The 121,896-nt window shown below is 44.4% G+C and overlaps 1 protein-coding gene across 2 annotated transcripts; it reads left to right on the forward strand.

The window, feature by feature from the left end:
• Nucleotides 1–17,647: 17,647 nt before the first annotated feature.
• On the forward strand, nucleotides 17,648–121,400 carry TEFM (transcription elongation factor, mitochondrial). 2 transcript variants are annotated; one of them, XM_069199989.1, is made up of 4 exons: nucleotides 17,648–17,754; nucleotides 69,325–69,803; nucleotides 97,060–97,209; nucleotides 120,911–121,400. In XM_069199989.1, exons 1-4 carry the CDS (start codon nucleotides 17,718–17,720, stop codon nucleotides 121,346–121,348), a joined length of 1,104 nt encoding a protein of 367 aa, XP_069056090.1. In that variant the 5' UTR covers nucleotides 17,648–17,717; the 3' UTR covers nucleotides 121,349–121,400. The 2 variants fall into 2 exon arrangements, with proteins under 2 accessions (XP_069056090.1, XP_069056091.1); XM_069199990.1 differs by lacking the exon at nucleotides 17,648–17,754 and adding an exon at nucleotides 17,767–17,939.
• Nucleotides 121,401–121,896: the final 496 nt, after the last annotated feature.

Below are 121,896 nucleotides of genomic sequence, written 5' to 3' on the forward strand. Positions count from 1 at the left end.
AAGCTGAGTTTTCTTCAGACTCAGAAGAAGAGGATTCATCAGTCGTATTACAAGCTGCCTTTAAGGAAGGAGCAGCTTTGTGGAACCATATTCATGATCATTCAGGACTGATTCAGTGGTCTCCTCAAAGGGGTCATAGTTTGACCAGCCAGGCTCATTTATATTGACCTCTACTTGGGGGTGGTTCCCCAAGTCTGCGCCAAAGCGCCTAAATCCAAAGTTAAATATAGTTTGGGCAAAAGGGTGCAGGGCTTTCACTAAAGCCTTATTTACTGAATCTTGAACATGGAAGTCCAAAGCTTCCACTAGGCGCTCTTTCATATGTTGATCATATTGTCCAGCAGCATATTCCCCATATTGCTCACTCGATCAAGGATCTTGATGAGGGGACCTGAAATGTCTAGTAATTTGCCCTGGCATCCACACCAGGCTCTATCAATGCCTCCCAATCTTATTGCACTGAAAGTTTCAATGCGGGGGACACTCAGGTGCTAAGAGGGCTTAAACAGGCCCTTGATGGTATTTATTACACTTTAATTTTGGAGGAGGGAACACCAAATATCCCCTAGAGCCAGGCTCTCAATGAATTATTGTAGCCCCTTCGGGCGAAGGACAGGGGGGCGCAAGGAGCACAAGGGATTCCTTTTCAGCCGATGAAATGTGCTCTCACAGAACCCGGAAACAGGGCTGTGCGCATGCCCGAGACGAACAGCAGAAAGAGGACTGCTCCAGAAGAGTCGCGCAGCCTCCCCAAGCAACTACTCACCAGCTAACAGCAACAATTGGCAAAACTCAAGTGCTGATACAACAACAAAGGTAGCGTGCAGAGCACGTTAATTAAAGCGATATTTACTAGGTGCCTGAAGGCAAAAAGCCGCGCCACATTGAATAAACAAACACTTAGCCTTAGGTCAGCGTGAAGCAGCAAACAAAGAAAACGGACTATGGTGGTTAAGATCTATATAGTAGATGGTGGGCCCTGATTGGGGTTCATAGCGAGGTTGTGGGGCTCTTGGGAAATGTAGTATTGCTTTTTATTGGCTGCTGTGTGTTGACAGTAAAAAAAGAGAAAGCAGAATAAAAAAGTGTCTAGCTTTCGTGTCAAGAATTTTCCATTCTATTAAGGACACGGAGGCGAGGATTATGCTTTCTCTTTCTTTACTGAGAAAATGTCAGCAGCCAATCAACATTAAACATACAAAAAAACTACATATCCCAACATTCCCAGTAGTCCATATCCTGCCCAATCGCAATCCTGCTCTCCATAAAATGTCTCTGTCTCTATAGTCCATCCTCTTTCTTTGCAATAAAACAGCATGACAACCTGATCTCCACTAACTGGATTCTCGAAAGTCCCAAAGAGGAACAAAGAACTGAAGCCATCTGCTGAACACTGGCGCAACCATTTTGTCCTTATCTGTACTCCTGATTATTCAAGCGCCTTTATTGTCTGATCCTACCAATGAAAGGAAAAGGTGGTAATAAACTGGTAATGACAATGAAAACATGGGTGGGAACAGAAAGAACAAGTACATGAGAAAATACATCATACATGTAAATCGAACTGTATCACATATATCACAGTAAAACAATTGTTTAGAAAATATAATAGCAGTACTTAGGGTGGGATAATCCTCGTCTCCTTGTCCTTAATAGAATAAAAAATTATTGATGTGAAAGCTAGAAAATGTTTTATTCTATGTCAGGACCAGAGGCTTCGGATAATGCTAGTTCAAAGCTGATCCACTGCAACAGATGCCACATCAACAATAGGTTTATGATTAAAAAAAACTTAAATGTAGTGTCAGAAGACCAATCTGCGGCAGCTATAATATCTTCTAAACGAGAACCAGCACCAAGGGACTTGGATGCCATGGCGCTGCGCACTGAATGTGCTTCAAAAGCGCTGGTATCTATACCAGCCTCACCTAGCAACTATTTGACCCATCTGGCCAAAAGTGGCCGATGATACAGGAGAAAATTCACTTTGTAATGAAATGAGCAATTGCCCGAGTGTCTTTACGAAATTCCTGAGTGCATTTTTCGTAAGCCTTTAAACATTTTACAACACACAATTTTTGACAATGGGGAAAAGCTGGATAAGAAATACACTTAGTTACAGTCTTTGTACATCTATAAATAGTGAAAGAAACTACTGAAGGAGTAAATACTCTACCTGCTAAATCTAGTGTGCATACATCAAATACACGTCGACATGAAATAAGACATAGAAGCACAGTAAGCTTGGCTGACAATTACTTACGAGATAGATCTTCATCACATGGCCAGGATTTGAGAATACGCAGAACTATATCAATGTCCCATAATGTTGTATATCTAGGTTGGGGGGAGGTTTGACCATCCGAATACCTCACAAAAGCTTACAAATCAAAGGATGCTCACCAACAGGCTCACCTTCTACATGGGGGTGTCCTGCAGAGATAGCTGATCTAAAATGATTAATGTTCCTAAATGCTAAACCCTGGGAAGCTAAATCTGAAAGGAAATTGTAATTCATATTAACATGGGCCCCCAAGGGATCAATACTCCTTTCATTGCACCAACTCACCCATTGTCTCCAGGAGGCTTCATATCTCTTATGGGTGGAAGCAGCCCAAGATTGAGATAAGAAGAACATAGTGTCTCTCGAAACTCCTGGCACTTGCCAGTGTCTCCAGAAACTCTCCATGCCATGAGGGGCAATTGTCCCTGTAGTATCAGAGGGTGAGGAAGATTCCCCAGATCCAGAAGCAAGGATTGGAAGGATGAAAGTAGAGCCGGAGAGGCACATGACAGTGACATCGGCACTGGAAACCATAACTGAGTTTTCCAAAGGGGTGTCAAAATAATTATCTCCAGCAGTTGTCTCTTCACCTGAAAGAGTACTCTCTGAATCATGAAGAACAGAGGGGAAGGCATAAAGAAGACCCATGGTCCAGTTCTGGAAAAAAAGCATCTGATCCCAAGGCTAGTGGATCCAACTGTAAAACTGTGGGAGCTGAGCATTGAGCCGCGATGCAAAAAGGTCCATCGAATACTCTCCCCACTGTCGCACTAGAATGTAAAACCAACCAGTGGAGTTTCCGGTCGCTGCCATCCCGCAAAAAGCAAGAGTTCTGGTCCGCTACCACATTGGAGTGTCCCAGAATGTACCTTGCTGTCACTGAAATCTGATGTTGTAGGCAAAAGTGCCAAAAGTTCTTGGCAATCAGTGCCAGAATGCGAGATCTGGTCCCGCCTAGGCAATTGATGTATCTCAACCCTGCTATGTTGTCCATAGCTAACAGAATGCAACAACTGGCTTTGAGGGGCGAGAGAAAGCGAATCACAAAAGCTCCCGCTATGAGCCCCAGACAATTGATATGAAGATTCAACTTTTCCGGAGACCATCGCCCCCCATTTCCACTGTTCCGCATAAAGCCCCCAATCCCCATTGGCTGGCATCTGACTCTATTATCACTTCTGGAGAGGATGCAAAGATGGCTCTGCCATTCCATGTATCCATGTGGCCCAGCCACAAAAGAATCTCCAACCTGGCTTCGTCTGTCAATAAAATTTGTTCTGAATAAGATAGCCCCTTGCGAAGATGTAGGATTTTGAGGCGTTGAAGGGCCCGGTAGTGTAGGGGCCCCAGAAATATCACTTGAATGGAAGAGGCTAGAAGCTCCACCAGGCGAGCAAGAGTCCTCAATGAAATATTCAGAGAGGCAAGGGCTCTCCGTAACTCTCTCTTCATCGGAGCTCGTTTCTGTCGAGGTAATTTCAATTGTGCTTTGATGGAATCTATTTGAAAACCTAAGAATTCTATACATTGAGAGAAATTTGTGACCGACTTGTCGGAATTTAGCAGGAAACCCAGATCTTGCAGGACCTGAATAACCAAGACAGATGTAAAAAAGCTAACTCTTTGGTTTGGGCCATGATCTAAATTTTGTTGAGATAATGCGAATGCCTCATTCTTGAAGGAATTGTACCACTGGATGTAGCAGTTTGGTGAAGGACTGTGAACTCGTACCATAGGTTTCGACAACAAAATGTAAGAAAACAGCGATGCAGAGCGAAAATTGGCACTGTTAAATAAGCGTCCTTGAGATCTAGTTGGACAAGCCAATCTTTTTCTTGTAACATACTTCTTAACAGATGAAGGCCCTCCATTTTGAAATGGCAGTACACTATCAAGGAGTTGAATATTTTTAGATTTAGGACTAAACGGTATCCTCCACCTTTTTTCTGCACTATAAGGATAGTGCTGACAAAACCTGTTGGATGGGGAACCGTCTTGACTATTGTCTGTTTGAGCAGAAGTGAGGAGATTTCGTCGTCTATGAAACTGCTCTCTGATTGGGAAAAATGAAGAGGAAGAGGAATAGCTTTGAGTTTGGGAGGGGAATAAAACTCTAGTCTGAAACCCTGAACTGTTTGCGAGATCTAAGATCCTGAGAAATCTGCTCCCAGGCAGTTAAATACCATTTCAGCCTTCCCCCAGAATAACTTCTGAAGAGGGAATTATTCTCACCTGATGCTGTGACGTCTGTGTTGTTGAAGCCACCTCTACCACCGCCTCTGTAGGTACGACCACGGCCTCTCCTGTTCTGGGAGGGATAGAATCCTGATGTAGCTTGGTAAGTGCCATGACCTCGCTGTGGGTACCCTGATGAAGCCTGATAGAAACCTCGGCCTGGAGCTCGGCCCTGATAGCGTCCAGCCCTGGCAAAAAAGACTCCACTAAACATCCTCTTCATAGAGGTCTGAGCTCTAGCAAGGGTGTAATATGTGGATACATACTTGCCTAGGTCTTTCACAATTTTTTCTCCAAACAGAAGACCATTAGCTAATGTTCCAGGCTTTGATGGGGCCATTTCGGCCAGCTTGGGGTTGATTTGCATTAGAAATTACTTTCATCGCTCTGTGGCCATGGCACATTTGGCATCCCCGAGGAGGCATATTGCCCTTTGTGCCCATTCGAGAATGCCTTCAAGGTCTAATGGTATACTGGAGTCTGTCGCCTGCACCGCTGGCTCAAGGATCTTTGTGAGGGGTCCTGAAATATCAAGAAGCTTGTCTTGACAACCTCTCCAGGCTCTATCCAGGCCTTTCTTAGGATCTTTTGCAAATTTCTTAAGGAACGTGGCTATACTATGGTCCAGTTCCGGCGTATCAGCTACCTTGCCGAGAAGATAGGGAAGAGGACATTCCAAGCGTAGGGTGTTATTTATGCACATCTTTATTGAAACTCTTGCAAAGTCTCTCCTGCACATAGTGTGCTACTTTAACAGATGGGACCCACTCTGTAGACCTTGGGTGAATTATATTCTCAGGGTCAAAGAATAAATTCTTCTGGACCACAGCCTCTGCCTCAGTATGACGGGACTTAAGTTTACGTTTAGCAGGCTGTTTGGGCTCATCTAGCGCCAGGTCAGAGTCAGAAGATTGTGAGACTGAGGACTGATCCGCCTCAGTGCATGGTTTTGAAGTGCCTGGAAAATTCTCAGAGTCTAATGATACCCCAGGACTGTACTTGTGATCTCTTAGGACCGAGGTAGCCATTCGTGTAAAGATTTCCGCTGAGGAATGGGTCCCATTGAGGCTCCTGGGACAAGGCCCAATTCAGAAGACTGCTCTCCCTTCTTCACAGTCTTCGTCCTCTTCTGCGTAAAACGCCATGTTAGAAATAATAAGAGGAATATGGAGGAGTTCAAAAAAGGGGTGAGGAATTGGTCTCAGCAGGTCAGCAGAGGAGAAACTCCTTATCAAATGAGAGACAAATCTCTCAGAGTGGTCAACCAAAGTGGAGGGAGCACCTGTTTTATTATCTCCCTACGGCAAAGCCCCTTATCATTTTTACGCCCTGCCGGGCATTATGGGGGTGAAAATTTTGGGGAAACCGAAGTGCAGCACTCGAGCCAGTCTCCAAATTGAAAAAATGACCTCAGAGATTGTCTTGCGCATGCACGCTCGTTGAAGTAGAGAGAGGACTATCCTCTCGATCCAGCACTCGCTTGGCTTCCACCGGAGGTCCAATACACACAGAAACAAGCCGGAGCGCCCATGCAGGTGCTTTGATGCTTAAACAAGTAATAGAAACACCGTTGCCCGCCACGGCCGATCCAAATTTAAATTAAAAAAAGGACACGGACGCGAGGATTAGGCTTCTCAATCTTTACTACTCAAAAAACAGCAGCCAATAAAAAAACAGTAAACACAGAAACACCAAATGAGGCTTTGAACCCCGCCTCTCATAACCACCAATAGTAGTCCAACATAGTCTATAAACTGGAGAGGCACCATCTGACTTCCTCTTTCTTTGTAGGCGAGCTATACCACCCTGGATGGATAGAAAAATCAAACCAAAGATTTATTCTTGCCAAAACAAAAACAGATGGTCCACCAAAACTTCACCATTTTTTGGAATTAGATTCTGAAAGAAAAAACTGTTATGGAACTCAAGTATATTACAACTGGGAAGTTCAAGTGTGGGTAAAATACTTCGTAACAATGCAAAGTGTGCAATTAACATTTTATTTACTGGGTGAGATAATCCTCGCCTCCGTGTCCTTAACAGAATCTAAAATTCTTAACACAAAGCCAGAAAATGTTTTATTCTATGTCAGGACCGGAGGCTCCGATTATGCGAGTTCAAAGCTGATCCACCACCAAATGAGAAACATGCACTACTGGCTTATAACAAAACATTTTAAACATGGAATCACTAGACCAATCATCAGCTCTAAGAATATCGTCTAACCTAGAACCCCAAAAAAAAGCTTTTGACGCCATGGCACCTCCGGTGGAATGGGCCCCATATAAGGACATGTCAATGCCTGCTTCTGACATAACCCACCGAACCCAGCGGGCCCAAGTAGCAGCTGAGACCGGTCTGAAAGGTTTTTGAATGGATATCAAAAGAGCACAGAGAGGATCCGCTCTGAAACTAGCAGTGCATTATTCATAAACCTTTAAACACCTAACCACACAGTGTCACGGTTTTCAATGGGCTTACCGTCGAAGTTGAGAGGCGTAGGGGAACGGCCCCGGTTCCGGCAGGTTCTGCTCTGGCCGAGGTAGGGGCGACCCCTTCCGGTAGCCACAGTGCTGTTTGGTATGAGCAAACCACTACAGTCCGTGCCCTCCAGAAGGAGTCCCAGAGGAAAAACCCCAGTAGGGTAAAAAACCTCCACAGGAACTCCCTGAAACGAAAGGAGGACACCAGGGCGTTAGGACCAATGATCAGGAAGACTGGAGAACAAGGCAGGTCGAGAACACACGGGATTCGCAGGAAGAAATCAATCGGAGCGTGACTACCACCAAGGAGTGTTGCAACGCAATGGACAAGCAGCTGAATTCCCCTTATATACCCCTAGACAGGAAGTAGGAAACAGGAAGTAAAAATACCACCATCTTGGATTGGGGAAAAGAAAACAATAGTGAATCAGGTATGTGCGTCTAACAAAGAGAAAACAATGCATGCTGGGCAGAGAGGAAGTGGTCAGCATGCTGGGAAGGGAAAAGGCAAGTATAAAGTACACCAAGTGCAAGGGTTCGGTTTTGTTCTGAGGATATCGGTAAGTGGTGGGCAGGTAATGCAACATGCAAGCAATAGAACGTTAAGCGCATAATGCGCTGTATGCGGCCAGGCCTGAAATCCCCTCGGGGTTTCAGGCCCTGCCGCGTCTGCCTTTATGGCAGAACTTGAAGTAAGGGAAGCGGCGAGTGCCGCGACCCTTAAAACAGCTCCTTGGAGCCTCCACGGCTCTCGCTCGAGCAGCAGCGTCCCCCGCGACCCGAGCGTCGGCCACGGCGTTTCCCGCGACCCGAGCGCCGGCCACGGTGCTCCCCGCGACCCGGGCGCCGGCCGCGGTGAAACCAGTGTGCCGCGCTGCGGCAACCTGAGCCCGCGGCCGCGGCGAGCGCCGCCGCATAACAGTATGCCCCCCCCCGAGGCCCCGGGTTTGTGAGGGAAGAGCCGAAAAAAGCGGCGGATCAAAAGAGGAGCATGAACTGAAGAGGCATCCTCCCAGGAACACTCACTCATAGGGTATCCCTTCCAATGAATAAGATATTGGAGGCGCCCATGGAAAAACCGGGAGTCACAGATTTCCTGAACCTCGTACTCAGGCACATTGTCAACCAACAGAGGAGGGGGACAGGGTAACTGCCTATGAAAAGGATCAGGACGGTAAGGTTTCAGTTGCGAGACATGGAATACCGGGTGGATCTTCCACGTCCGAGGTAGGCGAAGACGCACAGACACTGGGTTGATCATTTTGAGAATCAGAAAGGGACCATAAAAGCGGGGTTTGAATTTGTTTTGAGTGAGTCGGAGAGGTAGGAATCTAGAGGAGAGCCAGACTTTATCATGGACCTGATATGGAGGAGTCGCACAGCGTCTCCTATCTGCTATCCTTTTCATGCGGGACTTGGTGGACACAAGGTTGGAATGGAGAATTCGTTGTATACCCCGTAGCTGTCGAACGTAGGAGGAGATGGCAGGAAGATTGGAGTTATCTCTCAGGGGAGTTGAGAAGGCCCTGGGATGGAAACCGTAGGAGCCATAGAAAGGAGAGACCTTCGAGGCACTGTGTAGAGAGTTGTTATAGGAGAATTCTGCAAGCGGTAAGTAGGGAGTCCAATTACGTTGTGTAGCATTGCAGAAGCTACGTAAGTACTGTTCAAGACCCTGATTGAGTCGTTCCGTTTGTCCATTGGTTTGAGGGTGGAACCCGGATGATAAGGCCACCTTGATTCCCAAGGTCTTGCAGAATTGATTCCAGAATCGGGAGATATATTGAGGACCTCTGTCCGATATAACGACTTGGGGTAACCCATGAAGTCTGAATATTTCTTGAGTAAAGATCTGACCTAATTCTTTTGCCGTTGGTAACTTTCTTAAGGCTGTGAAGTGGGCCATTTTGGTGAAGGAGTCCACAGTCACCATTATGACGTGGTTTCCCATTGAGGAAGGTAATGCGCACATAAAATCTGTGGAGATAGTATGCCATGGGCCTGGGGGAACAGGTAATGGGCGAAGTAATCCCATTGGTCTGGTTCGGGGTGTCTTGGCTTGAGCACATATAGGACAAGATAATACATATGCCTCAGCGTCAGCCTTGAGAGTTGGCCACCAGAAGGAGCGAAGCAAAAGGTCTTGAGTGGCTTTTATTCCTCGATGACCTGCGACCGGGGAATCATGGCACATGTGTAAAGCTTCGGTTTGCACTGCCTTAGTGGGTAAAAACAGGGCCTTGTCATGATAATAATATCCATGATCTGTATGCAGTTGTGGAAGTAACTTTTTTAGTTCTGTTTCGTGTAGACGGGCGTATTCGGACTTAACTTGGTCTAAAAAAGTCTGTGCTACCCCTATGATCTTATTGTTGTCAAATAAGTTCTGAACAGTGGAATCACCGCACTCAGGATAACGTCGGGACAAGGCATCCGCCAGGGTGTTCTGGGAACCAGGGATGTAGGTGATATAGAAGTCATATTGGCTGAAGAAGAAGGCCCATTGAGCCTGCCGACTATTTTGACACTGAAAGTTTCTTAGACACTGTAGATTTCTGTGATCAGTCCGGGCTTCACATAGTTCCTTTGATCCCATCAAGAAGTGTCTCCATTCTGTGCACGCGACTTTTAAGGCGAGTGATTCGCGTTCTAGCACGGAATAGTTCCGCTCAGAATCGGATAGAATGTGGGATAAGTAAAATACGGGGTGTTCTAGATCATCATCGTCTTGTTTTTGCAATAAGGCAGCCCCGATGGCTCTTTCTGAGGCATCTGTGACAACAATGAATTGCTTGCTGGTGTCTGGATGTCGTAGAATAGGGGCTTGAATAAAGGCTTTCTTTAAATCCTGAAAGGCTGACTCGGCGCCTGGTGTCCAACAAAAACCCTTCTTTAGATGTTCTTTTTTAAGGGTTTGAGTAATGTAGTTGGTTTTCTGGGCAAAGTCTGCTATGAATTGTCGGTAAAAGTTGGCTAGCCCCAAAAAACATTGAGTCTCCTTGATGGAAGAAGGAGATGGCCAATTCAATATAGCCTGCATCTTGTCTGAGTCCATGGCGACTCCGGTTTGGTTTATGCAGTATCCCAAGTACTTTACTTCTGTCTGATCAAACTCACATTTTTCAGGTTTGCAAAACAAATGATGTTGTCGGAGTCTCTCTAAGACTTGGCGAACGTGCTGGGAATGTTCCTCTGGATGAACCGAATAGATTAGGATGTCGTCGAGATACACCACCACTGTTTGTTGCAAAAGATCAGAAAAAATAGAATCCATGAACCTTTGAAAAATGGACGGGGCATTAGTGAGTCCGAATGGCATGACTCTATACTCGTAGTGACCAAAAGGTGTTCTAAAGGCGGTCTTCCACTCATCACCTTCTCTTATTCTTAGAAGATGATAGGCTCCGCGTAGATCCAGCTTGGTGAATCTCTTGGCTCCTCTGACTGCTTCTAAGATGTCTTTTATGAGGGGTAACGGATACCGATCTTTAACAGTGATCCTGTTTAATCCTCTGAAATCAATACAAGGACGCAAATCTTTGGTTTTCTTTGGTACAAAGAAAAGAGGAGCCCCGGCGGGTGAAGAGGAGGGAGTAATCAACCCGCTTTGTAGGTTCTCATCTAGGTACTCCTTCAAAATCTGTTTCTCTGGTTCTGTGAGAGAGTACATCCGCCCAAAAGGAACCACTGTATCTGGTTCTAAAGGAATGGCACAGTCGTATTCTCTGTGGGGTGGCAGTTCAGGCCTTTCTGGCTTCTGGAATACATCAGCATAATCCTGATAATGCCTGGGGACTCCCTGTAGGACATTAATGCATCCTCCCACCTTAGAAGGTATTGTGGAGAGACCTTTTGGGGACCAATAATCCCCGGCGGAATAGCAGTGGTGTTGGCAAAAGTGGGAGGACAACGAGATGGTCTTTGTTTCCCAGTTGATGTAAGGATTGTGCCGTGTAAGCCATGGAATTCCCAGGATCATGACATGGTGTGGTGATGAAATTAAATCAAATGAAAGATTTTCTTGGTGTTTTCCAAACTGTAAACAGAGGGTAGGGGTGGTATATTGTACAGGTCCAGAGGCCAAGAGTGACCCATCCACAGTGTGTACCTGTTCTGGTACTTCCTTGGGTATTTGTGCTATCTGTCGCTCCTTAGCCCAGGCTTCATCTAGATAGAGGCCACTGGCTCCACAGTCCAATAAGGCCAAGGTTCTTTCTTCCCAACCATCTGTTAAATGAAGGATAACTGGTAAGAGAAAAAGAGCAGTTCCTTCCTCCCTGGAAGAGCAAATAGAAGGTATATCACGGTATCCCGCCCTCACCCTTCTTACTGAGGACGGGAATTGGCGTTTCCCAAGGGCTTGGTTGGCCGAATGGGGCAAGCGCGAATTAGGTGACCAGCTGCACCACAATATAGACAAAGCCCCTTCCTTCGTCTATGTTCTCTTTCACTGGCTGATAAAGGTCCTCGAGCTGTGTCAATCTGCATTGGCTCCTCCTCGGTATTTCCTTTAAGTTCAGGACGGACTTCCTCGGTGCGATGAGAAAAGGAGCGAGATGGTACTGAGTGAGATGGCAAACGACTCCATTCTTCTTTCATTCAACCGATATTCTATCGTCAAAGCTTGGTCCATTAATCCTTTAAGGTTTTCTATTCTAGCAGAGTGCACTAGTTCATCTTTAATGTCCTCTTTGAGACCTCTACGGAACAGTGTCACCACGGTACGTTCCACCCAGGTGACTACCACCAAGGAGTGTTGCAACGCAATGGACAAGCAGCTGAATTCCCCTTATATACCCCTAGACAGGAAGTAGGAAACAGGAAGTAAAAATACCACCATCTTGGATTGGGGAAAAGAAAACAATAGAGAATCAGGTTTGTGCGTCTAACAAAGAGAAAACAATGCATGCTGGGCAGAGAGGAAGTGGTCAGCATGCTGGGAAGGGAAAAGACAAGTATAAAGTACACCAAGTGCAAGGGTTCGGTTTTGTTCTGAGGATATCGGTAAGTGGTGGGCAGGTAATGCAACATGCAAGCAATAGAACGTTAAGCGCATAATGCGCTGTATGCGGCCAGGCCTGAAATCCCCTCGGGGTTTCAGGCCCTGCCGCGTCTGCCTTTATGGCAGAACTTGAAGTAAGGGAAGCGGCGAGTGCCGCGACCCTTAAAACAGCTCCTTGGAGCCTCCACGGCTCTCGCTCGAGCCGCGGCGTCCCCCGAGACCCGAGCGTCAGCCGCGGCGTTTCCCGCGACCCGAGCGCCGGCCGCGGTGCTCCCCGCGACCCGGGCACCGGCCGCGGTGAAACCAGCGTGCCGCGCTGCGGCAACCTGAGCCAGCGGCCGCGGCGAGCGCCGCCGCATAACACACAGAGATTTACATTATGAGGAAAAGCCGGATAATCAACAGAAGCAGACATGCATTTTGTACGCTTAGATATAAGAAAAGAAACTCCAGAAGTGGAAAAAGGTCTTACTGCTAAATCTAAAGCTTTCACATTGGAAACACTGCGACATGATATTAAACTGAGTGATATGGTCCATTTGGCTGATAATTGTTTCATAGATAACAAATGATTGTCAGGCCAATTGTTCAAGAAAGATAGTACAATGTTCACATCCCACAATTGTGAGTAACGTGGTTTGGGTGGATTCGCCACCCTAATACATTTAAGCAATTTACATACTAAGGGTTGTTGACCAACAGGTTTATTATTTATCCATGAGTGTCCTGCAGAAATAGCTGATCTAAAGTTATTTACTGACCTGTAACACAATCCTATTTCAGCAGATTCGGACCGGAAGTTTATAATGTCTTTGACCTCGGGTCCATGGGATCCACTTCCCTTCGAAGACACCAACCACCCACATTTTCCATGCCAGAGAGTATCTTTTGTGGGTGGACGAAGCCCAAGCCTGTCGTATAAAAGAGGTAGCTGAAGACGAAAGGCCTTGCACTTGAGCAGGTCTCCCGATATCTTCCAAGCCATAAGAGACAGCTGCCCCAATAGTAGAAGGGGATGAGGTGATCCAACCGAATCCAGAAGGAGCACAGGAAAGATTGGGAGCTGCAGAGGAAGAGCAATCAAAAGTTCCATTAGCGGGTGGAAACCACAGTTGACTCCTCCATAACGGGGTGATGAGAATCACAGGCGTTGCTTGACGACGCAAGAGCGTCACCACTAGTGGGATCATGGCAAACAGGGGAAACGCATAATTCATCTGAGTTGACCAATCCTGAAGAAATGTGTCCGTCGCCAGCAACAACAGGTGTGGTCTCCAGCTAGAAATTTTTGGAATCTGAAAATTGAGACGAGATGCAAACAGGTCCACCTGACACAGGCCCATCAAAGACATGATCTTCTGAAACACAGAAGGAAGAAGTTTCCAATCGCTGGAATCCTTTAAAAACCAGGAGTTCCAATCTGCCACTAGATTGTCTTTGCCTGGAAGAAATTCCGCTATCACCATGATCTTCCGATCCAGGCAAAGATGCCAAAATTCCCTTGCAATATTCGCTAGACGGCGTGACCTGGTCCCCCCAAGCGGTTGATGTATCTCACTGCGGACACATTGTCCATTTTCAGGAGAATGCAACAATTGCGCCTGAGTGGGGAGAGAGATATGATGGCAAACGAACCCGCTAAGAGTTCCAGACAATTGATGTGGAGTTGAAGCTCCTTTGAAGACCATCGAACACCTGTCGAAAAAGGACCGCATCTCGCTCCCCAGCCCCAGCGACTTGCATCTGACTCTATCACAACCTCCGGTGACTCTCCAAAAATGGCTCTTCCGTTCCAGGCTTCCATGTGAGAAAGCCACAACTGGAGTTCCTCTCGGGCTTCGAGCGGGAGGGGGACCAGATGATTGTACGAGAAACCCTGTTGCAGGACGTTAATTTTTTAATCTCAGCAAGGCCCTGTAATGGAGGGGCCCTGGGAAGATGGCTTGAATCGATGAAGCCAGAAGACCCACAATCCGTGCCGGGGACCTCAAAGATACCATCTGTTTTGATAACATCATTCTTAATTCCCTCTTGATCGACTTCATTTTCTGGGAAGAAAGTAACAATTGAGCTTTCACTGAATCCACATGAAATCCCAAGAATTCCATTTGTTGAGATGGAATCATGGATGTTTTCTTGTGATTGATTACAAATCCCAGTTCCTGGAGAAGAGAACCCATCCAGTGCAGGTGAGTTAGTAAAAGGGATTGATCTTGTGTCATGATGATCAAGTTGTCTAGATAGATTGTCAGGCGAAGGCCTCTCCCGCGAAGGTGGTCTACCACCAGTTTCAATAGTGTGGTGAACACCCATGGAGCTGAAGACAGACCGAAGGGGAGTGTCAGAGATTCCTATCAAAACTGAAGAAACCTTCGGTGAGAAGAAGCTATGGGAACCGATAAATAAGCATCCTTGAGATCCAGATGAACCATCCAGTCTCCGTCTTGAAGTAGAACTCGCAATAGATGGATGCCCTCCATCTTGAAATGGCGGTAGACTACAAATGGATTGAAATTTCTGAGGTTGAGGTTGTGGACAAACCTCTGACCTCCCCCTTTCTTTTCCACCAAAAAGATGTTGCTGCAAAAAACCCATCGGATGACGGGAAGTTAATGAAATAGCTTTCTTTGCCAGCAAGTCTCGAATTTTGCAATCTTTAAAGGATTTGTCTAGTTGGGAAAAAAGGATATGAGGAGGGAGAGCCGGTTGCCAAGGAATGGCTGATAGTTCTATGGTGTACCCTTATATTGTATTCAGAACCCATACATTTGAAGAAATGGAGGCCGATTTTTTAATGAAATATTTTAGTCTGCCTCCTAGAAGGAAAAGGAAGATTTATTACCTGCGGGGGTGTTATCAATGGCTCTGAAACCTCTGCGAGCCCCTCGATTGTTGCGGTTGCGTGACCCTCTGTATCTGGAGGGGTAGAAGCCTGCTTTTAAAGGTTCTTGGGTATAACCCCTGCGTCGAAAAAAAATCCTCTTGCAGGACCTTGCTGGAAGCCCCGGCCAATCGAGCGTCCTCAAAATCGACCGGCCCTTCCAAAAAGGGGGTTGAACATTCTTTTAAGTGAGGACTGAGATTTGTCCAGAGACGTGAAGGTGTTCACAAATTTCGCAATGTCTTTCACAAATTTGTCTCCAAATAGTTGCCCCTCAGCTAGGGGACCTGCTTCAGCAGAGCCAGATCTACCAGTTGCAGGTAAATATGTAATGAGATGGACTTCCTTTCCTCTGATGCCAAAGCACAATTCGCATTCCCCAAAAAACAAATGGCTTGATGATTCCACCCGGCCAAAATCTCTGGGTGGATAGCAGCACCTGTCTCCTGAGCCTGAAGAGCCAATTCCAGAATTTTTGCAAGCGGTCCTGAAACATCTAGAAGCTTGTCTTGACAAGCCTTGAGGGTCCTATCTATTCCTTTTTATGGATCTTTATTGTATTTCTTAAGGAAAGTCACCATAGTATTATCGATTTCAGGGGTGACTGCAGTTTTAAGGGGAAGATCTGCGCGAGGGCATTCAGATCTCAGTCTGGACCTGACCTCCTTTTCAAACCTTTTCCAAATATGCAACTGCAAATACTCTGCCACTGCAGGGGCTGAAGCCCAATCAGAAGATCTGGGTGAATAATATCAGAATGTTCAAAAGTAAAAGGAGAAGGAGTAAAAGAAGAGGAACGTTTACGCTTCTTATTGTGTTTCTTAGTTTGAAAGGACTCATGCGAAGAAGAATCAGAGTCAGATTTGCAGGAGGCAAAGATATAGGAGTAGGCGGGTCTGTAGCGATAGTGTAAGTATGTTCAGAAGTAGGAGGTAGAGAAATATTGGCCAACTTGCTGTTGTGAACCCAAAGTTGTTCCGTAGAAGGGACAGACAGAGATGAGGAATCTCCAGAAGGAAGAGAAGATGCAAAAGGATCAGCTAATTCATCAAGTCTTTTAGACAAAGGTTGTAAGGCAGAGGTAATCACTTTATCTAAGGATTTCTGTACTGAGGAATCAATAACCTGTTCAAAACAGGGGTCGAAATAGTAATATTCATCCTCATATGGCCCATGCATCTCTAGGCCTTGCTCATCATTCTCATAATCAGACATGATAATGTCACAACTTGAGTCTTCAAAGAAAGCTTAAATAACTCTATTGCAGAGTCTGGAGTCAGTCTTTAATTATTACAGCCCCAGCCAACTTTGTTCAAGGGCGTTGGAAACAAATAAATGAAGCTGCACCTGATTATGAAATCACCAGACTTGTGGCCACAAAGTGGTCCGAGACAGCAGGATTGTTGCTTTAATACGATTGGTACAAATTAAATTAAATTCCCCTCTTCTTGCAGCCTGGGGCCGGCGTCCATCGTTGCATGACGATGGAAGTTCACAAAAACACCACTTCCCCTCTCATAGGACGTACGCGCGTGTGTAGCCCAATTGGGCTACCTCTCGCATCTTACTGTGCGCTTCATAGACGCGACCCGGAAGTCAGGCAAATTTTGCCTGACCTACTGGTTGTGAACAGAAAGGCGCGGAACCGCCAACGAAACAGCGTTGACAAATTTGATTTCCTGTTGGTGGAAAAGAACACACCCAGACAGGAAATTACAAAAACGAATACTACGTGCGCAACATGCACCCTTTTGTGCGGCAAAATAATAGGAGCACACGTTAGCCCCAATACAACCAAGTTCCACAGTGAATGTACACAAATAGCAATATTAAGATAATAAGACAAAGAAACGGGGAGGCACTTATCTGACTGCGGAGCAGCAAAGAACGAGGAAGTCAGATGGTGCCTCTCCAATTTATAGACTATGTTTGACTACTATTGGTGGTTATGAGAGGCGGAGTTCAAAGCCTCATTTGGTGTTTCTGTGTTTACTGTTTTTTTATTGGCTACTGTTTTTTGAGTAGTAAAGATTGAGAAGCATAATCAGAGCCTCCGGTCCTGACATAGAATGTAAAGAACTTCTCTCTGGCTGCAAGCAGCAAAGAAAGAGGAAGGACTATAGAGACAGAAACATTTATATGGAGAGCAGGCCTGGGATTGGGCAGGATACAGACTACTGGGAATGTTGGGATATGTATTCATTTGTATGATTAATGGTGATTGGCTGCTTTTGTTTTCTCCGAAAAGTGAGAGAAAGCATAATCGAAGCCTCCAGTCCTGACATAGAATCCGAAGCCTGCGGTCCTTACAGAATCCATATCACTTTGTTCTTTATTCAGTAAAGCATTTTCAAACTAAAGTGGAAAGGAAATTCCCCTGCTTTCCCCATCTAAATCACACTCTTAGCTGTACCTAAATATTGGCATATCCGATTAGAGCAGTAGGAGCTACTTGTGCATAACATTTGAGAACATGATGCGTTTTATCTTCCTCTAAGTAATCTCTCTCTCCTATAGGTCTGTGGACCTGCAGGCTTTGGAAATCGGTAGGCCACTGTAGTCCGTCTTCTGTGTCCGCAGCCGCTGGCCACGTGTAGTATTACGTCTGTTATTCCCAACTCGTTTACGATTTGCATTTCCCTCCCACTTTGTCACGCTCCTCCAATGGGGTTCCACGGCTAGAGTACCACCACGACTTTTCAAGTGTATCCTACGAATTATGTGGTTGGGTGCTGTTAGAGAACTCCACATGGCCGTGCGTGATTACGTAAGTGTCACATGATGTAGGTGGTGTCAAACAGTCTTCTCCTGAAATTAGAACTGAAAATAATTATGTTTGCGAAGCAGCTTCTCGCTGTCCTCGAGAGAGGTACGTGTATTGGGGCTTTAGGGGACGGGCTTGCAGTCGTTAAAGCCATGGTCCTCGGACACAAACACATACACTGTCGTGCTAGCCATTCGTGGTGTTCGTCTCCTATTTATTCCAAATCGTAGTTGACAACGGGGACGCAAGTAGGATGGCGTTTGCAAGATTTTGGAGGTGCTGATCCAACGGTATTTGCTGCAGCACTGTTGTTACAGTTTCAGCATTTGTATATTGCTCTTCTGCTGTTTGCTTATCGCCGTAGCTCTTTTGGTTCTAGTCAGTCTGTGCAGTTGTGGGTCTTTTATCGACGGTTATTGTTAGATCGGTAAATGTTGATATTGTATTATGTGAAAAGTTTCAAACCCGTTTATTGGTGAAAAATGAGTCGTTCCCGATTTTAGAGCCAGCTGGCTTCCTGGATTTCCTTATCTCCCGTTACTATATACAACGTCTCTCGAGCCAAGTACAAGCTTTCTGTTTCATGCATTCTAATTTAAGATTGCTCACATTTTCGCTGCAGATCGTTCATTTATTCTGATGGCAACCAAATGTAAAATTTCTTAGCCGCCCAAGTTCTGATTCACCTAGTGATCCACAGACAAGGATTTCCCTTCAATTACTAAGCAACGGTTTGCTAGCTAGCATCTCTAAAAAAGAAAAACACTTTTTCATGTTCACCCCCATATTTTTGGACTGATGCTGCTGGTTTTTCGGCTTTGACAGTGCACTGTGGTCTGCTAACTGCACCTTAATCCCTGTGTTCTGTCTTAATACAAATTGCATGTCGAATTGAATACACCCAATTGACAAGGGCTGACTTACTTATAAGTCCCTAATATATGATACCCAAGGTTTGAAAGGCAGATTGTCTGCTTGGGGCTGTAGCATTGTTTGTGCCACCCTGTGTGTGACAAAGTACAAACTGGCTTCCAGCCTGCCACTATAGACCGGAAGGACAGTGTTTACAGTGCCTGTTTGACTTTGCCATTCACACAAACAGCAACGCCAATCTGTTCCTTAACAATATATTTGCCTCCCCTAAGAAAGCCCTATAGAACCCTATGGAGGAGAGGTGTATATTCTTAAGTAGGACATATAATTTTAATATGTCTTATTAGCAACACTTCCAAATTGTCGTTTTACTGTGGATAAAGTTGGTAACCTCATTAGCAAACAAAGGGTTACCAGTTGGCATTCCACTCCGGCTAACTCCTGAATAGGATTACCTAACTAGGTCATGTAAGGTATCAAATTGTGCCATTAAACCCTACCTGATGCTCAAGTTGAATTTATTAACACAGTTAAAGTTTAGTAACTTTAAGAAAGTTGCCATTCTGTACTCCTGTCAGCCTAGCTGCCTCACAAAGGCCCTGGCACAGACAACTTTCCGACCACTTGGGGAGACATGTGAATGACTCCCAGGCCCAGAAACAAAGGCAGTTGCCACAGAGTGAGGTGACACCTCTTCCGACAGGATAGCCACTCAGGGTGTTAGCCTGAAAGGCAAGCTTCAAAGGGGAAGCCACCTTTGTTGAGGGAAGTAGCACAAACATCCCTAAGCAAGATGCCTTTTGTTCCTGCAGAGAGACCAGGACAAGGATGGAAAACTCACCCCCAAATCGGGTTTACCCTACATGTGTAGCCCTGTGGTAGCCACACCTCTAGGGTGGGCTACCAAGCTCGTGACGACTGAGGAAGGGTTGTGCCATCTTGAAAGTAACAAGAATGTGGCATACTGGGATAGCCAGATTCCACATATCAGAGGGGCTTCATCTCTAGGTAGAAGGGTACCAGTAGCCCATTGGTTAGTGACCACATGGGCCCCTTGGGAATTCCCTGGAATAAATATGGCATCCCTGGCACGCTGACCCTCGGATCACGCAGGAGTCTGGGAGAGAACCAAAGAAGTACTGCTCTGCTGTACTTGAACTCACACAAAGGCGGCACTGTTGAAAGGACTGCACCTGCTGCACTTTGGGCTAGCAAAGTTTCACCTGTGCCTGCGGCTCCTGGCTCAGAGAAAAAAGTTGATTCCTAGCCCCAATCCACAGCAGTGACTCGAAGAAACAGTTGGCTGTTCTCTTTGAACCGGCTTCAGGGACACTAGCTGAAGACTCCCAACCTGACAAGTTGGTAGCCACCTCAGAAGTTCTATCGCTACCAGTCTCTGGGCACCCAAGAGGACAAATCTGAGATAGCCAAAAGTTATATCTGAGTCCGCCTGACCCGGGTTCATCGCATCCAAGGGACACCAGCCCCCACCTAAGGATTTTGCCCCAACCAAGGTCAGACTTCCCAGTAGCCCAGTTTCAGCTGGCCGCCTACTGCAACATGGAGGACTTCAAGGGACCCTGAACTCTGGCCAAGTTCGCCCCACTTCACCCATGGACTGAGGAGCAACCACAAAGATATCCCTGTTGACCGCACCACAACTGGACCATCCTTTGGGTACCTTTCACCTGCATTCCTCAGCATCAGGAGCACTCCCGTGATTTCTATGACAGCCATCCTGTTAAGTTTGGATCTTGTCTTAAAAACGCTCTGGTGTCCAGTTATCTGTCCAAAGTGTCCATTCTGGACCCCTAGACCTCTGTCCTGCCGGAATTGTCTGCTCAACCTGGGCCGGAGTAGCTAACTATTTAAAACTTGTAAAAAGTTTTTGTTGACCAATGCCTGTTTGCGGTTGCAGTTAAGTGATAGCATCTAAAATCTGTATCTCCAGAACCCTCTGGTGGATTTTGTTATTCAAGTATTCTAAAAATTCATAAAAGTATAATTTATTTTTATAAATTGTTCTCTTCTTTCGTGTGTTGTGACGTTCTTATTTCATTGTGTGGTGCTGTTAAATGCTTTACACATAGTTCCTCTGCCAAGCCTTACTGCTCGCAACCACAGCGACACAGGTTTGAGCTTACGGTTAAGTAAAAAAGCCTGAATGGACCCAAGACTGTATATGTGAGTGTGCTGCACAATAAGGCCCAACAGCCATGTCATATAATACACCTAAATCCTCACACCCATGAACAAATGGGGGGGGGGTTGTAATAAACCACATACACTTATCCACTTAGATTCCAGTGTCTCTTTTACATGGGTGATGAGCTACCAGGGGTTTGTGGGTGTAACCTCAACTCAATAAAAAATTGAAGTTTTTTTCTTGCAGAGAAAAAATGCTAGTTGGATGTAATTTTACCTGCTAAGTCTATGACTGAACAATGGTCCTGATTTTTGCAGCTTTGAAAATATATGTGTGGAAGAAGAGGTGCACTGAGTCACCCTTGTACTGATTTAGTGCACAGCACCTGTGTTTTTCACACACCCTACTTGAAGTCACGGGAAGGCAGCGGATGTGGAACACTTAAGTGGTGTTTTTTAAGAAAAGATTTTGCCAGACATCTGTGCAGTGAGGTGTAGAAAAAACGGCGTGCACTGTACTGGAACAGAAACATAGACCGATCTGTGTTCCAGGGGTACGTCTTCAGTCTAATGTCAGTGTGAAGGGCTGTGCATGCATTCACATGCACAAACTGACAACGTTAAGTTAAAGCAAGATCATTATTAAAGGTGTGCTTATAAGTATACTGCATGATATAATGAGTTAGCACCACTGTAAAAGGAGAGGAATCGGATCTCTGTTGTAATTTTACCTACTGTGCATCAATGCATCATTTTCGTTACAAACCTTGGCCTCAGCTGTCAAGCATTGTGTTACTAGCACATAGTGGCCAGCTCTGTTGCACACTTTAAATTAGGATCCAAGACACTTAAGTGTATATTTGAAAATGTATGGTTTCATTATAAAGAGATGAAAAGTATTGAACATGTTTAAACTTTGACATATACAAGAGTTCTTGATGACTTTATGTTGAGAATAACTTGAAGCTTTCTTGACTTAGTGTTGCCATAATTCAAGAAGACCATCAAGATTGTTTGTGTGTTGTTTTGGCTGGAGGTTTTAACCATAACAGTTTTTTAAAAACATTTTACTGGTCTGTTTTTTCTACTATTGGCATACAGACTGGAAGTCAACATGCAAAATATAACTCCTCAACAGTTGTTTTTCTTTCTCATCCTGATGAACCAAATTTACTGTGGAATAAATGGGGAAAAGTATTTTCATATTATACGTGTGTATGTCTGTGTGTTTGTGTGTCTAAGGGGCAGAAAGAAAGCTTGTACTCCTGATGTATTGTTTGGATGCAAAGAGGCAAGAAGTATTGGAAGATTTGCCAAAATTAAGTCATGAGGATGTCCACGGTCTAAATGAGTTTGAAATAACTATAAATAAACTTGTTCTGCTTTATTTACCAAAACTCAGTACTCTCTTCAAAATGTTTATTTTGGTAGCCCATAAAGCTAATGGGAATGTAAGAGCTTGTGTGGGTCTAAGAGGTTTGAATAGGTAGGTGGTGGGGGACATATTTAAACTGCTGAATTTGGTGGAAATACCTTCCACGGTCACAGATGCCAAATATTTTGCCATATTAGATGTGGCATCCGCAGATAATCATAATAAATTTAATGAAAGTTTGCAGAGACTGGCTAATGTATTTAGGTCATTCCATTTGACAAGGAGTGAAACCAAAGACTGATTTTAGCCGAGGTGATATGTAACCTTGAAAATCCAACAAGTAAAGAGGAGATAGTCTTGTTTTGGGCACAGTGGACGTTTATAGTTGATTCACACCCATCCTATCAAACAAGACTTTAGCCACGAAGGAAGTGTGCAAGAAAGGTAAGGAACTTTTTTGGGAATAGTTGTTGTAAAATATAGTTTGAACATCTTAAAGGAGAGGTATGAATGACTCCGGAGTAAAAGCTGTTTTTTCCAGTTAAGTAGACTATTCTGGTGACACATTGAGTCACAAAGGACTGGGTGTAGCTCTTTTGCAAAAGAAGAGCATTGATTGATTGTGAGAGGATAATTTCCTTTGCTTCTTGAATATTGAAAGGTGCAGAGCTCAACTATTTAGTAATAGTGAAAGAGGCACTAGCAGTGAATTGGTTTGTCAAGACGTTTATATGATTTCTATGGGTTGGGTGGTAATTTACGACTAGATCAGATCATAAACCTTTGAAAGAAATTTTCATGAAAAAAAGGTCTTGACATTGCATACAGCTGGCAATGGGTTGTAGATTGGTGCAAGCTGAATCCATGTCCATGGAGGGTGCTGTTGTGGATAAATGAAAACGTTTGTGCTATAACAAGGAGTCATACAGGAGATTGAGCTGAAGAATGAGTTAGAACAAGATATTTTACTAGAGAAGTGTAGAGATTAGTAAAATAAAGTTTGGCCAGACAAGAAGATGATAGAGTTAGAACTATATCCCTTCTTCAAGGTAAGAGGAGTTGACTAGGAGGGAGAAGCTTTTATTCTGTAAGACTAGGCTGAACTGTTAAGGTCAGGAGTAAGGTAATTTAGCCCACAAAAAGCACTTTAGTGTTGTAAAGACCGAGAAGTGACTTTTTGTAAGTTTCTGGCAGCCCAGCTTAGATCTGGAAGTAAAGAAGGAAAACCACGGCACATCCCAAGAGGTTATAATGTTCCAGTTTATTCCTCGTAATGTCTTTAGATGAAACAATGGCCTGTGGCCCAAGGTGACATCTTGGAGCCAGAATCAAAAGATGACAACAAAGATCCTTTTCAAATGGACAGCAGCCCAAATAGACAACAGCCGACACGTGTTTCGTCTGGGTAGACTTTATCAAGGCTTTGGATGTACACAAAGAAATAGAGTATCAGCTACTGGAGAACAATTTAAATGAGAAAAGATGTGTTTGTTACCAAAGGAAAAAGCAATTAATTAAATTAAGAGAAGGGAAGCCCGATTGTTAGCCACAAAAGTGTGGCCCGAATAGAGAGATGGCGTTACTACTCTCCATATTCATTTGGGATGTAGGTCACCAAAAGAGTGTGAGAAAATAAAAGTGATCTGAAATAGATGTGTCATAAATGAAGTGAAGAAGGAAAAACCAGAGCCAGTAAATGAAAAATGTTTTTTGGGGGAAACAATCAAGAAAAGTGAAGAGGGAACAACAATGACACACACACCCATAGTATTCTGGTGATGCTAAAAAGTAGAAAAAGAACCATGTGTTAGAATAGACGTGTGTCCTAGATGTTGAACCACCAAAGGGAAGACATGCACCGTTGGATCTGGAAGTAGAGGGAGTAATTAGGAGGTGTGAAGAATACATACCTCATGTTCCACCCATGGTCTTTAGGGGCCTACGAAGTGGACCATGGGTGGAGATATCAGTGGACGTTGTAGGACCTCTTAAAGAAGGTGAAGAGCTTACTGCCTATTTAAGTGTGGCTTTGGATATGTTCTCAAGGTGGCCAGAGTTAACTTCCATGGGAGATATTACATCAAAATTAGATATTAGATTCTTGGAGGAGTTAGTTCATCAAGAGGGTTTCCCAAGAGTAATACAGAAAAAGGAGTACAATATGTTCTATGCAAGTAGAGAGGTTTCTGGAATTTTGTAGTATTGTACACAAATAACATTTTTTGTATTATCCAGGAAGTAATGGCATGGTAGAACCTTTTGAATCGTACCTTCTAGGAAGGTATTCAACTAGCATGGGCAGACAAATTGGACTGGAAGAAGGTTTCTCAAGAGATATTAGTGGGATACAGATATTCTCTTAATTTTACCACAATCAAAACACCATTTTAAATATGGCATGGTAGAAGACCTCATAGCTAATTGGTTCCAGGTTGGAGGAAGTGAAGAAAGGATTAGGATGGTGTTTCAGTAGAGGAGGCATGAAGATCAAGGTCAACATTTACACTCCTACGGGGTTCTGAGAATGATAAATAATATCCTAAACCCAGGAAGATGGTGAAGTCATTCAGCAGTGCACTGAAAACCAAGGATAGTCTTATTTTGAATCTGAGTAGGGTGGTTGTACCAGACAGGAACTATGGGAAAAGAGGCTATTGTCTCACTCAAAAATAAAAAAGGCCAGATTTTGAAACATTTTGATAGTCCATGTTTAAATGGAGAGTAAAGAAAAATTATTTGGACAAATCCACTCAGAAGAGACCTTTTGAATTTAATGAAATATGCTGCTTAAATCATTCCTTCCTGTAGTGTATTTTTTAATGTCAAGGGAGCTTGTGAAAATGTCAGGTTGTTGTTTGTCATCATGAAGTGTTTGGTTCTCATAAATTCATCTATTTTTTGAGTATGTGGAAGGGAAGATATGCGGTGTCTGCAATGTTCTGTTATGGAGTTAATTCACAACCCGGTGATGTCAGATTACCTGAAGGTTCAGAGGGAAGCGTGTGCAACAGGCAGGTCTGATGTTGTAATAAAATACACACACACACTTACCCACTTGGCTTCCAGTGTTTCTTTCGCACCTAGTCCACAAATCCTCATTCCCCAAATGCCGTGAACTCTCACACATTCTCCTTTTATGAAAATCTCTCACTCTGTCCTACAAATTACTCATTCTTCTGCTTTTCACCTATGAAGAGGCAAGGTAAACAGTTGTTCTATTCTTTTAGCTTTCAGGCAAAGTATTTCCACATTCCAGAGGAAAGCTTGTGTAATCCTTACTTACCCTCAGCAAAGTTCATCCTGGGCGGGACTGATCATCTATTATAGTGATCGTTGGGTGGTATAATCTTCATTTCCTTGTCCGTAATAGAATCAAATGATTCATTCTCAATAGCTAGGAAATTTTACATTCTTTTAGGACTGGACTGTATGTTTAAAGCTTCATCACCACTCACCTCTTGTAAATAGCTTGAAGTAACATTTTTTTCTAAGACAATTCTGACTAATCTACTGCATTAATAATATTTTTTAGGCATCTAGTAAGCATCAAGGTCTTAGACGCCATGGCCTCTCTGGCTGACTGTTCCCCAAAACCTGAAACGTTAGTTCTAGCCTCTTGAATAGTCCCCTTAATTCATGGTCAGAATCGAAAATGCTTTGAAAGTCTTCTTCAGCAAGATCTAAAGCAGATGTTGTTCCTTGAGTCTCAGCTGTGCTGTCATCTCCTCTAAAGCTTTTATACAACAAACCGTACACAGTTTTTCTGAAAAGGCTTGATAAGAAATATACCTAGTATTGGTCTTTATCCTTTAGGCATTTGTAGAAGCTATCCCTGTGGATTAAACGTCATACAGCTATTACTCTGTGCCGTAACTGCCGACATTTGTCTACAGGAGACCAAACTCAAAAACATCACCAGCTTAGGTGAAAACACTTTCCTGGGAAGGAATTGATTATCCTGTCAAGACAGAAAAAGGTTTAACACCAAGCTAATTTCCCAAAGGCACCAATGGCAGGGTTTGGGGTCTAGAGAGCCAAACACTTCTCGTCAACTAGCAAATTTGCAGATACTTCTGAAAGACCTGGGATCAACTAGCTTTCCCTGTAATCCTGCATGCCATCAACTTTAGGGAACCTTCCAATACCAGGTTGTGGCCCTCCTTCGCAGTCTGCAGGATTGATTGTATATAGGAAAGAGCCACCCAAATCCAATCTGCTATGTCTGTGCAGTGTCTGGCTATCATTGACAACGGGGGAAAAGCATACTTGGGAGCCCCTGTCCCATTCTTCATGAACTCATCCACTGCCTTGGCTCCAGGATACATATAGCAAATTAAGTAATCCAGTAGTTGATTGATTGTTAGTCTGGAAGCAGTGACATCTGTCTCGGTAGGTCTCCATCCCTGCATAAGAAGAGCCAAGATTCTGTGGTCCAGAAACCATTGCGTTTTGAATGAATTTGTAGTTCTGGGCTACCACAACATGGTGACAAATTAGAAGATACTCCGCTGTTACTAAAATCAGACTCTCGAGGCAGAACTGCAAAGACTTCTTGCCATCTCTGCAATCCCTTAGACGGAGGGCCACCAGTCAATAGATGTATCTGAATGTGGACACATTGTCCTTCTTGAGAATACAGCACAGCACCTTGTCCCTCATCACTTGACTTAATAATGAACCATCCTGCCAAGAGCTACTGTCGATTGATGTGTGCATCCAACTGTCTCTACCCCGTTCAACTGCGAGAAAGACATATCCACCTTCATGGGACAAGTGTGTGTCATGCATTTGACGTCTAATCCTGCCTGAGGTCTTGGAAATTCCCTCGCTACTGAGCAGGGCCACCTTTTTTATACCTTAAATAACTGAAAGGGCACTGAAAAAACACCATGTATATTATTATAATGTTGACTGACTAACTGTTCGGTGAGAAAGAAATACGAAAAACAAGCACAGTTTACCATGTGGAAAAACACAGCTTATCTGCAATGTCTCAACTGCAATGTCTAATGCCAGGATAAAGTCAATAGGCAGCTAAATTGAATACAAAATGTAATCTGCAACTGGTGAACAACTAATATGCAAAGTGGTGCAACACAAAGTCAGTGGTCAAACATACCTATTTTACTACATTGAGTGACAATAAATGCCTTGTAAGGGCCTTCCTCATCTCCCTCTGAGTCTATCACAAAACCCATAAAATTAATGGATTGACTGGGAGGCAGTTCTGCCTTCCCCCTATTGATCAGAAAGCCATGAACTTGCAACAATGCAATAGTTCAGTTGTTGTTTTGCATTAATCTACCAGTAGAATGTCATCTAGCTTAATGATCAACCCAGTACTCTTGAATCTTAGAAATCCTACCACAGGATGAAGCAGTTTGTTGAAACACCATGTGGCTGGGGACAGCCCAAATAGTAGTGCTACAAACTTGCATATCTGTTCTCTCCAGCAAAAGAGGAGGTAATCTGCAGTTGGAACCTTGAGGTCATGTGTTATCATCTAATCTCCAGGGAGTAAAGCCACTCTCAGAAGATGGCTGCCTTCCCTCCTTGTAGTGTCCATACGCAGGTCACTAGTTTAATTCCCTCAAATATGTTCCTGGTCTGTGGCTCTTGTCTTTTTTTTCTCCACCAGGAAGATGATGCTTAGGAAGCTTCTCAGGTTAATACCCTATCTTTGAATGTCCCCCCTCCTTACCATCTCTTCTACTTCTGTGTCTATCAGGGCTGACTCTTCTCAAAATCACAATGGGTTCGGCTTCATCGCCTGTACTGGGACTCAAATGCCCCCTTATGGAGATCCTGAACTGTTTGAAGTACCCAGTGATCTCCCACGATGTTTCTCTACTTCGGTAGGAAATCTTCTAACTTCCCAACCCACTCCTTGACTTTAGAAGGAAAAAGGAATAATCTGTACTGGATTACCTCTATGTCCCTTGTCCTCGACCCAGTCATAAAAAATGTGAGGTAGTATCCAATCACAGACAGGAAATAAAATAGGAAACTCTTATTGACCCCTACCCACCCTCCTTCTAAAGGGTATAACAAGCCAGCCTCACCTTAATATTTCTTGTTTTATTTTCTGTCCTCGACGGGGGAAGCTGAGATGACTGCTGGGCTTTTATCTCCAACAAAGCTGTTGCAGGCTTTCTCTTTCTGCTGGGCTTTGGGTGTGCCTGTGACTGTTGTTGGAACACCGGGAATCACAACGCATGTGTGGTGTCCTGAGACTGCAGATACGTGACAAAAGTCTCCACAGTCTTTTCCATGCTGGCTTGCCTCCAGGAGAACTGCCTGCTGGGCTTGCATTGTTCTCCTATAAAGGTGTGCCTCATTGATTATGGAGCTCCACGCCACTCCGTTCTGTGAATTGTGACCAAGTCTTGGAGCGAGGGGATGGCTGTGTTCCCGCTTGGGGGAGCTGATAGCAGGGAGGAATCTTACCCGTGCTGCAGGTATTTGCCAGGCGGTGTGACGGTCAAATTTTGATGAAGGAATACTGCGATGATGCCATCTATACATTTAGTCTCTGGCTGCTAAAGCATTGTGTGCTCTGTGGTTGGCAAGGGGCATTGGATTGGAAGTGAGGACGGCTTGGACTGTTGCACGCAGGCGTGTTCCAGTCTTCAGCATAGCATAGGGGCTGTGCGGCGATTGTCAGCATTCCTCTGCTCTTGAGTTGTCAATTGCGTAGCCGTTTGGGTGAAATGCAGTTTGAACTTCACCTTCTGTGTGTGTTTCAGCAGTGTCTGGTGCTGTGCTGTGCTGGTTGGCTGCCGACTGGGTTTGCAAGCTAGGAGGAGGTGGCCTGTTTCCGCCACAGTCATCTTCACCATCTGCCTCAATGGCGAGTCCTGAACCACTGCCTGCCCCTTGTGAGAAAGTTGCTGGGTGCGAAATAGAAGTTGCTTAGATGTTTCTGGCTCTTTGTCTGCTTGTGATTGCAGGGAAACAACCATATTCATATTTCCTGGTATTGGGACAAAATATGGATTGTCTGTGGGCTCAAAGTATCTTATGAGGAATTTGCCATAACTTCTGTTGTCACTGTGTTTTCACCGGATAGGAAGCAGATGTCTTAGCCCTGCTCATTCATCCTTTTGGGATGGATGTTTTTCTTTTTAGATGAGTAGATCCAGAACGCAATTCTTTTGCCTTGTTGCATGGCCATTTTCTATCTATTAGGAGACATGCCAGAGTCTGTCCCTATGGCTTCTGTGGGAACCTGTCTTGTGGAGCACCTGTCAATGGCTGCAGAATATATCCTTGAAGAATGGGCGGACAAGTTGTTTTGGAAACAAAACAAAAAAAAATAAAAAAATTTGCAGGGTCCCATCTGGCAGTTCACTGGTGGATATGGAACATATGTTCCACAATAATTGTTGTCTGACTTTGTTCTCCACAGAGCTGGAGTGTGAGCATTGACTAGCATTCTTGGAATCACCGAGAGGACAAACTGAATGTCTTTTAGGTTTGCTTTTGATTACGTCAGAACATCTGCTTTGTCTTGTGGAGCATCCAGGTCACATCCTCTTTCTGGAGTGGTGGGACACGGAGTCTACACAACTTTCCATGGCATTGAGGTTGCTAGTTTTGGGACCAATACTCTTGGTATGGCCCTGGTGGGCACGCTAAATATGGGTCCACAGTACTGAACGTTCCTTTTCTTTCATAAACGGCATCAGAATGAGCAGTTACACTTGTCCTCTGCAATGGCCGTTCATCAACCTTCCTGTGGGCAAAGGACAATGTTGTAAGGACACAATTCCTGGACACAGTTTCCAAGATGAGTTCCAGAGGAATACCCGGCAGGACACAGAACTCTACTCTGAGTTCCTGACTATGCCCCACAGTGGTCCAGTTGGCTAGATACCAGAGGTTGGCAAGTGTCTTCATCTATCTTGGTACATTGACGTCCTACCAGTTTTCTGGAAAGGGTTACCAGATTGGGTTCCTATATTTCCCCATCTTCAATAGATTTTCAAGACTCCTTTTCCTAAGGGTCCCATCTCGGGAAGCTTGTTGATGGAAGGAATTCCTTTGCTTCTCCTAACGCTAGCAATTGTTCCAGTGCCTTTGGCAGAGAGCGATTATGTTCTTACTTCCAGTAATGATGGGAGGTTTCAGATTTGTGATTGACCTCATGTCCCTGATAAAGTAACTTTGTACCTGGTGACCCTGCAACTGATCAGTCCTTGCTACAGGCAGGCTTTGTGATGACTATGTTGGGTTGCCTGGATTCCTAGCTCCCTGTTCTCATGTCATAGAGGTTCTGACAGTATCCTTGTGAGGGATCCTCATTGGTAGTAGTATGTACCATTGTTCAGCATACAGTCCTATCCAGTGTTATTTCTTTTACTTCCAGAAGCACTTTCCTCCTAGCATCCTTCTGTTCCAGGATTCTGAAAGTGGGGACCTGGAGTTTGGCTGCCTTGTCAATTTCATAGGCTCCTATGTTGCTGTATGCCTTTCATTCCTTTCCCCTCTTTCAGTCAGTTCTGCTTTTGGTCCAGCTGGGCAGGGCTGCAGTAATGGAAAATGTACCTTACTGGGGACTGAGTTTATTGTTCTTGTTAGTGTAGATTTGTCCTTGGTCCCTTCTTGGCTCTTGGAAGGGATTCTGTCTCCTTTGCTGTTTTTCAGTCTACATCCGCTGGTCCCTGTAACCTCTGCTGTTTTTCAGTGCTCCCAGGGTATGTTAGGAATTCTGCTCTCTACTCTTATTCTACATCTTGTTCCGGTCTCCCATTCTTTTGGTTGGGTTTCATATGGGTGATGGATGCACTGTCTATGTTGCAAGTTCTATGATGGCTATTGAGGCGTTCTGAGATTCAATTTCTTGTCCTTGAATGCTGGGCCTTTGGTTGCCAGTTGAGTTGGTTGTTTTTCCCTTGCTTTCCCTGCTGTTATACCTTCGGTTCCGGCGTGGGATCTTTCCTTGGTTTTCCACTCTTTTCACTCATCTCCTTTTTGAGCCTTTTTTGTTAATTGTGGGTTGAAGTTCCTTTTCTTTCAGGTGCCCTTCCTGGTGGCTCCCACGTCTGCCAGGTGCTTGGGGGAAGCTTTCTACTTGATCTGTTCCCCTCCATCTTTACGGTTCCTGGGGGATGCAGTGGTGTTAAGTGGATTCCCAGTTTCTCCTGAGTTCCTTCTAAGTTGTTGTCTCGTGGCTTGGTGGTACCATTTCTCTGTCCTTTGCCTCCTTCTCCTGTGCAAACTCTGGATGTTCCATGTGCATTATCTGTGTTGTTGACAGGTCTGCTGCATTTTGGACTTCGGCCGGCCTCTTGGTGTGTCTTAGTTTTGCCAGGCATGAAACAACAGTTTCTAAGATGTCCCTGATTCGTTGGGTTGTGGAACGCCTTCCCCTTGGCATATCAGGGCTCTGACTTGCCTTGTCCTTAGATATCAGGCACGGTCAGCTAGAGTTGTCTGCTTTGTGGGCTGCTTTTGTGGAGTGTCCTTGGGTGAGATCTGATGGACTAGGACTTGGGCTTCTGCCCACATGTTTATTTTTATTCTCGTTGACATGGTGCACTAGTCATTTGCTTGCTTTTTAGGCATGGTGTGTTACCGGTTGGGGGAGCATCCTAGTCCTTTTTCCTTGGTTTTGGATATGACTTTCCATTCTCTGGGGTATACTTTATATACTGTGTTGCACTTTCAGTTAGGTGTCGGAATTACAAAGGCCTTCAATTTATTTGGGTGTATGCTGTGGTATACCTCCCGTTTTTATGACTGGCCAGGACGAGTAGGACTAAGAGTAATGAGGGTTACTGGTAAGTAATGAGAGCATTAACCTACTCGGACATTCAAGACTCCCCTGAAGCTACCTCGTTTTCCTCTGCCCTGTAGCTACCTGTAGGACGGAAGAAGGATTAAAAAAAAAAATAATTCTAGTTATCACGTCGAGCATTTTCAATTCTATTAAGGACATGGAGGTGAGGATTATGCTTCTCTTTCTTTACTGAGAAATAGTCAGCAGCCAATCAAAACATTTAAACACAAAAAACTACTTTTCCCAAGATCCCCAGAAGTCCATACTCTGTCCGATCTTTTGTCTGCTCCCAGTATACATGTCTCTGAGACCTCAGTCCTTCCTTTTTATTTGCAAACAACTGATAACATAGCAACCTGAATCCAACGAAAACTGGAATCCCAACGATATCCTACAACTGAGAACTCCAAACTACAACCGACAGATGGACCTAAGCGTCGTTGTGAAGCCTTCATTTCCTGATCCTCTTGGTTATTCACACTCCTGTATTGGCCAATCCTAAGAACAAAAGAAACTTGCAAATAATACTGATCTTGATAGAAATCAAACGGGTGGGCATGTGAGGCCATATCATAACATTATGCATAACCATCAACATCCTGAATCAGCGCATTTTTTTTTATATATATATATATATATATATATATGTTCACCGCACTCCACGAAGTCTCAATAGTGCAATTTATTTAAAAATAACAACCACCTGAAATAAATTGCACTATTGAGAGTTCGTGGAGTGCGGTGAAAACATTTTTGTTATTTGTACTTTTCGAGATTGGTCTTCTCCGTCACTGGGCACCGGCAGTGGGACCCAGCAACCTTCAGACCACTTTGTTTGACATATATATAGTGTTGCAGGACCGGAGGCTACGGATTATGCTAGTTTAAAGCTGATCCACCACCGTAGACGCCACATCAATAATGGGTTTTTGATAGAACACTTTGAAAGTGGAGTCTGAAGACCAATCCGCCGAGGCAATTATGTCCTCCAGAAGAGAACCTCAGCAAAAGGCTTTAGAGGCCATGGTCCCAGGAACAGAATCTGCACCGACCCTAGTAGTGTCCATCCTAGCCTCTCCTAACAACCGTCTGACCCATTTAGCCAAAGTGGCTGCAGAGGGACTCTGTAGGGAGATGAGCAACTGGCCCTCGACATCGCTACGAATCTCGCAAGTACAATCCTCATACTACTTTAACCATTTTTCTACACATATTTTATGATTATGTTGAAAGGCTTGGTAGGAAATACAGTGAGATGCAGATTTTATACTCCTAGTGATGGTGAAAGAAACTCCAGAAGAAGTAAATAGTCTATCTACTAAATCCAGAGCATGTAGATCACAAACACATTGGCATGATCCCAGACAAAGGAGAAGAGTGAGCCTTGTCGACAACTGTTTGCGTGAAAGATTTTCGTTACAAGGCCAGGCTCTTAAAAAAACTTAACACAATGTCCACATCCCCTAAAGCAGTATAATTGGGCTGCGGGGGTCTGACCATCCTGATACCCCATAGGACTTTCCAAACTATAGGGTGTTCCCCCACTGGCTTGTCCTCCAAATGTGGGTAACTAGTAGAAACATCAGACCTAAAATTATTCATGATTCTGTATGCCAAACCTTGGGATGCCAAATCAGAAAGAAAATTTATAATCCTACTGATGCTTGCCCCCGGGGGATCAACACTTCTCTCACCACACCAACAAACCCATCTCCTCAAGGAAGTCGCGTAGCGTTCATGCGTGGACGGAGCCCAAGATTGGGATAAGAAAAACTTTGCGTCCTCCGAAACTCCAGGCACTTGCCATCATCCCCAGAAAGCTTTCACGCCAGGAGGGACAAGTGCCCCGCAATTATCAGTGGGTGAGGATGACCCGACGGATCTAAGAGTAGAGATGGGCAGGATGGGATTTGAATCAGAGGAGCACATGACAGTGACATTGCTACTGGAAACCACGACTGAGCTTTCCAGAGAGGAGTCACAAAGATAATCTCTGCTGCCTGCCTCCTCACCCAAGAGAGTACTCTCTGAATCATGGAAACCGCATAGAGGAGGCCCGTCGTCCACAATTGAAGGAAAGCATCTGATCACGCTGCTAGGGAATCTGGCCTCCAACTGTAATATAGTGGTAATTGAGTGTTCAGATTCGAAAAGGTCTATTGAAGACCAGCCCCACTATCGCTGCAGACTGTGAAGCACCTGCGGATTGAGTGTTCAAACGCTGCCATCCCTCAAGAAACTAGAATCCCAGTTTGCCACTATATTGGAACGTCCGGAATGTATTCCGCCATCACGGATATGTGATGCTGGAGACGAAAATGCCAAACCTCATTGGCAATCTCTACCAGGACTTGCAACCTGGTCCCTCTAAGGCAATTTATGTATCCGACTGACAAGATGTTGTCCATGCGTAACAGGATGCAGCAGCACACCTTGCGTGGAAAGAGAGGTCGAATCGCAAAAGCCCCTGCTAATAGCTCCAGACAAATAATATGGAGACCCAGTGCCTCTGAGGACCGCTGTCCGCCTGTTTCCACAGATCCTCACAGAGGCATCCCAGTCCATGAACTGGCATCCAAATCTAGCACTATCTCCGGAGAGGACACAAAAAAGGCCCTGCCGTACAACGCTTCCATATGGTCCGGCCACCAGATTATTTTTGACCTGGTCTTGTTAGACAAAATTACCTGTTCCAAATAGGACAGCCCCTTGGAAATATGTAAGATCAACAAACGGTGAAGGACCTGATAATGATGAGGACCCAGAAAGATCGCCTGGATCCAGGAGGCTAACAAACCTACTAAACGTACAAGGGTCTTCAATGATATAGTCGGAGAGGCACAGGTTGTCCAACTCTTTCTTGATAGACTTCTGTTTCATTAGATGCAATTTCATTTTGGCCCTGATGGAATCTACCTGGAAGCCTAAGAATTCAGTGGACTGAGAAAGTCATGATGGATTTGTCTGCGTTTATCAGAAATCCAGATCCTGCAGAACCTGGGTGGTACGGGACAGATGTAACAGGACTGACTCCTTGGTCTGAGCCATGATTAGAATATCGTTGAGATAGATGATGAGGCGCACACCTCCTTCCCTGAGGAACTGCACCACCGGTCGTAATAGCTCAGTGAAGCACCAAGAGAACGAAGAAAGACCAACTGGCAGCACAATAAATTTGTACCACTGGTCTCGCCAGCGAAATATAAGGCAATGACAGTGAGGGGCGTAAATGGGAACAGGTAGATAAGTGTCTTTGAGGTCTAGATGCACAAGCCAATCGCCCTCTTGCTAGAGATCTCTTAGAAGATGAATACCCTCCATTTTGAAATGGTGGCACACTGCAAGAATTGAAAGCCTTCAAATTGAGGACCAAACCGGATCCCTCGCCTTTTTTCTGCACCAAGAAGAGCGTACTGACAAACCCTAAGGGGTGCAGACTCATCTTTTATTATCGCTTGTTTTTGCAGCAAAATGAGACTATTTTGTCTTCTCTGAAACTGGTCTCTGGGAAAAATTCATGAGGCAGGGAAGATACCTCTGCTGTGGGCAGGAGTAAAATTCCTGTATCCCTGGTCTGTGTAAGCTCCATGGATCTTGAGAAATGCGCTGCCAGGATGGGAGGTGGCACCACCCCCAGAACAACCTCTGAAAATTGGATTGCTCTCACCTGATAGAGTGGCATCTGATGCATTAATACATCCTCTGTTATGGCCACTGTAGGCACAAAAATGACCTCTCCGGGGTCAGTATAGAATCCGGAAGTGGCGTAGCAAATTACCTTGATCCCGTCGGGGGCATCCGCCTGAGGCCTGATGGAGACCACAGCCTAGCACTCTGCCTCGGTAGCACCCAACCCTGGTAAAAAGTATTTTTCATTGATGTCTGGGCTTTGTCCAATGCAGAAAAGGTAGCCACCTACTTTCCCAAATCTTTTAGTAAATTTGTCTGCAAATAAGTCTGTTTGCTAGGGTACCTGCTTCTGTCTAGGCCAATTCCACAACTTAGGGTCGATACACATTAGGAAGGACTTCCAATGTTCGGTGGATATAGCGCAGTTGACGTTGCCGGCCTTTTGTGCCCGTTCTAAAACCGTCTTGGGATCCAATTTTGAATTGTATTTTTTCACAGCTAGCTCAAGGATGTTTGTGATGGGGCCAGAAATGTCCAGGAGATTGTCCTGACACCCTCTGCACACCCAATCTAGGCCCTTCTTGAGGTCCTTTGCAAATTTTGTAATGGAGTTTGTCATGTTGGGGTCCAGTTCTGGTGTGTCTGCTACCTTGCCAAGGAGAGGGGGATGAGGGCAGTCCGAACGCAGGATGTTGCATACCTCTAAGTCAAAACCCTTCCTCAACCTGTCTCGCACATAGTGTGCCACCTCCATGCATGGAGCCCACTCAGTGGAGCGCGGGTGTATAATATTCTCCAGGCCGAAAAAACAGTTTCACTGGACCCAAGCGTCTTCATTTTGATGGCTGGTTTTACATTTCTGTTTGGACAGTGGCTTGGGTTAATTGCGCATCTGATCAGAGTCAAAAGACTTAGAGGAGGGTGAGGGAAGAGCCTCTGTCGCCTGCGCAGTAGGTGCAGAGAAAGTCCCAGAGGAACCTAGGGATGCAAATAATCCATATTCATGATCTTTAAGGACTGACGCTGCCATATGTGCGAGGATTTCTGCTTAATAGGGAGGTCCTAATGAGGCTCTGTGGGCAATGCCCAACTCGGATGTCTGGCCATCTCTGGCCAAAGTCGCTGGAGGAGATCTCCCCTGTAGTTCTTGGGCGTCCGAAGCTCCTAAAAGGCTGGGTAAAGGGCTTTAGGGCTTTGAAAAGAGCATGGTTCAGCCAGTCCTGAACATGGTGTCCTAGGGCTTCCACCAACCTCTCCTCCATTTGGTGCTCAGAAGGCACGTCAGACAATTCCTGATAACATTCGTCCTCCTCAGCGTAGTATGTGTTGGCTATCAAGCAAGAGGTATAGAGGAGTGCAAGGGGGGGGGGGAAGAACCCTAGCAGGTCACAATAATAAATTTCTTTGAAAGTTGAGACAAAATTGTCTCTGTCAACCAGTTTACATGTGAAGGGAGCACTTGCAATAAATTTCCCTAGGGCAGAGCCCCACAACGTTTATGAGCCCTGTCGGGCATTCTAGCAAATGTATAAAGTGAATGAAAGTCATCAGCGCTGCACGTGGGCTGACCTTTCATGAAAAAATGGCCCACGCGATGATAAAAATAGAAAGAGGACAAGTCCTCCTGTATCCAAGTGCTTGTCTGCACATCACCCGAGTCAGGCGGAAGGAAACAGCTAAAGGCAGAGCCTTGTACATTTAAGCGTCTCTTTGGGGGTTCATAAGGGGAGCCAGAACAAAGGTAAGACTGATTGTCCGCGCAGAATACGGGCCGATCTTTCAATTGAAGTATTGATCTGTCTCGTGCATTCGCGACATAGTACTAGAAAAAGGACGCACTCCTCTGTTCATGACATGCTTGTTAGACATCCCTGCTCCCCCTCCATGGCGGACCAGGGTGATGGGTTATTCGAGAGAAACCCCAAGGGCAAAGATCAAATGCCAAAACAACTAATATTTACGAATATAATCATAGCAATAAAGAATGCAGAGATCTACATATCCCTGGCAGCAAGCAGCAAAGGAAGAGGTAGGACTGAGGTCTTAGAGGCATATTTATTGGGAGCAGACAGATGATTGAACAGAGTATGGACTACTGGGGATCTTTGGAAAATATATATATATATAGGGGATTCCTGTTTGTTTGTTTATGATCTCACTAATGTATTAAAAGTTAAGGTATTTTTGGCACAACGACAGAGTGCGGTTTTCTCTTGCTAAAACAGAAAGAGAATCTTGTTTTTTGAAAATATGGTTGTCCTGCCTCAAACCAGCACCACCGGAGAATTAAGTGCGCCGTAACACACAGATCAGGACATCTTTTCTTTTATATATATATATATATATATATATATATATATATATATTTTTTTTTTGTTTAAACGTTTTGATTGACTGCTCTTTATGCTTCTCTTTCTTTACTGAGAAATAATCCGAAGCCTCCGGTCCTGCCATAGAATTAAAATTGTCTTCTGTTTTTGCAGGTTGTCATTGAGTTAAGTCCGTTGCCCTCTCTTTTCATGTCTGAAAAGGCCAGATGAGCGCCCTCTACTTCACCCAGCCCAGCAAAAACCTTTCCACCAAAGATTTTCTGTATCCGCGACTGTGCCTTAATCTAACAAGGGTTACATTTCTAACGGTCAGTGTCGTAACATATAATGGAGGAATTCCCCAGTGATTTGAACAGTCATGTGATGACGGGAAGGTGAACTGCAATTCTGATCTGCAGAGTCAGACAGCTGGTAAAATGAGAAACCGCTCACAAAGCGCACATGTCCTCTCTTCACACTATGCTATTAGCAGGTAGCACCAGTGCACTGTATGTGATGTAATTTGGAGCAGCAGAGCATCAAGGTAGAAGGAAAAACTCCCCGAGCACCCAGTACCGATTGTACTTTCCGGCCACTTTTTCTGTCCGTTTCCTCTGTCCCTGGATAGATCACTCAGGTTTCTTGCGGGCAGGACGCCTGCTCCCGATGGGTTTCTGAAGTCGACGGCTGCAAATGTATATTGTGATTGTTGGGAAACGAAATAAACATCCTGCCATCACCCAATCAGTTTAAAATAAACGGTCTATCACTATCTCAGAAGCAACCGTTTGTCAAGATGAGAAAAGTTTGTTTCTTCACTACTGCGCTGAGCAGTATACAAGGAGTAGATGATTGCATATGAGTTTTATGGCGTATGAAACATGATGAGTGATTGACTGTGTTTGTTACTTTTTTGCAGTTTGTTCATTGTAAATGAAGGTATTAGGTTGAGCGTAAGCATTCAACCTCGTGTGTACTTTTAGTATACTTATGGCTTAAAGTGATTTCATTTGTTGGTTGCAGTGGCCTTTAAAAATTCTTGCTCGCTATTAGTCAGTTCTGCCTTTTTCTCCCTCCTTTTTCTGTTTCAAAGCTGTGACCAACTACTGTATTATTCCACTTTAGATTCTTTATATGTTGCTGTGACAGACTATTTTTGATATTTCTCTGGTGCTCCCTTTTCATTGTGGGTGTTTTAGGATGGTAGATGCCTGCGTTTAATTGCAGCATTCCGTTCCTCCCATCTTCTCCCATGTTACTGACATTTGTTTTGGCTTTAGTCAAGTGCTGTCCTTGTTTCCCTTTGGTTTCTAAAATAAGCTTATTTTACAAAAGAAACCCCGGTTGTTTAGCTCGCTGCTCACTAAAGCCACAACATGCCCTTTCTGGTATAATGTAGCTAAACCTAGAAGCAATGATGTGAAACTTGCTTAGCCTTGCATTGCATCTCAAGTCTTTCTCCAGGGCCCCTCCCTGCCAGCACTCGCAACATCGACATAGCACACAGGGCGTTGCTTATCTCCTTCTTAGGCTGCTCTGCTCCTTGAAATGCGAGGCAAGAATGCTTGCATAACTTTTGATTCTGTTAAGATAAAAGGAAAGTACTTTTCCAGCCTATGCAGTCATCTTGTCTCTCCTCAATGGCTTGTGATTTCTGATGTCAGTAGCCACCAGTGACCACCAAAACATGGCAGGAAAAGAGGAAATTATGAGACAACGGGGTTGACCAACTTATGTGGCAAGAAACGTCCAGTTCTGAATTTACAATGCCAATAGCTCTCACTCAAGAAAATGTAAGATTTATTGCATTGCAAATGCTTGTTGTTGATTGGAGACATTCATGTGGAAACTTGGTTTTATGTGTTTTTTTTTTTTTTTTTTTTTTTTGCTTTAATCATCATTAAGGTATAGTTTTGAAAGATCTGAAATACGTTTAGGTGATTTCTTTATATATATATATATATATATTTTAACATTACTCTTCTAAGGGTAAATACAGATGTTTACTTTTTTGAATTTTTGTTTATCAGCCATGTCATGAACATTCCTGCCATGTTGGCAAAACTGGCCTAATGGCAACCCTGGTGTGCTTACGGAAGCTGTCCCTCATTCTAGTTAGATCTTTCTCACTTCATGCAGTCATCTCACAGTTTTATTGAAGCAAGCCGGCGTTCCCATTCTCTTTTCAGGGTTTTTTGACATTCTGATTGCAGCTCTCCTATAACTGTAACTTGTCTTTTCTGACCCTCCCTCCCCACCTCCCAATAATCTTTGATCAGGAGACACCCAGAGTGCCTGCTTATTTGGTCTTGATATGCGCTATAACATTGGAGGCAAATCTTTGGACTTTTCCAGGGGATCATAGCCACCGCCACCCTTTGATCATACTTAGTGGGGGGGTTACTTCATCCCCTTCGGCACACTTTTCACCATCTTGATACTTTGATTTAATCTCCTATAGGTAGGAGGCTCCTTTTGTGAACTTTGGGCCAGGGCACCCTCAGAAGAAGGTTGTTGGTTGGGGTTGAGGGTGCATTCTGCAAGTCAACCCCGGTTTGCAGTTGGCCCTCTTTGTGCCCTCATCTCTGTGTATCATCCTTCTTGGTTAATGTTAGTTATTAGTATGGAGTTCAGAGTAGTGGCTTGAGGGCCCTAAATAGCAGATCTGAACTGGCCCTGAATGACGGCATCCTTGTTTGGGAGAAGTCGCTGTGAACTAAGGTAATCCACTATCCATCAGGCGATGCAGTAGCTCCTGATCGAGTGGGTCAGACCTGTTGCTTCAGCCAGCTACGGCTTAATATCACTGCAAACTATGATTGGGTGGTCCTTTCTAGGTACAGTATTTTGACAGCAAACAAGCTGAATGAAGCCACATTCAATGTGGATGGTGTGTGCCCGCTGGTTACATGCATGTACTGTAGTAGGAAAGAGCGAAACAAATAATGGAAACATATGACATCTTCTGTGGTCTTTAAAAAGTTAAAGGTGTATGTTGAGGTGAAAGTTTGCCTGCTGAAGACATTTACTTGCTAACTGTAGCATAGAGTTGCTGATGTAGTTTCTGGAAAGTCTATGATGTGGATCGATCTTGGTTTGCGCTCCCTGTTTGGCTTTAGTGTGTAAAGTGACGATGAATTGCTGTCACATGTCTTGTGTATCAAGTTTCAGTGTTGTCTATTGTAATTATATTTATGTAGCACTTGACACCCAGGATGAAGCATTGTAGTGCTTTACTGCGACTAGCACACCCATATGAAACCCAAGGTTCATGGTAAATCAATTTATTTTGTTAGAATTACTCTTGGGCTCTCAAGGCAAACATTCCAAGCACTTGCTCCATTTTCTTTGTTATAAAATAAACTAATAGTATTTTGTAATGCTTTCTGTATTCAAACACCAACTCCATCCTGATCACTGTTTTTTAGAAGTACTAGCATGCATCAACGCATTTTACTAAATGACGCTTCAAAGAAACAGCACCTAAAATTTCATAGTAACAAAAACTTCTTTTTCCACTTGCATTTGTTTTCTGAACTCTTGCTTACAAGCTTCTGAAAACATTTGCATCTAATCAGAGAGTATTCTGGGAGTGTTATACTTAGCCTCATATTGTTAAACTTTTCAAATATATATGTCAACTTTTTATTTTTATTTTTAACTGGAACCACTGTCAGTAGTGCATCTTGACCATAAAACGTTTATTTACAGCCTGCACCTTAATAATGAAGTCTTTTCATTAATGAACAGCATTAACATATGGACACACATTACTTCAACTGCAGACAGTTCACTTCTCGGTAAACTGGCAGCCAAAGGGTTTGTGCTGCAGGGGGTTGGGCCTACTTGTCCTAAGGACAAACTAAACAGGAAAACTTGTTGCCCTTGACCTCAAACCTTTTGTCCTGGGCATCGATAGGAATTCCACATCCCTGTTTACCGTAGACTGTACTTGAAGAGTGGAGAAATGCAACATGTAACAAGAGGGTCATTCAAGAAAGGATCATCAACAATCCAAAGTGTTTGGTTCAGGTCATTTTTTCATGCGGTCTGGTTTGCTTAAGACACTGTGGGAACTTGCAGAATGTTGAGGTGGAAATGCATTCCGCCCGTTGATTACCTTTTTCTTTCTGGTTTGTAACACAAATTTTCTGGCTATCTGTTTGCTGTCTTTATTTTCTTTAGGCTGTGCAGTGCTAGTTTGGCCCTCCCGTTGCCTAAACCATGTTTACTGAATTCTTCCACAAACTTGCTTTTTGTAAACGGGCCTTTAAGTCTTGTTCTTATCTTGTCACATTTTCTGTGCATTCAAAGACAGAGGACAAATGCTAGGTTCTCTCTTCCAGAGAACTTGTTGTTTATTTTTATTTTTCTGACTTCAAAGTGAAAGAATTTATCTGACAATCTTGCGTAGTAACCAAGAGAAGAGTATGGTCTGTTTTTTAAATAGCACACAACTAAAAAAATAGAATATATCAGAATTGGTACAAATTAAGCACTTTTTTTTTTGTTGTAATTCTGAAGTGTGATGGAAACACATATTTGAATACTTTCAAAACACATCAATACCCTTGGATGATGACATTTGTACACATTATCGTTTGAGTGCGTTAAAACTGTATTTCAGTGCAAATGTAATGGTCATTTCAAGTAAAAGTGTGTTGTCTTTAATGGCAGAGCACTACCACGCCATGCATACTCCACACTATGCCACTCCACTCGTCTCTACCGCACCACTCCATTCTACAACACTCCACGTCAACGACATGCCCCTTCACTCCCCTCCATGATGCGCTACAACACGTCACGTGACTCTACGCCACTTCAATCTATGCCACTCCCTCTGTGACACAAGCCACTCTATGCCTCTCCACTCTATCCTACTCCACTCCAATGTAACCCAGTCTACCCCCACCCTACTTTGCTACAGTCATGTCCAATTTACTATGCTCCAGTCTACCCCACTCCACACGGTCTTCCCCATTCCACTGCAGTCTACTCCGCCCCAATTTACTCGCCCCACTCCAATCTAACCCATTCCTCTTCAATCTACCCCAACTCACTCCACTATGATCCAGTCTACCCTAATCCAGTCTACCCCACTCCACTCTACCTTATTCTACTGCACTCCACTTCATTCTACCTCTGTTCTCTCCACTATGATCCAGTCTACCCCACTTCACTTCATTCTACTCCACTCCAATCTACCCCACGCCATTCAGTCAAACCCAATCAATTGCGCCCAGTCTACCACATTCCACTCAAATCTACCCCACTCTGCTCCAACCTACCCCAGTCTACCCACCCCAATTCAATCTACGCCAAAGTACCCCAATCCAACCCACTCCAGTCTACCAACTCCACTCCAGTTTACCCCACTCCAAACTCCACTTCAGCATATCCAGCTCCTCTCCACCCCAATCTACCCCACTCTACCACAATCTACCTCACTCCAGTGCAGTCTATCACAATCTACCCCACTCTAATCTCCCAATATCTAAGGCACCCCGCACTACCCAAAACTAACCTACTCTACTTAACTTCACTCCTACCTACCCGACTCCACTCCTCGCCAATCTACTCCACTCTAACCCACTCCAGTTTCCCCTCCCCAATCTACCCCACTCCAGTCTACCCCATCTTTTCTGCTCCAGTCTATCCACCTCCACTTCAGTCCACCCCAGTCTTCCCCACTGTACCCATTTACCCCAATGCAATCTACCCCACTCTATCCTACACCACTCCAGTCTACCCCACTCTAAACGTCCCCACTTCAATTATCCCTCTTCAGTCTTTCCCACTCCAATCTACCCCAGTCACTTCCAATCTACCCTACTGTATTCCACCTAGTTCACCCCACTCCATCCTAGTCTACCCCACTACAGTCCACTCCAATCTACCCCACTGCTCACCAATGTATCTCACTCCACTCCAGTCTCTGCTCCGCTCCAATCCATCCATTCACCCACCAGTCTTCCCTACTCCACAGTAGCCCAATCAACCCACTCCAGTTTACCCACCCCAGTCTCCCCAATCTATGCACTCCACTCTACCCCCAATCTACCACACTCCATTCCAGTATACCCCACTCCAATCATCCCTCTTCAGTCTACTCCATTCCAGTCTACCCTATTCTATTCCACTACCCAACTTCACCCTAATCTACCCCACTACTCTTCGCTCTCTCACTCCATTCCACTCTTGACTCCACTCCAATCCATCCTAATCTACCTACTCCTCAAGTCTACCCCACCTCATCCACCCCACCCCATTCCAATGTAACCCACACCACTCTATCCATCTCCACTCCGATCTACCCCACCCCATTCTTCCCCTCTCCTAGCTGCCTTCCTCCAACCTACCTCACTCCTATCCACCCTACACCACTCTAATCTACCCTCCCATAATCCATCTAATCTCTCTAATTTGCCCCACTCCTTTTTTTTTTTTTCTCCTCTCCACTCCTGTCTACCCCACTCCAGTCTTCCCCAACCCACTCCAGTCTACCCCAGTTTATCCCACTCCGACCGATCTATCCCTCTCCACACAAGTCTACCCCAATTTAATCTATCCCTCCCCCACTCCAATCTACCCCACTCTACCTTACTCCAACCCACCCCAATCTACCCCACTCCTCCAATCTGCCCCACTCCAAACTACCCCAGTCTACCCACGCTTCATTCCATTCTACCTTACTATAATCCACCTAGTCCACCCCACTCCAATCTGCCACACTCCAATCTACTTCTGTCAGTTTTGGGCAAAGATGACAGTGCCCCTGTGCAGGCTCACCTACTAGACTGGTGCCCAACGAAGTCAATACGTAGACGAGAATTCTTTGGTTTGGTAGACACATTTTGAGTTGGCCTTCAATCTGAGTATGTATAAATGCAGAAAGAAAAAACATTATTTTCATAAATTGTAGTAGCGTATTTGAGCATCCACATTTTTTTCAGTGCAGAAATTATTGTGACTAATCAGGTTTAGGTATTGTTTAATAAGTAGTAAGTTGTGGCCAGTTTTATAACACATCATTAGTGATTTTGTTTATCTATGTGGCTGTTTTCCTTTGAAAATAATCAGTTAGAAGCATCTTGTTTGCAGAATGGCAGAGGGTTTAGGCTGTAGGGTCCCATAAGTAACATAAGAGATGAGGCAGAGAGGTCACCACTAATGTCCCCGGTGTTGGATGCCTCTTGTCATACGTGGGAAAATTAAGACATGTGCATATGATTAATTTTCTCTTAGTCTGTTCAGCTTTACAGATTAAGTGGTGCTTTATGTACCTCTTTGTTACATTATGAGGAACTTTTTGTGAACATGATCTGGTGCATGCACCATGGCACACAGCAAGCTCGGGTATTCCAGTTACCCAGCTTGGGCAGATAGAACAGGTAAGTTATGGACCACACATCTCCCCCAACTTACCTGGAGAGAATGTGTGTTAGGTACTGTTGGAAAATGGCCTTCTCTTGAAGGGTCACCCTAAACATTTTGCCTTCCTCCTTCTTTTTATCTGACTTCATCCTTTTTGGCTTTAGGCCTCTGGGCACTGCCAACCAGTGCTAATGTGCATGTGCTCTCCCCCAAAATATGGTAACAGTGGCTCATAGCCAATTGGCATATTTAATTTACTTGTAAGTCCTTAGTCAGGTGCCCTACATGTGCCCAGGGCCTGTAGAATAAATGCTACTAGGGGGCCTGCAGAAATGATTGTTCCACCCACATAAGTAGCTCCTTACCCATGTCTTAGGCCTGCTATTGCAAGGCCTGTATATGGAGTTTCACTGCCACTTTGACTTGGCACTTAAAACTACTTGCAAAGCCTAAAACTCTGTTTTCTACATGTCACCCCTAGGGTAGGCCCTAGGTAACCCATAGGGCAGGGTGCCATGTAAGTAAAAAGCAGGACATGTACTTATGTGTTTTACATGTCCTGGTAGTGAAAAACTCACATACGTTTTCCACTACTGTGAGGCCTGCTCCTCTCATAGACTAGCATTAGACCTGCCCTCATATACTTTTAAGTTGCAGATTCTGATCTGGAAGGAGTAGCCGTGTCCTGTTTAGTATGGCCTGAATGGTAATAGGAAATCCTGCTTACTGGTGAAGTTGGATTTAAAAATATTATTTTAGAAATGCCACTTTTAGAAAGTGGGCATTTGTCTGCACTTTCTGCCATCTGTGCCTCACAGCCTGCCTCCAATCCACATCGTGTTCGGGCTGGTTGACAGCTCCCCTTGTTCATTCCACCCAGATAGTCATAAACACAGGACACTCAGTCACATCTGCATACTGAATGGGTCTCCATAGGCAAGAAGCGTGGAGGGGCTTTTTCTTGCACTTCAAAGGACAGTGGCCTGCCCTCACACAAATTACAACCGCCCCCCCCCCCCCCCTCACCCACCCCGCTGCACAGGGATCCTGGCAGACAGAACTGGTCTGAAAGGGGAACTTGTACACCTCAACACCACCACTCTGTGATGTTTCCCCCACTCCAAAGGCATTTTTGGGTATATAAACTGGGTCTCTGACCCCCACCAAATCAGACACTTCTGGATCTACACCTTAACTCTGTCAGAGGAGCTGCCTGGTTTCCCAAATGACTCATTTGTACTGCTTTGCTGAGAAGGACTACTGCCCTGTCTGTTGCCCAGCTGTCTGTTGCCCAGCTGTATGTTGACCTCTGACTTTGCTGGAAGGATTCTGCCTTTCCCAAAAGTGCTCTCCAAGGGCTTGGACTGAGCTTGCCTCCTGCTCTGAAGACTTAGGGCCAAAAAAGACTTCATCTACTAGCGTCTAGCTAGTTCACCAACTTCAGTGACTGCAGCACAGACTTCGGTGAGTCCAGCACCGCTGCCGATGCCCGACGCAGCACCGCTGCCTGCTCCAGCTCCATGATCCTCGCTGCATGCAACGACTGACTCGCAATGCAAGTCTGACGCTGCTGATGTCCCGCAGTGTGATCGTGACACTGTGAAGTCAACACATCTTGTCTTGATCGACTGGATCCATCAACCTTACTGGGTCACAAGGAACTGACATCTCGCCACTGCACCAGCTCGCCCTGCAGCCGGACAGAACAGATGCCTCGCCTACCCTGCCTCGCATCCCCTGCCTTGCAGTGCGTAACCGGCCCCTCACCTCCCCGGATGCCATAAGGGACTGATGCCGCACCAGCTCAAGTGACACATCCCCTCCACAACTCCATTCGATGTCTGTTTCTTTGTTTTTAAAGGTACTGTGCCTTGGGGGTCTGTGCGACTCCGTGACCGGCGCCTGTGGCGTTGGATTATTGGGAATGACGCTGTTATAGCCCCAGTTGGAGCTATTGTGTTTCTAAGCGCTTTAGTGGGATTTAAACTTTAAAAATTATAACTCTGCTTGTGTATGTTGGATTTTCGTCGTTTTGATATTATTTTATTTAGATGAATCCTATCTATTTTTCCAAACCTGTGTGGTGTTTTTTGTGTTGCCTTCATTGTGTTACTGTATGAGTTTTAGCGCAAATACTTTTACACATAGCCTTCCAACTTAAGCCTGCCTGCTCTGTGCTAAGCTACCAGAGGGTGAGCACGGGATAATTTGGGTTGTGTTATAACTTACCTTGACTAGCACTGTGGTCCCTACTTGGACAAGGGTGCATACTTCTCCCAACTAGAGGCCTACATTTCTAAGAGAGATGTTTATAAAATAAAAAATAAAAAAAACTTGGCGGCATATAATTTATTTTTGTGAGTTGCTGGCACACGTTCGCCCCAAGTGCCCACACTCACAAATCTACACTTATTGCCATCAAATGTATGGCCTTCTATAAGGGTTAACTATTTGCATGTTGTCCTACGCATACCAGAACATCATTTACTTCCAGCCCTCTGTCTACAAATTAAAGCTAACTGAAGTATCTCTGGCTGCGTTTGCTATTGAATGATGGCTTTGGTACAGTTATACGAAGAACTGTCCTGGAACCCAAAGTTTAGTTTCTGAGAGGGCTGTAAAAGATCATTAAAATCATTATTACTATTTATTTTGCAAAAAATCAACTTTGCGGCTTGTGATGTAAAATGGGAAGAAAAACATGGAAATTCACTTGCAGATTCATATTAAAACCACAGTGCATTTCTCGAACCATCAGTCAGACATTCTGATGAAAACATGAACTAGAAGCTTCATAGCTGATTTTACGATAAATGTTGCTCACACTGTTGCATCATGCTAAGCAAATGCGTACAAGCTAGCTTATGATTACAAACGACAAACAAGCATTGGCAAAGCCAACCGATTTTGCTTATGCAACAGCTATTGGCTTTGCCAATGTGTTTTAGCCATGTTGTTCACCAGCGTGGCTCTGTTCAGCATGGCTCAAAGTTGAGGGAATAGAGGAGAGTGGCGTGGGGTCTCGTAGGTTGGAATGACAGAGTGGAGTAGAGTTTTGTTGCGGAGAGGCAGAGAGTGTTGTGTATTTGAGTGGCATAGTGTGTAATTGCGTAGAGTGGCATACACTGGAGTGGCGTAGAGTGCAGCGGCGTACAATGCAGCGGCATAGATTAGAGTGGTGCATAGAAAGGAGTGGTGCAGAGTGGAGGGGTGTGGAGTGCAGTGTAAAGTCGAGTGGCACTGTCTGCAGTGGTGCACAGTAGAGTATCGGAGTGGTGTAAAGTATAGTGGCGTAGAGTGCAGTGTTGCAGAGTAGAGTGTCAGAGTGCAGTGGTGTAGAGAGCAGTGGCGTAGTGTACAGTGATGCAGAGTGCATTGGCGTAGAGTGGCATAGAGTGCAGTGGCGTAGACTAGATTTTTTTCCGAGTAGAGTGAAGTGGCATGGAGTGGTGCAGGGAAGAGTGGCATAAAGTGTAATGACAGAGGAAAGTGGCATAGAGATCAGTGGTGCAGAGTAGATTGAAGTGGTGGTCAGTGGATTGGCGTAGAGTGTATTGGCTCAGAGTGTAGTGTTGAAGAGTGGCGTAGAGTGTAGTAGCTTAGAATGGAGTTGTGCAGAGTAGATTGGTGTGGCCTAGGCAGAAGTGATATTGAGTGTAGTGTGGCAGAGAGTGCACTGGCATTGAGTAAAGTGTTACAGGGTAGAGTAGAGGAGTGAAGTGGCATAGAGTGCAGTGGCGTGGAATGATGCAGAGTGTAGTGGTGCAGAGTGGAGTATTCATAGTGTGGTAGCACATTGCCATTACAGACAACTCATTTTTATTTGAAATGACCATTACGTTTGCACAGACATATAGTTCTACTATTAAAACTATACAGTGCGCAGGCGAAAATGCAGCACCTAGTTTAATGATTTGTTTTGATCATATTAAAGTAATTGTTTGCAACACACTTCGGAAATAACAAAAAAAATCCTTTATTTGTGCGTTCATAATTCTGATCTATTCTGAAATACTTACAGATGTTGTTGTATGCTAGGAAAAAAACTCTTTCCTACCCCCAGTATCCAGCAAGATTATCACATAAATCCTCACACTTTGGAGTCTGATAAAGAAAAGTAAATAGGCACCCTTGAAAGACAGCACCTGCCATTTGACCTTGGTCTTTGAATACACAGCAAGTGAAGAACAAGATTTAAAGGCTTGTTCGTGGAAGTATGTAGAAAACACTGTTTAGGCAACGGAAGGGATGACCTAAACCTGGAGAGCCTAAAGCAAATAAAGCCAGCACATAGAAACTCAAAGTGTGAGTTGCGAATCACAAAGCCAATGGTAATCAACGAGCAGAATGCATTAATAGGTTAACTTTCCTAAAGTCCTCAAGGTGTCTTTACCAAACCAGACTGCTGTGCTGTCTGGTAGACTGTGAGCTAATTACATATAGATTCAAAGGCCATGATGACCTATTAAGCAAATTCACAATATAAGGAGCCCCCAATAGGCATGTAAGCTTTCTAAGAAAATGTGAGCATATGTAATCATAGTTGGGCTGATTATATATGGTTATGTGTGAATGTGTGTTGATAAATGTTCATACAGAGTAATCGCCTTATGCTTAATTTGACAGTGCAGCGAAGTGTTAAAATTAATTAAAAGCCAAGTGCAAAAGCTGGAAGCAGAATTTAGCTATACAGGGAAGTAGTAGTCACACACTCTTCTCGTTTTAAATTTAGTGCTGTGTCACAGACAAGTTTGGAACCTTTTGAATTTGTAGTCGTGAGTTGGAGGATATAGGAAGTGGGCGGTTATTATTGAAGTCTGTAAAAGATGGCTAAATGTGGAAATCGAAACTAGTAAGACCTCAAAATAGGTGCAAATGAACAGGTCATTGGTGTTGGTGCCACAACAGAAGCAACAGGCATTAGAGAGCCAAAAAATGTTGAGTAGTTAGGAGATGCCAAAACAGATGTTACGTTTGTGGCACATTAGACGGCGGCAGCGGTTTTCCAAAGGTGTTTTAGAATAATCACAAGAAAACAAATGCAACTTAAAGTGATATCCTGCTGTCTGCAGCAAAGCAGAGAACGGTGCTCATCCAGACTCGAGAGCAACTCCAAAGTAGAAAGTGATTGCTTGATGACAGAACTGCACAGATGGGTGCAGTGAATTGATCATCTTAGTAAAATAACCATAATGATCACGCCTGATCCTTTGAGAATAGACCAAATGAGTTTGAGTCCTTAAAAATGCAGGTATACCTCGGAGAATAGATAAAATAAAATAAAAAAAGTATTAAACAATCCAGAGCCTATGATCTTAAAAACTCTAGCATGTGAAAGAGAGATTCCCAGAAGGCATCACATTTATGAATGTGGGCAGTTGAATACTTGACAAGCAGTTCAGCATATCACTTTTCTTCGTCCAGGAACCTTCTAAGCACATCATGATTCTGGCGCACCTGCTTTCTCCCCTGTCATTCTCTATACATACCTATACTGAACAGATCGAGATACTGATAGCTGTCCAGCAGGCCACATCACAAAAGACAAAAATAATTATCTTTGCGTCATGCCTCACCCTTACTTCCCCTCTCCACTCCTGCCCCAAGACAAAACAAATAACAAACCACAGATGGGTCTGCGCAAAAATACAAGGAAAGCCACCCTCTGCTCGGGCTTGCTGTCCCCTACAGACAGAAATAGTTAAAACCAAAAAAGGTATGGTCTACATGTCTGTTTACAGATAGTGGGAATACAGCCTTGTTACTGTGCGTACAACTTAACTGTACATTTAGATGCAGGTAGTAGTACTGCAGCATCCAAACTAATAGCCTTGTGGGTTTCCATGTGTGAGGAAGTGATTGCTGCAGCCTTTACTTGGCAATGGAGATTGCATTGGAGGATGAAATCATGCATGACCTCTCTGTTGGCATGACGTATCGCATCACCATTGACTTCATTGATGGTATCATTAACACCACAGTGTGTCTGTTTAAATTGCTTTATTGGTAGCTACGCAGGTATTACAACCCAGTTCTCTGCTTTTGACCTCCCACTACATCAGATGATAATACAAATTAAATCGATAACATCACTTTCTACACCATCAAGACATCATTGACAATTAAGATTCCATAAATATCAAAGGCTCCAGCACCACTGGCAGCTAGCCAGAGTACGGATATTCCAAAGGCAATAGACCGATTTCCTAGTTCCACTGACAGGTGGAGAGCAAAGGCTGCAGTTCCACTGGCAGCTAACAGATGTCCTCCTAATTATATAAAAAAAAATGTTCTGTCGGAGATTACACGGAAGCACAGGGCTGAATTTTCTCTGACCTCAAATGGGGCACATCCAAAGTAGTGCGCATAGACTACCGATAACGCAGATTCAGAATCACTCTACAAATAAAAGAGCAGCCAGTCAGGGGAGGTCTTCAGATTTATTAGTAAATCCTGCTGCAGCAGAGCTTGTATCAACCGAACAGAGAGTAGAGTCAGCTTACAGGCTGCACAGTTTTTAAACCTTCGTAAGCACATAGAATATAATGGAAAGCAGTGATCTCGTCATACAATAATCAGACAAGTAAAGGCCATTGTAAGATTACCACACCAGCAGGATTGTTCTCCTACAATTTTTGCTGACAATAATTGATCAACTTCCTTCCTTGCTCCAGTCCTTGGAAGTACTTCATACACAGATGTTTTACCACCAAACTTGAGAACAGAACTGGGAGTTAAAATAACGGTTCAATCTTGTGTGAGTGGCCGCACATTTACTCCGTCAGCGGTTCCCTTTGAACTCTAAGTGTGTGGAGCTAGGTGACAGACAAGCATTTCTTTACTTATCCCTGAACCATGGAGCGAACATTCTGTAATGGAAGAAGTTATTTGTGCACACAGTCCAGCTAACATTTCCATGAATCCAGAGGGCTCTAATAACAGTAAACCTTGTTTGCACGGGAGGACGGAGCAGAAAGTAAAATGGTTTCCTTATTCTATTCCATTCACCAGTTTTGTAAAGCGCATGGCTACCCGACACCGGACTTCCCAGCGCTAGACGCTTAGATAGAGTGAGAATCGATAAACTACTTAGGGAAACGGAAGGGTTTTTAACAGATTTCTGAAACTCTTGAAATTATTTTCAATTCTCAGGCTGATGGGAAAGGAGTGCTAGAGTTTGGGTGCAAGATATGTGAAGGACTGACTACCACTTCTAGCTCTCTTTACTTTGGGAACATCAACAAGATCAAGGTTGTTGGAACTAAGGGCTTTATTGGACCTATCAGTTGATGAAGCACGTAATGGTCCACTTTGTTTTGCCTGATTTATTAGAGATAGTGCCTTGAATTGTACTCTGCGACTTATGGGCAGACAATGGAGGGTTTTCAGTGTTGCCCATGGAGACTCCGTTGTAGGAGCAGCAGCCTTCTGAATTATTTGAAGTTTTGTAATGGCCTGTCATTGGGATACCCAAAAAAGTGAGTTGCCGTAAGAAAGGCGTGAGAGAATAAGTCCCTGAATGACTAATTTTATTGGCTCCACTGGAATCCATCGGGAGGCTGAAGCAGCAGCCAGCCACCTTCTTTGTTTGAGAGGCCATAGAGAGATGATTGTTTATAGTAATTCCTAGGCTCCTACCTTTGAGCTAAGAAATTGGGCGTTCCCCAAGGAGGGAAGCCATCTAATCTGCTCCAAGAGAGTTGGATTATTGCCCACTATCATAACTTCTGTGTTCTCTCCGTTCACCACTAGGCAGCTGGCTGCCATGCATTTACACATCTTCTCTAAGCAGCTATTGAATTTCATATAGGCTGTGTCAGGAGATAGCGAGATGATCTGCTGTGTATCATCTGCATAGGATTCCATCGAAAAACCGAAAATGAAAACGGACGGACAAATATGTTGAAAAGTGTGGGGCTCAATAATGAGCCCTGTGAAAGCCTGCATTTCAGCTGATGACTAGTTGAACAAAAAGGCCCCTCGCTGACTTGAAAACTCGCTTATCTAAAGAAGAGGCTAACCATTTCAAGCCATTTCCTGTGATGCCTGCTTCTTCAAGTCGATGCAGTAGGATAGAATGGGATACTGTATCGAAAGCGGCACTTAGGTCAAAAGAATCAGAGCTAATGAGCCGCCCTGATCCAGGAACATTTTAAGGTCTTCCGTGGCCCTTAAGAGTGATGGTTATGTTCCATGTCTGGAACGGAAACCTGTTTGAGTAGAATTACCGATGTAGTTGGCTTCCAGGTATTCTGCAAGGTGTCTGTTTGTAATCTTCTCCAAGATTTTACTGAGTCCAGGGAGTAGAGCTATAGGTCTATAATTATCCACCACCTGTGGATCTAGAGTGTTTTTTTTTTTTTTTTTTTAAGTAGCAGACAAATGATGGTCTCTTCCATTCCTCAGAACGATGTAGTCCTTTAGTGACAGTTTATACATGTCTGTCAGTAAAGGAAGAAATCACTACATCTTGCCCTTTCAATAAAATGTCTGTTGGATTAGGGTCAAGAGGTGAGCCTGACTTGAATAAGCCTGCCATGGCAGCTACGTCCTCTTTGATCAACTGGGGGAAACATGGGAAGTTTAATGTTGGTATTATTGCTTGTGATCATTCCATCAGTCTTGTCCTTGTGACCTGCTAATTGTGTATGAAATATTACTCGCTTTCCCAAGAAAGTGGTTCACAAATAATTCACACCGTTTCACCGTTGGGGGAGGTCTAGTGTCTAGAGCCTCATGTTTTATAAAGTAATTTACCAGATTTTACATTTTCTTTGAGGAGTTTGCGAAATGCTTGATCCCTTCTGCCAAATCATTTAACTGGTCTCTGAAGATAGCATGTTGATGTTTTTTCAGTGAAGCTTCGTAAACCTGTTTACAACCAACATCGTAGTTGATGCTCCACTTTCTTTAGCATTTTTTACATTATTTACATTTTTTTTCTTCTTTTTTTAAAAAACATTTTCCTTAATTAAATTAAATGACACTATACTGTTACTAGTGCTGACATGAACTTTAGAAATACAGGCTGAAATAGAAGATGGTAGGTAGGGCTTGTATCAAGATGCAAATGCAAAAACAGATGATGGACAGAATGCAGAGAAAATCGAGCATTCACCCCCAGTCAAAGATCTGGGTTTAATCCATCAGTTCTTTTTTTTTTTTTTGCTTGTCATGCCATGCCAGTTTGGACCCATCCGTATGCAAATCAGTCTTGACCCTGCTCACCATGGGAATAGTCCAGTCCGAACTGCCAGGCCAGGTCTTCTCTGGACCAGAAACAAGCATCCTGGGACCGATTTCAGGGTATAACTCTTCATCAGCCAGGCTAGCTTGAATCTTAGCCACCAAGGAGAAGGATGCGTCCGTGGAAGGATTGACCTTGACCTTGACTCCTGAACAGCAGAGGGACTGCCAAGTGTTGGAACAGTTCTCCTCTCTTTTCCCCCCCTTACTCCTGGGATTATCCACCTGTGTGCCCATGATGTGAATACAGGAAACAACCTCCATCTGTCATTGGATCTGTCTCCTCCTCCTGACAGTGTGGAATAAGTGGCACCAGTATCTACAAGGAACTTAACATCACAGCCCTCAACCTTTCCTTGGATATAAGGACCCCACTGGTCAACTGGTAACATAGGTGCTGGTATATATAGTTCCCCTCTGGGGAACCCCTATGGTTCATAGCAGTCCTCACTGTATCTGTGGTTGTCTCTAATTGAAATAATTCCTGTTGATTGGACCCAATGGGAGTCCGGAACAGGAGGCATGGAAATAATTGTGTTAGCCTTATATTGGAGTGTTTGTACATGTTTGAGAATTATTGGTTTTATTGGGACTTTCATTCTTCCTGAGTTCCATAGCACCACAGACAGGACATCCATGGTCTGACTGGGTGGGTCCTCATCCTCTGTCCCATCCCCTAAAGCCTCCACCTCTCTGGGTTTCCACAGAATCCCCTGCCCCTTCCTCGACTAGCAGGATTAAATTGTTGTAATTGTTGAACCATCATCTTTGTTTTAGTATCTTTTTACTGAAAATTTAAATTTTCTTGCTGGTTCCCTATTGCTGCTGAGTAGTGTTGAGCATTAGCCAATATTTTATCGTGCGGTTCTACTGACCGGCAAGGGATAACTGTCCGCAAGTGTTTTTTGACAGCTCCATTCACCAAAGCTGAATTAGAACCAGGGTTATCTATGTCCATCCCACTATTTGCTCTAAGCTCTGACTTATTCTTTCGTAATAATAGAGAACTGTTGTATAGTGGGATTTAGTTAGGTTCTATTTGTGCTTAGCAACGTGTAGAATGCTGAGGTAGAATGTGAGGTGGAGTCAGTTGCTGCTGAGACCTGCCAGGGTTGGATGTGTACATCTGAACTGGAATAAAGAAGTTGTTCATAAGAAGTGCAGTGTTCCCGGTTTCTTTAGTGGCGACGAAGGATGGGATATCGTTTATAAGGATCAACCCTGGCAGTGCATTTGGTTTGATTGGAAGCGCTTAGTTGGATTGGGAAGAAAACAGTAGCTGTCTACATAGACTGTGTGCGCTCCCTGGTGCTGGAGAACGACCAGCTCATGGTTGAAAATCTCAGAGAAAGAAGAAGTCACCACGCGTGAGGTATCTGCAACCAAAGTCCTGCATAAGGGTAAACTGGCAATTGCTTGTCGCTTTCTCGACGAGTCTTAGAGGTGACGGATAGATGAGAGAGGCAAGTTTCAGATCGAACTTGGGGAAATTCAAATCGGATTTGGCAGGAAGAAAAGATGTTTGAGTGCTATTTATTATACAAGTGCTGATGTTGCGGGTCACAACGCACAACGCAAGCGGCAGCGCGTAAACGAAGAGACATTCATTTTTTTTGGTCCATTAAGCTCGCGCGTTTGCAGTTAGTCACGTCTGCTGTTATTAAGTCGCGTGTCTACATCTTATCTCGCGCGTTGACTTACTGGGTCTGCGAGGGTAGATGTGTCTGGATTGACGCAAGACAAGCTGCGTTATGATGCACGTGTGACGCTGACGTTGTACGAGGGAAACCACCTGTAAAAACAAACCCATTGGTTTGTTTTCTAACAAAGACCCGGTTTGTTTATTTTAATCCGGAGAGCATCATTTTTTTTATTAGCTAGATTAGCGATCGCGCATCGGATTTCAATGACTTTAGTGTGTTTAAATATTTATTACATGTGGTTCCATGTGGATTCATCGAAGGACAACGGTGACTACATTTTTTGTGTTAATTTGTTATTTTGTATACATAGGTGAATTATTAAGTTCATTATAGGTATTTTATAATATAGAAAAATGCAATCTATTGCACCTCCACCTATATTTTTGGGCATACCGGGTGAACCAAGCATGTTGTGGGAGGATTGGAGGGAGACATTTGAAACTTATCTAGAAGCTTTAGGAGGGGCTATTTTCACTGATAAGAGGAAGCTTGCTTTGTTAAAACACAACTTAGGAGTAGAAGGTAGAAAAATTCTGAAAACATTACCTTCTGCAAATTTATCAACTACTGAAGGTAGGGGTTCGGATGAAGACGAGAACAGTGATGTAGATGATGTGTATACAAGTGCTCTGGAAGCCTTGGAGGAACATTTTGGTCGGAAACTGAACATTGTTGTGGAGCGTCATCGTTTTTTTTCCAGAGTTCAAGCTGCTCATGAATCTATAGATCAATTTGTAAGTGCTTTACGCACATTAGCAAATACATGTAAATTCAAGGACTTACATGAGGAAATTATCAGAGATCAGTTAATTAATCGTACGCGGTGCTTGAAGATTCAGGAAAAGTTGTTAAATTTGAGAAATCCATCTTTGGAGGAGACAATAAGGGTTGCAAAACGAGTTGAAAGTACATCTAAGTATGTAAAAGAGTTGAATAAGAAAGATGATGAGAATGCATTAATACAAGCTGTAAGTTCTGTTAAGATTTCTAGGAATCCGAACAAGTTGGATGGAAAAAAGAAATGTTATAAGTGTGGAAGTTCAAGACATTTGGCGTCTTCAACAAGTTGTCCTGCAAGAGATGCCAAATGTTTCACATGCGACAAGAGGGGGCATTTTTCAAAGGTGTGCAATCAGAAGAAAGCATTATACAAAAAAAGTAGTGTGAATTGTTTATATGATGGGGCACATACAAGAGGTGATCCTGAAAGTTCCAGCAGTGGTGAGGAGGTAAAAGATGACCATGTTGAAATTTTGATGCTTGATAAGGTGTCTCTGTGTGGAAAAAATAATATTTCAGTAATGGAATTGAGCAAGTACGCACCTCCTAAATGTGAAGTCAGTGTAAATGGTGTAATGGTGTGCATGTGGGCTGACTCCTGTTCACCATATACTCTTATAGATAAAACAACATGGGAGAGAGTGGGAGGTCAAGAATTGGTAAATGCAGAAATGGATTTGGTGGGCTACGGCGGGAACAAAATTCCTGTTTTGGGGTATTTCCAAGGGAGTTTGTTGTTTAATCACAAACTAGTGGTTTGTGATGTGTATGTGGTGGAATGTGGGCGATGTCTGTTGGGCTGGAACGAACAAAAGAATTTAAAGGTAGTGTTGGATCCTAATAGTAAAGAACAAGTTATTTCGGTTGTACAAGAAAGTACTGAAAAATGGAGGACGAGATTTCCAAATTTGTTTAGTAGCAAGTTAGGGTGTTTAAAGAAATTTCAACACTCCATCGTGTTAAAGGATGGGGTGGTTCCGAAAGTGCATAAGGTGAGGAATGTGCCGGTTGTTCTGAGAGATGCATTGAGAGAGGAGTTATCAAGATTGTTAAATTTGGGTGTGATTGAAAGAATAGAAGCATTGGAGTGGTTAAGCCCGGTTGTTTTGGCCCGCAAACCAAATGGAAAAATAAGAATGTGTTTGGATTTGAGAGATCTAAATGATAATATATGGGTTGATAGACATCCGATTCCGAACATTAATGATTTGTTGTGTGGGATTCAAGGAGGTGAAGTGTATTCAACATTGGACCTATCAAATGCATATCACCAGATCATGTTACATCCTGATTCTCGTCATCTCACGTAATTTGTTACATCTGAAGGGGCTTTTAGGTTTATACGCATGCCGTTTGGACTTGCATCTGCTTCAGCAGTTTTTCAAAGGGTTATGCAAGATCTTTTGGGTGAGATGCAGTGTGTTAGGTTCTTTCAGGATGATGTTTTGGTTTGGGCGGAAAATATGTATGAGCATGATCGTGTGTTAGGGAAGGTTTGTCGTGTTTTAGAGGATGCAGGTTTAACAGTTGAACCGGACAAATGTAAATTTGCACGTCAGAGTGTGGAATACCTTGGGCATACTATTTCTGGGAAAGGGATTAGGCCTAAGGTCAGTCTACTAGAGGCAATTGAAAAGGCACCTAGACTGACAAATAAGGATCAACTGAGGTCTTTCCTTGGACTGCTGCTAAGTTTGTAAGGAACTTTGCTGATTTAGCACAACCCTTGAGGGTGTTGATGGAAAAAAAATCAAAGGTATATGTGGTCTGAAGAATGTCAGCAAGCATTTGTTAAGTTAAAAAAAAATATTATTGATGCTGTTGAATTGAATCCTTTTGTGTCACACTACCTCACGATTGTGGCAACTGATGCTAGTATGTATGGACTAGGTGCTGTGTTGAAGCAGGTACATAATGGGAAAGAGTGTGTAATTGCTTTTGCTTCACGCACACTTAAAGGAGCTGAAACAACGTACTCAGCTGTGGAGAGAGAGGCTCTTGCCTGTTGGTGGGGCATTTAGCATTTTAGGAATTATGTCTGGGGGAGGAAATTTGAATTGCATACTGATCATAAACCGTTAGTAGATATTTTCACTACTTCAGGAGCAGGTCGGGCATCCTCAAGGATTGCAAGATGGTTATATAGATTGCAAGAATACACGTTCACAGTGAAGTATGTTCCAGGCGTAATGAATGTAAATGCTGATTGTCTCTCTAGATTGCCGTTAGAAGGTATGTATGTGGAGGAGGAGGAAGACTGGATTGTAGCGAATATTCAAGACATGAAAATAAATGCTATCAATGAGGAAGAATGGATGAGTGCAGAGTTGGAAGATGTAGAATTGCAGGCGGTGAAAAGATGTCTGAATAGATGCTGGTCTGATATTGGTGATTAGGTAGATTTGGTAAAGAATTACAAGAATGTATGGTCTGAATTGTCGATTCAGAATAACTTGGTTAGAAGAGGGGACAAATTAATTGTACCTCATGATTTGAGACGGAGAGTATTGGAAATATTGCACGATGGGCATGGAGGTATGTCTGGTATGAAAAGGAAAGCCAGGGAGGATTTTTGGTGGCCGGGTATGGATAGGGAAGTTGAAAGATTTGTCAGAAACTGCACAAGTTGTGCTTGCAGTGACAAAACACATCTGTGTGGAAAAAACACCTGTGGTTCCGATACCATTTCCTAAGAAACCATGGCAAAAAGTAGGTATGGATGTGTGTGGACCGTTTGTATTTGGTGATGGAGTAAAACAGTTTGCTTTAGTCATGATGGATTATCACTCGAAATGGCCAGAAGTTAGTATGGTGAGGAACACAAAGTCTGATGTGGTGATTGAGTTTTGTGAAGAAATTTGGAAGAGAGAGGGTTATCCAGAGGTAATTGTGACTGACAATGGCACACAATTTACATCACAAGAGTTTGAAAACTATTCGGTGGAGTGTGGTGTTAAGCATATTAGGACGGCTGTGGCACATCCAAGGGAAAATGGATTAGTTGAAAGATTTAATAGGGTTTTGGGTGATAACATTCAACTTTCACTGCAGAGTAATTTGAACTGGAGATCTGAAATAAAAAAAATGTTGTGGAATTATCGCACTACTCCACATTCAACGACTTTAGCAACTCCATTTATGTTATTGAAGGGCAGGAAGCCTTGTACGAAAGCCGTCCCTGGTTGGATGGGTAGAGCAGGAAAGAAAGTGTGTAATGTGAGAAGTGTGTTGGCACGTGTAGAAAAAAAACAAGAGAAATATGACGAGAGATATCTGGAGAAGTCTAAAGCACATGATGTGATAATCGGAGACTGGGTGCGTACGAGGCTGTGGCAAGGCACGAGGAAGGGTTTATCTAAGTGGTCGGAACCTAAACAAGTGGTTAAAGTAAGGAAGTACAGTGTGGTGTTGAATGATGGGAAGAGATGGAACATGGTTGATGTAGTTAAGTGTTGTGTTAAGGAGAGGGAGAAATGGGAGAAACATCATTACATGGAGGATGATTATACTGATAAGTGTCTTAGGAAATGGCCACAAAGGGTGACTAGAAAACCGGAATATTTGAAAGATTATCATATTGAATAAAGTATAATTGATCATATGTCGTATTTAGTTTACGGAAATGTAGTATGGTTAATTAGTTTTGTAGTGTTATAATTAATGGTTTTTTTTGTTATTGTAAGGGGGGGAGATATGTTCTATAGTGGGATTTAGTTAGGTTCTATTTGTGCTTAGCAACGTGTAGAATGCTGAGGTAGAATGTGAGGTGGGGTCAGTTGCTGCTGAGACCTGCCAGGGTTGGATGTGTACATCTGAACTGGAATAAAGAAGTTGTTCATAAGAAGTGCAGCGTTCCCGGTTTCTTTAAGAACTGACTCGTCTTTCTTTTGGGTTAGCTGATAAATTGTATTCCCATCCGTACGCTAATGTGGTACCAATTCATTAAGGCAGTCTAAAACATTTTGGGCATATAGAGATCTTGGTCACTATTTAATAAGCTTGAGAGCCTTTGGGTGGCAAAGGCTGACTGGTCTAGCAAATTACCTATGTTAAATCCTTGACTATTTGTTAAAGTTATTTTTAGGCTCTCCAAAAACTCCAACAAACCCTTGAAACTTCCCATATTCTACAGTGGAGGGGACCAACCTCCTGCTGAACTGAGAAGGACTCAAGTTCCTCAGGGAACATCACATATCCTATTGTGGAGGAACCATCCACCTGAACTGAGGAAGAACCAACTTCCTCAGGGAAACCAATCCCCCTTTATCCCTGTAATAATTCCTCTTTTTCTCCCTTACCCGACCTGCCACCCTTACCCAATGACTGACTTCTCAATAGTTCTTTAAGAAGGAGCATGAATCACTCACTGTCTGTTGCAGCTACAGCTGTTTCCCTCACAGATGCTGACTCAAGAAACCAGTCACTCTGAAGGGGCCCACTTCCAGGAGCCTTCACTGCGGTTCTTAGAACCAACTGGAGTGATCCACATCCATTCCCAGTTTCGGCATCAGATGATAACGCAGATTCAAAATAACTCTTCAAGTAAAAGATGAGTCAGTCGGGGGAAGTCTTCAGATTTTTTAGTAAATCCTGGTGCAGCAGAGCATCTCTCTGTCAGCTGAACACAGTCTGAGTCAGCTTACAGTCTACTCAGTTTTTATACATTCTTCAACCTACTGTGCCCTTCACTAGTTTCACACGCTTCAACTGTTGGGCATACGTTTTTTCCATTCATTCAAACAATCCCTCACAATGTTTGCCGCCTAGTGCTGCCAGCAATTAATGAAGTTCTTTCCTTCCTCCATTTCTTGGAAACACTTCATACACAGTGGTTTCTCACCAGCCTTGAGAACAGAATAGGGAGTTAAAATAACAGTTTAATCCTGTGTGAGTGACTGCACATGTTGACTCCATCAACGGTTCCCTTTGAACTCTAACAGTGAATTCTTTAGTGATCTCTGAACCATGGCAAGAACATCCTGAAAAGGAAGCAGTTATTTGCGCACAGTCCAACTAACATTTTCATGACCCCAGGGGGCTCTAATAATGATAAAAAATTGTTTCCACTGGAGGACAGAGCAGAAAGTAAGTGATTTTCTAAACACCGTTTGCATGGGAGGACAGAGCAAAAAGTAAAATGGTTTTTTTATGAAAATAAAATGGCTTCCTCACTACAGGCTTCTGTACCAGATTGAGAAACTAGATGTACTGGGAGAATATATAAAGAGAAGCTGTCGCAAATCTTCTAAATATGTTTTCATAGAGCCAGATTGTCTGGTGACTTAATCAGTTTGCTGCCAGGCCTTTTTCCCCTCCGGTGCCAAGCCTTTTTTTGGCTGTTTGGGGCAGCTTGCGCTTAGGCCCTCATAACATTTTGTCCACATAAGCTACCCACGCCAAATTTGAGTCCTTTTCTTCCAACATTCTAGGGATTCTAGAGGTACTCAGACTTTGTGGGTTCCCCTGAAGGAGACAAAGAAATTAGGCAAAATACAGCAAACATTTCGTTTTTTGTTGTTGTTTTTTTTCTCGCTTTTTTAAATGGGGAAAAATGGGCTGCAAAAGAAAGCTTGTGTCTTTTTCCCTGAAAATGGCATCAACAAAGGGTTTGCGATGCTAATATCACCATCTTCACAGCTTTTAGGAAAAGGCAGACTTGAATTAGAAAACCCAAGTTTTCAACACCATTTTGGCATTTTACTGGGACATACCCCATTTTTACTATTTTTTTGTGCTTTCAGCCTCCTTTCAGTTAGTGACAGAGATGGGTGTTAAACCAATGGATCCCAGAAAGCTAAACATATCTATAAAGTAGACAAAATTCTGAATTCAGCTAGGGGTAATTTGTGTAGATCCTACAAGGGTTTCCTACAGAAAATAGCAGCTGAAATAAAAAAATATTGAAATTGAGGTGAAAAAAAAACCAGCCATTTTTCTCCACGTTTTACTCTGTAACTTATTCCTGCGATGTCACATTTTTTTAAAGCAAGATACCGTTACATCTGCTGGACTCTTCTGGTTGCGGGGATATATAAGGCTTGTAGGTTCATCAAGAGCCCTAGGTACCCAGAGCCAATAAATGAGCTGCATCTTGCAATGGGTTTTCATTCGATACCGGGTATACAGCAATTCATTTGCTGAAATATAAAAGTGAAAAAATAGGTATCAAGAAAACCTTTGTATTTCCAAAATGGGCACAAGATCAGGTGTTGAGAAGCAGTGGTTATTTGCACATCTCTGAATTCCGGGGTGCCCATACTAGCATATGAATTACAGGGCATTTCTCAAATAGATGTCTTTTTTACACACTGTCTTACATTTGGAAGGAAAAAAAATGTAGAGAAAGACAAGGGGCAATAACACTTGTTTTGCTGTTCTGTGTTTCCCCCATGTCTCCTGATAAAAATGACAACTCACTTGTGTGGGTAGGCCTAATGCTCTGGACAGGAAATGCAACATGGACACATTACATTTTTACTTTGAAATCAACGTGTTTTTTGCAAAGTGCCTAGCTGTAGATTTTGGCCTCTACCTCAGCCGGCACCTAGGGAAGCCTCCAAACCTGTGCATTTTTAAAAACTAGACACCTAGGGGAATCCAAGATGGGGTGACTTGTGGGGCTCTCACCAGGTTCTGTTACCCAGAATCCTTTGCAAACCTCAAAATGTGGCCACAAAAACACTTTTTCCTCACATTTCGGTGACAGAAAGTTCTTGAATCTGAGAGGAGCCACAAATCTCCTTCCACCCTGCGTGCTCCCAAGTCTCCCGATAAAAATGGTACCTCACTTGTGTGGGTGGGCCTAGTGCCTGCGAAAGGAAATGCCCCAAACCACTAGCTGGAGACACAAAAAATTATCAAATTCAAAACTACCTGTTATTTGCAAGGAGGGCACCTGCGTTTTTGGTCCTGGGCTCAGCAGCCATCTAGGGAAACCTGCCAAACCCAGACATTTCTGAAAACTAAACACCTGAGGGAGTCCAGGGAGGTGTGACTTGCATGGATCCCCCAGTGGTTTCTTACCCAGAATCCTCAGCAAACCTCAAAGTTAGCTAAAAAAAAAAATCTCATTTTTTCCCAAATTTCTGTGAGGGATCACCGCACTGGGACAAATTTCCAACCACCCAACTTTCCCCTCAGTCTCCCTGTAAATATGATACCTCACTTGTGTAGGTGGGTGTGGAGATATCTTGTATAGCTGTGTTAGTAGTGAAGATTAGAATGTGATGATGTAGGTACTGAGATCAGATGGAATGCAGGAGCTGGGAGGAGGCTGGGTGAAAACGCTGTGCTGTGCTGAAGATGTCGCGTTACATTTACTTGGAATAAAGCTACAGAAAAAAAGACACGAAAGTGGAAAGCGTGATCTTTACAGTGGGCCAAGTGCCTGTGACAGGGAAGAGCCAAAAACATGTCAAAATTGAGGGGGAACCAAAGCGGGTCCAAAAGGTCAGTTTGAAAAAAATCATTTTTAGGCTGACAAGTCTAGCAGAATCTTTATCGGTATAGATGAGGCAGTTCTGGGTGGCAGGAATTTTGTGGATTCCTGCAAATCCCGAAGGTTCCATCACAAAAAATGTGGGAAAACTGTGTGATTTCCAGCAAAGTTGGAGGTTTGCAGGGCATTGTGGGTAAGAATATGGTGCAGGATGCATATGAAGCACGCCATCCTGGACTCACCCAGATGTTTAGTTTTCAGATGTGTCTAGGTCTTGTGAATTTTTCCACATGGCAGCGTCCCATAGTCCAAAAAGTGCAGCCCTCACCATTCCAAGTGGGGCGATTTAGAGAGTTAGACAAGCTCTCATGGCCCAAATGTAAAACCAAAACCAAAAATAATCAAAAGTTCTCTTGCTTGCCGTGGGATAAGATGTTTTTTTTGTGCGGGGGAGAGCTGAAAGGCTGTTACCCCCTTCAGTTGGGGTGGGTTACATAACCATGCCCATATTGGTTGGTAGCTACCACGCCACTTTTTTTTTTTTTTTTTTTTTTTTTATTCCATGGCATCTAGTGCCCGCCCCTTGGGGTGTGGACTGGGGGTAACTCTCCTATCTGCCCAACTTTGGCCTCATTTATTTGGGGTGCGGGAATGGCCATAACCTACCCCATTAAAAAAAAATAATAATAATCTTCCCTGGTCTCTGATGGGATTTCTGCCCCCCTTTGGGGTTTGGGTTCAGATGGGCCTTCCAAAAATAGGCTGATCTACCCCGAGGGGGGCAGATATGGGCAACAGTAATATGCCCCATGGGGAGCGACCCTTGCCCAAGGGGCTGCCTCCCCCCAAAGAAAACACACACATACCAATCCCTGGTGCGTAAGTGGTTACTGCCCCCCTCCCTCCCTCTGGGGGCAGATCGGCCTAATAGAAATAGGCCGATCTGTCCCCAAGGGGAGCAGAAAGGGCCTAAAAATAATTTGGCCCCCTGGGGAGCGGCTGTAGGAAAGGACCATCTTGCCTGGCATGTTACCCCCCATTTTTACTTGTATCTCAGTTTGTTTTTGCCTGTCTCACTGGGATCCTGCTAGCCAGGACCCCAGTGCTCATAGTTTGTGGCCTGAATGTGTGTCCCTGTGTAGTGACTAACTGTGTCACTGAGGCTCTGCTAATCAGAACCTCAGTGTTTACGCACTCTCTTCCTTTAAAATTGTCACTATAGGCTAGTGACCATTTTCACCAATTCTAATAGGCACACTGGAACACCCTTATAATCCCCTAGTATGTGGTACCTAGGTACCCAGGGTATTGGGGTTCCAGGAGATCCCTATGGGCTGCAGAATTTCTTTTGCCACCCATAGGGAGCGCAGACAATTCTTACACAGGACTACCACTGCAGCCTGAGTGAAATAATGTCCATGTTATTTCACAGCCATTTTACACTGCACTTAAGTAACTTATAAGTCACCTATATGTCTAACCCTCACTTGGTGAAGATTAGGTGCAAAGTTACTAAGTGAGAGGGCACCCTGGCACTAGACAAGGTGCCCCCAGATAGTTCAGGGCAATTTCCCCGGACTTTGTGAGTGCGGGGACACCATTACACGCGTGCACTACATATAGGTTAATACCTATATGTAGCTTCACAATGGTAACTCCGAATATGGCCATGTAACATGCTAAGATCATGGACTTGTCCCCCCCCATGCCAAATCTGGTATTGGGGTGCCAGTCCCATTCATCCTCGGGGCTCCAGCATGGACCCTGGGTACTGCCAAACCAGCCCTCCGGGGTTTTCACTGCAGCTACCGCTGCTGCCAACTCACAGACAGGCTTCTGCCCTCCTGGGGTCTGGGCAGCCCGTTCCCAGGAAGGCAGAACAAAGGATCTCCTCTGAGAGAGGGTGTTACACCCTCTCCCTTTGGAAATAGGTGTTAAGGGGCCTGAGAGTAGTAGCCTCTCCAGGCCTCTGGAAATGCTTTGAAAGGCACAGATGGGGCCTCCTTGCATAAACCAGTCCTTGCAACCCCCAGCCCCTGCTCTGGCGCGAAACTGGAGAAAGGAAAGGGGACCCAGAACTCCTCCAGTGTGTCCCAGACCTCTGCCATCTTGAATCCAGAGGTGTGAGGGCACAATGGAGGCCTCTGAGTGTCCAGTGCCAGCAGGTGACGTCAGATACCCCTCCTGATAGGTGCTTACCTGACTAGGTGGCCAATCCTCCTCTGACGGCTATTTAGGGTCTCTCCTGTGGGCTTTTCCTCAGATAACAATTTGCAAGAGCTCACAAGAGTTCCTCTGCATCTCCCTCTTCGACTTCTGCCAAGGATCGACCGCTGACTGCTCCAGGACGCCTGCAAAAGTGCAACAAAGTAGCAATAAGACTACCAGCGACATTGTAGTGCCTAATCCTGCCGGCTTTCTCGATTGTTTCCTGGTGGTGCATGCTCTGGGGGCTGTCTGCCTTCACCCTGCACTGGAAGCCAAGAAGAAATCTCCTGTGGGTTGACTGAGTCTCCCCCCTGCTAACGCAGGCACCAAACTTCAGCTTCACTGGTCCTCTGGGTCCCCTCTCATTGTGACGAGCGTGGTCCCTGGAACACAGGTTGTGGATCCGAATGACCCCGACAGTCCAGTGGTCCATCTTTCCAAATTTGTAGGAGGTAAGTCCTTGCCTCCCCCGCCAGATACTAATCCTGTGTACTGTGTGAACTGCAGCTGCTAGGGCTTCTGTGCACTTTTGCAAGGCATCCTTCGTGCACAGCCTAGCCCAGGTCCCAAGCACTCCATCCTGCATTGCTCAACTCGCTGAGTTGACCACCAGCTTCGTGGGACCCTCCTTTGTAGTGTTGAGACAACCGCCGTGCTCAGTTTTCTTGAACTTCTGCATGTGCTGGCTTCTTCTGCGGGCCTCCTCTGTCTCCTCTTCCAAGGGGCGACCTCCTGGTCCTGGGCAGCACCCATTTTTCTTCAACTGCGACCTTTGCAGCTAGCAAGGCTTGTTTGCAGTCTTTCTCCAAAGAAACAACTCTGCATCCTCCAGCATTCCGTGGGACATCTTCTGTGCAAAGGAGAAGTTCCTGGCATCTTCCGTTGTTGCAGAATCTTCAGCTTCTTCCACCCGGAGGCAGCCATTTTGCACCTTCATCCGGGGTTTAGTGGGCTCCTGCCCCCCCTGTACACTTTAGTGACTCTTGGACTTGACCCCCTTCCTTTACAGGTCCTCAGGTCCAGGAATCAGTCTTCAGTGCTTTGCAGTCTGTTGTGGTCTTTGCAGAATCTCCTATCACGACTCAGTGTGTTTCTGGGGAAGTAGGGTCACTTTACTCCTACTTTTCAGGGTCTTGGGGTGGGGTATCTTGGACACCCTTTGTGTTTTCTTACTCCCAGCGACCCTCTAAACACTACACTAGGCCAGGGGCCCCTTAGTGGTTCGCATTACACTTTCTTAGTATATGGTTTGTGTTGCCCCTAGGCCTATTGCATCCTATTGTATTCTACAGTGTTTGCACTACTTTTCTAACTGTTTACTTACCTGATTTTGGTTTGTGTGTATATTTTGTGAATTTTACTTACCTCCTAATGGAGTATATCCTCTACGATATTTTTGGCACATTGTCACTAAAATAAAGTACCTGTATTTTTTAGTAACTCAGAGTATTGTGATTCTTATGATATAGTGCTATATGATATAAGTGGTATGGTAGGAGCTTTGCATGTCTCCTAGTTCAGCCTAAGCTGCTCTGCTATAGCTACCTCTATCAGCCCAAGCTGCTAGAACACTACTAATCTACTAATAAGGGATAACTGGACCTGGCACAGGGTGTAAGTACCATCAGGTACCCACCGTAAGCCAGGCAAGCCTCCTTCAGCGACCCTTTCCCAAGGGGCTGCTCCCCTCATGTCAAAATCACAACAAAAAATTCCCTGGTGTCTAGTGGGCATTTCTGCTGCCCGATCGCATCGCGATTGGGCAGCAGAAATGCTGAGAAAGACATCGAGGGAAAAGCCTTTCCTTTCCTTTGATGCTTTTCTTGGCCCCTGCAGGTGATCGGAAGAGAAATACAAAATAATTTCTCCTCCGATCTGCGCTGGAAGCTGAGCTTCCAGCGCAGAGGGACAGGCCACTGATGAGGTCGGCACGCAATCGTGCACTGACATCATCAGAAGCCCGACAGGCCTCTGATGAGGTCGGCACGCAATCGTGCACTGACGTCATCGGAAGCCACGGGGGGCACGCGGGGTGGAAGGGGAAGTGATTCCCCTTCCATCCATGCAGTGGGGGTGCTGAGGTGAAGCTCATGAGGGGGTAGGGGGAAGCGCTAGCGCTCCCCGTGATCATGTACCAGGACTTAACAATTAAGTCCTCAGCGCCACAGCCAAGGACGTAAACGTTACGTCCTTGGCTGCCAAGGGGTTAAGTGCAGTTGCAAGGCTGCAGTGCCCCTGCTAGCAACTATAAGTGCTTTTAACGACAACATTGAGAAAGTCTGTATCACACAGGTAGCAAACAGGTGTGAAAAAGTGCAATTGTTTGTTTGTTCAGTGATGACATTGAAGGCATTTGTGATACTATCTCTGTTCCTACGTTAGGTAGTGAGCTGTTCATAGTAGGCATTATGATTGTTTAGATAACCGTAGTTGGAGAATTCATGTTTATTAGAATTTGGATTTTAGCCATAATGTCCCTTTAGTAGAAATTGTTTTAAAAGGATTCTTTCAGAATGTTTAATTTGTGATCTTAATATCACAACATAACCCTTGAACAGTGTTTAAGTGAATATGTTTTGGAATTTTCTTGCACTACCTAGTGTTAAGGCAAAGCCTTCTGCAGCACTCCATGACTCTCCTGGTAGTGGCTAGCTGTCATCAGACTACATAGGCTGTAAGCAATACTGAAACCTGTGATCTCCTTATATGCACACCTCTGTAGCAGGTTATCAACCCGCAGGCCTAGTTTACCGGCTATCATATCATGCGTAATTGCCTGTTAATTTGTCTTTTTTTGCATCTGCTTCTAGGAAGGATCCTCTTCTTCCAGTGCCCGTTGGTTCCACGTCCACTGATGAAATTCAGGACCCTGTACTGCTCTAGCTGTTTAAGAAAAACTATAGCATTCACTGAGGGACATTTTGTTAATGACTTGGCAGAACAGGACACAAAAGACCCGGAGCAAAAAGTAGACCTGTTCTATTCTGATGAAGAGCGATCTGCCATTCTTGCGCTGCTGAACACTGCTTCAGAGTGTGAACTTGCTTCGATAAAACTGCTGCGGGGTAAAAAGTCTTTGAGCATTGTGGAGTACCGGAATAAACACGGGCCATTTGACAATTTGCAAACTTTGACAAAAATACCCAACTTTAAATACAAGTCTGCAGTGAAGGTTTGTGAGAGTATTGTCAGCCGGCATGAACGAGAAGAACAAAAAGAAAAAAAAGTGGCAGAGCACAGATCTGTAAGCAAATTCATCAAGCCTGAAATAAGAAGGGACAGGCTCGAGGTTTGTTTTCCTACTTGTATGTTTGTCTTTTAAATTAGGTTTTTAATCAGTGGTGCATTTCTGTTTACCATAATTTCCGCCGTACATTTTACAGCAGGGAATTACTGACAATGACTGACAATGAGGAATGCCAAATAGCATGTTTAGGAGAAACACATTTCACAGTTTTCCAAAATTAGAAACCTCTAGGTGCCAGGGCAATTTTTTTTAAATTTTTTTTTTGTGTGTTTTTTTTAGAGATAGGGAGCGACCCATTAGGCAAGGGTCGCTCCCCTGGGGGGGGGCAAATTGTATTTAGACCATTTTAGGTCAATCTGTCCCCAAGGGGGGCAGAAACCACTAGGCACCAGGGTTTTTTTTTGGTTTTTTTGCGCCAATGTCACGCAAGTGGAGCGACCCCGTAGGCAAGGGTCTTTCCCCAGGGTGTTGGGGGGACAGGGTGGCAGATATATTTTAGGCCATTTCTGCCCCCCCAAGGGCAGATCGGCCTATTGTTATTAGGCCGATCTGCCCCCGGGGGGGGGGGCGCAGAAGCCTCTAGGCGCCAGTGATAAAAAAAAATAAAACATTTTTGTTTTGTTTTTTAGAGGTGGGGAGCGATCCCTTAGTCAAGGGTCTCTCCCCTGGGGGGGGGGAATTGTATTTAGACCATTTCTGTCCCCCTTTGGGGCAGATCGGCCGATTTTTGTTAGGCCAAGCTGCCCCCATGGGGGCAGAAACCACTTAGGCACCAGGGATTGGTGTGTATGCGTGTGTTTTCTTTAGGGGGGCAGCCCGTTGGGTAAGGGTCGCTCCCCATGAGGGCACATTACTGTTGGCCATATCTGCCCCCATTGGGGGCAGATGGGCCTGTTTTTGGAAGGCCCATATGCCCCCAAGGGGGGGGGCAGAAAGCCCGGCAGAGGCCAGGGAAGTTTTTTTTTCAAAAATAAGAGGGTGGAGTATGGCCATACCCCACCCCAAATAAATGGGTCCAAAAGTTGGTCGGCAATTACCCCTGATCCACACCCCGGGGGCAGAAAGTCTACTAGATGCCAGGGAATAAAAAAAATAAAAAAAAACGTATTGGGGTGGTGGCTACCATCCAGTATGGGCCTGGTTACGCCCCACCTCAACTGAAGGGGGTAACAGTCTTTCAGCACTCCCCCGCACTCTAAAACATCTTATCCCACAGCAAGCAAGAAGACATTTGATTTTTTGGGTTTTAGTTTTACATTTGGGCCATGAGAGCTTGGCTTACTCTCAAAATCGTCCCACTTGGAATGGTAAGGGCTGCACTTTATAGACTTTGGGACGCTGCCATGTAGAAAAATCCACAAGCCCTAGACACATCTGAAAACTAAACATCTGGGTGATTCCAGGGTGGTGTGTTTCACATGCACCCGCACCATTTTTGTACCCACAATCCCCTGCAAACCTCCAACTTTTCTGGAAATCACAAATTTTTCCCACATTTTTGTGATGGAACCTTTCTGAATCTGCAGGAATCCACAAAATTCCTACCACCCAGCATTGTCTCATCTATACCGATAAAAATTCTGCTGCACTTGTCAGCCTAAAAATGTTTTTTTGCAAACTGCCCTTTTGGACCCTCTTTGTTCCCCCTCAATATCGACATGTTTTTGGCTCTTCCCTTTCACAAGCACTTGGCCCACCTACACAAATGAGGTATAATTTTTAAAGGGAGACTGAGGGGAACATTGGGTGGTATGAAATGTGTCCCAGTGCAGTGATCCCACACAGAAATGTGGGAAAAATTAGATTTTTTAGCTAAATTTGAGGTTTGCTGAGGATTCTGGGTAAGAAAACACTGGGGGTCCACGCAAGTCACACCTCACTGGACTACCTCGGGTGTCTAGTTTTCAGAAATGTCTGGGTTTGGTAGGTTTCCCTAGAAGGATGCTGAGCCCAGGACCAAAAACGCAGGCCCCCCCCCTGCAAAAACAGGTAGTTTTGTATTTGATAATTTTGATGTGTCCAGATAGTGTTTTGGGGCATTTCCTTTCACGGGCAGTAGGCTCACCCACAAAAGTGAGGTACCATTTTTATCGGTTGACTTGGGGGAACGCTGGGTGGAAGGAAATTTGTGGCTCCTCTCAGATTCCAGAACTTTCTGTCACCGGAATGAGAAGAAAAAGTGTTTTTTTTGGCCAAATTTCGAGGTTTGCAAAGGATTATGGGTAACAGAACCTGGTGAGAGCCCCACAAGTCACCCCATCTTGGATTCCCCTAGGTGTCTAGTTTTCAAAACTGCGCAGGTTTGTTAGGTTTCCCTAGGTGCCGGCTGAGCTAGAGGCCAAAATCCACAGCTAGGCACTTTGCAAAAAACAGCTCTGTTTTCTTTGTGAAAATGGGATGTGTCCACGTTGTGTTTTGGGGCATTTCCTGTCGCGGTGCTAGGCCTATCCACGCAAGTGAGGTACCATTTTTATCGGGAGACGTGGGGGAACACAGAATAGCAAATATTGCCCCTTGTCTTTCTCTACATTTTTTCCTTCCAAATGTAAGGCAGTGTGTAAAAAAGACGTCTATTTGAGAAATGCCCCGTAATTCACATGCTTGTATGGGCACCCCGGAATTCAGAGATGTGCAAATAACCACTGCTTCTCAACACCTTATCTTGTGGCCATTTTGGAAATACAAAGGTTTTCTTGATACCTATTTTTCACTTTTTATATTTCAGCAAATTAATTGCTGTATACCCGGTATAGAATAAAAACCCATTGCAAGGTGCAGCTCATTTATTGGCTCTGGGTACCTAGGGTTCTTGACGAACCTACAAGCCCTACATATCCCCGCAACCAGAAGAGTCCAGCGGATGTAACGGTATATTGCTTTAAAAAATTTGACATCGCAGGAAAATGTTAGAGTAAAATGTAGAGGAAAAATGGCTGTTTTTTTCACCTCAATTTCAATATGTTTTTATTTCAGCTGTTATTTTCTATAGGAAACACTTGTAGGATCTACACAAATGACCCCTTGCTGAATTCAGATTTTTGTCTACTTTTCAGAAATGTTTAGCTTTCTGGGATCGAGCATTGGTTTCTCACCCATTTCGGTCACTAACTGGAAGGAGGCTGAAAGCACAAAAAATAGTAAAAATGGGGTATGTCCCAGTAAAATGTCAAAATTGTATTGAAAAATGTGTTTTCTAATTCAAGTCTGCCTGTTCCTGAAAGCTGGGAAGATGGTGATCTTGCCACCGCAAACCCTTTGTTGATGCCATTTTCAGGGAAAAAACCATGAGCCACCTTCTGCAGCCCTTTTTCCCCATTTTAAAAAAAACAAAAAAAACATTTTCACTGTATTTTGGCAAATTTCTTGGTCTCCTTCAGTGGAACCCACAAGGTCTGGGTACCTCTAGAATCCCTAGGATGTTGGAAAAAAAGGACGCAAATTTGGCTTGGGTAGCTTTTGTGGACAAAAAGTTATGAGGGCCTAAGCGCGAACTGCCCCAAATGGCCAAAAAAAGGCTTGGCACAGGAGGGGAAAAGGCCTGGCAGCGAAGGGTTAAGCAGAGCTGTTGCGCGTACCCGCAAATGGCATGCCTAAGCCAAGCCTGTCTGCGTCCATCTGCACTCAGTGCCAGCCAGCCTGCCTGTTTCTACTGTGCTGCTGGCCCGCACTTTTCCTACTCCTCTTCCTCCCTGCTGTTAAATCCACATTTTCCTTTTTTGAATCCCTCTCCAAATTGTGCGCCTGTTCTTTTTCTCTTGGGACCAGGTACGTTGGTTGCTGAACTTCAGCCCTCCCCTCCAGAACTATAGGGGTGTCCACTAGCATTCTGGCTGCCTTAATTAATGTACGCTCCCTTCATGAGAGCGCCTTACATATCTTTGGTCTCTTGGAGGAAGAGCTCGATATTCTCTTCCTTACTGAGACTGGGTTGTCAGACTCCTCGGCGCCTCATGTGGCGATTGCAATTCCTCGTGGGTATAATATGCTCCTCCGAGATAGAGTGGGTAAAAGATGAGGGAGGTTTGCTATTGAAAAAAGTGCTTTAAATGAGTTTCATTTGAGCTTACAGACTTGCAGGGAGCAGAATCTTTGGAGTTTTGTCTGTCCCTGTCTGCCAACAAACCTTTGGCTGGGGCTCTGATCTACCGTGCTCTGGTACCTGTAGGAGATTTCCTCTGATCTCTGGATCAGAGTTTATCTAAATGTCTCCTCCAATACTCCAATATCACAGTCTTCGGGGATTTGAATGTACATTTGGATAAGGCTTCTGACCCTCAAGCTAAACTCTTAATAAATAATTTGGCAGCCTGCAACCTAAGTCAATTAGTGACTCAACCGATGCACTTGGCTGGCCATTTTCCTGATCCCATAGTCTCATTGCTTTGTGAACTTTATCATTATTCACCCTGTTGAGTGATCTGACCACTCTATAATCTATTTTGCTTGGAATGTGGTCCCGGTGTCTGTTTGCAGAAGATGTGAGCCAGCCCCTCCCATTTTTCTGTTTTTGGAGGAATCCTTCTCTGTTTTTGAGTGGGAATATTAAATCTGACACCGAAGCTGTTAATGCCTGGTTGTCGCACTTGGCCAATACTCTTGCCCCCTTGAAAAAGTAAAAGTCTGCTAATGCTTGTGGCGAAGTCTTGGGAGGAAGAATTATTGTTCCATGGATAAAGAACTTTATAAATTGGCTTTAAAGAACTATAATCTAACCATTATTAAGAACTCGAGCATCCTTTTTTGCCAACCAAGTTGCTGAGTCTGGGAAAAAATCTAGGGAGATCTTTAAGATAGTGCATCCCGATGGGAGAATTTCTGCACTTTCTCAGCAATTAATTGGCTCTCCCAATCTGTGTGAGCAACTTTAGTTTTTCTTTGGTGATAACATCACTGGTGTTGTGGATGCTCTTAATTCCCTGGGCTCTGAGAACCCCCTAGAGCAATGGTTCCCAAACCTTTTCGGCCCGCAGCTTCCTTGATCAATTGGCCACGGCTTCCCATTACTTTTCTTTCTTTTTATTTTTTTTGTGGGTGTGGATGCAAGCCTGGTCGGTAGTACTTCTATTTTAAGGTCTGGAGAATAGTGTGTGCAATGCACAGGTGTGTCTACTCTCTCTTTTTCCAATATTTGTGTGCCCTCTGGCCATGAAGTGACTGCATGTGTGCTGTTCGTGCAAGCTCAGCCTTCAGCTGGACACATCCAGCCAAGGGCAACAGGGTGCTGTGGCGCACAGTCTGGGAACCACTGCTGTACATTCTCCACCACTATTTTATTGTTCAGATTTCTTTATAAAGGATTTTAAACTTGAAGAAAAGGAAAAAAAGGAAAGAAAGGGACAAGGACAAGGCGGGGTGTCACAGCACCCAACAATTCCCAAGGAGAAAACATGCAACAGGCTGGTCCCCCCCCCTCCCCCCCCCCCCCCCCCAGGCCCCCCTTCCCTCATCCCCCCCTAAGTCTAGCAGCCAAAAGGCGGCCGCACCTGTTGCCACCCACATGGTAGGATTGCCGCAGTCGGAGAGCTGCATATTCCGCCCTGTCCATGTTAAGCCCCTCCAGCTGTAGCCGAGCTGCACTGAGTTGTTTCCACACCCTCGGGGGCCCCTGTCCTCTTATGTATCTTTTCAAGCTCCGTCACCTGCTGCTGTAAGTGTGGTCTTTTCTCACATCTGAGTTTATTATCTGCTGAGGAGATTCCTATAAACTCCCCTCTGATCACCGCTTTCAGTGCATCCCACATAAGGGGTAGCGGGGTGTCAGCCGTATCGTTAAATTCCAAGTAAGTGGAAATAGCTTTGGAAATATGAGCAACTACCTCCGGCCTCATCAGGAGTGTGGATCTCAAGCGCCAAAGGTGGGGCTCCTTATGCTCGAGGGGAGCGTTAAGTGTGAGGATCACCGTTGCGTGATCCGACAGTGCACAGGGGACATTTTTATGTCCCCCGTCCTCTGTTCAATTTCCTTGGAGCCCAAGAAAGTCTATATGTGCGTAGGTCTTGTGGGCGTGTGAGTAAAAGTTGTAGTCTCTAGCGTTAGAGTGTCTGCCCCTCCAAAGATCTCTAAGCCCCCACCCCTCTAATCTCTCCAGGCCCCTCGCATGCATGGCCCCTGTCCTTCCGTGTCGTGAAGCGTATCTGTCCCATTCCCTATGTAAGACTATGTTGAAGCCGCCCCCTATGATCACCTGCGAACAAGCAGGCCAAATTCGCGACTCCCGCATTGCAAAGACCGTGAAGAGACACCTGCTTGCATATCATTGAATGACGAACAGCAGTCTCACATTTGCTTCCGCTAAGAAATACCTCTGTTTCACCGTTCAGACATCTGTAGTCAAAGGGCAACTCCCACTCTTCCTTAATATAGCTATCTCCTAGTTGCTCGTACCGTCCCACTGCAAGATGTTTTAGGCAGCTCGAGAAACGAAAGGTTGAAATCGGCAAATTAATTATGCCATGTAAGAGCCAGATAGTTGAAGGACTCTCTTTTAGCCATTGTCTGTTGTTCCTTGGAAAATTTAAAAGCAGTGAAGAATTCACTCCCGTTTATATACTTCCATGGAATGTGGACATTTTTCAGTGTCTGAAGTGTCCAACCCAGCTGCATGATGGAACGTAGCTGTGTTTGCCCATGATATAACCGGGACAAGTCTGTCTGAGTGATATCAATAGCAGACGACACTATATTTGATAGTGAATATATCCTGTTGGACAGTGTATTCATGCCGTTGTCAACAACAGCTAATGCTTTTTCTAAATTTTCTTTATCCAATTGCCTTAAACGCGCAACAGCCTCAATCTGGGCAAGTTTCCAAATTTCATTGTACATAGCATATAAAAACCTGTTTCCTAGGACCCAGACGAAAATCCTGCAAGTCTATACCTTCAGAAAGAGTGTTCAGATGTTTTTTTAACTGCGGCTAACGTGTTGGTCTGTACCCATTGCTGGCACAGCTTAACCACACTGTATGTCGTAACTACACCTGTATGTTGACCCGATACAAAGCGAGTGTCTGGCCTGTTAATTTAAAAGAACCCTGAAGAGTTCAAAAAACGGGCTTGACACTCATTTGTGTTAGTGGGCCATATTAACCACCCGCCGGGACTGGAAAGTGAAGAATTAGAAGTACCAGCCTTAACCATTGCATCTAGCTTGTCCTCGTGATATTGAGGAAGTATTGCCAATCTTTAAACTTTGCTGGGGTCGGGATACTGGGTGTATTCAAGTCTTTAATTTTTGCTAACCCCAGACAGGATGTCTGCTGAATTGAGTCATTTAAGAAAATCATTTGTACAGGAATCAGGCATACTCGGAATAAAGCCTCCCTACCCTGTATCTGCCAATCTTGTTTTCCCCATATACTTTTCAAATCAATAGTTCTTTTCCAATATTCGTAACCTTCAACTGCGAGCCGGGAAACAAAAGGATCTGAATAAATCAGTTTTGTATCAGTTAGCAAAATTTCTTAAATTGTGCCGGAGGTACCTTAAAATAATATGACTCTACTTTTCTTGTGTCATGCCCAGAAAAGCATGTAAATTTATCACTATAATACTGTGGGCTCCCCACCGGTGGTGTAAAGCAGTGTTCCCACTGTGTGTAGTTTAATACTGGCCTGTATCTAGTGGCACGGTGTAGGTAGTAATGTCCCCAATTGTTATAGCAGAACATTTACCCATAATTCATTGTATATTCATATACATCATCACTTTCAAAAGCGGAATAGTCCTTCATTTCCATTAGCATGGAATCAACTGTTTGGACATCCCAATCATCAGACACAACATCAGGTGTAATTACATCAGTCATTGAAATTTTGAATACGTATGGTATTTGAATAATTTCAGTAGGCCCGTATATATCGAATGGAACTTTGTCCTACACAATCCCATCAGAAATCGGTATTGCTGTAATATTTACAGGGGAGAAATCTCTCCGGACCTTATGTGAAGAATGATGTGGTGTTAAAACTTCATCAACAGGCTCCACATAGGAGCGATCAGGAATATAGTGACAATTTAGAAGTAAAAAGTAAACAGTCACGAAATACAAATAATGCAAAAAATGTCAAACAGAACCATAAGTAGTTCCATGGGTATTTCAAATACTTCTTCTTAAGCCATTGATACAGCTTACTACTTTTTGAAACATTGTCAATCACAGTAGTGGATGAGTCTGAAGAAAAATCATCAATGTCAATGAAATAGCCAGAGGCAGTCTCTGCAAACACGGGAGCCGGTGCACCATCTGTACTTTGGTCCACTTCACTTGGGGGCTCTTGATAGACAGGGTCGTTAGTCTGTGATGTGTTTGTGTAAAAAAACAGCTAGATCTTAAACTGGGGTGGTCACTGAAGTAGTGACTGGAACCAACAAAAGTTCATTTTCCACCCTCCCCATGGTCAAGGAGGTGTCTGGAACAGCAGTTGACATTGTTGCATAGTCTGTAGTAGTGATGTTCATTTTACTGTGTAGATGTATGTCCTTTTGGGTAGTGAGAGGGGATCGGGAACCACCCAAGGGACCTCTTGGTCTACTGTGAAGTATCGGCCACATGGTGTAGTTTGATGTCATCAATGGAGATGAATATGTTTGTCTTAGAACCAGACCATGGTGGTAAGATGACAGTCCTGGTGCTTTTTATTCCCAAGACCGGTACAAGTGCTCTGTATGATGGACCTAATTCTTTCTTCACTGCAATCTTCTCACAAACCAGATCCCCCAACTTTAGGGACCCAGCCAGTCGAAGTTTTCTCTAAATCCCTTATTCCTAAGGTGGCAGCACTTGCAGATGATTTATCATCACAAAATTGCTGAAGCTCCTGTAAAACAGTGAGACGTTCATTTATGTCAAATGGTGTTTTTGCTGCCACCATACCAGGGGCATCAAGATCTGGGACATACATAGGTATCCCAAAGAGAACCTCATATGGAGTGCGTCCCCCCAAGTACCATCTTGGCAGATTTTTCAGTGCTCTCTGGACCCCATGTAGGTGATGTAACCAACTGCGGCCTGAACCTAATACTCAAGCTGTTAAGGACTGGTTTAGATCACGATTCCGCCTCTCAACGACCGAATTTCCCTCTGGATGGTATGGTGAGGAGTAATGGAGTTCAACATCCATCGTCCCCATGGTATCCCTGAATGCCTTAGAGGCAAATGCAGGGCTCTGGTCCGAATGGAATGCTGCAACCGCATATGTACCGATAAAGATGAACAAATCTTTTATATCAGTCCGGGCGTCAGCCGACCGCTGTGGCCATACCCACAGGAATCTAGAACAAGAATCTGCAGTGACTAAAATGTATTTGTATGCACCATCAGGCTGTAAGGGACCACAATGGTCCAGGTACACACACTGTAGTGGCCTGTTGGACACTAAGAGGGATGTCTGCGGTGGGCGTTTGATATTAGAAACCTTGATCTGCTGGCAAATGTCACAGTAAAGGACATACTGCTTTGTTTGTCTGCATAGACCGGCCACCAGAAGTGCTTCTGTAGGAGTGTTATCGTGGCCTGTATACCAGCATTGCAGAAGCGACTCCCTCATGCGCTGCTTTAATTAGATCTAATCGCTGGTCTTCATTGGGAATCACTCAATCTCCAACCCCAGGAATTGTTGTGTAATCAACATTCTGCGCACTGATATGGTAAGTATAGTTTGTAGGGTACCCTTTAGGAAGGGGCTTGCCTGCAGCCTAAGCTTTAACGGCAATCAATATATTTTATTATCCAATCGCGTCTGAGAACGAGTCACTGCAGCCACAGAAGCCGCAGCTACTGATGCTTTGGCCGCTTCATCAGCCAATGTATTACCGGCAATGTGTACTCCTACACATTGGTGTCCCAATGTATGGACTACATGGACACACAGCAGGTTATCCTTAAGATCAGCCACCCTCCCCCACAGTATTTTGTGTTTAATGGTGTTCCCTTCAGAATCTCTAAACCCGTTCAGTTTCCAATGATTGAGATAGTCATTGTATGACTGGACGCAGTAATAGGAGTCACAGACTATTAAAGTCTGGCAATCTGGCTCAGTATGTTCTAGTGCTAAAATAAGAGCTTAAAGCTCAGCCAACTGGGCTGTGCAGTCCCCTAAGGTCGGCGTGTAGGTATTGTGAGGGTGGAAAATTCCATCTTTCATCACTCTTTCATCATATACACCCACAAGAGTTTTGAGATCGACCTTTAAAGCCCTTGTAGTGGTTCCCAAAGTAAAGAGAACATCATGGGGAAGAAGATCCCTGAAGTACCAGGGAGCCAGACTTTGGAACTCTCTACCTATGAAAATTCGTATGATGACCCAGGAGACTGAATTTAGGAAAGCCATTAAAACCTGGCTATTCCAACTTCCAGTAAGTTCCTCTCTCTCCGGAGAAGTCTAGGATTCCTCCAGTATGTCTAATTTTTCAGTCGGATCAGCGCTACGAGGCCTCCGGGTAGTTGGCGCTATATAAAACTCAATAACATAACATAACTCCGCTCACGGTTGCGCAAGCTGCCGAGTATTGATGTTTAGTACCTACAGCCGGTTGTGCTGAACCATCAGTGTATATGACAGTATGGTAGTTGTCTAGTGGCAAAATATTTAGAGGAGCGGGGTACTCTTGTTCGTACTGGAGAAATTCTTGTGTCTGAAGTTTTGGATAAAAAATGTAATCGACATCAGTGGCGGTCAGAGACGCCCATTGAATCCAACGTGGATGTAATGCTTTAGGGTTGGGAACGCGTGCTTTGGTGACAGCCTCTAAGGCTGGCACCGGGGAGACAACAATAATACGTTTGCCCTGGGCAAATGGCCTCTCTTTTATGACGGCCATCTGAACTGCCGTCAGAATCTTTTCTGTAGGTGCAAAACGCTGTTCAGCATTGGAGTATAAATGTGATTTATATGCTATGGGTACCGTGTCATCCTCATTAAAGGTGACATAAGTAAATCCAATGGCACCAGCAATTATTCTGATGACCAAATTTTTTTTATTGTCACGTGTGTGCAAGTGTTTAGCTTATAGCATGTCCTGTTGCATTTCCCTAAGGATGTGCGTGTGTTCAATTGTCCAGTGCCTGCTAGAAAATTTGAGCTGAACCAAGTCACAAAGTGGCTTGATCCGTTGTGCATAATCTGGAATGTATGTTCTGCCAAAATTAAAGAAACGTAGTAATGACTGGAGTTTCTTGAGCGTGTTAGGAGGGTGCAGTTGAGCACATTTTTCTAGAAAGTGCGGGCCAGGCTCTTTCCCTCGTTTGATAGCTCATATCACAGGAATAATACACTAAGAAAGGCTATCTTGCTTCTCTTAAAATTGAATTTGTAACCGAGATCTGCAAATCCCAAAATGATCCGATCGACCCTCGCAAGATGAATGTCGAGGATGTTGTCTGTGAGATATGTCATCCACATAGGATAACGCCTCGAAATCGATATCATGTAGTATTGATGTTACACGGGCTTAAAATAGCCCTGGGCTATTCTTATAGCCTTGAGGTAAACGACAAAAGCGTTTGAGAGCCAAATGAGAATGTGCTCAGGTCCCAACTTTCATGTGCTAAATTCTGGCAGAAGAATCCATTAGAAATGTCTAATGTTGTTTCATAGTTTTTGCGCACTATATTATTTATTAGTGCTGTGTGAATTCTGTATAGCATATGTACGTGTATGACTATTATAAGTGTCTATAATCAATGACTATTCTATATGAATGGTCTGGCTTTGCAGCGGGGAATAACGGATTATTCATTGCAGATGTACAGGGCTCAATCACTCCCTGGTACTCAAGTTGGGCGAGTATTTCCCTCACTGGAGCTTTCGCTTCCTGTTTAACAGGATATTGTGGCTGCGGTTGGGGTGTAGACCTAACGGGAATAACATGACAAGGAGACTCCTTGTCCCAACCTACATGGTTGCGGTATAATGCAGGTTCTTGCGCTAAAGCCCATTCAGAAGCATAGGCTTCTTTGTCTGCTTCCGGAACAAGATAGGAGAAAGAAGGCAAAATGACATCTTCCCCATGCAGGAGCTTGCGGACGTGTTCAGGTGGCCAGTCTCTTTCGGCCAATAGGATATCACTAGTAAGTTCATCCCAAAATATCACACTAATAATGCGCTCCACGTCTCCCTCTATCTGAATTTTTAAATCCTAAACCCTATCGGGGGAGTATGCGGCCATCCGCTGTTTCAACTGCGATGAAATCGCTAGCTGCTGTTGCATCCAGATGATCTTTCAGACTCTGGCGACATATTGTGACCTCTGCCGCGCTGTCTAACAGAGTGACTGCCCACGTCTTGTTCCTCAACAGCGTTCTCAAGTATACTGGCATTCTTAGCTGTCAGTGCTGCCACCTTCTTCTTTTTAAACTGTGACTTTTGCTGAGGAGTCTTTTCTTCTTTTTTAATGGTAGACTGCGGAGAGTCTTTCTTTTCTTTCACGTATTCAGGACGTTGATCTGGATGGCCCCCTCTCTCACTACGTCTATCCGGTGTGTCCTGAAAGGAACGAGAGGGACATGAATCAGTATATCTGTCTGGAGTTTTAATGTTCTCCCTATTTCTGAGATTATATTTCCTTTCGGAGCTCTCCGGGTGTGGAGAATCAGCTCTCTTATTCCTTCTTTCTTTGAAATCTTTTTGTTTGTCCCAGCGCTTCTTAGAGCCCTCGTGTGCCTGCTTTGTACCCTCCTTATGGGTGGTACCTTGTAATTCCAATTTCTTTGGTTTGGCTCCCAAACTATCCCGTCCTATACTGGTATAGGTATCGGAAATAATTTTCGGTAGCTGTCTCTCTTGTTCCAGGTGTGGGGTTTCCCGGAGACGCTGGCGAATGGCCAGTGCTACCGCTTCCCCTTTAATGTAACTGAGTATTATTGAGGATGCGGCGTCAAAGTTACGCATCAATTTCATCCCCAAATCCAGGGGTGGTGCAGCCCCATGCTCATTTTGTATTTGTTTTAACACTTCTGGTAAATTGGCAAGTGTTGGGGTACCATGTGTGGTAGTATATATGGCGGCGAAGACTGTACCCCATGTGGCAGTCATCCACCGAGGGAACCATCCCAAAAGGCAAGCACATAGTGAGCAATCTGTTTTTCCTGTGGTCCTGTATGGGGAAACACAGCTTCCAGCTGATTAGTTTTCTGGGCAATCCAGAACGGTACTTTTTCCCGTTCCGCTGGTACTTTACCCATAATAGTATGTACTGTTTGCGGATTAATCCCAGTAGCCAATTGATAACCACCAGGTGCTGGCGGCGCTGGACGCGCTGGTGTTGTGTTTAATGTTCGCATTACGAACTGAACTAATCGTCTATATAATAATGTCACTAATTCATTATATGCATCTCGCAGATCTGCTAGTGGCATATTCTGTATGCCTGGGTGAGGTTTGTATGTGGCAAACATAGGCCGTAGGTCCGTCGTTACTTAAGGGACCTAACCTCACTCTTTGTGGTACATGTGGTAGGGCACCTTCAAACCAGTTCTGATGCTCTTGGTATGTGAGCGATATTTCATGATACTGGTATGCTCGGTACCGCTGAGGTACGTTCGCAATTTCATATGTGTGGAATGTATGTTTTCTTTGGTCAACCTCAGGAAAGGTGACCCAACAGTAAAATGTTTCTGTTTGGTATGCTTCATTAGCTTCTATTATAAGAGTAACGTCCCCGCCCTCATCTGTAAGGCCATGCATTATTAAATGTTGTGTTAGTGCTTGTCTAGCATTTTCAGGAATGTCAATGGCGTTAGCCATATTTGTTTAGAAAAACGGAACACCAAAAATGGGGACTAAATTCCTTTTATGAGTTCGAGCTCGAACAACCTACAGCGTAATCAGGTGTTACCTTTTCAGCTGAGGAGGATTTTCCCAAAGACCACGGACGTCTCCATATAACGGTACTTAAGGTACCTGTTGTCTGTGAGACAGTGATAGTCGGGGTATCCGTAAATTAGTGCCTAAACACCATCGTTGGTGGCGCCATGTCGTAGTTTGGACTCTTGCTTCTAGGCAAGACTGCTGGTTAAAGGATGACAGTACTTTTGTTTGTAGTCGACTACGTCTTTTCTACAACAAGTCGCAACTGTTGTCCCAACCTTACCGGCTCACTAGCAGCACCTCACCAGAAACACAATAGTAAAAGGTGATTCGTGGCAGCCTTTACGCATGGACTCGAGAGTAAGGCATCTCAGGAAGTGTCGTGGTTAAATGGAGATTACCCCTTTCTCACAGATGTATCATGTCTCATACAATCTCACACATGTATCATGTCTCATACAAACACAGGCAATTACAAAGATGCAGTAAAGTTTAAATAGTTTTTATTCAACATAACTGCAATTTGCGATAAGTTGCCTGGGCTGCAATGATTAGGATAATGAATAATGCAAGAAACAGAATTGTGAAGACGAGAGTCTTTGCTACAAAGACCCCCACCATCTTGCAATGCATAGAAAAGGCATACAAGATGTAATATGCCTTAATACCCTAATGTGAAAGGCCTAACCTCCTACCTAAAGGAGAGCTGGGTTTGTTAACCTAATCTGCCAATGCCAAGTCCATGAAAGGAGCCCCCAACCCTTGTTACCTTGGAATGAGGTCTTTATCTCAGACTCCGTAGGGACACGAAGACTGGGTCAGCGTCAAGACGACTGCAGCACCGATATCCGCGATGGTGGCGATGCCCTCTGGTCGGAATCCTTCTGATTATCTGTCTAAAGTGCGATATATTAATACAGATCTTCAAGGACCCCTGACGTAGGTGTGTTCCCAAACAATAGATACAGACATGCTTGGGACGACAATTAATATAAACAATCCCTCGAAAGTATAGAAAGGGAAAATCCCTAAGTGTGAACACCTACTGTTTATTTGTCTTTAGTGCTTGATCTTGACGCCTTAGCGCGGTGACACTGATAATGTAACTCATAACAAGTGGCCTAACTCTAAACAAGGCAGCCATCTTAGAAGAAATAAATAATTAAATGTGCTAAGACAGAGCAAGCTAAGTAGGTTAAAAGTCACTAGGTGACGGGGGCACAAGTCTGCAAGCCAAAGGCTAAGCTAACTCCTGTTATCCCATTAAAACGAAGTAGGATTCACTACAGTCCTGTAGGTGGGAGGTTGTCGGTCGGACGTCTCTCCACTTCTGGAGGGTGATGATGGCTAAATCCTGGTAAAAGAGCAGAGTGTGGCCCCGAAATTTCAGAGGATGTTGCTTTCTTTTAACGCTCAGAGTATGCTTTCCTTCAGAGGGAATTCGTGGATACAGGCCAGAATATTGGCCAGCGGAACGTGAGACTGCTTTGGAGGACCCACCTTCTGGACCCTATCATGTACACCTCCCTCTCAGTGGGCTCCCCCAGGATTTGATGAAATAGGGCCTGCACATATGATAGTATGTTCTCCTCTTCGGCCCCAGTTGGTACTCCTCGGATGCAGATGTTATTCCTCCTTGACCGGTTCTCCAGGTCTTCTGCGTGCACCTGGAGCTCTATTTGTTGGTCGTGTAGCCAAAAAATGTCCTGTTGTAGCTGCTTGATATCCTCACCTGGCGTTTTCATGGTCTTCCAGAGACGCCACTCTTTTGCCTACCTCCTCCAGCTCTTGTCGCACTATCTTCAAGTCCTGCGAAAGGTTCCTCTTCACCGCCTGTATGTTTTCTCGGAGCGATGCAAAGAGGCCTTCTAAAAAGCATCTAGTAACAGGTGCTCCTGCGTCCTCCCCTGCCGCCTCCTCTCTGTGCTGTCCAGACCCAGGGTCTTCTCGCTCCGTTTGCCAACTGGTGGCTTGGTTAGCATGTCCTCGACGGATCTGCCCTTTTTCCCTCGTATTGGTGCCATTGTCCTACACCCCGTTGGCGCGGCCCTTCGGGCCTTGTGCCGTTCTCCTCTGGTCACGACGGGAGCTGATTCCGCCAAGTCTCTCCTTCCCAGCTCTGCAGATTGTGACCTGGCTTCGTTCGGCACCCGGGGCCAGACCGGCGTCACCCCCGCCGGATCCGCTGTTCCTGGGTGACTCCCTGAGGGGGCTCCAGGCCTCCGGCCCCACCTGATGCTCTTCTGGCCCCTCCCCCAGGTGCCCAGCCCCCAACCAGCCACCGGGGGGGCTCTTCCCTCCACCACCCCCTAAGCGAGAGACAGTAGCAGGGCCTCTCTCCCCCCCCCCCCCCCCCACGGGCAGGCAGACCCTGACTGATATCTCTCCAGGCCCCCAAGTTGTCAGGTGTCTCGGGCCCCCCTTCTTTACTCTGTGGGGGTCCCTCTTCTGGTGCAGCTCCCCAAGCCCTCTCCCCCAACCTCCACCAGTCCGCCTGGTGGGCGGTTCTCGTCACCTTGCCGGCCTTCTCTGCCTCCCGGCCAGGCCCCAGTCCTACCGCCGCTCCTGGTGCTCCGGACGGTCTCCCCGGTGATGGCTCTGGACTGGGCCATCCTCCACCAATTGCACGGGGCGCCAGGACTCCGTCCACTGCTCCGTCCACCTGGGCCCTCTGGCAGGCCCCGCTACAGTTGTTGCTCACGCCTGGGTCCTGGTGTGTGAGTGCCCTTGTTTCCCCTCTGTCCGCGCCTCCTCTTGTGTCCCGGCTGCCTGGTTCACCCTCACGGCCTCTCCGGCTGGCCACAGACCTCCGGCAACCGGCCCCGCCTCCGGGGGCCTCCTTGCTCAGGCCGCTGGGTCCTGCGGCTCTATCTGGACAGCATGAGTCCGTGGCCCTCGTGCTGTGAGATCCGGGGCCAGGCGGGGCCCACCTCATGTGCCCCCGTGGTCAGCGGGGTGTGTCCCGGGCTCCTGGGTGCCGTGGCCGCACTAATGGTGCCCCTCAGGGGCAGCAGGCGAGGGATACCCCGAGAGAGGGGTCAGAGAGGCGCAATTGTGCGACCTATCTGTCCGCCATCTTGGCTCCACATCACCCCCCCTCCCCCCCAACCACTATTTTAGACAAATATGTCTGCTGGTTCCACTTTCTCTAGTCTTCCTATACCTTATTTATCCCTTTTTATAACACTCAAATCAACCCTCTCCCTCGTATAGTTCCTCAAAAAGCACTACTATTTAGCATTTCTGTACTCACTAATCTGTAAACTTTGATCTTCACTTTTGCTTTAGTCACCCCTACTGTACTTTAACTCATCTTCTTCAAATCTTAGGAACAATAGTCTGACTATGTGCTGGGCCTCAGGAAGATGAACCAGTTTATCAGGGTAATGGGCAACCTTGGAGTTGCAAAGGATACTGAAGGAGTGGTATGACTGAAGTCTTTACTTAAGGTGGGCCTATTCTTAAGGCAGTTTAATCCTTGGAATGTAAACAAATGATGTGACCTCTAAACTGTCCTTAAAAAGGTAGTTTGGTTTGTGTTTGCAGTGACGCCCGCCTTCTCGTCCATCAAAATACATCTCACTGCTATTTCAGCGTATTTCCAAAATATATAACACACCTCTCTATTTAGAGTCCCTGTTATCAAACCCTTCATGGAAGGACTAGAGCGCATCATACCATCAAGAACGCCCCCAGTGCCTTCGTGGAATCCACATATTGTACTCACACGACTCATGGGTCCACCATTTGAACCTATGCTTTCATGTCAGATTCAATACCTAACATGGAAAGTTGCATTCCTAGTTGCAATTACTTCATTAAGAAGAGTTAGCAAAATCCAAACTTTCACTATTCAAGAACCGTTCATAAAAGTACACAAACATAAAGTGGTACTTCGAACAAACCCAACATTTCTACCAAAAGTAATATCACTGTTTCATATCAATCAAACAGTGGAACTCCCAGTCTTCTTCAGACAGCCAGACTCTGTAGCAGAAAGAGCGCTACATACATTGGACATTAAAAAAGCTAAAATGTATTACATTGATAGAACTAAATCATTTAGGAAAACCACACAGTTATTTGTGGCGTTCCAAAAACCACATACTGGTAACCCTATCTCAAAGCAAGGACTAGCTAGACGGATAGTAAAATGCATCCAAACATGTTACCTAAAAGGCAGCTATTAGTAACACCAAAAGCACATTCCACCAGGAAAAAAGGAGCAACAATAGCATTTTTAGGAAATATACCAATGACAGAAATCTGTAAAGCAGCCACTTGGTCAACACCCCATACATTTACCAAGCATTACTGTGTAGATGTGTTAGCAACACAGCAGGCCACAGTAGGACAGGATGTACTAAGAACACTATTTCAAACAACTTCAACTCCTACAGGCTGACTACCGCTTATGGGAGGCAAAACTGCTTTGTAATCTATGCATACCATGTGTATCTGCAGCTACACATGCCTTCGAACGGAAAATATCACTTACCCAGTGTACATCAGTTCGTGGCATGTTCCGCTGCAGATTCACACTTGCCCTCTGCCTCCCCGGGAGCCTGTAGCCGTTTAAGTTAAAACATTCATTTGTACATATGTATATATATCTTTACTCCATTTGCATGGACATCTCTTTTCTTTATACTCTATCACGCCTACCTTACCCTCTGCGGGAAAACAATCTAACATGGAGTCGATGCCCATGTGCAATGGAGCCGAAGAGGAGGAGTCACTTGATCTCGTGACTCGAAAACACTTCTTCGAAGAAAAAGAACTTGTAACACTCCGAGCCCAACACTAGATGGCAGGACTATGCATAGCATGGGAATCTGCAGCGGAACATGCCAATTACAGATCTACACTGGGGAAGTGACACACACACACACACACACACACACACATATATATATATATATATATATATATATATATATGTGTGTGTGTGTGTATATATATATATATATATATATGTATATATATATGTGTGTGTGTGTGTATATATATATATATATATATGTATATATATATGTGTGTGTATATATATATATATGTGTATACATATATTCTCGATGGCATGTTTATCTGCAGATACACATGCTGTGCACATCCCGCCATCTGGTGTTGGGCTCGGAGTGTTACAAGTTGTTTTTCTTCGAAGAAGTCTTTTCGAGTCACGAGACCGAGGGACTCCTCCCATTTCGACTCCATTGCGCATGGGCGTCGACTCCATCTTAGATTGTTTTTTTTCCGCCATCCGGTTCGGACGTGTTCCTTTTCGCTCCGTGTTTCGGGTCGGAAAGTTAGTTAGAATCTCGGAAAAATCGTCGGTATTGTTTGCGTTCGGTATCGGGTTAGTTATAACAGATCGACACCGAATTAAGAAGAGCTCCGGTGGCCCTTCGGGGTTTTTTCGATCCCCATCGGGGCCTGGTCGGCCAGCCACGTGTCTCTTCAAGGCTGATGGAACGGACCCCATTCCGCTTCTGTCCAAAATGCCATAACAAGTATCCATATACAGATCAACATCTGGTCTGTAACTTTTGTTTGTCACCGGAACACAAGGAGGATACCTGTGAGGCCTGTCGAGCGTTTCGGTCCAGGAAGACACTCAGGGACCGAAGAGCAAGAAGACTGCAAATGGCATCGGCGCCGACAAGACAAGGGCGTTTCGAGGAGGAGGAAGAAACATTCTCCACCCAGGATTCGGACTCTGAGGAGATCGATCTTGAGGAAACGCCGAAAACCGTGAGTAAGACGTCGAAACAAAGAACTCACGAGAAGACCGCTAAAGCCCAGGGGACGCCACCGCCAACAGGCCATGGCTTAACCCGAAAAATAGGTGACCGTTCATCGGCACCGAAAAAGGGCGAGCTGGTGTCGAAGTCATCTGACTCCGGTCGAGATACCGGCACACAGCAATCTCGGGCCCGAGATAGTGGCTCAGAGAAGATTCGGCACAGAGACAGCGGAACTGAAACGGGTCGGCACCGAGAGAGCACGACGGCGAAAGTAAAGAAGGTTTCGTCGGAGCCGAAAAAAAGCAGCCAAAAAAGTTTCGGTACCGAAACAGCCGGCCTCGGAACCGAAAACAAGTTCCTAAACTGAGGAACAAGGACTGTCCACACAAATGAAGACACATAGATTTGGACAGGAATTAGAGACAATAGAGCCAGATCACACACAAAGACGGCTCTTTATTCAAAAAGATACAGGGAAGATCAGCACTCTTCCTCCAGTCAAAATGAAACGCAAGCTTGCCTTCCAAGACAAGGACAAACAGCCACACGCAAAGGTGGCTAAACAAGTAACACCGCCACCATCCCCACATCACTCTCCGCAACCATCACCGGTAGCCACTCCACTAATGATGCAATCCCCAACTCATACAGGAATGAATCAAGATGACCCTGACGCATGGGACCTTTATGACTCACCAGTGTCAGATAATAGTCCGGAATGCTATCCAGCTAGACCATCGCCACCAGAGGATAGTACAGGCTACGCACAGGTGGAGTCAAGAGCAGCGGCATTTCATAATGTCAGCCTTCATTCAGAGCCCATTGAAGACGACTTTCTTTTTAATACACTGTCGTCCACACACAGCCAATATCAGAGTCTTCCTATGCTACCTGGAATGCTAAAACACTCCAAACAAGTGTTTGAGGAGCCTGTTAAAGGGAGAGCCATTACTCAAAGAGTAGATAAAAAATATAAACCGCCACCAACAGACCCCCAGTGTACATTACACAACAGCTAACACCAGACTCTGTTGTGGTGGGAGCAGCGCGCAAAAGAGCCAACTCTCATACTTCAGGAGATGCACCACCTCCAGATAAAGAAAGTCGAAAATTCGACGCTGCAGGCAAAAGGGTGGCGGCACAGGCAGCAAACCAGTGGCGTATTGCAAATTCGCAAGCTTTGTTAGCCAGATATGATAGGGCCCATTGGGATGAGATGCAACACTTTATTGAATATTTACTCAAGGAGTTCCAAAAAAGAACGCAGCAAGTAGTAGAAGAAGGACATCTCCAATAATCAGATCCGGTCAGCAATGGATGCTGCAGACACAGCTGCTAGAACTGTCAACACAGCAGTAACAATAAGGAGACATGCATGGCTGCGTACATCAGGATTTAAACCAGAGATACAGCAAGCTGTGCTGAATATGCCATTCAACGGACAGCAGTTGTTTGGGCCGGAGGTGGACACTGCGATCGAAAAACTTAAGAAAGACACTGACACGGCCAAAGCCATGGGCGCACTCTACTCCCCACAGAGCAGAGGCACATTTCGAAAGACACAATTTCGAGGGGGTTTTCGAGGGCAAACCACAGAAGCCACAACCTCACAAACAAAGCCCACTTACCAGAGCCAGTATCAGCGGGGAGGTTTTAGGGGACAATATAGAGGGGGACAATTTCAAAGGAATAGAGGAAAGTTCCAAGTCCCAAAGTCCTCCAAACAAGCAGTGACTTCAAGGTCACAAATCCCCAACACATAACACCTGTGGGGGGGAGACTAACCAAGTTTTACAAACATTGGGAGGAAATAACAACAGACACTTGGGTCTTAGCAATTATCCAGCATGGTTATTGCATAGAATTTCTCAAATTCCCTCCAAACGTCCCACCGAAAACACACAATATGTCAAAACAACATATAGATCTTCTAGGACTAGAAGTTCAGGCATTGCTACAGAAAGAAGCAGTAGAATTAGTACCAAAACAACAAATAAACACAGGAGTTTACTCCCTGTACTTTCTGATACCCAAAAAAGACAAAAGTCTGAGACCTATACTAGATCTCAGAACATTAAATACCTACATCAAATCAGATCACTTTCACATGGTTACATTACAAGACGTAATCCCACTGCTCAAACAACAAGACTACATGACAACACTAGACCTAAAGGATGCATATTTCCATATACCAATACATCCTTCACACAGAAAGTACCTAAGGTTTGTATTCCAAGGGATACATTACCAATTCAAAGTGTTGCCATTCGGAATAACAACTGCACCAAGAGTTTTTACAAAATGCCTAGCAGTAGTAGCTGCACATATCAGAAGGCAGCAAATACATGTGTTCCCGTACCTAGACGATTGGTTAATCAAAACCAACACGCTAAGACGGTGTTCACAACACACAAGATATGTCATAGAAATCCTCCACAAACTAGGTTTCTCAATCAACTACGCAAAGTCACACCTTCTGCCGTGTCAAACACAGCAATATTTAGGAGCGACAATCAACACAGCAAAAGGAATTGCCACTCCAAGTCCACAAAGAGTTCACACATTTCACAATGTAATACAGACCATGTATCCAAAACAAAAGATACAAGTCAAACTGGTGATGAAACTACTAGGCATGATGTCTTCATGCATAGCCATTGTCCCAAACGCAAGGTTGCACATGCGGCCCTTACAACAGTGCCTAGCATCACAATGGTCACAAGCACAGGGTCAGCTTCTAGATCTCGTGTTGATAGACCGCCAAACATACATCTCGCTTCAATGGTGGAACAGTATAAATTTAAACCAAGGGCGGCCTTTCCAAGACCCAGTGCCACAATACGTAATAACAACAGATGCTTCGATGATAGGGTGGGGAGCACACCTCAATCAACACAGCATCCAAGGACAATGGGACATACAGCAAAAACAGTTTCACATAAGTCACTTAGAACAGTTAGCGGTATTTCTAGCGCTCAAAGCATTTCAACCCATAATAAGCCACAAACACATTCTTGTCAAAACAGACAACATGACAACAATGTATTACCTAAACAAACAGGGAGGGACACACTCGACACAGTTGTGTCTCCTAACACAGAAAATATGGCATTGGGCGATTCACAACCACATTCGCCTAATAGCACAATTTATTCCAGGAATTCAGAACCAGTTAGCAGACAATCTCTCTCGGGATCACCAACAGATCCACGAATGGGAGATTCACCCCCAAATACTAAACACTTACTTCCAAATGTGGGGAACACCACAAATAGATCTATTTGCAACAAAGGAAAACTCAAAATGCCAAAACTTCGCATCCAGGTACCCACAAGATCAGTCTCAGGGCAATGCGTTATGGATGAGCTGGTCAGGGATATTTGCTTATGCTTTTCCCCCTCTCCCACTCCTTCCATATCTAGTAAACAAATTGAGTCAAAACAAACTCAAACTCATACTAATAGCACCAACATGGGCAAGACAACCTTGGTACACAACACTACTAGACCTCTCAGTAGTACCTCATGTCAAACTACCAAACAGACCAGATCTGTTAACACAACACAAACAACAGATCAGACATCCAAATCCAGCATCGCTGAATCTAGCAATTTGGCTCCTGAAATTCTAGAATTCGGACACTTAGACCTCACACAAGAATGTATGGAGGTCATAAGACAAGCTAGGAAACCTACCACTAGACACTGCTATGCAAATAAGTGGAAAAGATTTGTTTATTACTGCCATAATAATCAAATTCAACCCTTACACGCATCTGCCAAAGATATAGTAGGATACTTACTACAATTGCAAAAGTCAAAGCTAGCTTTCTCTTCAATAAAGATACATCTTACCGCAATTTCAGCCTACCTGCAAATTACGCACTCAACTTCATTATTTAGGATACCAGTCATAAAAGCATTTATGGAAGGCCTAAAGAGAATTATACCACCACGAACACCACCAGTTCCTTCATGGAACCTCAACATTGTCTTAACACGACTCATGGGTCCACCTTTTGAGCCCATGCACTCTTGTGAAATGCAATACTTAACATGGAAAGTTGCATTTTTGATTGCCATCACATCTCTAAGAAGAGTGAGTGAAATTCAAGCATTTACCGTACAAGAACCATTTATTCAAATACACAAGCATAAAGTAGTTCTACGGACAAATCCAAAATGTTTACCAAAAGTGATCTCACCGTTCCACTTGAAACAAACAGTAGAATTACCAGTGTTCTTCCCACAGCCAGATTCTGTAGCTGAAAGAGCACTGCATACATTAGACATCAAAAGAGCGCTAATGTACTACATTGACAGAACAAAACTAATTCGAAAAACAAAACAACTATTTATTGCTTTCCAAAAACCTCATACAGGGAATCCAATTTCTAAACAAAGCATTGCTAGATGGATAGTTAAGTGTATTCAAACCTGCTATCTTAAAGCAAAGAGAGAGCTGCATATTACACCAAAGGCACACTCAACCAGAAAGAAAGGTGCTACCATGCCCTTTCTAGGAAATATTCCAATGAACGAAATATGTAAGGCAGCAACATGGTCTACCCCTCATACATTTACCAAACACTACTGTGTAGATGTGTTAACTGCACAACAAGCCACAGTAGGTCAAGCTGTACTACGAACATTATTTCAAACAACTTCAACTCCTACAGGCTGAACCACCGCTTTTGGGGAGATAACTGCTTACTAGTCTATGCACAGCATGTGTATCTGCAGCTACACATGCCATCGAACGGAAAATGTCACTTACCCAGTGTACATCTGTTTGTGGCATTAGTCGCTGCAGATTCACATGTGCCCACCCGCCTCCCCAGGAGCCTGTAGCCGTTTAGAAGTTTATCTTGAACATTTGTAAATATATTACTTTAAACTTCATTATGTACATACGTATTCACTCCATTGCATGGGCACTATTACTAGCATACACAACTCCTACCTCACCCTCTGCGGGCAAAACAATCTAAGATGGAGTCGACGCCCATGCGCAATGGAGTCGAAATGGGAGGAGTCCCTCGGTCTCGTGACTCGAAAAGACTTCTTCGAAGAAAAACAACTTGTAACACTCCGAGCCCAACACCAGATGGCGGGATGTGCACAGCATGTGAATCTGCAGCGACTAATGCCACGAACAGATGTACACTGGGTAAGTGACATTTTCCATATATATATATATATATATATATTTTTTTTCAAACTCTGGCACTCCATGCAGATTACTGGCCTTTATTAATTCCATTGAACAAACCATAGGGTGACGCGTTTCAACCATCACGGTCTTCTTCCTTGGCCCTTCTTACAAACATACAACAAATGTGGCCCCTCCTATTTTCTATATATCCACTAGTCCATAGACCTAGAAAAAATCCTTTTTTATTTTTTATATCTATAATTTAATTCATGATTATTATGTTGTAATTTTAGATATCCATCACATATAGCCTAACCCATCTAAACAATATCGTGTAATAGACCATATTGATTTAAATAATTGGATGAGCCACAAACATTTTTTTTCCCTCTATATAAACCAATAGAATCATCAGGTTGAAATTAAATTGAAAAATAAAAAGTAACCTGATCTGAAACTGTTCAAATTTTCACATATCTCTATACCATCTGACTAACCAATATGAATAAAAAGTTCTTCATCCTTGTTTAATCCCCAAGGATGTCGCTATTCAGCTGAATAATGTATTCTGACTCCAATTTCCTTAATTGTTTTTCTCTGTCCCCACCCCTCGGAGTGCCCAGAATCCTGTCTATACCAAAGAATTTCATCTTTTCTACTTAGCCATCGTGTATCAGATTGCAGTGTTGCGCTACTGGATAAGCAGCATCCTTGTTCAATATTGCTCTCCAATGCTCAAGGATGAGTTTTTTCAGGGGAAAAATTGTGCTTCCAACATATTGCAATCCACACGGGCATTCAATTACATAAATAGCGAAATCTGAGTTGCAATTTATATATTTACTTAATATTCACTTGCCTACCCGTAGGTAGCTCATATTGCCTACGATTTTCACTAAATGTATTGAAAAAGTATCTTGCATCTTTGTGTCTCGCCTTGGCATATGTGAGTAACTTATCAAAAGGGAAATTATTTGTTTCCACGGATTCTCTGAGTGTTATGTTCAGGTTGCCATAATCACCTCTTAACCCGGTAGGTTTGGGTGAGGCAGTGTGAGCTAGCAAGGAATAAGGCAGACAGCTACTAACGGCGTGGGTTGCACCTAGTCTCCCACACTCTGCAGTGCTGACATCCTAAACATGCAGTCCTATTGCCAAAGTCTGAACTGCAGAACAGTGGTGGATGCTGTTCATTGGGTTTGTGGGAACACTGCCACCCTGGGCGTTGCAGATCCAGGTGTGATAGGATTAGAACTAGATTTCTGTGTCCTTCAGGTAAGTATAGATTGATTATCTATTAGAGTAATAGATGCTTTCAAGATCTTTGCGTTTTCATGTGACTTGTCTTTTGGATGAGAGGTGGGGTTAAAAGTGAATGTGTGGTGTGGCTTTTTTTTTTTTTTTTTTTTTTTAAAGTCTTTTTGGAATCTGATCTTGGCTGGTGTGGTGCTTGCAAGATGAAAAAACAGCTTTTGAGTTAATCCTTGTTCTAGATTGTGGGGATTTTGAAATAAAGTTTTGGGGGGGGGGGCCTTTGGAAATTGGTGACCTCTGATCTCATGGTTGGCGAGGCTTTCTCCAAGCAGTTCCTTTTATAGGTTGAAGATCATGGGGAGAGGAACTGTAGGTCAGTGTTAGCCGAACTGATCTACAAGTGCCCATCTGGATGAGTTGGTGCTAATTGCACAGGCAGAATGAGGGCCATCAAAAAATGTTAATGTTGTTTCTGAATTGCATGCTCGTGGGTAGGATGTGGTCTTCACGATGAACTCTGTCAAAGGCTGTTGCAATGTTAAGCAAGCTGAGGAGGCAGTCGGCTTTGTCTGCAGTTAAGAGGTTCCAGTCAGCTGCATGGCGTGTATCGGGGGAGGGCAGCAGATGCTGGTCAAGAGGTATAAAAACAACAAAACAATGGGAAAACGAGCGACTTGACGAAAGCTACTGATAGATAACAAGTGATAAAAACGGTGTCTGCTACAGAGAAAGACTACTAGGGAAGCAAGAAGTTGAAAGAGAGACTCCCAGAGAATCTATTAAACAAATGTATAAAACTAAAGAAAAAGTTGAAAGACTAACATGTAGAATGAAGATCAGCACACAACTTGTATACACGCACAATTGTACTAGTAGAGGGGCACAGCAAAAATGGGACAGCCATGGATTTTAATGCTTAAAGCTAGATACTTAGAGTTTGAGGACAGGGACATTTAAAAATATCCAGAGATTTTTTACAGATTTAAAGAAGATGTTTCTGCTACAGAAGTGGATCATTTTCCTGCTCTACAAAAACATTTTGCATGTTAGTAAATATGTGGTAACATTCTTTTATGCAGAATCCTGATTGCGTTGAAGGCCTCATAAAATTGCTATTTTAAAATAGTCTAGGTTAAAAGCAGTACTTGCTTGAACCTTCACCACCATACACTAAAATTCAAAGGGTCATGCAGAGTTTTACCTAATTTAGGCTTGTTGCCATATGTAGTGCAAAATGAGCTGTATGAACCGTCTGCAAGGTATTTACTTTTGTACGTGTTAACTTTAGCATGCTAGCCATAAAATATCTTGACATGCTTGTTTTTATTTTCTTAGGCTGCTGAGAGCATCGTATCCATTGTTTTTGGTACCCACAAAATCGCATGGGCACATGTTGATCGCAGGCTAACAGTTCTTGATTGGCAGCAACAGGAATGCTTTCGGTTCATGAAAGGGACCTACTTGGCATCAGTTTACTTAGAAGATGTAAGTAGAAAACTGTTTGTTATATGTGTTATGTAAGATATAACAAACATGCTAATGGGTATTTGAATAAATTAATGAAAAATGTTTATTTTACTCATTGTGGAATCCCTAATAATCTTGGATTCCAACCCCTTCAGTTCTGCACAGGGACTTTTGAGAATATTTTGGCAGTATTGGAGCAATTATTTTAGCACTTCATTGTCTCCCTCTCTTATGGGTCATTCTGAAGGTTTACAGATACTGAGATGTTCCTAAGCCCACCAGGGCTGGGGTACAAAGGTCTAATGATCTACCAAGTTTCAGCGTAAATTATGAGCCTACATCCAAAGCTTCCTCTGGTTTCCATCCTATTTCTTCATCCACAGTACCGATTGGACCAAAACCTGCTGCTTTCTTAAAGGTGCCTGCTGGCATGAAGTGTCTTCTTCAATACCACACACACCTGCACACACGCCTACCTACACACACACCTACTCTAACTCCATGTGCGCTTTGGTAGTAGGAAAGGTTATATAGTGGACCGAGGCAAATATAACTGCACTTGAAACTACCTGGAACCAGATCAGGTTACCAGAGGTCCCTTTTGTGTCTCAGGATCCTGGTTCACTCACTCCTGCGACTACTCAAACATGTGCTGGATCTGTGGTTGATATCGATACGGTTTATCTAGGACGATGATGAGTAACCAACTCCAAGACCATGCTTACTTGCTCATGACAACAGAGATGTCTTATGTTCATCTCTGTTTTATCTTGTGACTGCACATGAAACCATCAGCTGCTTCACCATCATCTTTTCAGTGAAAACCAAGCCAGCTCTGCCTACAGCTATCAGTAGTTCATTAGGAAACATGTTAGATCACTTATCTTGCATTCAGAGAAGTAAGTACAATGACTACACATTTCTGCTTCTGTTGAATACAAAACACATATAACTGGTGTTCTCAGTTTTTACTCTTGAAGCACCCAGGATTAGTTGGCTTCGCAGACGCTTTTCTCTGTTGGACTAGTAGTGGTACAGGAATACCTTCTTGTGGCCCTTTTGTGTCTCGTACCTTTCCTCCTTCACACAGTGGGCTACTTTGATTTCCTACTAAATAAGATAAATATTCTCCATGATTAGTTGAATCAAGGTGTTTGCTAATTTTGCCTTGACGCAACTTTCCTTGGCACTCTTCTGTCAGTAAATGTTTATCTTCAGTATGGACTACTATAACATTTCGTAGCACATGGTCTCGGATATGTATCAGGTCATGTTATTTGACAGATATCGCCTTGACTGAGCTCTTAAAATTCACAGATGTAGGTGAAGATAATCATGTCAGTATCTCCATAAGGGCCTCATCATCCTTTCTGAACAATGACAAAGTACTCCACTGGATAGCCTCATGGGATTTAGTTTAGTGGGTGATTCCTCAATGGTGTAAGATTCCATATTCTTCCATGGTAGCACTATGAAACTTGTTCCAAGTATGATATTCTTTTTTTTTCCTCACCCAGCTGTTCCCCATGTTCACCTTCCTCCTAACTCCGACTGCATGAGGCTGAAGGTGATTGAGCCATGTGCAACCATCATTGTCTTAGAAACTATCATATTCGAAAAACATTTAAGTTAAAAGGAAATGTCTTCCTCAATGGTGAGCTGGCCTTTTCTGTTCCAAGTCTGGGGAACAGGTGCTTGTTTGTTTATTGCACAAAATGATGGCCTATCTTTGGGTCAATGTGTGTGAAGATCTTGTATCATCTACAGTATGAGTGAGTGGAGGCTTGCGTACCAATTCACAGTTATGATCTTTTTAACTCTTATAATCTGCATGTCAAACATGTTTTGGAGGCCTAATGTCTTTTTGGTGTTCTATCTTCTTAGATATTGAAACTCTTTTCGATATCGATCTTCTGTATTGAGTTGCGGTACCTTACAAGGATGATCCTCTTGTTAAGGTTGGTCCTCTATAAGACCTGGATTTTTTTATTCTATTTCTTAGATGTTAATATCAAAAGAAAAATAATCTAGATGGATTTTGAAATGTATAGTGTTGTAAATGTTGGGTGTAAATCTGGATTTTAAAGTCATTTTCCAAGGCTAGGTAGGATTCTGTGGGATTTTTGGAGTCCCAAATTCTTCAGTATTAGTACACTCAAATTCTCAAAATGGTAATTGACTTTAATCATGTACATCCCCCCTAGAACATTCCACAGATACCTTATTTTTGGCTCCTTTTGGTGTTCTTCTAGAAGTCCTTCTCCCCAAAAGACCCACAAAAGATAAAATGTTCTCCTTTCATTTAAACTGTTAGTGTAATTCCGCTTTCACAGAGGTACTCTCCTGACTTCATGACGTTTGGCGTTCATTATAGTTCTTTAGCGAAGAGTATGCATTGTGGGTTTCAGGGAATGTGATGATGAGTAATTCGACACACGCCTGAAATGGAAACTAAAGACCTCTGACTATAAATTAGTAAACAATGTGAAAATAGTTTAGACTTGACAGAAGACAGTAGGAAAATGTGAAGAATACGAATCTGCAATTCCACAAGTATGTTACAGATAAGTAACTTCTTCCTTCCCCCAGTCCCTTGACAACATTTCCAACTTTGGCATGCCCCCATACAAGCTTACTTTCTTGAGTGCATCATAACTTTTCTCTGCTGTGTTGGCTGCATTTGAGGGCCTATGTCATCAGTAATTGCTGTTCATCAGTTGTAAACCTCTTTGTTGTGATTTATCCTGACATAATAGATCTCTCCGTTTCTTTTGAAAGAATTGCAAATGATATTTAGGCCTCCACAAGGCTCCCTGTTCATAAGGCAGTATTGTATTGGTTCACCCTACGAACACTTGAATATCTGACCCTCTGTAGATGGACACCGCAACAAAGTTTGGCAATTATCAACATGACACAGGCTTTCAAGGCCTCCGATCATCACTGGTGGGTAGTTGAATATTTGTGCTTCTTTTTCCTCTGCTATTTCATTTTGTAATGATGGCTTTGAGTCCATCTTATTTTGCCTCCTTTGCATGGAACGCTGCAGATCTTTACATGATTCTTACAGAGAAATTCAAGTGATGCTATTGGCATCTGTTTTGCTTTATTTTCGACTGAGCCAAGATATACACACTAAAAGGAGTCGAAAAGATTCTTTGGAATGCACTTCTTAATCTGAAGAAGACATTTATTATAGCTTTTTACAAGGTTCGTGGAGGAAGGTTTGAATAGTAAAAAGTGTACTTTCAAAATGTGCAACAACAACGTAAGATCATGTATAAAGAACCCTCAATCTGTAAACGGCAAATATATACATGATAGGATACAAACACTTTATATAGATATATATTCATATGCAGTGCAAAGCAAATAATTAATAAAAATGCCAGATGCTTCATCTTTCTCATGCCAGCAAGAAGACGACCCCGTTCAACTGCGAGAAAGAGATCCTCACGGGAACAATGTCAGGCATTTGACGTCCAATCCTGACCGTGGTCTCGGAATTCATCGCTACTGAACAGGGCCATCTTTTTATAGCTTAAACAACCACAAAAGAGCCTTCTAGAAGACCCTCCCTCTCAGATGAAAATATTCACAAATGCTGGCTAGTTTAGGTAGACCTGGAAAGGAATGCGTCGGGAGCTGGCCATCGTCCCAAGGCATGCCTCCCAAAGTCAAACTGTTCTCTTGCCTATGATAAACACTAGCTTGTTACGGCCTTATCGTACTAACTGCTCACCTCCTACATGTTGTGTACCAGCCCTAGCTCTTCAGTGAGAAAGAAAACCCGTAGAAGGAGAAAAACACATTGCATAACATGTTTGCACTGAAAAATACTTTAACGTGGCGGTGAAGCTAAGCTGAATACAAAATGGAGTCCATAACCAGAGACAATAGGCAACTAAGCCAGGTGCAAAGCGGTGTGACACGACATCAGTGGTCAATACCCGAATAAGATTACATTCCACCCTTTGACCAGTGTGTCGTGTACCCTACAGATTTAAAATCTACTTTTTTTGGTCTAAACACTGCAAGCAAATTAGGAATACATTGTATACAGCAGCATAATGATATAATAAGAACTAATGCTACAAAAATTCTACCCAAAACTTTGCGTACGTGTCCAAAATCAGGTAACCATTGAAATAACCAGTCCCACAATCCCTGATCTATATCCTGCTTTACCCCTTTCACTAATGTATGTAGTGTATCAATGTGGGCCTGGATTGATTTAGAATGGTCATAAAGATTGAAACAACACATGCCTTCAAACTCATTACAGCCATGATTGTGTTTTAGCAAAAGATAGTCAATAGCAGCTCTGTTTTGTAATGCAGCTTTCCTGGTACCACGCACATCTAGTAAAAATTCAGATAAAGCCATTGAAGTATGGTTAATATTTTTAACTATTAAACACGCTAACTTATTGATTAGCCTGGTGTTCTTTACAGTTAAACCAGGCACGCCTACAATGGAAAGACTTAAGCTTAGAGACTGTGATTGTGATAATAGTTGATAATCCGAATCGCAATTTTCATCTATTTGCGTAACATCTCTGGGATAGCGAGTATGTATTGAGTTAGATGGAAACATCATGAGTCCCAGTTGTGTAAAGGTACACGGCCCACCCGTCATGTTAGCTGGAATGTAAGTGAAAGTCAGGTTTCCACACGAAAACAGCCAGCCAACTGGCAACTTGACATGTTTAATGTGACTGGTGGCAGTCACTAGATGACGACAAACCATGTGACTCGACATATTTTTGCAATGTCTGTCCGTTTGGTAAAAACACAAAACTCTGTGTTCCCATGGTAAGTTTTGAGAGGTTGATGTTTTCTTTTCTATGCACAACTTAATGCATTTTCCGATGTCATGAGAATTACAGGACATGTAGTAACACACGTCACAGGGAGTAATGTTGTAGGTGATTATATGAGTGAGATTATCACACTTTTCGTTGGTTGTCTCCTGACAGTCCCTGCAGTATTCATAGGGACTGAAGTGGATTTCAACATCATGTTCTTGCACGTCTTTGTCACGATTAGTAGCATTGAAAATTTCTAACAAGATGCTTGTTGGCGTTGGTATGGCGATCAAACATGTTGACAAAACGTCCACGGTGCTTTGCATGGTGCCCATGCAAAAGTCGGATCTGTTGAGCACCGTCTGCGCTAAATTAATCCAAATGTCATTCAGATGCAGTAAATGTGTTGCACGACGTGGTTGATCAATCAAGTTGAGATTGGGGGTGTTGGGTCCCTCCCGACCGCAAACGCCCAAAAGGAGACCACACGGAACACTTGCAGCAAAAACAAGCTGTAGTATGGCCTGTAAAAGAAACAAGTATGATCATTCTCGCACATAACATTTATCAGCTGGAATATGTTCCCATTTTTCCTGTCCTGGTTTCATGATCAACAGAACATTGTTGGGGCCCTTTGCTATAATTTCTGCAAGTTCTGTAGGGCCATTTGGGAATTCAACCCACACTTTTGCACCAGGGTTTTTATCATTGGAACCAATGCCTCCCTCCCCATGTACAGTAAGAAGGGCTGGGGCGGTCCCCTTCCTTACCAATCCTCCATACCCTGGAATTATGACAAGTTGGGCAATCCTGTATGCAATTTGAATGAATAAGTCAACTTCTCCACTATTTAACAGAATAACTTTGATCTCTCCTTGGTAATCTGCATCAATCACTCCCCCTAAAACCTGAAAACCTTTAAGGGCCAACTCAGATCTGGGAGCAATCAATCCAAAATGCTCTGGGGCAATCTGTATCCCCAAAACACCTGTTTCACACAACACTATGTCTCGGGGTTTTAGTCTGTAAGCTTGTAAAGCATGTAAGTCGAGACCTGCAGATTTGGGTGTAGTTCTGTAAGTAGCTAATGCTCCACATTTTATTTCCCAGTATGTGATGGTAATGGTGGCCACATGTGGTTGTATCTGCAAAGCTGGAGTTAACATTCGCATTCTATTGTTCAGATTCGGGAGTGCTTCATTTCAATGCTCTCTCCAGTTTTTCAAAGTTCCATCAGATAATTTTTGCAATTGAGCTTTCAGTAAACCATTCATTCTCTCAATCAGTCCTGAGGCATGTGGATAATAAGGAATATGATATATCCACTCAATATTGTGCTGAGAACAGTAGTCCTGTACCAATTTGCCTTTGAAGTGTGACCCACTGTCACTCTGGATCTAGAGTGGTACTCCATAGTATAACATTAACAACTCCAGAGTTGTGATAGTATTGTGCTGCGTAGCACGTTTGCAAGGGACAGCAATCAAGTATCCAGAATAAGTGTCCACTACGGTGCGGGTGTATTGACACCCGCAACTAATCGGTGGTGGTCCAGTGTAATCAATTTGCCATATCTGTCCTGGTAACTTTCCTCTCCCCAACTGACCTTTAACAGTTTGCGGGACAGTTCTCTGTTGTGTGTGCTGACAAATAGGACATTGCAAAATTGCAGTTTTCATCAAGTCTAGTAGAATGTGCATCCTTCTAATCTCTGCCCACCTGTAAGTGGCCTTTTCTCACAGGTGTCCACATTTTTGGTGCACCCATTTAGCCATCCTCACCAAGTCAGAATGTGGTATTGCCACTTCTGTCTCTGAAATTTTGACTTTATCGTCTGCAAGGGAATTGAACCATTGTTCTAATGAGTCAATGGGACGATGAACATCCACATGATAAAGTGTGACTTTACTTTGTTCTAACATTTCTCAAATTTCCTGCCACAACTCTTTGCTCCACACCTCCTTTGAGTGAATGAACCAGTTACGTGCATGCCATGTGGGAAGCCAGGTGGATAACCCTTTGGCAGTAGACCTAGAATCAGTGTAAATGTGACAATCCCAGGCAGCTCTTGCTTTAGAGCCTGATACACAGCATACAATTTTGCATATTGGCTACCTTTTCCTTCTTCTGTGGTGGTCGGCAGCTTTTTGGTAACTGGATTGTATGACACTGCTTTTCAATGTCTTTTGGTACCCATATATTTGGATGAACCATCCGTGAACCACACATGTTTCTTTTCCTCAGAGGACAAGGATTCAAATGGCGCACCCCATGTTACTGGTGACTCTTTTACCTGTGGTACCGCCTGCACCCTTTCCTCATCCTGTAAAGGGGCTTGTGACATCTGTTCATGTAGGGCTGCAATGCCTGCCGGTCCTACTCGTGCCCTGTCTTGTATGTACCATTTCCAGCATATGTTGCTAGCCTCTTGTGCATGTCCTATATGGTGAGATTTAGGTGAACTCATTACCCACTGCATAATTAGGATCTGAGGTCTCAGAATTACATTATGACAGAATGTTATTTGCTCAGTATCCACTAGAGTCCAATAACAGGCCAAAAGCTGTTTTTTAAAAGGAGTATAGCACTCCCCAGAGTCAGGTAGTTTTCTGGTCCAAAACCCCAGGGGCACCCTCGTCCTTCCCTGTTTTTGCCACATACTCCAATTTGCATATTGTCCCTGAACAGTTGCATGTAACTCAATGTCTCCATCCTGCACTGGCCTCAAGTCTAAGGCCTGTTGAATTGCTTTGTTTGCCAAATCTAAAGCACGCTGCTGCTCTTCACCCAATTCAAACTCATGTTTCTTCCTTGTCACTTTGTACAGAGGGGACAAAATCTGACTCAAATGAGGAATGTGCGGTCTCCAAAAACCAAACAATCCAATGAATTTCTGTGGCTCCTGCTTAGTGCGGGGTGTGGCAAACTCAAGAATCTTTTGCTTTGCTTGTGGTAACATCTCTCTGTGTCCCTAGTTCCACTGAATGCCTAGAAACTTCACATTTTGAGATGGTAATTGTGTCTTATCTGTGTTAATCATCCACCCCTTACTCTGCAAGAGTTCCACTACTCTCTCCAACTGATTCTGCACTTTGTTCTTCCGTCTCTCCCTGAATCATCACATCATCAATGCAATGGGTCAGTTGCACACCTGGAATGACACACACTTCATCCAGGTACTCTGCCACCAGCCGGTGACAAATAGTGGGACTATGTAAGTACCCCATGGGCAAAGATAACATTTTAAATTGTCTGCCACTATGGGAAAAGGAAAATTGATCTTGACATTCTGAAGCCAATGGTATTGAGAAGAACGCATTGGCGAGATCGATGGTAGCGTACCATGTCCCTGCATGTTTCTGTATCTGTTCAATCAAAGTGATCGTGTCTGGGACCGCGGCTGTCAAAGGAGGTGTATATTTATTCAGCTCGCAGTAATCAATTGTCATTCTGTACCGCCCGTCAAATTTGCCCACAGGCCATAGAGGATTGTTCCATTCAGTGGTAGTTGGAGCTATTACACCAGCCTCAACCATGTCTTTTATGGTTTCACTTATTTCATCATGCCCTCTAGGAATGTGGTACTGTTTCAAATGAATTACCTTAGTTGCCAAAGGCACCTTCACTGGGGGGAATTTTTAAACGACCTACTTTCATGGCAGCCACTGAAATGTATCATTTTATTCCAAACTGATAGCAACCATCATCCAAATACAAAGTCATTCCTTTCAAAATGTCAGTTCCAAGTATGTATTCTAAAAAAGGCACAATCGGCACAGCATATTCTCTTTTTGCTGCTGCTCTCCCAATTTTCATTTGTACTGTGGTTTGTACAGCGGGGGTTCTGCCTCCCCTACATCCAACAAGCCTGTGATGGTGTAATGCGGTCTGTTAAACTTCTTAGGGTTCCCGTAAATCAAAGAGGCCTCCACTCCGGTGTCAACCAAGGCTCAAACTTTTTGCATATTTTGTGCTCCGAATGTATTTCTAAATCAACATGTGGTCTGTTATCTCGACGAGCCCAAGGTTGTACCAGAGCTTGGCCAGTTTCCTAGTCTGATTTAAACCTGTTGACTTTTGCCCAAGGGAAATCTGGATATATGCTTTCATATTTGCGAGCAGGCTCGCCCCTGTCTCTGTTATCAGAAGATAACCAGTCACTGTCCAGGTTTTCCTCACTCTCTTGTGAGGAAATATTTTTCTCCCTTTCTTTTCCTTTCCTTGATATCTGTGACTGACTCTGCGTTTCATGCTTGTTATATCTTGCTTGCTTATCTTTCTGCTTCCTTCTTTTCGATCTAAGCCCCTGTAAGGAAATGCCTCCTTGGCATGGTTACCCCCTGACTTTTTGCCTTTGCTGATGCTATGTTTTGATTTGAAAGTGTGCTGAGGCCTGCTAACCAGGCCCCAGCCCCAGTGTTCTTTCCCTAACCTGTACTTTTGTTTTCACAATTGGCACACCCTGGCATCCAGGTAAGTCCCTTGTAACTGGTACCCCTGGTACCAAGGGCCCTGATGCCAGGGAAGGTCTCTAAGGGCTGCAGCATATCTTATGCCACCCTGGGGACCCCTCACTCAGCACAGACACACTGCTTGTCAGCTTGTGTGTGCTGGTGAGGACAAAACGAGTAAGTCGACATGGCACTCCCCTCAGGGTGCCATGCCAACCTCACACTGCCTATGCAGTATAGATAAGTCACCCCTCTTGCAGGCCTTACAGCCCTAAGGCAGGGTGCACTATACCTTAGGTGAGGGCACCAGTGCATGAGCACTGTGCCCCTACAGTGTCTAAGCCAAACCTTAGACATTGTAAGTGCAAGGTAGCCATAAGAGTATATGGTCTGGGAGTCTGTCAAACACGAACTCCACAGCACCATAATGGCTACACTGAAAACTGGGAAGTTTGGTATCAAACTTCTCAGCACAATAAATGCACACTGATGCCAGTGTACATTTTATTGTAAACTACACCCCAGAGGGCACCTTAGAAGTGCCCCCTGAAACCTTAACCAACTACCCGTGTAGGCTGACTGGTTTTAGCAGCCTGCCACATTCGAGACATGTTGCTGGCCACATGGGGAGAGTGCCTTTGTCACACTGTGGCTAGTAACAAAGCCTGCACTGGGTGGAGATGCTATCACCTCCCCCAGGCAGGAGCTGTAACACCTGGCGGTGAGCCTCAAAGGCTCACCCCCTTTGTTCCAGCACCACAGGGCATTCCAGCTAGTGGAGTTGCCCGCCCCCTCTGGCCACGGCCCCACTTTTGGAGGCAAGGCCAGAGGAAATAATGAGAATAACAAGGAGGAGTCACTGGCCAGTCAGGACAGCCCCTAAGGTGTCCTGAGCTGAGGTGACTCTAACTTTTAGAAATCCTCCATCTTGCAGATGGAGGATTCCCCCAATAGGGATAGGAATGTGACCCCCTCCCCTTGGGAGGAGGCACAAAGAGGGTGTACCCACCCTCAGGGCTAGTAGCCATTGGCTACTAACCCCCCAGACCTAAACACGCCCTTAAATTTAGTATTTAAGGGCTCCCCTGAACCTAGGAACTCGGATTCCTGCAACCTAAGAAGAAGAGGACTGCTGAGCTGAAAAACCCTGCAGAGAAGACGGAGACACCAACTGATTGGGCCCCAGCTCTACCGGCCTGTCTCCCCCCCCCCCTTCGGAAGAAAACTGCTCCAGCGACGCTTTCCCCAGGACCAGCGACCTCTGAATCCTCAGAGGACTGCCCTGCTCTAGAAGGACCAAGAAACTCCCGAGAACAGCGGCCCTGTTCACCCAAGACTGCAACTTTGTTTCCAAAGGAGCAACTTTAAAACAACTGCGTTTTCCCGCCAGAAGCGTGAGACTTGCAACTCTGCACCCGACGCCCCTGGCTCGACTTGTGGAGAAACAACACTTCAGGGAGGACTCCCCGGCGACTCCAAGACTGTGAGTAACCAAAATTGGCCCCCCTGATCCCCCACAGCGACTCCTGCAGAGGGAATCCCGAGGCTCCCCCTGACCGCGACTGCCTGACTCTCAGATCCAGACGCCTGGAAAAGACCCTGCACCCGCAGCCCCCAGGACCTGAAGGATCGGAACTCCAGTGCAGGAGTGACCCCCAGGAAGCCCTCTCCCTTGCCCAGGTGGTGGCTACCCCGAGGAGCCCCCCCCCCCCCCTTGCCTGCCTGCATCGCTGAAGAGACCCCTTGGTCTCCCATTGATTTCAATTACAAACCCGACGTGTGTTTGCACACTGCACCCGGCCGCCCCCGTGCTGCTGAGGGTGTACTTTCTGTGCTAAACTTGTGTCCCCCCCGGTGCCCTACAAAACACCCCTGGTCTGCCCTCCGAAGACGCGGGTACTTACCTGCTGGAAGACTGGAACCGGGGCACCCCCTTCTCCATTGAAGCCTATGTGTTTTGGGCACCACTTTGAACTCTGCACCTGACCGGTCCTGAGCTGCTGGTGTGGTAACTTTGGTGTTGCTCTGAACCCCCAACGGTGGGCTACCTTGGACCCAAACTTGAACCCCGTAGGTGGTTTACTTACCTGCAAGAACTAACAATTACTTACCTCCCCTAGGAACTGTGAAAATTGCACTGTCTAGTTTTAAAATAGCTATATGTGTTTTATTTGAAAAGTATATATGCTATTGTGATTATTCAAAGTTCCTAAAGTACTTACCTGCAATACCTTTCATGCAAAGTATTACATGTAGAATTTGAACCTGTGGTTCTTAAAATAAACTAAGAAAATATATTTTTCTATACAAAAACCTATTGGCTTGGAATTGTCTCTGAGTGTGTGTTCCTCATTTATTGCCTGTGTGTATGTACAACAAATGCTTAACACTACTCCTTTGATAAGCCTACTGCTCGACCACACTACCACAAAATAGGGCATTAGTATTATCTCTTTTTGCCACTATCTTACCTATAAGGGGAACCCTTGGACTCTGTGCATACTATTCCTTACTTTGAAATAGTGCATACAGAGCCAACTTCCTACATTGGTGGATCAGCGGTGGGGTACAAGACTTTGCATTTGCTGGACTACTCAGCCAATACCTGATCACACGACAAATTCCAAAAATTGTCATTAGAAATTGATTTTTACAATTTGAACTATTTTTCTAAATTCTTAGAAGTCCTGCTAGGTCCTTGTGTTAGTCCCTGTTAGCATTTCTTTTAGAGTTAATAGTTTTGTGAAAGTTTGAATTAGATTCTAGAACTAGTTTTAGATTCTTAAAAAGTATTCCAACTTTTAGAAACATAATGCCTGGTGCAGATGTGAATGTGGAGGAACTCGACCTCACACCTTACCTCCATCTTAAGATGAGGGAGCTAAGGTCACTCTGCAAAATAAAGAAAATCACAATTGGCTTAAGACCCTCCAAACAACAGTTCCAGGAGCTTTTGGCAGAGTTTGAAAAAGCCAACCCCTCTGAGGATGACAACCCAGAGGATGATGTTAGTGACATGGAGAATTCCCACCTTCCAGTCCTAACTAGGGAACCCAGGGACCCTCAATCCCTGATTCCAACTGTGATAGTCAGAGATGCTGCTTCCCTCACAGGAGGGGCCAGCACCTCTGAAATCACTGAGGATAGCCTCAGTGAAGAGGACCTCCTGCTAGCCAGGATGGCCAAAAGATTGGCTTTGGAAAGACAGATCCTAGCCATAGAAAGGGAAAGACAAGAGATGGGCCTAGGTCCCATCAATGGTGGCAGCAACATAAATACATGTTGAAAATCCCTAAAGGGATTGTAACTAAATATGAAGATGGTGATGACATCACCAAATGGTTCACAGCTTTTAAGAGGGCTTGTGTAACCAGAAAAGTAAGCAAATCTCACTGGGGTGCTCTCCTTTGGGAAATGTTCACTGGAAAGTGTAGGGATAGACTCCTCACACTCTCTGGAAAAGATGCAGAATCTTATGACCTCATGAAGGGAACCCTGATTGAGGGCTTTGGATTCTCCACTGAGGAGTATAGAATTAGATTCAGGGGGGCTCAAAAAACCTCGAGCCAGACCTGGGTTGATTTTGTGGACTACTCAGTAAAAACACTGGATGGTTGGATTCAAGGCAGTGGTGTTAATGATTATGATGGGCTGTACAATTTATATGTGAAAGAACACCTATTAAGTAATTGTTCAAATGATAAACTGCATCAGCATCTGGTAGACATAGGACCAATTTCTCCCCAAGAATTGGGAAAGAAGGCGGACCATTGGGTCAAGACTAGGGTGACCAAGACTTCCACAGGGGGTGACCAAAAGAAAGGGGTCACAAAGCCTCCCCAGGGGAAGAGTGTTGAGACATCCAAAAACAAAAATAGTAAAGAGTCTTCTTCAGGCCCCCAAAAACCTGCACAGAAGGGTGGGCCTAGAGCCTCTTCACAAAACAATCTTGGGTACAAGGGTAAAAACTTTGATCCCAAAAAGGCCTGGTGTCGTAGCTGTAATCAGCCTGGACATCAAACTGGAGACAAGGCCTGTCCCAAGAAAAGTACCACTTCCAACTCCACTCCAGCTAACACTGGAATGGCTAGTCTCCAAGTGGGATCAACAGTGTGCCCAGAGCAAATCAGGTGTCACACTGAAGCTACATTAGTCTCTGAGGGTGGGGTGGATTTAGCCACACTGGCTACCTGGCCTCCTAACATGCAAAAATACAGGCAGCAGCTCTTAATTAATGGGACAAGTGTAGAAGGCCTGAGGGATACAGGTGCCAGTGTCACCATGGTGACAGAGATACTGGTTTCCCCTGGTCAATACCTGGCTGGACAAACTTATTCAGTCACCAACGCTGACAATCAGACTAAAGTACATCCCATGGCTATGGTAACTTTAGAGTGGGGAGGGGTCAATGGCCTGAAACAGGTGGTGGTCTCCTCAAATATCCCAGTAGACTGTTTGCTTGGAAATGACCTGGAGTCCTCAGCATGGGCTGAGGTAGAACTGAAAACCCATGCAGCCATGCTGGGTATCCCTGAACTGGTGTGTGTCAAGACAAGGGCACAGTGCAAGGCTCAGGGTGAAAAAGTAGAGCTGGAGTCTGGAAAAAGGGCCCAGCCTACCAAGAGAAAAGGAAAGACAACTGGGAAACCAGCTGCAACACAACAACCAAAAGAGAACCTCTCTTCTCAGGAAGAGGTTCTGCCCTCTGAGGGAACTGAGCCTATGGAGTTAGGACCTTATCAGGTTGAGCTCTTAGGCCCAGGGGGGCCCTCAAGGGAGCAGTTGTGTAAGGGGCAAGAAACCTGTCCCTCTCTTGAAGGCCTTAGGCAGCAAGCTGCTGAAGAGTCCAATGGCAAGAAAAGTGGAACACATAGGGACTATTGGGAAGATGGACTCCTGTACACTGAGGCAAGAGATCCCAAGCCTGGTGCCACTAGGAGAGTGGTAGTTCCTCAGGAGTTCAGAGAGTTCATACTGACCTTAGCCCATGATATTCCCCTTGCTGGGCATTTGGGACAAACCAAGACATGGGAGAGACTAGTCAACCACTTCTACTGGCCCAACATGTCCCAGAAGGTTAAGGAGTTTTGTGTCTCCTGTACCACCTGTCAAGCCAGTGGTAAAACAGGTGGACATCCAAAGGCCCCCCCTCATTCCACTTCCAGTGGTGGGGGTCCCCTTTGAAAGAGTGGGTGTGGACATAGTGGGTCCACTTGAACCTCCCACAGCCTCAGGGAATATGTACATACTAGTAGTAGTGGATCATGCTACTAGATACCCTGAAGCTATTCCCCTTAGGTCGACTACTGCCCCTGCAGTAGCCAAGGCCCTCATTGGTATCTTTACCAGAGTGGGCTTCCCTAAGGAGGTGGTGTCTGACAGAGGTACCAACTTCATGTCAACATACCTGAAACACATGTGGAATGAGTGTGGAGTGACTTATAAATTCACTACACCCTATCATCCACAAACTAATGGCCTTGTTGAGAAATTCAACAAGACATTAAAAGGCATGATCATGGGGCTCCCAGAAAAACTCAAAAGGAGATGGGATGTCCTCTTGCCATGTCTGCTTTTCGCTTACAGAGAGGTGCCTCAGAAGGGAGTAGGGTTCTCACCCTTTGAACTTCTGTTTGGCCACCCTGTAAGGGGACCACTAGCTCTTGTGAAAGAAGGCTGGGAGAGACCTCTTCATGAGCCTAAACAAGACATAGTGGACTATGTACTTGGCCTTCATTCAAGGATGGCAGAGTACATGGAAAAGGCAAGTAAAAACCTTGAGGCCAGCCAACAGCTCCAGAAGTTTTGGTATGACCAAAAGGCTGCAATGGTTGAATTTCAACCAGGGCAGAAAGTCTGGGTTTTGGAGCCTGTGGCTCCCAGGGCACTTCAGGACAGATGGAGTGGCCCTTACCCAGTGCTAGAGAAGAAGAGTCAGGTCACCTACCTGGTGGACCTAGGCACTAGCAGGAGCCCCAAGAGGGTGATCCATGTGAACTGCCTTAAGCTCTTCCATGATAGGGCTGATGTGAATCTGTTGATGGTGACAGATGAGGACCAGGAAGCTGAGAGTGAACCTCTCCCTGATCTCCTCTCATCAAACCCTAAGGATGGCTCAGTTGATGGAGTGATCTATTCAGACACCCTCTCTAGCCAACAGCAATCTGATTGTAGGAAGGTCCTGCAACAGTTTGCTGAGCTCTTTTCCCTAACCCCTGGTCAGACACACCTGTGTACCTGTGATGTGGACACAGGAGACAGCATGCCTGTCAAAAACTAAATTTTCAGACAGTCTGACCAAGTTAAGGAAAGCATCAAGGTGGAAGTCCACAAGATGCTGGAATTGGGAGTAATTGAGCACTCTGACAGCCCCTGGGCTAGCCCAGTGGTCTTAGTCCCAAACCTCACACCAAAGATGGAAAGAGAGAGATGAGGTTTTGTGTGGACTACAGAGGACTTAATTCTGTCACCAAGACAGATGCCCATCCCATTCCTAGGGCTGATGAACTGATTGATAAATTAGGTGCTGCCAAATTCTTAAGTACCTTTGACTTGACAGCAGGGTACTGGCAAATCAAAATGGCACCTGGAGCAAAAGAAAAGACAGCATTCTCCACACCTGTTGGGCATTATCAGTTTACTGTTATGCCCTTTGGTTTAAAGAATGCCCCTGCCACCTTCCAAAGGTTGGTGAATCAACTCCTTGCTGGTTTGGAGTCCTTTAGTGCAGCTTATCTTGACGATATTGCTGTCTTTAGCTCCAGCTGGCAGGATCACCTGGTCCACCTGAAGAAGGTTTTGAAGGCTCTGCAATCAGCAGGCCTCTCTATCAAGGCATCCAAATGCCAGATAGGGCAGGGAACTGTGGTTTACTTGGGACACCTTGTAGGTGGAGGTAAAGTTCAGCCACTCCAGCCCAAGATCCAGACTATTCTGGACTGGGCAGCTCCAAAAACCCAGACTCAAGTCAGGGCATTCCTTGGCTTGACTGGGTATTACAGGAGGTTTGTGAAGGGATATGGATCCATAGTGACAGCCCTCACAGAACTTACCTCCAAGAAAATGCCCAAGAAGGTAAACTGGACTTTAGAATGCCAACAGGCCTTTGACACCCTGAAACAAGCAATGTGCACAGCACCAGTTCTAAAAGCTCCAGATTACTCCAAGCAGTTCATTGTGCAGACAGATGCCTCTGAACATGGGATAGGGGCAGTTTTATCTCAAACAAATGATGATGGCCTTGACCAGCCTGTTGCTTTCATTAGCAGGAGGTTACTCCCCAGGGAGCAGCGTTGGAGTGCCATTGAGAGGGAGGCCTTTGCTGTGGTTTGGTCCCTGAAGAAGCTGAGACCATACATCTTTGGTACTCACTTTGTAGTTCAAACTGACCACAGACCTCTCAGATGGCTGATGCAAATGAAAGGTGAAAATCCAAAACTGTTGAGGTGGTCCATCTCCCTGCAGGGAATGGACTTTATAGTGGAACTCAGACCTGGGACTGCCCATGCCAATGCAGATGGCCTTTCCAGGTTCTTCCACTTAGAAAATGAAGACTCTCTTGGGAAAGGTTAGTCTCATCCTCTTTCGTTTGGGGGGGGGGGGTTGTGTAAGGAAATGCCTCCTTGGCATGGTTACCCCCTGACTTTTTGCCTTTGCTGATGCTATGTTTTGATTTGAAAGTGTGCTGAGGCCTGCTAACCAGGCCCCAGCACCAGTGTTCTTTCCCTAACCTGTACTTTTGTTTTCACAATTGGCACACCCTGGCATCCAGGTAAGTCCCTTGTAACTGGTACCCCTGGTACCAAGGGCCCTGATGCCATGGAAGGTCTCTAAGGGCTGCAGCATATCTTATGCCACCCTGGGGACCCCTCACTCAGCACAGACACACTGCTTGTCAGCTTGTGTGTGCTGGTGAGGAGAAAACGAGTAAGTCGACATGGCACTCCCCTCAGGGTGCCATGCCAATCTCACACTGCCTATGCAGTATAGATAAGTCACCCCTCTAGCAGGCCTTACAGCCCTAAGGCAGGGTGCACTATACCATAGGTGAGGGCACCAGTGCATGAGCACTGTGCCCCTACAGTGTCTAAGCCAATCCTTAGACATTGTAAGTGCAGGGTAGCCATAAGAGTATATGGTCTGGGAGTCTGTCAAACACGAACTCCACAGCACCATAATGGCTACACTTGAAACTGGGAATTTGGTATCAAACCTCTCAGCACAATAAATGCACACTGATGCCAGTGTACATTTTATTGTAAACTACACCCCAGAGGGCACCTTAGAGGTGCCCCCTGAAACCTTAACCAACTACCCGTGTAGGCTGACTGGTTTTAGCAGCCTGCCACACTCGAGACATGTTGCTGGCCACATGGGGAGAGTGCCTTTGTCACCCTGTGGCTAGTAACAAAGCCTGCACTGGGTGGAGATGCTATCACCTCCCCCAGGCAGGAGCTGTAACACCTGGCGGTGAGCCTCAAAGGCTCACCCCCTTTGTTCCAGCACCACAGGGCACTCCAGCTAGTGGAGTTGCCCGCCCCCTCCGGCCACGGCCCCACTTTTGGCGGCAAGGCCGGAGGAAATAATGAGAATAACAAGGAGGAGTCACTGGCCAGTCAGGACAGCCCCTAAGGTGTCCTGAGCTGAGGTGACTCTAACTTTTAGAAATCCTCCATCTTGCAGATGGAGGATTCCCCCAATAGGGATAGGAATGTGACCCCCTCCCCTTGGGAGGAGGCACAAAGAGGGTGTACCCACCCTCAGGGCTAGTAGCCATTGGCTACTAACCCCCCAGACCTAAACACGCCCTTAAATTTAGTATTTAAGGGCTCCCCTGAACCTAGGAACTCAGATTCCTGCAACCTAAGAAGAAGAGGACTGCTGAGCTGAAAAACCCTGCAGAGAAGACAGAGACACCAACTGCTTTGGCCCCAGCTCTACCGGCCTGTCTCCCCCCCTTCGGAAGAAAACTGCTCCAGCGACGCTTTTCCCAGGCCCAGCGATCTCTGAATCCTCAGAGGACTGCCCTGCTCTAGAAGGACCAAGAAACTCCCGAGAACAGCGGCCCTGTTCACCCAAGACTGCAACTTTGTTTCCAAAGGAGCAACTTTAAAACGACTGCGTTTTCCCGCCAGAAGCGTGAGACTTGCAACTCTGCACCCGACGCCCCCTGCTCGACTTGTGGAGAAACAACACTTCAGGGAGGACTCCCCGGCGACTCCGAGACTGTGAGTAACCAAAATTGTCCCACCTGAGCCCCCACAGCGATGCCTGCAGAGGGAATCCCGAGGCTCCCCCTGACCCAGACTGCCTGACTCTCAGATCCCGCTGCCTGGAAAAGACCCTGCACCCGCAGCCCCCAGGACCTGAAGGATCGGAACTCCAGTGCAGGAGTGACCCCCCAGGAAGCCCTCTCCCTTGCCCAGGTGGTGGCTACCCCGAGGAGCCCCCCCCCCTCACCCCCCCCTTCACTTGCCTGCCTGCATCGCTGAAGAGACCCCTTGGTCTCCCATTGATTTCAATTACAAACCCGATGTGTGTTTGCACACTGCACCCGGCCGCCCCCGTGCTGCTGAGGGTGTACTTTCTGTGCTAAACTTGTGTCCCCCCCCCGGTGCCCTACAAAACCCCCCTGGTCTGCCCTCCGAAGACGCGGGTACTTACCTGCTGGCAGACTGGAACCGGGGCACCCCCTTCTCCATTGAAGCCTATGTGTTTTGGGCACCACTTTGAACTCAGCACCTGACCGGCCCTGAGCTGCTGGTGTGGTAACTTTGGGGTTGCTCTGAACCCCCAACGGTGGGCTACCTTGGACCCAAACTTGAACCCCGTAGGTGGTTTACTTACCTGCAAGAACTAACAATTACTTACCTCCCCTAGGAACTGTGAAAATTGCACTGTCTAGTTTTAAAATAGCTATATGTGTTTTATTTGAAAAGTATATATGCTATTGTGATTATTCAAAGTTCCTAAAGTACTTACCTGCAATACCTTTCATGCAAAGTATTACATGTAGAATTTGAACCTGTGGTTCTTAAAATAAACTAAGAAAAGATATTTTTCTATACAAAAACCTATTGGCTTGGAATTGTCTCTGAGTGTGTGTTCCTCATTTATTGCCTGTGTGTATGTACAACAAATGCTTAACACTACTCCTTTGATAAGCCTACTGCTCGACCACACTACCACAAAATAGAGCATTAGTATTATCTCTTTTTGCCACTATCTTACCTCTAAGGGGAACCCTTGGACTCTGTGCATACTATTCCTTACTTTGAAATAGTGCATACAGAGCCAACTTCCTACAGCCCCTTTTATGGTGCATTTCCCACGAGCTTTTGGTATCTATCCCATCAATCTGTTCTTTTTTGACACCATCTTTAAGTAGCGCTGTAAACATGTCTTTTCTGAACACTCAGTTGTTTTCTGTGCGACCCTCAGTCCTTTAATATCTCTCAGGTTTATCCCAAATTCCTAATTCACCTAACTCTCTGACGGCTTCTAGTATATCTTTCAAAGCCTGCCCTGTCTGGTTGATTAATAGTCATAATTACTTGCTTATAGGCAGGTGGAGCAAGGCGATTTATTTTGTTTCTTATTGGCACGCTAAGCTGTCCATCTAACAATTGGTAGCAGATTTCACTGCTTCTTCCTTAATTCTCTGCATTGCATCACGTAATGTATACCATAGTTTCTCATTAGGAGGCCACTCTGCGTCAGTGGGGTATTTCAAATTACAGCCCTCAACCACTAGTTGTAACAGAGTAGTCTGTGGTTTCCTTGAAAACCCCTGAACTGTTCTTGTATTGCTGGATCAGAGCTTAGAGTACAGAACTTGCGAGAGTCACCAATATCTAACATAACACCGGAAGCACCAGTTTTAAACAACCTCACAACCCAAGCATATAGGGACTCCCCTGTTCTCTGTTTAAAACAATCCATTATGTAATTTACTCCTTGCTGAGTGTAATCTTCTAAAGCATGTAATGCAACTCATGCTCTTGCCCGCCCTCCCCTTCAGCAATTGCACTGGTTCCTCTAAAAGAGCAAGTTTAATTTACGTTGTACACGGAGCTGTAAATGGACACTCCCCCTAGTTTGTTCAGGAACGTGTCCAAAGATACTGCCCCCATGCGCACTGTTGCTTTTGTGCCCACCTATTGAAAAGTTCTTCATTTTACATAGACTAGGGGTTGCAGTTTTTTGGTCAGTGAGTTCAAACTATGGTATGTAATGCTTCACGGAGTTTAGGTACACACTAAAAAAACGTGGATACTTGCTAAAGCTTATTAACCACTCACCTAACACATTATTCTCTTGTGAGTCCATCTTCTAGGTCTACTGGCCCCAGAAGCCACTGGTGAACGAACATTATATGTTATATTAAAATAACCTAAATCAACTATTTAGAGTGTCAACACATCATTTTCATTACATATTTCATCAGCAATTTCATGTCTTCTAAACATCAATGTACTTACTCAGTTGGGGAGGGGAAGTGGGATTGGTTATACTCCAGGGTAGGTCTACTATTACATTGACATAGTTTTGTTCTGTCCCGCTGCAAGTCCAGTTGGGAGGCAATTTCTCTGTTTATTTCTTCTTGACTTTTCTTTAGTATGCTATCCAGGGGTTTCATATTTTCTGGACTCTTCTCACTCATTCTTACTCCGAATTCAACAGTGGGATTCAGGATCTCACTAGTGTCTGGATTGTGATAATGTATAGGGTACACCATTTTTGTCCCAAACGTAGTTATGTATTTCACATTTTAAACGGGAAGTAAAGTGGATTTGCTTTTTTTTTCTGCATTTACATTAAAGGGAAAGGAACAAAGATCACCCGAAGCAGTGCAGACAGAATCAACAGCTAGGTGGGTCCATACACACCATGCAGGATGGCCCGAAAACTAGCAATAGGTGTTAATTATTTTATAATTTCCTTAACCTTCTCCAGCTCTTATCGTTGAAAGTGCTGCTTAAAAGTGACCTTTGGGCTCAATAAGGCATGACAATAAATAAATTAAAAAAACACTGTGCTTTTTGCTAAATGTCCTCTTAATATTTTATTTGAATTAGGAAATATGCCTTACAGACTTAAATAAAAATCTCTAGCCCGAGATTCATAGGCCCTTTTACTGTTGAGAACAGCTTTAAATTGTATTTCCATCAAATAAAATATTGGTCTATTTTATTAAGATGTTTGTCCTTGCAGCGCCTTAAGCCAGCAACTAGACAGCCATGGACTTCTGGGCTGTTTTCAGCTAATCCATTTAAGAGCTTCCCTACCCCAAGCAAATACACTGTTGGAGGCTAAGGCAATGTCTATAGCCGTCGGGAGGTACCCATTGATTCCATCCATGGTGCAGCTCCCTCTAAAAACACCACTTGCGGTCTGTTGACACTATCTTTGGGTGTTATTTTCAGGACAACTGCACCGTTTAGTCAGACAATATTGAAAAACGCATTTGGTTATTACTGTGCTGGCCCTAGTAGCTTCTTCGTATACAGAAGGAGACTTGCTCAAGAGAGAAGGCGCTCACATACAAAAGTAAGCCTTTGTTTTTCAGTATTGATGTATTTTATAAATGCACTTGCTTGTTTATTATTCTGTATTCCAGGCTGGGATCATTAGCAAATAAGAATTAGAGCTCTTTCTACTTTTAGTAGAACATCTTTTCACATACACTCCTGTCGTCTCAGTAACATCCGCCCAACCCCTGTTCTAGTAAACTTCTGAGCATGTAAGTAAAGGCAATGTGCACCTCTTTGCGTAGGACTGCTTGTGAATCTATAAACTCTATCATAGAGGGAGAGCCATATGGAGAACGTTCTTTGTTTTATATATTCACATACTTGTTTGAACAAAGTAGCAAGCCGTAACTGCCTGGGTGAATGGTGAGAGGCGTATCTTTTGTACCTGGATGTTCTTTCGTATGACCTTTTTCATTCCCATAGTCAGTAGTGGTGGGCATGGTTTTTCAATGATGTATTTGAAGCCTTATTACATGTCTGAGTAATCTGTGGACTAAGGAAGCTACTGCAGTTGCATTCCCTCTTGTTGAATGGGTTTTGACTCTTCGGGTAATTTCTTGTTGATCTTTTTGTGGGCATATTTTTCCAACTTTGATATTAAAGAATACTAAAAATATTTGACCTTTTCAGTCACCTAGGCTCTTTAGTCATGTGACCCTAATATTAATTTCCTCTTCTCTAGTGCTTTGCTAAAATACTTCCATGTAGGAAGTGAAAGCAAACTAGAGTCTGAAATGAGGTCCCTCCTTGCGCGGACATTTCTTTCTCGAAGTGCCAATGTACCTGCACTGGTCCACCCAGTGTTGCTGTATATCGTCTCTTTAGAACTGAAAGACTAAGTACAGTAGTTACTAGAATAAATATATGTTGAAGCTTCTAAGCAATTTTAGACCACTCGTGGTACTTGTTAAAATTGGCTTGTACATTATGAGATATGTTAGAAGCGCTGGACATACAGAACATATACGTAGCTCATGTAACACAAGCAAATGGCCCGCGAGTTGTTTTGATTTGGCAGAGCAAAACAGTTGTTATATTAATCCGTGTTGAAACAGATTACACATTTTGTACTCAGCGGAATGCAATAATAATCCATCACACGGAGTCCTTGTTTCACATAGCGGTCTTAACAGGCACATTGTTCACAGTTGTACACTGTGTCCCAAAGATATTCTTTGAATGGGTCAGTACACTGAAGTTTATACCGATGTTTTCAATAACCTGCTTATTGATAATTGCTTTTCAGTAGGGAACACCTCGGTGTCCACACTGGCTGAAGCTAATTGTTGTTTGTCTGTGGCAGATGGGTGTCCTGTAGAGACCACAACCCCATATGCATTCATGCAAAGAACAATTACCTTAAAACAGTTCAGCTTGCGTGTCCATACTGTTTTTGGCTGCTGTGTTGATGGCAAACTACAATATGGTACACTTCTTTCAGGGATGCGGACCTCCCACCGCAAGATACTGAGACAAAGCCATTTCTTTAATGTGCATACATTTTAATTCCTCATTTCTAGCCTTTCCGTTTCCCATTGTATTTCGTTTGCGTATGTAGATAGTGCACTACTGTTGCGTTTTAAAGGAACTTTGAAATAAAGGTTCACTTTTGAAAGTTCTAAACTCAAATCCGATTGAAGGTCAATTGTAATGGATGAATTTATGTATAATTTATAGGTTAGGTCTATGCGGCTTCTAAAATGCACCACTGTAGTAATTACGTTTGATAGAAAAGGAGTGGAAATATTATATACCTGGAACAAAAACAAACTTTAATTCACTGAAATGATCATTATCATGATCCGCTTCTGACCGAAATGTTAAAGCAAAAAAATCCTTGCTGAATCGAGGGCAGATCTATATATTTTCAATCAGTAGTGCTCGTTTAATTAAAAACTCAAATACAAAATGTTTTTTTCCCCTTTCAGATTTCTGCTATTGCTTCCAAGATCCCTGAAGCTGATTATTACATTCTGGAGAAAACCTCACTCTCTGCTCAAAATATCAACCTTTTTCCGGTTACGTTGCACCTTCGCACTGTGGAAGCAATGCTGTTTGCTCTGCTGGATAAAGATTTCTTGAAAGGCGGCGAGCACCGCGTGCTGAACATGGCCAGAAGCACTGTGGGAAAGCACTTTGAACTGATAATCGGGGATTCGAGGACCAGCGGCGTGGACCTTGTTAAGCAGTTTCTCTTGGACTCTGTTACCAACACAGAGCCACGAGTCTTTTTCCCACGCGATTCAGTGGTGCGGTACAGAAATAGGTTCCAGAGAATTGGGGCAAACAGAGAGGAAGAGATGTGTGATGCACTGCTCCAAGCAATAGCCTTCTATGAATTGGTGCTTTTCAGTGGTCGCTCATAACACTATTGGTTTCCTGTATTTTTGTGAGGCATAAACCATAATTTTGACTAAATTATATGCTTTCAGACTTTTCCTGCATCTCTGTCAGAGCTTAGTCCTATATGGCTGAACTTGGAAAGAGGTAGGGCATAAATACTGCAGAATGAAGTGAGGCGAAGCTCTGTCCACCACCCTACTGAGAAAAATTTGGGAAAAAGGGCACAATATTTCATTTTACATTAGAATTATTAACAAAGATGGGCAAAACGCCACAAGACAAATGAAATATTTCCAGAGCTCTGTGATTGTTGGATCATAGAGATATGGGAAACCTTATAAACATGACGGTAAAACAATATATTCAGCCCTGTTAACCTAAATGTTAGCGGTATTTTCTATTGCACTGATATTCCAAACAGTATTAGAGCACATTAATAAGAATGTAATAGAACTGATAACGCGTCCCTTTATGTCAATTTATACACATTAGGACTCGTTTTAGGCCGATGAATCTTTTGACCCAGTGGTGAGACACCGTAGAACGAGATAACTGAGCAATATGTCAATGA

Source organism: Pleurodeles waltl, chromosome 7 (genome assembly GCF_031143425.1).
Source record: "Pleurodeles waltl isolate 20211129_DDA chromosome 7, aPleWal1.hap1.20221129, whole genome shotgun sequence".
NCBI lineage: Eukaryota > Metazoa > Chordata > Amphibia > Caudata > Salamandridae > Pleurodeles > Pleurodeles waltl.

Coding starts and splice junctions, on each gene's coding strand:
- TEFM (XM_069199989.1), top strand. CDS start 17,718: ATGTTTGCGAAGCAGCTTCTCGCTGTCCTCGAGAGAG. Junction 17,755..69,324: donor TCTCGCTGTCCTCGAGAGAG/GTACGTGTATTG, acceptor ATCTGCTTCTAG/GAAGGATCCTCTTCTTCCAG. Junction 97,210..120,910: donor CATCAGTTTACTTAGAAGAT/GTAAGTAGAAAA, acceptor TTCCCCTTTCAG/ATTTCTGCTATTGCTTCCAA.